The following is a 121,896-nucleotide window of genomic DNA, read 5'->3' as shown; positions in this document are numbered from 1 at the left end:
TTTTATTATAAAGAGATATTTTTAGTTTTATCTTAGACTTCAAAACTGGGTTTGGTTTCTGGTTATGTTTAGCATTTTTAAAGTGCATATTTTGAAAGCCTGAGGACAGGCTTTTGAGGTATTATTACTTAGCCAGTTTAAAGGCCCATTGTGATACCACATGAATCTTGATTCTTTTTTGTAAGCTCAATGAAACCAAATTGAGTCCCTTACGAAACGTGAAAGACTTTTTATTTAATATGATTGACATAGTTTAGATCGTTATAGAAGAATTCTCGTAGGTAATTTTGAGATAGAGCAGGGAATATCAGACGAGGTAAAGAATTGCTTACGCCTCTTTCGCATGTAAAGCTTCTGCAAAAGCTGTATACTCTGGCTGCGTGGCGTGCGTTCCCATTAGACAGTGCACGGTTATGACACGGATTATTAAGCTTATATGCGATTTGCTTAGAGATAGAGATAGCAAATACCTTGAGTGCTTTAAATCTAGTGTAGGCCAAAGGTTTCTTGTGATCTGACACTTGGTGATGTCATTCCACCTGATGTTTGCCTTCTTACTAGCGTCTTGAAATTGCAATAGTTTACATGTAGCGATTGGTGTGCCAGCATTAGCCAAACGTGGTAGAATGGATTGTACCGTATCATATGCATATCTGGACACTTATGGATTGTTATAGAGTTTGTGGAGACAGAGTCCAGAGATTTGATAGTGGTCTGACTATCTCAGAAAATACGGACATCAGATAGTGAAATCTCTTCTTCTTTAAGGACAAGACTTTTATCGCCAAAATTTCACTTGGAACACGCTACAATGATTGGAAAGGCGGAGTCAGAGACTTAATTTCAGTCGTTCAAAGTACACCAACCCCTTGATTTGTTTTTGTTTCATCTGCGCAATAGGATTGACTTGTCTTCCAGAAATGCCCTATCCTTCAAGATCATTCTTAGAATATATATAAATTTAGAAGTTTATGTTGAATTGCAGTTGGGGGGTGGTGTAGTCTGTGTTCCTTGGAATTGATTCTAAGTACCTAACAATTACGGAGTAGACACTGCTGTTGTTAACCCACTGCGATGAAGATTTAAGGTTAATGGCAGAGCTTGCATCCATTTGTTTGTTAAACACATCAAGAGGTGTTAGGTAAATTAGGCTATTCAGCGATTTATAGCTTTTTCTAAAGCAATTTAGCATATTGTCACACTCTACATTAAAATTGGTCTGATTATCGATTGTATAACCAATACATAATTCGGGGCTATAGGCCCCATTTATTACCAATAGCTTTTTTGCAAGAAAAGACAGCTACTTTAGCTTTTTTGACTCTTTCTTGTATTTATATTACGTTTCCAATGTGGTTTTCTGCCTGAAATAAAACCCAATGGTCTAAAATAAGACTAGTTTACGAACTTTAATTGGATACCTTTAATATAGGGAGGAATTTTGTTTTTCCTCGAAAATAGGACCAAATGAGGTTTGTGTTGGTTAACTCACAGTTCACACAGTATAAGTTTGTGCAAGGCATTTTGTAAGAGTTATTTTAGGGTGTTAAGATGATTTCCTGAGACTGATATAGCAACGGCGTTATCCGCCTTGCGCTGTCCCTCTTCTAACGAATCTTCTAGCAGAAGAGTTGTCCAGTTTTGAGTGAATTATTCTGCTAGCCAGCATTAAATAAATTAACTTTCCAAGCAAACCCTCTACGTCCAGAGATGTTAGGGCAGAAGTGTCCACGTTGTTTAAAGAACCTTCGATGTCAAAAGCAACCATAGTTTACTCTCTATGATGGAGGAAGTTTTAACGGATTTGCCTTTATAATAAGCATATTGACGCCCAAGTTTGTACCGAGCAACTGGTTTTGTTTCATTAAAGTGAATTTTTCTGAAAATAAATATTTTTTCAAACAAAATAATAGTCCTTCCACGAAATGAACTCATTTCTCCAGTGGGAAAGTAAGAAAAGCTGAAATTACAAACATCGAAGAGGATATTCCTTAACAATAATACAATGTTTTGATAAAATCATTCTTATTTTCATCGATCGAGATGAATTTTTTGTCTGTACATTGATTACAAATATTGTCAAATGGTGTGTTTACACCATTTTCACATTTTACCACTTGCATGGTCTTTGACCCTTCCGATATTATAAATGAAAACATAATACTCCATTCTTTTGTGTCATTTGTTTTTATAGGAATAACTTATTTATCATTAAAGATAATATTGATTCCTTAACACTGAATTCAGTTGTTTGTCGGTCTATATGATGTTTCTTTATAGTCAAATGTTGAATTTTGCGCTATAAGATAAAGTATTGTATTTTTAGCGTGGGAAATGCAACAGACCCCCGAAACGAGATTGTTCCGCCCTTATAGCTAAAAGATATCAAGTACTTAACAAAAGCACGAATGTACAACAAAATATCTCCATGCAAATTCTTGAACTCTTAGTTAACAATATGTCGGGTTATTGGAAGGAACTACGAATCTGGATCCTTCGTGATCCTAAAAAACTTATACGCTATATAGTTCTTTTTATTTGCAGTATTATTGTTATAGTCCAGGTAAAACCTAACCTATGCCTATTATTATTGTTATTACTGAATGTTATTAGTGTTCCTCTTTTGTGAAAGTGAAAAATAAGATTATAATAATTACGCAAGTGATTTTTGGTTTGTGTTCTTGCAGTTATATGAATGTTTCTCAAAGCTTCGAAACCCACCAATATCTACACATTCTTATTTTAATTTGAATGATACAATTGAAATGCCGGCAGTGACTGTTTGTCGTGAACCTCCATATAAAGAAAATGTTCTGGAAGTAAGTTACAATTTTTTTTTCTTGAATTTGGTTATATATACGTACATGTATAGGCCTTCCCAACATGAAATGTTTCTTGCTTGTTTGTAACTTAAGTGAAGCTTATGTTTGTTTAAGACTTTTATAAAAGAAGCGTATTCTGCAAAAACGTTAAAATCTTAACTAAGTTTACATTAATGTTGGCTGTTGTGTAAAATTCAATTGAATACGAAATATATGCTTCGTGATTATTTGAAAATATTTTTAATATTTGTGATGAAATTAACTGTTGTTTAATTTTTCGAATACAGTGCATTTTCGAATATTGCAACTTATTATAACAAGAATTGTTTCAATAACCGATTTTTGGACTTTTTGAAATCGCTATTTGTAGCAGTTTTTGAAGACTTGACATCGAATTGCTGCGTTGAGAGCTTGTATTGAAGCTGCAGCCTTTGTTTTGGGAAAAGGAATCTCAACATTTTAACTGTTTCATTATCTTCGTAGATTTCCTCATTGTTATAAATAGATTCGAGTACCAGATTAAACATTAGTTCATTCGAAATGGATTCGTTAACAAATTGCTATTTATTCTACGAACGATAATTTGAGTTCTAACTGTACTCATCTTCACAATTGCTATGAGAAGCCATCAAAACATTAAAATATTTTTGCCTGCAATTCATCCTATGCATTCGATAGAAGGCACATTGCATTTTGGAGATTAAATATTTTTTAATTTGTAATTAAAGATCAGATTCCTCACATCCAACTAAGTCCAGTTTTTTTAAATTTGTAAGGTTCTGGTCCATTGGCCAATTTGCCTTCAAACACATACTAACAATCATGCCGTCATTACTGAATTAGGCTTTCCACGAATTCCATTTTTTTTTTTACGAATGCCAAGAATTGAAACGTTTGTAATACAAAATTGTATGAGATTTGTCACTACGAACATGTTTTGTAGATTTGATTAACTCACCATTATTTGGATAACGAGGTAAGGTATCCAAAAATAAGAGGGCTTTTGTTGGATGTCCTTTTGAATTTTAAAAGAGTCAAGGCCCAAATATCGAGTGGAACCATTTTTCAAAGAATGCTAACGTCATTCAATAAGTTGTATTTGCGTTGTCTACAACGGACATGTGGACAACATTTTAAGAAGATCTTGACTTTACAAATTTACCGATTGCGAATAGCTTAACTTTGTGTAAACCCGGTGCATTAGTTGAAGTGAGAAATGTGATTCTTTCTTTGCTCTTTTGTTCGTCTTTCTCTAGATGAGCTGTCGATTCCTTAAAACCTACAAGGGTTTCATAAGTCGGTAAAAGAACCCGGACTGATCGGCTCGCGTTATAAATTTGATCGAACTCCTTTACTTTTTCCTCACATTTATTCTCCATTCGACAAGACAACGAAGGAATGTGTGCTGAGATTTTAGCTGAGTTCAATCAATGAGCCTACTCGGATATCAGACGTTAACCGCCAAGCAGAAAATACACTTGACTTGTCTCTCACTTCTGATCCTGATACATAATCTATTGACGCTTCTAGGCACATCGGATCATAATGTCATATCTGCTAATTTCTAGTGTCAAATAAATCAGTTGAAGAAAGAGCTCCAAAAAAATCGTTGTCAGTAAAAGCAAGCCAACTCGCCAGATAGTGAAGACGGCTACAAGAGACTGCCATGTCCTTTTCCGATCGAGTCTCTAATAACCTCTTAAGAAGTCCTATATGCTGCCTGCATTAAACATTGAAAACCAATGGCAACGTTGCCTTGCAGCCATCAGAGATGCCGCCTCTGAAGTGCTAGGTTTCACATGGCCGCAACAGCAAAAACCCTGGGTTGACGACGAAAAAAAGCTCCTTTTTTCATAACAATAGTTACTCTTGGAAAATTTGTCAATTCCTCGCAAGAGGTAACAACATTAATCGCACAAAGGAATGGTTGAGAGTTTGTAAGTCACTAAGCCCTAGTTCTCAACGGACTGTTGCGCCACCCAATTTATTTATTTATTTAAAAAAAAGCTCCCAAGGGTAACAGCCACGAATCGAAGCCTGTAAGGACGATCAAGGGAACATCGTAGTAGAACTGCAGTCTATGTTGAGAATATGAAAAGACAACTTCTCCTAATTATATAACGGCGATGAAGAACCGAATTCCGCTATAAGGAAAATAAAACCACTCAACCTAGGTGACGCAGACCAACAATTCCAATTGGAGTCAAACAAAGCTGCTGGAGCTGATGGCATCGCTGCCGAACTATTCAAAGCAGCAGGCGATGGCTTGGTAGGGAGCATGCACCAACTCATCTGCAAAATATGGTCGGAAGAAACCATGCCCGGTGAGTGGAATGAGTTTGCCCAATACATAAGAAAGGAGGCCCCCTAAATTGCGCCAACTAAAGAGGCATCAGTTTCCTTAACATTGCATATAGGATCCTCTCTGCCGTATTATGAGATCGTCTAAAGCCGGTCTTCAACAACCTGATAGGCCCTTATCAGTGTGGCTTTAGACCAGGAAAGTCCACTATCGATCAAATATTTACACTACTGCATATCTTGGAAAAAATTAAGGAACTTCAAATCTATATCCACCATCTCTTTATAGACTTTAAAGCCGCGTATGACAGCATCTGACAGTATCTATAGGGAAGAGCTCTACACAGAAAAGTCTTGTTTTGGCATCCGTGTCAAATTTATCCGTTTGTGCAGAATGACGATGGAGAATGCACGCTGCTCTATCAAGGTCGGATTGATTTGATTGATGCGACTTCTTCAACATCGTTCTGGAAAGAATTGTGCATAACTCAACCTTCAACACTAGAGGCACAATCTTCCAAAGGTCTATCCAATTACTCGGATACGCGGATGATATTGACATAATTGGAAGATCAAAGCTTGATGTCAGTGGAGCGTTTTTGAGTATTGCGATGGAAGCGGAGAAGATGGGTTAAGTGGTCAATGAAGGCAACCTGCTATCATCAAAAAAGGGCATTGAACGACGACATTTTTTTCAATACGTCACCATTGACAGCTATAACTTTGAGGTAATTGAAAACTTTGTCTACCTAGACACCGCTATAAACACAGCTAATGACATCAGCGCTGAAATCCAACGAAAATTAACTCTTGCAAATCACTGCTTCTTTCAACTTAGAAGGCATTTGAGTAGTAAAGTCCTCTCTCGAGCGTCTTAAATCACCATCTATAAGGCACTCATCAACCCGGTTCTCATTTATGGTGCTGAGGCCTGGACAGTGTCAAAGAAAGATAAGGATGTTCCAGAGAAAAAATTTTTCGGGTGATTTATGGTCCCGTATGCATATATAGAAAATGGAGGAGAAGATATAACGATGAACTGTACGGGCTGTACAGCAACACTGACCTAGTTAGCAGAATTAAAGTCCAACGGCTTAGATGGCTAGGTCATGTAGAGCGGATGGACATCAACGCTCCATCCGGAAGGACTTCGAATCCAATCCCGAGGGAAGGCGCAATAGAGGAGGACCGCGAATCAGAGACAGCTAGCTAGGGACAGAGCTGGCTGGAGACGCATGTTGGTTGAGGCCCAAGTCCTCACGAACTGTGTGAAGTATGAGCATTAACGTCCTTTTTTCTACGGCCATGGAAACTGTGATTAATTATCAGCTTAAGAAATATTTTGAGGAACGAAAGCTTCTTAATGAGCGCTGCTGTGCCCCAGGGCTCCATTCAATCTATGATCCTTCTCCCCAATTTTCAAAAATGTCTTCAACTTATAATCCAATTACTTGTTTTGCTGACGATAGGACACTAAGCTTTTCATATTCGTCTCCAAGCTCTTAAAAGTTCTACAGATGTGAAACTGCAACGACTAAATTTGATAAGCTCAATTTAATTTCGATCTACACAGCATTGTTGAATGGGGAATAAGAAATCCTGTGGAAGTTAATGCTTCGAAAACCCAATGCTGTCTTTTATCATTAAAGAGAGATATTCCCACTATCTATAAGTGGCACTTGCTTCACAAAGCTAATAATCTCGAGAGAGAGTTTTTAAAATAATTGAACAAACTAAGATCAATAACTTGATAACGTTACTAGAACATCGTCGTAAACTTTTCGGACTTGCACTTTTTTAACGGACTTTGCTCTAGTAAAATAGGCAGTTGCATTCCTTCCCTCAAGCAATTTAACCGTAATACTCACGCTTCTAGGAATATCCACCAGTTAACCCTTGATGGGCATTCCCTCTTTTCTAATGCTCACACCGTGTCATTGGCATATTAAAGATATACAAAAACCCTTTTAGTGTGCTAGCTTTAAAAACAAATGAATTTAAAACCGTTTACATTTGGCATAGCTAAAATTTTCCAAAAATAATTAAGAATTGTTTTTTCTTTTATTTTCTGTTTTTGAAGTATGATTTTTAATAAAAACAGACAAAGCAAGAACATATTTCCATGAACCATATGACGGGTTGGGTTCGGTATCCCGGTTTTTATGTTCCCGTTTCTTAAAATCCCGATTTTAAAATCCCGTTTATTATAATCCTGCTTTTTATTTATATTTATTTTATTACTGTCGGGATTTGAAGGGATTTTTAAAAGCGGGATTGTAATTGGTCGGTATTTTGAATAAGCGTGACTTTAAAGGACGGGATTTAAGAAAATCGGTATTTTAGAAGACGGGCTTTTAAAACTTTTCTTTCGGGATATATTAAAACTTGATTTTAAAATGCGGGATTCCTACATGCTCCCAACCATGACCATTGACCATATACCTTTATTTTTAATTTTCACCAATTTACCTAGATAGCTTTAAAGATAAAATCTTTCAAATACATACAACATAAATCAATTCACCCCCCCTAACTTGTTAAAATATAGCAATCTTATATTAATAACTTGCAATTTTAGGAATTATTCAATGATAAAAGTTGTTACCATCCAAAATACACCCAATGTTGGAGTTCATTTCCTTTCGAAAAGATTCCCTTGATTGATGTGTTTGTCAATGGTACTTTTGAACAAAAGGAAACATTTCAATTGTGTGGATACAATAACGAAGACACAAGTAATAATCAGCTTTAAAGATAAAAGTCAACAACGTTTTATTATTTATGTTTTATTATTTTCATAGATGTCGATATAACAAGTAGTATACACTTTAATCTTGGACGATGTTACACCGTAAGGGCAAAATTTCCATCAAAGCGAGTTTCAAAAAATTCAGGCTATTCCATGATGTTAACTCATCATGTTTTGAAAAAAGAAAGCTTCAAATATGAGGCCGAACCTGGGTGGCACTTGTTTGTCCATGATGCGGCGGAAGAGTTTACAGGTAATAATAACACAAAATTTTAAACTTTTATTTAAATTATATTTTAGAAATCAATATGAAAGCATCCGGGCGTGTGGAATATGTTTTTGCAGAGATTGATGAAGAAATTGAAATCAAGCTTCAAAGTCAACATTTTTCAACAGTTCCTACAATCGACAATGCTTGCGATTCTAACGAAGGCTATAGCGACTTCCGGGTAGTTTATTTTGTGTGATACATATACGATAGTAGGGTATTAATTGAATGTTTTAAAACTATTTATATAGTGCGGGGAGACTTGCATTTGGAGGGAGGTCACCAATTTGGCTGGTTGTACAGGTCCTTGGATGCCAAGTGTGCAGAAAGAGTCTTGCCACAATTATGATTCTATGAAAAATCTCACAGTGTCCTATCAAAAGTGTGATAAGTTTCATTTTAAATAATAGAATTTGTTTTTATTTGTATAACATTTATATTCCAATGTTATGATTTGTTATACTATTATAATTAAGCCATAAAAAAAGCTAAAAGAAACAATTTTTTTGTAATACTTAACATTTGTTAAAATGCTAATCTCTGTTTATTTTTCTTTCAAGTAAATACAATAACGAAGATAATCCTAATTGTGAATGTGTTGAGCCATGCCATTCGAAAATTTTTTCAACTTATATTCAAAACCGCAAACCATTTATTCAACCAAAACCAACAACACAAATTTGGATTTATTATACATCTAAGCTTATAACGGTTATTTGAAACATAAACTTTATTGTTAAAAAATTAATATATAAACGAAAATATGCCTATTTTTTTATAAAGATGATTGAAGACAGACCAAGTTACGATACAACACAATTTATTGCTGACATGGGAGGGACTTTGGGTTTTCTGCTAGGCCTATCGGTTCTTGGACTTATTGGTATTTTGGAGCACGTAAGTTTTGAAATGTTATATTTATTTATGTATTGAAATATATATATTAAACAATCAGGGTATCTAGCAAGGGCGGACCCAGATTTTTAATCAAAGTGGGTCACTCGCTTAACATACAGTCAAGTTTTTACTTAACGCTTAAAAACGTTCTTTAAAGGAGGTTAACAAATTTAAATAACATAATGTGCATCTTAACATTAAATGCACACATTTCAGGGCTAAAGTGACTTTAGTTATTAAATTATTTTACAACGCTATTGTCCAGCAAGGATAGTCTAACTATTTAATTTATTATGAAAGCATTCTAAGGTTCTAACAGTTTTCTAAACATGCCATATTTAACAGCAAAACACAATATTTTACAGGGTTTTTATTGCTTTCACAAATGACACGTTTTAGAATATCTTTTCACTTCAGTTCTCAAGAGATTCAAAGCTTTTATATTAATAAATATGAGACGTGCATTGTGTTTTTCAATTAGCTATTAGTTTAACAGAAGTGTCATTTTTGCTGTTTTTGGGACATTTATATTCTTGAAATTAGTGTTTAAATCTAAGTTCTAGAACATCTAAAGTAAATCCACTTCAATAATATAGATTTCTTAAATTTTTTACGATCCTAAAAGCTTTATATAACAGAAAATCAATTTTGAAAGAAATATGTTGTCCGACTGCAATACCTCCAAAGTAAATTTTTCTAAAAAATTTAAATGCCATAAAAAAAATAATGAATGTTTCGATCATCAAAAATGCTTGCATTGAAAGACAAGATTATTGTAATCTGTTGATTAAGAGAAAATTTGAAAACAAAATAACGGCCTTATGAGGGGTACCCTTCTGAAGCAATACTAAAATATATTTTTCTTGTAGAAAGAAGCCGAGATAAGAAAAAAATTAAAGAAAGTTCTAAAAAAATATATCGGTTCATTTCTGAACAAAATCGAATTTTCGAATTTACACCAAAAAGTTTGTATGGGGGCTGCTGTTATTTTTAGTATTAAAAAATGAAAAAAAGCCTGAGGCTAATCGGCTTAGTTTGTAATAGTTGCCCTATACATAGTTCCCATGTGACGGAAGTAAAAATCACTGCAGTGTTCACTATTTATGTGCATAAAAAATAACATGGAATTGAAGGCTAGTTTCAGGAAATTAACAACTTAATATAAAATTGAAGATGTTTTATTCAAGGTTTCTTCTTAAAAACCTGAATATTTGCTCTTTTTCTTGGAAACAAATTTTATGAAAATAACTTAAAGCATTACTTAGGTGACAAAAATTTTAAATGTTTTTGACAGCAAAACACTTTTTGGTGAATGTCATTAAACTACTAACAAATCTTTACTCATACCCCTCAGCTATCTGAGATAGTTTAATATAGGAGTTGCTTGTGAAGGGCCAAAACCAGAAAGTTAACATAACCCGTATTATTTACGGAACAGCCATCCGAAGTATAATAAATAATAAATAACATTTAAAGTGAAATTCTGATGCGGAAAGTTATTTAATTTTTACGAGTGTTGAAAGAAATGTTTAAGAATTGATTCCTTGGACGTTGGAAAGTTTGACACTTGATGACGGTGATCGTAGAGTAGTTTCAAACACACAAAACACTGACGTCTCTTATTTTCAATTTATTTCAATTACTTGTTGTATTTTTTAAATCAGCTAACGTATCAACTTGTGTCTGATATTTTAGACTGTTACACCACCACCTCCCTGAACCGTCTTGATGTCTGGGAAAATTTAAGAATGTCTGCCTTTAGGTGGCAAGGACAAGGCGTCACAAAAGTCTTCACAAAAATAATTTCCTAATATTGTCATTCTTCTTTAGGCTAGACTTGGGCATTCCTTTTTAGAGAAAGTGGAAGGTATCTTCCTCCTTCTTGTCCTCACATCCTCTACGTTAATCAGATGAGCCAGAACCCATTTTTTTACATTTGGAGACTTATTAGTAAGGATAGTTGAGGCCTACCTAGTTGAATTTTGTTTTACCTTTGAAAATTTTTGGCCTAGAAACTCTGCAAGAGTTTCAAGAGCTGTCCACCTGCTGTTTGGGATTTCAATGGAACTTTCATTTACCTGCTCTATTGGTATATCATTAATACCATTTGGCTTGGACTTAGAATTAATCCGTTTTTGGCCAATTTGTCTGCCTCTTAATTAACGTCAATATCGCAGTGTCCAAGGACCCGACAGAGGGAATCGCGTTGGTTTTTCTGAGTAAACGAAGCTCAATACGTCAGTCTTGACTTTGTTACTGTGGCGGAAATGGCTTTGATTGTTACTTGGCTATCGATAAATATGTCTATACATTTGTCTTCCAAATTGTATTAAGAAAAATCCTTTTCGGCTTCAGAAACCGACAGTACTGCTTGAAATACATTATAGTAGCCTTAAATCTTTATTGATCTTTCTAGGGGAGCATTACATGAAAGTATGCCTCATCTAAACCCCTCCCTCGTTTTAGAACAATCCGTAAAGACAGATACATGATTTATTTGTACTACCCTGTTTTCCATCCAATCCTTCCATGTGGACATTTCTATGTACAGCTTTAAATAGTCTGCCTGAGCGGCAGTGTCTACGTTAAAAGTGTTATGTATGTTCTTGTGACCAAAGAAAGCCCTTTTTCAGTTATTACACTGTGTTACGTAATTCGCTTTTGGTCGCCCCAGTTTAGAATTAACGAATATATCGAGTGAAAACAATGTCTCTAGTGCTGCTGTTGGTGTAGTCCTCATGGCACTGATAGTACCTATATATGTAATTCTTTGAATTTTTTTAATATTTTTAAGATTGTTAACCTTTTCAAAGACTGGCCACCAACCCAAACATACGTATGTTTATATTGGCCTTACAATGGCAGTGTACATTCAAGGAATCGTTTTAGGGCTTTGGCTTCATTGTCTACCAAAAATTCTACTGCAGGTAAAGAAGTCAACTGAGGCTTTTCTCAATCTCTCTTTGGTGTTTTCTTTCCAGTCTAATTTACGATAGAGAACCAGTCCAGGATTTTAAGGCATACCAGTAATGTGTAGGGAAACACCATGAAAAGTTTTAGTTCATAATTGCAATGTTTCGTTTTGTCGTGAATAGAACCAGTTATATCTTAAGAGGGCTAACCTTCAGTCCACACCTACTGGCCCAATTACTGAGGGTATTAAGACCGAATTGTAGAAGATCACGTAGCTATAAAATTCTCTTAAGCCTTTATAGCAATGTCGTCTACATATGCAATTACCCTTAATCCACTTCCACTTAATTCTTTTAATATTTCGTTAACAACTAATAACCAAAGCATGGCAGATAATACCCCACCTTCCGGCGTACCTCTGCATGTCCTTAGTTGTAACCTGCCGTCAATTATCTCTGAGTTTATAATTTTTGTTTTGAAGATACAATCAATACAGTTTGACAACATTTGTTCTATGTTGACGGAGTTTAGGGCTTTTCAAATAGCACTATTAGTGACATTGTTAAAGGCCCGTTTGATGTCTAAGGTTGCACCAAAGGTGTATTCTTTGCATTGAGTGAAGAGTATCTTATCAGGTCCTCCCAGAAAGATACTGATACAAAATCAAATCATACTTCCTATTTAGGTTTGTAATGAATGTTACTTAATGCATTAAGTACATCTGAAGGATTTAAAAACTTCGATAAGTTTTCAATTATATATCAATTTAGCGATGAAAACGACATGCCAAACGGAAGAGAATTCCAAACAGATTTTTCAACCCTAATCCGGAAAAGCCTTTCATTATTTCTGAAAAATTCTCTTGGATTTTATTCTTATCTTTCAATAATACGGATGTGACAAATTGAATAATGCCGAAAGTTTTGTTTGCAAATTGTTTAAATTGGGACTTTAGTTTCGAAGAAATTGAACCTCTCATTTCTACATATCCCATAAATTTAAGTCAACAAGGAACAGTAGAAAAGTATTGACATTTTGGTGTCTCTTCCGTTAAGCCCCTATTCTATCACTTTGTAATTTGTACAACCTTTAACAAATAATAAATTAACATTTGTTAAAAACAAATTTGTACCTTAAACAACTACTTGAAACAGCCGTACCTTAATTTGAAGTTTTTGTCTAGGATAACTACGAAACTATCTTTAAAACCCAATTTATTATCTTCATTTCGATATATCCACTTAAGAAATTGATTAAAATGCTTCATTGTTTGTTTATAGTTTATAGAAAGTAAACTCACCAACAAATATCAATATGTGGAACCTTTAGTTTTGCATTCCTTGTATTTGATCAACGATTGTAATTGTTATTGACGCACTCTTTCGAATAGAATGGAAAAGGGATAAAATTATTCCAATTTTGAAACATGGGAAAAACGTTAGCCATCCTGTAAATTATCTTCCAAAGCTTACTAACTTCTCTAAATAAGCGTTTTGAAAAAAATAATTAAAAACAAACACATGGCACACAGTAACAATAACAATATTCTGATTTCTGAACAATTTGCTCATTTGATTTCGAGCGAACCATAGTACCCAATCGATCGAATAACCAAAATCATTAAGATTAATTTTATTATCAATGGTAAAGGTATTGGTATTGTTTAACTTGACTTTGAAAAAGCATTTGATTGTGTCTGATATAACGGACTCTTACACAAACTTTTAATGCTTAATTTTCCCATGCATAGGTCTTAAAATTGTTAAGTCCTTTTTGCCATCAAGAACCAAGGGCGGATTCAGATTTGTAATCAGGGATGGGTGAAGCATTTAACATATGGACGAGTTTTTACTTACCACTTAAAAATGTACTTTAAAGAAGGCTAACAAAATTTAAATAACATAATGTGCATATTAACCTTAAATGTACACATTTCAAGGGCTAAAGTGACAACTTTAGTTATTAAATTATTTTAGAACGCTATTGTCCAGGTATAGTCTAACTATTTAATTTAATAGAAAATACAATAGTTTTGAGCGTTTTTATTGCTTTCATGGAGAAATGTTTAAAACTTTGCTTTCTTCAAAAAAAAAATATTCTTTTTTGTTGCCATTTATATTAATACGAAAAACACTACAAAAATTGAAGAACCCAGAAAATGAGAAAGAATCTGAAATCAAGAATAGTATGTTTTTTTGACATAGTTTTTTCGGACTCAATTTTCGGGAGTCTATTATTACTCGTAGATTGGAGCTGATGCTTCATCTTAAAGGAGTCAACAAAACTTTAAAATTGTAGAGAGAAAAATGTTTGGTTCTTGAATTTAAGGAAATAAGTGCATTTAAGTACATCATTTCTCTGAAAACAAACTAAGGTAAACAAATGGGCTGGGAAGAAACTTTTGTATGGCAATCACAAATTACACGTTTCAGAATCTCTTTTCACTTCAGTTCTCAAGAGACTCAAAGCTTTTAAATTAATAGATATGAAACTTGCATTGTGTTTTTAAATTAGCCATTAGTTTAACAAAAGTATCACTTCTGCTGTTTTTGGGACATATTTACTCTTTATGAGGGGTACCCTTCTGGAGCAATACCAAAATAGAAAAAGAAGCCGAATTAAATAAATTAGAGAAAGTTCTAAAATCAGTTCATTTGAGAAAAATTCGGATTTTCGAATTTACACCAAAAACTGTGTATGGATACTGCTGTTGTTTTTAGTATTAAAACATGAAAAAAAACGTCTTAAGCTAATCGGCATAGTGGTTTATGCCATAGGGGCCAGGACGGACAGACAGACGGATAGAATGGGGGGCCCACTTTTTTGACTTTTCTAACATCGTAATATCATCTTTAATTCGAAATTTTTTACGAATGCAATAGTTGCCATATACATAATCCCTATGTGACGGAAGTAAAAGTCATTTCAATGTTCACTATTTATGTGCATAAAAAAAATAAGATGGAATTGAAGGCTAGTTTCAGGAATTTAAAGGAAACTTAATATACAATTGAAGATCTCTTATTCAAGGTTTCTTCTTAAAAACCTTAACCTTTGCTCTTTTTCTTGGAAACAAATTTTATGAAAATAATTTAAAGCTTACTCAGGTTACAAAATTTTTAAATGTTTTTGATAACAAACCACTTTTTGGTGAATGCCGTTAAATTACTGACAAATGTTTATTTACACAACTTAACTGCATAAGCTTTATGGCTCATATGACCCCCCCTGAATTTTATGGATTTGTGCTAAGTTTTTGGAATAGGACTGAATGTCAGATTCATATTATGTTCTTGGTGCAGCCCTCAGTAAAAGTGGAAGTTTTTGTAACAAAGCTTAGAAAGTGGAATATAAATTTTGTTTTCTTTACAAAAAATAAATAATTCAAAATATAATAGGGGTCATATCCATTGACTCAATACGATTAGTTTTGAATTAAAGGGAATTCCTACAAAAATACAAACAAATTATCGCCAAGGGGGGGGTTAATGACCCCTACGACCTTCTCCCTGGATCCGCCATTGTCAAGAACTTTAGTTGTCTCTTTCGGAAATATTTGTGTGGACTGCATGCACGCCTCAAGAATCCATTCTTGGCCCAATACTCATGCAGTTCTTTCTTCTGTTTTGCAAAACTGCAATAAAGCAATTTTCGCTTTTTTACCAGAAAAAAAAAATGCCATAACCGAAGGTTGCAAACATCGCAAAAAAAAGCTGTTAAAAATTATGTTAAACCTTCTTTGGCATTTTTCAACGAACGAATATATTTTTAAAAGAATTATTAAATTGGACGAACGATATTGTCCTGCGAAATATATCCTAAATTTAGCTTCATATTTACAACATTCAAAAGACCGATTTTTGTTTGCTTTTGTTTATTTACTAATTTATTTATGTACGCATTTATTTATTTGTTGTTAATTCATTTATTTGTTTATTTTTTGTTGGTTAATTTTTTCCACTTATTCATTTACTTATTTATTCACTTACCCATTAATTTTGTTCATTATTTATTTATTTAATTATGTTAAATATGTGTATATATTTCTTCATGTTATTGTTTTGTGTTTTTACTTGCAACATATTTATGCACGAGTATAGTTAATATGACAAGTTTTGCATTCGTACAAAATTTCGAACTCAAGATTTTAATTAAAAATGACATTACGATTGTAAAGAAGTCAAAAAAGTGGGTCCCCCAATTCCGTCCGTCTTCTGTCTGAATGTCTGTACTGGCCCCAACAACACACAGCATTGGATCGATTGTCTTCAAATTTAGAAATTAGGGTTTTGACCCGATTCGCGTTAGGAGTTCTTTTCATTTTTAAGACTAAAAATAACACTAGTCTCCATACAAGATTTTTGGTCAGAAATCAAAAATACTAATTTTTTATAAAATTAACCAAAAGATTATTTTAAATTTTTGATACAATTTGTTTTTCGCATTTTTGAATCTTAAAATACAGGAAGCATTATTAAATAGACTCTTTGAAGACATGAGTAAGGTTGTTCGACCCAGTCGTCCAATTTTTCTGATTTACCTTCAATCTAAACTTCAACTTTAATTTTAAGTTATAAACTTGTTTAAACTTTGCTGTGAATAGTAAAATAATGTAATACTTAAAGCTTCAAAAAAAATCAAAATCAAAAAATTAAATAATTTTGATTTGTTAAAATTAAAACAAAAAAACTCGAAACCAAACGGTTTAACTTTGGCATGTATAAAGCCGCAGATTGAATACCTCAAAAATATCTTAAATTGGTCATTTGCGTTAAAACAAAATATAATATTGGTTCTCAAGTTTCCAAGGCGCTAATGTTAACTTATTTTTTGGCGATGGTGTTTACGCCCAGCCTCTGTCTCCTTTAGATGCTTCTCTGTATTTAATTTATTTTCTATACTGTATTGCAGATCACATTATTGATTTTCGGAGGTATCATCAAAAAAATACAACTCAAAGAAGAAAAGCGCCTTCATGCTGAAAAAGAAGAAGAAGAAAGACGATCCAACACTAGTGACACAACTTTGGACGTTTCTTCAATAGATAAAAATAGATTTTGAAAAACAAAAACAATTAATGCAAGGCAAAATTTCATTTTTTGTTTTATATTTGTTCTTCTATCTGATCTTAAAAATCTAAAATTATGACTAACGTCCTAAAAAATATTTCACAATTCTTAAAAATAACACAAACATTTATTAAATGCTAAAGAACGCTATGTGTGTATCTATATTTGAATCTATGAACGTTTAAAAATAAAATGTATTACATATTTCTATACACTGTACTATTGAATATACAAAAGTTAATAAAAGTGTTGTTGTTTAAGATTTATTTACAGTACCAAAACTCATTAATTTCTGTTAGAATTTAAAACACAAAACTTTTTTTCTTTTTAACTTAAGTAAGCTTATACTAAAATTAATATTTTATACAAATACTTTAGATACAAATCTAAAACAAAAATCTTCTTAAGAGAATACCAACAACCAACAGCGAAGCTTGAGAAACAAACATGTTGCCGGCAGACGATACTGTTCGATTTGGTCGTAGGATGTCGCCAAGTTTGTTTATAAGATCCGGTAAGGGTTTTGTTTTGATATCACAAGCAGTGTTCTCAATTGCGTCCTTGACATGAGCCGTCAAAATTCTGAAATTAAAATCATCCGGATCCAATTCAGAGTAGATAAACTCATGGAGACGATCGGAAAGGACCCACAAACGGTCCTGGTCATCGACCTTCACATCATTTGGGAAGACCATTTCTACAGGACTCATGTAAACACGGCCTTGTGACTTGATAGTGTAAGCGCGGTTTGATGTTTTCCAGCAAGCAACTGCATTTAAATTGGGCAAAGCATAAAATAGAACTCCAGTTAGTTGATCGAGGAAAGCCGCACCAGCCTGTGCGTTCGGGCCTCTTGATCCGAGAATTTTGAATTCCTTGTAGATCTGATTGGATGTGGCAAGGGTTTTGTCACGCAATATCATTGTGGACACTGAAAACTCCATTGTAGAGCTGAGGGGATGGAAATATAGGGTCGCATAACCGTCGGGTTGGGCTTTAGACAAAGATAATCCAAAAAGACCATCGTCCCACTGGAAATTAATTCCACCGATACTATAATTACCAGAAAGTGGATCGGGATGGAAAAAGTTATGATGTACTCTCCACGATTCTTGACTTTTCCAAGAATAGACAACTAAGCCTGGAGCTGCTAAATCACTTGCGTATGCAAAAGTATTGTCACAATCGCCATCTTCTATAGCTATGTTAGCAAAAAAGGACTTTTCTTTCATGTGATCCTTTGGGAAAACATATTTTCTTAGCAAATTATCGTTGTGTAGATCATAGACTAAAAGTTGAGATGGTCCAAACAAAGCGGGTTTTTCTAGAATATTGGAAATTCTAGAATCCAATACCCACAAACGACCACATCTGTCGGCGCGAATTCTGAACGGCGATACCAATTCAGGTGAGGGTTCGTAGATGTCGTGAGCCTCCCAACTAGGAAACGGTATAAGAGCTGGTGACTTTGTTGTGTTATCTGGAAATATAAGTAAAATTGGTTTGAAATTTGAATTGTTTTTTTTTTTGTGTTATTGTTTTATTATTTAATATTTTTCATAAATTTGGAGGTTGTGTTGTTTTTGCAAAAAATAACTTTTTAATAAAAAGCATGCGGTAAAAAATGTAGAGTTACTTAAGGCACATGGCCTTCAGTTTGGTTTCATGGGTTGCCTAGAGTGCGTATAAGAGGACCCAAAACACCTTGATCCGACACACTGCCACGCCGCACTGTGGCACGTTTATACAAAACTACTTGCAATATTTTTTTTTCGAGTGAGTCTATAATGCAAAACTTTTTGGTTAATTGGATTCACAAATACTTGGAGCTTGAGTAATCAAAAAAATTATTCAATTTGGGTTATTGTTATGCTTTATAGAGCAAGCTTAAGTTGAAGATTTTGTATGATGATAATTTTTTTTAATTTTTTCTTAACTTTGTATGTAAAAAGTAGAAATAGGGCTTCGAAACGCTTTTCGTTTTTGTTTTCCTAATATTTGGTGTCATTATTTTGCTCATTTTGATCGATAATTTAAAAAAAAATTAATGGTTAATTTAATGTTTTTGGAAACACTACTTTTTGCACACTCTTTCAAATTGTATAGAAAAAAATGTTCACCGAGTGGTGCTAAGATCTCAACTGATTCAAAATCCTTATATATTTCTTCACATAAATCCAAAAGATCAACTGCGTCATTTTGCATCAAACTAAACTAGGGAGATTTGAATTGATGAATTCAGTCATTTTTGTCTCCTCTTTTTCCATGTAAAATTCTTTGGAAGTACGATTTCTCTGCTTCCACAGTCAATAATATTAAAAGTCAAATACCAGATATTCAACCAACAATATATAAACTTAATGAAGAAACAACTATAACTGTAAATCACGGGTTCACTTTAACTATGATAGACGGAAAAGTATTAAACGAATTAACGGAAACAAAGTCTACGCGGTCATGTTCGATATGCAAAAGTGCACAAAATAATAATTACTTATATGGAATCTCTCCACTGCACGCTAGAATCAGGTCCATGGAATTTATTTTGAAGCTTGTGTAAACTGAAAACGACAAGAAGGAGAATGTACTGATGATTGGCACCAAGGAGGCGGACAAAAGAAGAAAACAAGAGATCCAAAGGCGTTTTCGCGGTGAGCTTGGCCTTGATGTGGATAAACCAAAGCAAAAGTATGGAAACACTTATGACGGAAACACGCCAAGAAGATTTTTTAAACATTCAGGTGCAACCGCTCGAATACCTGGAGTCAATGGAGAAATTATAATGAGGCTAAAAGTAATAATGAACGTTTTGAATTGCAGAGAAGTAGTAAATGCAGTAAAATTTGGGCAGTATACTATGAACACGGCAGAGCTTTCAAAACCAAAGTACACTACACAAAATATTGGTTCATAGTCAAAATATCATTGGATATCAATCACTACCACTCGGAGACCTGTCAGAAGAAAACCCAGGAATGCCAAAATAAAGACTACAAGAAAAATCTATATCAGAATACGTGTAAAGTTTCAAGGATTCGGCAGAATGAGGATCTATTTAACATGCTTGCAACCTCTTCGGATCCACTTATTTCTTCCTTAAGGCATGTTAGAAGTCTAAGAGATCTGAAAGAACGATACTCTCCAGAAATGATGAGTTTATTACACATTTCCCCGGAATTAAACGATAGTTTTCAAGAAATTTAGTGTTTGTATATAAAAAAAATTGAAGCAATATCTTGATTCGTTTAGAAGATATGATTTTTGCAACCACAAAATCAAAACGGTCCACTGTTCGGCGCCGTATACAAAGGTTTGACAAATATGGAGAAGTAAAAGTTAAAATTTACCTGCTTCTCCTATCATGTCGTGGTGCAATATACCCTATTAAGAATATAATGTATCCTTCAGAGTATGTCGAAGCTCCTAATAAGGCCATGTTGCCGTATACTGAGTGCCGGTGGTATTGATATTCTAACAAGGTATTGAGCCAAAACACACCTTAACAAGCAAAAGATCTTGAAGCATTTTGTATTGGTTTTCTGAGTCTCCCGGTCACAATTTAGTTGAAAACTTTGTGGAAAAATTTTAAATTTTATGTTGGTGTACCGTGGACAGGATTGTTATTAAATGTAATTTTTTTATTCCAAGTAATGTAGTTCAATAAAAATAATGATAAAGAAAAATTTCAAACAATTTTTTGAATAAAATTTTTAACATGGAAAATTCATTATTTTGTTAATGATATTTTTGTGAGGAACCAGAATATTATCTTAGCCGACATTGATTCATTAAAAATTCGAATCAATGGTTAACATTTTTTGAGAAAGTAAACTAGGAATAAAATAGTTTAATTAGACGTACAAGTAAATTTGTTGAAATTCATTATTTCAGGTATCTTCAGAGTTTTCCAATAAAAAGTTATATTTTTATATTGTGTGTATGCCATTTTAGCAATGGAAAATGTAGTCAACCAAACGCCCCTAATACGTATGAAAGTTTCTTTGCCCAATTTGCATATTTGCGACTTTTTGTCCTTGATAACTTAAAGAAATCCATTAAATGGTATTAAATCGATTGTGAAGCATTGGTATTGACCATGCTTTTCATTAGGCTTCAAACTAAAAACTCTCAAACAAACGTTATTGGTGATAGGCCGCCTTGGGTTACTGTGTATACTGTGTTAACCGAACTCGGAAAGCCTTACACAAATTCGACTCTTCACATTCACATAACTTAATAGCGCCCCATAACCAGTGTAAGTAAGTTGTAAACTATAATAATAAGTAGAATATTTTGTATGAGTTTTTGTATATTCTGCTGAGCATTGAGCAGAGTCTGAGCAAACAGAATAGAGTAGAGTTCAGAGCAGAGTATGTTCAGAGCTCTCTGATTTAATTATGAAACAACTTAAGCACTAAACAACCATGATTTCAAAAACAGTCAGTGTTGGTCCATTTGACGCCTGAAATAAATTTGATTCATAAAAATGCTATATGCAGTTAGTTTAGCCTCTTCCGCCATTTTTATTGTTTTGACGATGATTTTTTTATTAATTTCCCGGCTTTCAAATATCAAATTGTTTGTGTTCAGCATTTTAATCCGTTTAATCTTTTGTCTTGAAGAAAGGAGACCCTCTAAACTGCACCAACTATAGAGGAATCAGTGTACTTAAATTCGCCTATAAAATCTTCTCTGCCGTAATATGTGAACGTCTAAAGCCCATCGTCAACAACCTAATAGGTCCTTATCAGTGTGGTTTTAGACCAGGAAAGTCCACAGTTGATCACATATTCACATTACGGCAAATCCTGGAAAAAAACCCAAGAATTTATCGATTTCAAGGCCGCATATGACAGCATCTACAGGGACGAGCTGTATAAAACCATGTCTAGTTTTGGCATCCTTGCCAAACACGTCCGTTTGGCAGGATGACCATGGAGAATTCACGCTGCTCCATAAAGGTTGGAAACAGCCAACCGAACCTTTCCATGTCAAAAAAGGTTTTAGACGAGGTGATGCGCTGTCATGTGATTTTTTTAACATCGTGCTTAAAAGAATAGTGCAGAGCTCACACGTCAACACTAGAGGCACTATCTTTCAAAAGTCTGTCCAATTATTGGCATATGCTGATGACATTGACATAATCGGAAGAACTCAGCGTGATGTCAATGGGGCTTTTGGGAGTATTGAAGCAGAGGCGGCAAAAATGGGTTTATCGGTTAATGAGGGCAAAACAAAGTACATGCTGTCGTCAATAAAGTACATACAACACCGACGTATTGGTAAAAACGTCACCATTGACAGACGTAACTTTGAGGTAGTCAAGGACTTCGTCTACCTAGGCTCCGCTGTAAACGCAGAAAACAATACCAGCGCTGAGATCAAACGAAGAATAACTCTTGCTTATCGCTGTTTCTTTGGACTAAGAAAGCAATTGAGTGGTAAAGTCCTCTCTCGAGGAGCCAAAGTTTTGCTATATAAGACCCTTATCATCCCCGTCCTGCTTTACGGTGCAGAAGCATGGACTATGACAAAAGCGGATGAAAGCACCTTAGGTCGCTCCGAAAGAAAAGTTCTTCGTGTGATCTACGGTCCCGTATGCATCGAAGGGGAGTGGAGGAGAAGATGGAACGACGAGCTGTACGGGCTGTACAGCGACGTAGATTTAGCCAGAAGGGTAAAAGTCCAACGACTAAGATGGCTGGGTCACGTAGAGCGCATGGAAACAAATGCTACGGCCCGGAAAGTCTTCGAATCCACACCCACTGGGCAGCGCAGTAGAGGAAGACCGCGGATCAGGTGGCGCACACAAGTGGAAGGTGACCTCACCCAACTTGGAGCGCGAAAATGGAGACATCTAGCTAGGGACCGAGCTAGATGGAGAAGTTTGTTGGGTAAGGCCCTAGTTCACACAGGACTGTAGCGCCACCTTAAGTAAGTAAGTAATCTCTCTACATGTTCAGAACTAAAAATGAAACACGAATTCGAAGCTCTGAACGATCAGAGCTAAAAAAGATATACAATTATTTTTTTCACAGTTCGAGCTCTGCTGTTAGAATCCGCTAATAGAATCCGCCATCTAACGTTCTTTTGTTCAACTAGTGCTTATTTCGTGAATGGTAACACTAAATCATGTCTGATTTGACAGATAATTACTTTTATGCCGATTTTGCCAAAAAAAATCATATTTTAAGATTAAGCACATTTTGATATTGGAGGGTATGTAAACAAGCAAAATTGTCGCGTTTGGGGCCCAGAAAACCCACACGCATACATTGAAAAGCCGATACACCCAAAACGAGTCGCTGTTTGGTGCGGATTTTGGTCCAGAGGCATAATTGGGCCATTTTTCTTCGAAAATGAGCAAGGAGAAAACAGTCAATGGCGATCGTTATCGGGCCTGTTGAATGGATTTTTGGTTTCAAAAAGACGGTGCTACGTGCCACACAGTAGAAGATACACTCGATATTCTTATAGCATTTTCAAAAAAAAAGTTATTTGACCCTATAAACTTTGTAAGAACTTTTGAATATTAGAAAATAAGACACAGGAATCACGAAAAGCTTCGATTAAGATTTCCTTGCGTTCAAATTGTCTGCCACTTTCATAACAATTACGAGAAAGCCCTGGCAAAACGGTTTCAATTATCTTAAATTGCGGTGAATATGGGAACCATGCAACGTCTTCTAATTGAATTCAACTTCTAACAACCCTCGAAGTGGGAATGGGGTTATTGTCATTTTGAAAAATCAACACATATCTAAAACTGTTTTTCATTTTTAGAAATGACCGTTACAGCAATCATTTATTTTTGTTTCCGTTAGTAGAGTGGAATTTGAGGCAAGCCGTATAATTAACCGCTCTTCTCATGATGTTCTTGTACCTTTTTTTAATTTGTTCCATATTTTTGTGGATCAGCAATTAATTGCTTACAACTTTCTTGCTTCGTTTAATCCTCCTTGCTTTTTCACGTCCTGAGAGTCCTAAATTCTTCAAAGCATCTTTTTTTTGCGCTTTCTGTAGCTGTCAAAGTCTTTGCAGAGCCCATATATGTTTCTTATTTATTCTATACAAAAGTTTTTAAAACAAAGCACTTGTAAACTCCTGCACGGAAATATTAGCAATGGGCTCATCCAAGGTGTTAGGAAACTCCAACGCTCGTTCATAATTTGCGCTTTATTTGTATTAATTTGTAATGGTGAAATACGTGCCTATTTAGCAGGTAGTAAAATTTTCCGGGGCCAACACTTCCACCAGCTATAAAAAGCGAAATCGATTCCAAGATGTGTAACCTTATTCTAGTGGTTGGCAGTGTATAGTATATTCATCCACGGCCGGATTTAGGGGTGCCTCCACAATAGAGACTTCGGAAAATGTTTGTTTCAAATTCCAACTAGTAAATATTAGTAAACATCTTTTCCATTGATATGTGTTTTTTTTTTATCTTCCAATAAAGAGCAAAAAGACATCGCATCGTGAGGAATGAAGCAACGCATCTTCTACAGAAGATGAGTGGTCTCGAAAGTCGAAACCGGTTTGTTTGCAACATTTTGGAACGATATCTTGGAGCTATTCAACGCTACAAACAAGACCCAAAAATGATTCTTGAATCGGCAATGCGTACACTAGAATAATTGAAATCATTCGTTGAATCCAAAAGAAATGATTTTGATAAATACAAACAAGCAGCCAAAAAAATATCCCATAATGATGAATATGTACAATTACGCACCCGCACCAGAACGGGAAATGTGAGGTTGAATCCGCTCGATTATGTGAAAGCACAAGACGCAAATCAGTCACCCAAGAAAAAATACAAAGTATCCGCCTTCATTCCAGTGATTAGCCAGCTATCCGTTTCTCTAACTGAAAAATTGCATTCCTGTGAAGCTGTACGTTCAAAATTTGGATTCCTAAATCACATCGAGAATGGATGCTGAAAATTTGCACGCTGCAGCAGAAGCATTGGTGAAGGTGTATCCAGATGGTTTAGAGCCTAGTCTTGATAATGAGTTGGTTCAATTTGTGTTTTTGATTGACTAATACGAAAAGGAAAAGCACTATGTATCAGATCAATCGCAGGAACTATTTTACTACCGAAGTCTCGAAAATCAAAATTTCAGAGCTGAGAATGTATTTGCTTTTTGTAACAAATTGTACAGGAGAGCGCTGATTTTCAAAAATGAATATTATAAAAAATAGGCTTCGAACAACTCTGGGAAAAACCGTCTATCGAAGCTTTCTCTCCTGAGCATTGAAAACGATTTACTCCGAGAATTGGATTTCAACAAAATCATCAACGATTTGTCTGCGAAAAAAGCTCGAAAGGTTCCGTTCGTTAATCCCAAAACTTAATTTCAGATAATTCTTTTTTCCGTTTATATTTATATGCGTTTGTACTAAAGGAATTTTCTTGGTTTCACAATAAAATATTTATTGAAAAACTCGAGTGAAAAAATGGTTTACTTTATTTTGAAAATAATTTGGTGCGAGGGGCTTCCGCTTCTTTATTGCCGCGAGGCCTCTGGACCTCTAAATCCAGCCATGAATACATCAAGCTTACAAGTTCAAATTTTGAGACAGAACAACTATTTTTTGCTTGCTGTTTTTATATCAAGTCTAATAATTTATTTCATTTCGAGATAACTATTTTATTTTGTGTAAAAAGAAATCAAGACAAAGTCAATATCAAGATGATCCAGTCGAAAATTTCAGTATTTAATACCCTTTTTCTAAACATAATTTGAATGTTTAATACGACATGGATGGATTTTGAAATTTGCACATTAGAATTAGGATCCCAACCAACCCTTGCAAAATATGTGGAACTAACAGCGCTACTTTTGTAAGGAGACAGGATAATTATTTGGTTCCGATATCAATTTCTTCTGCTTAAAATAAAGAAATTCTCAGACTTTAACATTTCGCGTACAATATTAATTTATGGGTCAATAATCTATCCATAAACTAAAACCATTTGCGGCTACCCTAAAAAGAACCAGATTGTTTTAATTTTAACAAATGTTTAGACTGTATAAATTTAATGGAATTACCTGCTTGATGTGAGCAATAAAACATGAAACAAGTTTCAGCAGAATTTCAATCAAATCAACGTAAGTATGTAAAACTCAAGAATGTGTTGTGTGTCTCGAAAGAAATAAAGGCATAAGTATTTGTCACAATATTTTATGGAGAAATCAAATTAAAAAAATAATATCACTTTTGTATTTATTTAAATGAATAATAAAGTCATAAAATTTAAATAATTCTTTTGACCTTTTCAGTTCAGGCGCGTTTAGCTCAGACCCAAAAAATGGTCTCATCATCAGACAAAAGCTGTCATACCTTTCTAAAATTAAAGTTACATTTGATTGTAAGCAATATTATAAACAAATTAACAGCACTGAATTAAACTTTTTATTATAATTTTCTATGGAAAATTTTTGGTTAGACTAGAAGATTTTTTTTATTTAGTAAATAATACACATGTAAAATAGAATGTACCAGTCAATTACTTTAAAAAAGAGTTTATGCTGGTTTCTTTGTTACATTATTTCCTTACTCTTTCTGAATATAAACTTAATGGGGACTATCATCTCAATGGACATTTGATATTCTTCGGAATTATTTGTTTCCACAAATTTTTTTTTCTTAATCGGGAATCTCCCTGGAAATAAAGTTCCCTAGAAAAAAAATATATTACATATTTTACAGCGGTCAGCGTCTAATTAATTTGAAGCACTGTATGAAAAAAGTACCAGGAAAAACAAACGCAAACTATTGATGGAGCCACTTTCATGCTGACCACGTAACCATCTTCCCCCATCCGATTTGTATACAGTCATAAATTCGAAATAGGTTTTACCAGTGACCAAGAAATAAGATGGTTTGATCAAAAGTTTGCGTTCGTTTTTCTTGGAATTACGTTCATACAGTGCTTCAAATAAATTAGACACTGACAGATGTAAAATACCTAGGAATTCTAAGAAAAACGACTAGTTAGCCCGATGAAAATTTGCATTCATATGGAAACTCTTGCAACTTAAAGACCCAAATCATACCTCTAGAATCCGACAAAAATAACTTAGGATGGATATATTACGAATTTTGAATGGTTAAAAGAAAGTAAGGACCTTTAAATAATTGAACTTCTTTAATCGGATGTTTACTTAACTGTATTGAAAAATAACACGACTTTGATGTTCTTAATTCGAACATTTTAGCTACTTAAAAGACTTTACTCCTAATGTACTACAGGCATTGAATCCAAGGAGTGAAGAGGTGTCACAACAAAATACTAACCTAATTTTGAAGTAATTATATCTTAAAATTGAGGCTCCTTTTTTTGATAAAACTGTTATACAAAGAAAAATACAATATAATATATATTAAATTATATTATATTGTTGTATTATAAAGTATACCCTAAAGTACCGTAAATTAAAAAACCATTAATAAATAACTAAGCGAAGAAACTGATCTCAAAGTATACACAATGTGTGTTTCTAATTAGCTGTCTACAGCTGTACGTTCCCAATGTTCAGAGAGGAAAACATTCCGAGGGTAATTTGTATTCACGATGTCCCCCAGTGTAAGTGAATGAGCAGGTTTAGACAGCATTACTTTACATTACAACAACTACACCCAATACAATCTATGAATATTTCAGTGCCTAAATATGTCTCATTCTCTGTCATTCTAGAGGAGGAACTTATCCAACTCCTCATGGACCAGCAACCCTTACCCGTAAATTCTTACACGGGTCTCTGTCTCTGCCCAGCATTAGTCTGTTGTCTATCCCTAAACATTGGAAATCTGCTCTAAATACTACACACTACACAGTGTCTAATTATCAAATTAATTAAATAGTGTCGAGACACCAACGTGACCGTAAAAAAAGGGAAAAAACCATATAAGGGACTTCATTTGCTGGCAACTGTGTTCTTTGAACGTAAATTTAGACCAATGCAACTATGTAGTTAAGTTTGCAAGTGTCATAAACTTCAAGCTCGGAACTTTACTTCACCAACCTATACCTTCATTTGACCCTGCAAAAACTATCAAAGTCTTAATTGTCTACAAGCTTCAATTCCATATCGACCTCAATTTTGTATTTTAAGGAAATATTACTTACTTATTCATTTTCCAATTTGACAAAGAACCGTTTTACATAAAACATTAAATATAGTATTGTGCATAAAATAAGTATCTTAATGACACGGTAATAACGTTCAACTCTCAGGTAAATTAAAATCTTGTATATAGTTTTCTAACAAACTCTTTTTGTACTGTTACTCTTAACACAACTTATTAAAAAAACTAATCAACTAATCAACTAACAATTAAATTATACTTTGCTTGAGTTCGAATCCGACTTCAAGGCCAATCTATCACCTCATCGGGTTCTTAGAATTTAACCTTTTGTGCGAGTATTGTTGGAGTTAAAGAGGACCTAAAATTTGGAAACCGACTCTGAATGGTAAATTTGGAACGCTTTTCAAGAGAGGAAATATTCGAGGATGATTTGCCAAATCATCGGAGGAGACGGTATTTTTTAAAAGATGATATTAGTTTGAAGCCAATATGGTTTCATCAAGATTGTTAAATTTTTGTGGTAAAAAACCACCCTCTCATTTTTGTTAAGTCTTTAAACCAAATCCGAGAGGAAAATTTTGAGAAAACACTTTTTACGACAAGAAGTACTCTTGGAGAATTTGTCAATTCCACGCAAGAGGCAATACCCTTTAAAAAAAACTTCAGATGGCACAAGCACGAATCGAACATAAGACCTCTGGCATGACAGTCCAAGGCGCTTTTTTTTAAATTCATTTTAATTAATTCAATCTACCTATCTTAAAGCTAGAAAAAGAATTCATAAAACCATCCTAATTAACCATGACGAACAACTAACTTACTGGTCGGACACTCTAAGTTAAACAATAATACTTAATACTAATGCCTTTCGGTCCTAAGATCTATTTTACTTCAATTACATTTTATTTATTTTTAATTTATAAGAAAATTTGAAAAAAAATAATATCAATATCCTTTTTTTAAAACTTAAAAACTACTTAAAATTAGGTCCTTAATATAAAACTTAAAGCTAACTTAAACTTCCTATTCTACCTATAAACTACTTAAAACTAGAACAACCACAGCAGCGAATCTAACTTTCTAACAATTTGTATTATTCCATGTCTTTTTTTTATTATATTTTTAATTTGTTTTAATATTTTTTTTTTGTATTTTTTGTGCCACCATGCCTATTCTACTTAAAACTAAACATTTAAACTATAAAACAAGTATGTAAGCCGGCCAAGGCTTTAAACCCCATCCCAACTACCCACTATATCAAGTGCCGAATGAAGCCAAGAAAACTGGTTCTCTTGCTTCACCCTATCAGTTCCGACGCAGCCTTGTGCCATGACTTCCCGATTGTACACTAGTCGCTTATCCACGGTTCGCCTTCTATCGTGTTAGATTAGCGGAACTGCCAATGTATCCTGTATCAGACCGCATCTATTTAAAAAGAGGAATGCCTATGGATGAATGAAGCCACTAAAGCGTGCACTCTCAAAATACTCGTCGGCGTCGCTCGGATAGAACGCCCCGAAGACATAGCTCTTGCAATGTGACCTCGAACGAGTTTTACCACGAAATTGTCAATTCTGTTGATTCATGCCCCGTTGTATAGGACCTCGTTGGAATAGTAATGCGCATAAGAAGATTCGGCTGTTCGATATAAGCGATATAAGGTACAGCCTACAGCGTCGTAAACACTGCTGCTCGAACCGAAACCTCTTCATCTGGGAAAAGGCAATGTTGAACAATACAGGACCATGTAGCAAATTACCTTCACTCTGGGGTCAAGCCGACTGCTGTAAAACAGCCGTTTCTTCAAAGCGAAGGCTCCTCTGGCCCTGTTCAGAGCAGCATTTATGTGTCTGTCGAAATATATGTCTCGCTAATTCTATTAAACTCAACCTTTCGGGCCGTTCTGTACGCACTTAGATCGTCGGCGGACGCCATTGACTTTGTAAGACTACCTATCAGATCGCTGGTGTAAATGCTGAAGAGAATCGGCGAGTTCACCGCTCCCTGTTGAAGACCATTTTTAATTGAGAATGTTGTGGTAGAAGTTACATGGCCACTTTTGACAACAAACTTTCTACCGTTAAGCATATCATAAAGTATATACAACAATGGCTTGCTAATGCCAAGCCTGCTCAGTTTTAGGTAAAGACGGTGTCAAAGGCCTTTTCCAAATCTACCAGAACAGCACCTGTGCATTGTTGTTTTGATTTATTCCATTGGATATCAGAAACGAGTTTAGACGCAGCATGAATTGTGTCATGACCCGCCTTGAACCCGAACTGTTTATCCGGAATTATTTTGTTGTCCGCAGCCCACTTAGTCAGATTAATGATTTTTTCGAAAACTTTGCTGATGCTCGGAAGAAGACTTATCGACCGAAGATTTGACGGGTTGGAGTTGTCCTTTCCCCTTTTTCGGGAGAGGATTAACCACAGCGGTCTTCCAATGCACTGGATAATATGCATTATTCAGTGCATTGTTGAAGAGTGTGGTGTAAATATCAATTGCCTCCATCGGTTAATGTCTTAGTACAACGTTAGATATACCATCCACACCTGCTGAGTTTTTGTTTTTTATTGAGTTGAAGATGAGCTGAAGCCCAACCTTCGTCACTAACAAGGGACTTGGTAACGTTTGCTCGGCGATTATGGCATTTGCCAAGGAATCGTCATTGAACCGCATGAAACCGTGGTTCTCAGATCGCCAATGTGTCGTATCATTTCGAAGGTAAAAGTGATTAAGTAGGGCTCTGTTTTTCAGGTCGTGGTTGGGGCGAATGCTAACATTCACCTTGTGCACTTGCTGGAAAGCAGCTCCCACCGCCTCCACTTTTTCCTTCGGATCTTCAATTATGTAAAATTCATCGTCAAAGATGGCTTCTTCTGGATCTATTTGCGCTGTCCTGAGTACGTCTCTGTTCTCTTCAGTTCTTTGAAGTTTCAGACACGGAAGGTCATTATCGTTCTTTTTTCTGAATATCTTGTTGATTTTAGGGAACATACTAGGGTCACTGGAATTAATTGATTTGATATTAAGGTTCTACTTATTAATTGATAACCTGTAGTTCTCCTAAATCAAGAGATTGACATTTTTTATTGACGACTTCATTGTCCTAACCTCCAAGTCGAGTGGTTCTGTAAATCGTCTGTACAAGTGTTTGAGTCTTGTCAGTAAGCCACTCTTGTGCCAGCGAAGTGCGTCAATAGTCGCGTTTCTGTAAGCGTCCATTTGGTCCCGTTCTTTGTACTTTGGTATTGTTCGTTCCATCGTTCATTGTATTGTTTCGTCCATCAGTTGTAAATATTGGTCAATTTCTGTATTTGTCAGGTTTCTTTGGTTTGGTGGGCTTATGTCACTCTCTCGCTAGGGCATTGGTGAAACGAGGCCAACGCATCTTACTGTAATTGTAAGAGTGCGTTGCAACGTATTCCTAAAACTCCACGCATTCGTTCGGAATCTGCGTTATGGCAGCCAGTCCGCAGTGATCACTGTCGTACTCGACTGTCTGCAAGCAGTTTCGACGGTGATTACGCACTTTGTCTGTAACTCTGTCAGTCTAGTGTCGTACAGCAAAAGATCCAGAAAGGAGCCGCTTCTTGGATACGATGGCTTTTCAGTAGCCAACAGGTCGACGCCATATTCAACGCTGTAATGATTCATCAAAATAAAAAGATGATTTCCCCGATCTTCATGTTTTGCGTTCAAATCACCGGCCAAGATGAAATAGTTTTCTTCCAAGCTCAGTTTAAGTTCCCTAAAAAGAATCTCGAGCTCTGAAGCAAAGTAAGTAACCTGCGGAGCTCCAGCCGCATAAGCCGCAATCATATACATCCGCTTCCCTTGAGAGAGAGAGATGCATACGACGCAAACTTCTAGCGTCTTGAGCTTTCGCAATTCATTGTTGTATATGACTTTATAATTAATGCCTTTTCGTATAAAGAGAGCGACACCGCCCCCTTGAGTGGAGTCGGGCCGGTCTCTTCTTACGATATTGTAATTTTTATGAGTCAATTTGTGGTTGTGGTTTAGCTTAGTTTCGCTAGCCATAAACACATCGGGAATGTAGTCTTTCAAGAATTGGAACATATTGGCTCTTCGTCCAATTCTAATCAATGAATTTACATTCACAACTAGGACTTTTAGGCGCGTCTCCGGCAGCGCGCTCATTATGGTCTAAATTGCTTCAGGCCAGGCAACAAAGAGTAGAGATGATGTACCCTTTTGCCTTTTTGTCCAACGCGCTAACCATCATGCCACTGGTACTAAAACTTTTTTGTATATATCTGCATTATTATCTGTATAACGAAATTTATTTCAAGCCGATATCTCCACTGGTTCTTGAGACATCACGCTCGCACAGATATCTTTCTAAAAATCTATTATTTAGATTCTAGGGAGCTTGAAACGTGGAGTTAACATTTCCAATTCGACAAATCGGACCGATTACCGTAATTTTCTGTGGGAAGTAAATAACATTCTTAATTCGTTTCTATTATAATAGGAAATACGAGTACTTCTAAGATTTTTTATAATTATTTTCTTTTGTTAAAGATTAACAAGTTTATTTTTTTATGGAGAATTGATAGATATTTTTTGATGTAGTCTTTTCAATAAACTTTTAATTAAAATAACATTTGACAGCGAAGATCTTTTCTGATGTTTTTCCCATCATCAAATTATTGTTCTTAATTTTTTTTTTTTAATTTTTTCCAAAAACACCAATTTCAAAAGCAAAAAAAAGAAAACTTTTCTAACAAGTTGTACATATTTTATAAATAAATTACCACTATTTTAATCAAAATGTATTAAATACATAAATAAATTGTAATTTTTCGACATAATCTTCGGATTGTTAGCAAAGTTTCGTTCTTATTTTTACATTAATAATTATCTTATGCGTACAATGTACATCTGGATTCCAGCTTATACAGCTCGAGTCATGAGTCATTCATTCATTAAAAATCATCTTAGTCAATTCTACCTCATAAAACTTCTCATTGTGATTGGGCATGAGAAGCAAAGAAAAACAGAAAGTAGGTTCACAAAATAAACTACATGAATAGATTTTGGGGCATATATTTGGCAGAACTCTAACACAATTATAAATTAACCTACTTCATAAAAAAGGCAGGTAGATAACTAAATATGTAACTATAAAAGTTCAATAAAAGTTTTGTCTTAAAATTCTGTCTTATACATTTTTGCAAACGAGTATAAAGTATTTTTTACTAAGCGGTCTTCTTTAAATTAAGTTTAATAAAGAAAATTCTGTGAAAAAATATGGCTGAAAACCGTTAGCAAAAAGGTGTGGCTTAGTCATATTAAAAAAAAAAAAAAACAATATTTTTGTTTCAACTTGGTGCCTAAATTCAAACCAACTGAACTACTTTCGAACTTCTTAAACAATCTAAAATAAACTATATTGAAACTATCTTTTTTTATAACAACAATCAACCAAGCTCGATCGACAAAATAAAACTTAATTCAAAACTTACCATTAAGATCAAGGTAAGCCAACGAAGCTGGCACGCCTTCCCTCCACCGTGGCAGCGTCACAAACAGCCTTGAACGGTATACTTCCAAACCAACTGGTATAACATTCTCAGGTATAAATTCATAACTTTCGATTGCCAGCTGTTTTTGTTCCTTACTAGGGTACTTAAAGTCGATTTCTTTCCATTCGTATGCAACACGAAGATTATCGTTGCATGCCGCTAATGTCAACAATCCAATCCCAATCCAACAGCATAGTAAAACCCCAAGCCGAAGTTGATGAGGCATTATAGGCGATCGACAAACATATCGTTCCACAAACATCGCAACACTCTTTAGCTTCTTTACACTTTGTCTTAAGTTAAAAGTTAACAGACTTAATAATTTATTATGCCTATTCCAAAGAAACCGACCTCTTTATTTTGACTCTCAAAAATTCTTGTTCATAAATTATAAATCGAATAAAATCTCGAACCAGTGAGGCAAGTATAGTTTAATAATAATAATAATTGTATTAACGCACAAAGATTCTTACAACACCACTAACTATGATGCACATGTGCAACAGATACGAAAAACCGGATATATATAAGTTTGTGGCTATGTTATACGACTTTTAGTCTTAAAGAAGTTATGTAACTCAGAAGATTGTCGCTCACGATTCTGTGTAGACTTATTCAAATTCCGGTCCTAACTGGATGTTGGTTCATCTATGTTAATAGAAAATATCTGACCGGCTTTTTTGCGTTAATTTTATGTTTGAATAACCAATTTTTAGCATTTATTTTTGCTTCACGTGAAACAACAATAGGAAAACATATACATATATTAAACCATTAGATCACACACTTTCCAAAGAAATAAATTAAAAAGACTACTGTGTTCAAAACGACAAAAAAACATGCGCTAAAGTTGCTCGCCCGAGCTACGTTTCAAGACTAAATTGAATGTCTTTTCAGCTCAGCTCTGATCAGCCGTCCTGCTTTGAGTATGTACTACGTACCTATAACCAAAAGATACTTTGATTGATTTGGAGTTGGTTGGCCTTTTGGCATTCACATTCTCTTCTCAACAGAGGCAGACTTGTTAGACTGTGCGATCTATCGCGAAACATTTTATTACTTTTTTGTAAGCGTCATTGTATTTTCTTTTGTGATTTGGTTTTGCGTTAAATTTAAAGTTTCTAAAGGGTTTTCTTTAATCTGGCATGTGAATGATTTTATAAAGTTTTGGACCTAAAACTGACTTTACAGACAAGCATTTGGTATTTTTTCATTTTTAAGCTATGGCGGATACAGGGAGGTCATGGCCCCTCCTGGGATTTTTTTAAATTTTCTTATTAATTCATTTGATTTCAAAACTAATCGTATTGCGCTCCCTTATATTTAAAATTATTTATTCTTCATATATTTAAAAATTGCAATTTTTTGATGCTTTCTATTTGGTTACGAAAATCTAGCCCTTTTCCAAATTCATCAACCGGTGCATGAATTCATAACCAGGGGGGGTGATATATGCCATAAGGGTTATGGCTGAATCACGCTTCAGTTTCGCCTGCGTTACTGTGGGCCTGCTTCGAGGTTGCTTTGAATGACATTTCTATTTTTTCATCCCTCCAAGAGCAAATATTTTGTTTGTTGACATTTTTTTACAGCTTTGAGCTGTCAGACAAAGCAAATGTTCAAATAATTGAACTCGAGCTGCGGTTTGGAGTCACATTACGTTCTTTTCCTTACGATTGTCAAACGAAACGTGAGGTCGAAGTTCCATTGTGATAGCATGCAATGAATTCCTATGGCTGAACTCGTAAACGTCAGGTAAAGCCGAAGCTGAAGAGTGTTTGTGATTCAGCCATTATGCATCTATAGATTTGTTACCAAAAAAGTTATTTATATGTCAAAAGCAACTAAAATGTTTGTAATAATTTTAAGGGTTTTGACAAAATTTAAAAATTGATCAAAACTTTAGTAATTCTTTAAATTATATTCATAAGATTTGATAAAAGTTGCCTTTAAATTCTTAAAACTCGTCTTTAACTCCTTCTTACTTTTCTTGACGCACGTGTGTACAAGAGTGTCAAGTCTTTCCTTAATTGTTCTTTTTCTTTCAAAATTGAATACAAAAACTTATAAGATCTTGTAAGATCTACTTCTTGAAGTAAATTTGCCCTGGATGTTAAGAACTGAGATTAAAATGATTCAAAAATATGTAATAGTCACAAAAACAGCAAAAAATGACGCTTTCATTAAACTAATGACTGATTAAATAGTGTACGTTTCATATCTATTAATTCAAAATAAGAAAAGCTTTGAATCTTTCGAAAATTGAAGTGAGTGCCACACTATATTTTCTTCCCAACTTAGTTGTTTACCTTAATTTGTTTTTATTTCATTTTTAAAGAAGTTATGTACCGAAATACACCCGTTTCCTAAAAGTTGAGTCCTTTTTGGTCAAAATATTTTTTTTAGAATTTGTCTTCTAGCTTCAGTAATTAGACTAAAAGTGGTAGGAATATTGTTTCAAAACAAACTATGCCAATAAAAGACAGACAATTCGTCATATTCTGTTTTATTTTAATACGAAAAGAGATCACATTGATTTTTGGCAAAACTTCTCTTTTTCGTCGTATTTATGGTAAGTGTGTGACCTCTCCGATTAAAAGGATGGATCCGCCCTTGTTTTTAAGTATTTTGCTTAAAACTGTTTGATAGGTAAAAAACACTGATTCGGGAACATTTTATTTCTTATGTTTATTAATTTATCTAAAATTTCAAAGTACATTTTTGCTAACCAGTAAATAAAATGTATCAACATTGAATGAAAAAAGTATTTATTTACATTTTTTTTAAAGGTAAATTAGCCTCACCCACTATCGCAAGACAAATTAATTCTCATAGAATGCTACTGTCGAAATTTTAGCCAAATCGGGTTCGTAATTTTGTGTTGATCGCAAGTAGAAACTGACGTTTCCGCGAATTTTAGTAAAATAGAAAAAGAACAATATCAATCGAAAATTAAATAGAAAACGCCGTTTTTAGTCTTTTGATAGTTATATTTTTATAGACTCGTAAAGTACATAGGATAGAGTTATGTATGGAATAACACATCGGACAAATGGCCTCCATGGCTTTGCATGCATATGCGCACTCTTTTGTTGAAATTTTCCATGACCATTCTGCATAAATGTGGCTGAATTTCGTTGATGCAGCGTTGAATCTCCTCCTTTAATGCACGGGTGGTTGTGGGCTTGTTGACATAGACTTGTGATTTCAAATAACCCCATAAAAAGAAGTATAATGGTGTTAAATCACACGATCTAGGAGGCCAATTTTGATCACCGAAACGAGAGAGTACACGACCTGGAAATGTCTCATGCAGTAATTGAATTGTTTTACGGGTTGTATGACATGTGGCACCGTCTTGTTGAAACCACATATTGGACACATCAATATCATCCAATTTTGGCAGAAAGAACTGTGTAACAGTAACAGTCACTGCTTGACCAGCATCATTTTCAAAAAAATGTGGCCCAATTATGCCTCCAGCCCAAAATCCACACCATACAGTCAGGCGTTATGGATGCATTTGTTTTTCGGCCATCACATGTGGGTTTTCCGAACCCCAAATGCTGCAATTTTGGCGATTGACAAAGCCATCAAGATGAAAATGTGCTTCATCGCTTAGGATGATTTTGCTCGAAAAATCAGGGTCTATTTGTTGATGTTCAATAATTCATTCAACGAACTCTCTTCTCTGTCCATGGTCATTAGGCTTCAATTGTTGTGTTAATTGAATTTTGTAAGCATGAAGACACAGATCTTTGGTGAGTATACGCTGTAGAGAGGTTCTTGAAGTTTGCAATTCTTGTCCACGACGTCGATTTGATGTTCCTGGATTGTCAGCAACACTCTCACGCACTGCTTCGACATTCACATTTGTGAATTGCTTGTTTTTGGACGACCAGTGTGTTTGGCGTCTCCAACGGATCCAGTCTCCATGAATTTTTCAATTAATCTCTTCACAGTTGACGAAGTTAAAACACTATTCCGACCACATTTTATATGAAATTTTCGAACTGCAGCCGCCAAGCTTTCACTATTTTTGAAATATTCTCTAATAATGAAGACACGTTGTTCTATCGTGTAACGCTCCATTTTTAATAACCCTATACTGTTAGCTGTCAAATTGCTTTTTTTTCAGGGTTGCCAACACTTCACTGCACAAATGGCGGCAAATTCAAATCTTGCGTTAATTTTGGGACACCCTTTACTAACAAAAAATATTCGACGGTGGATAACATTTATAATCTGGCATCAATCGTTCATCTGAAGTTGGCACAAAAAAAGGAGGTGTATGCATTTTTTGTAGATCTGAAAGCTGCATTTGATAAAATCCCAAGAAAATTGCGTATCTACAAACTACACACAATAGGAGTTTCGACAAAATTTGTAAACTTGATAGAAGCCATATACTCCAACACACAATCAGGTTGCAGCTTTATGTAGACGATACGGTTATAATGGCGGATGATGTCACGGTCTTGCAGCGGATGATAACGCAACTGGAATGTTGCTGAATTCAATGGAGTCTATAAGTAAATCTGTCTACATCCGAGAAAATGGTGTTAAGAAATGGTGGAAGAAAGAATTAGATTTGTCTCCAACTATACTTACTTAGGAATCTTATTTTCACTAAAGATGTCGTTTACAAAGCACGTGGCAATGTTTTCTAGCAAAAAGAAATATCAACTTTAAAACCAAATGGAAACTATTTCAGGCGGTTTGTAGAGCTATTCAAACCTACGGTGCTCAGATCTGGGGCTTTGGAATGTTCACAGAAATGGATAAATTTCAAAACTATTTTTTAAAACGAATTTTAAAATTGCCTACATTTACTCCAAACTACTCTTTGGCAAAGGAAACTGGGGTGGAGGACGGACATTACTATACAATTGATCTTCACCTCAGATATATGCATATCAAAAACAATATTCGAATACAGTGCAACAAGACTACCGCATCAGCTAACAAACATACTTTTGAGGGAAAAATTGTTTTGGGAACAGGCATTGAACAATATTAGATATTGTTTTGAACTGCGTTGGGGTGAGAGATATTTTTCCCAAATTGATTCAAAAAGGCAATGATCTATTGCGGCTGTTTAACATCAGAGGGTCAACAAGAAAACCTACGAAGGGCATCTGAGAGCAGAACGCGCATCAACAAATATCTGGATCATTTAAGAGGGCAGATTTATATTAACGATGGTTTTGAACTGAACAAGATCACCTGGATTTTTAAGCCAAGATGTAATTTAATCAAGCTTAGTGCAAACGGATTTGGCCAACACGAATCATCATTATGTACTGTGTGCAACTTAAGGGAGGAAGAAAACATCCAGCACTTCTTGGGATGTTGATAGATGTCCCGGTTTAAAGAAATTTAGGGTCGCCTTCCTTGGGAAAGTTTGGTAAATAGAAGCGGAAATAATCCAGGTGCTCAATGGAAAAAACAGCACCAGTTTCCAGTTTCCAAAATGAACTAGTGAGAAAATATAACCAGTAAAAAAATTTCTTAAAATGATCACCAAATTTTGATTTGAAACGAATAATTGTAATAAGTAATATGTAAGTAAATCAACTACCCGACAGAAGACGTTTTTCAATGTCGTAAGTTTTGCATTTTTAACTTCAAAAGAAGCTTAAAATCTTATTTGAAAATGTTTACTTTTAGATATTAAGTTGGAAATAAAAAACATTTTACTACTACTTGTACTACTACTGCTACTAAAATATCAGTATCGCGCAGCGAAATAAAAGAACACTTGGAAGCTGAGGAGAACGTATCAAAAATCCAGGAAATTGGCAGACAACCGAGTGAAGGTACACGATATAGCTGAGACAGTAGGCATCTCAAAAGACCGCGTGGTTCATATCATATATGAAATGTTGGCTACGAAAGAGCTGTCGGCGAGTTGGGTGCAGCGTTTACTCACACCGGACAACAAGTGCAACCGTGAGACAGCTTCAAAACTGTGTTTGACACTTTTTAAGCGCAATCCGAAGGTATTTTTTTGTCGTGACCGTCGTCGAAACATGGTACCACTGGTACACTCCAGATACCAAGGAACAGTCTAAACAATGGACTTTACCTGGCGATCGTGCTCCAAAGAAGGCGAAGATTCTCATATCGGCCGGAAGGGTGATGGCCACTGTTTTGGATTCGCAAGATGTACTCTACATACACCACCTGGAGAAGTGCAAAATGATCACAGAGCTATACTATGAAGAATTGTTTGCCCAATTTGATGCCGAAAAAACGGCCGCATTTGGGAAAGAAAAAAGTGAAGAAATCGGATTGGTTTAAATCCTGTTTCACCCTACACTCAAGCAATTTTGATAAATATTTATTATTTATTTGTGAAAAAAAGAATATTGTTTTAAAAAGCGGAAAGAAGAATTAACAAAACATTTCTCATGTATAATGTCTTTATTACTAAGAGCCAAAATTGCCATTATGGAACTATTATGGAACGCAATGGACAGGTTCAGACGACATAAGCGACTTGAAAGTAAGGTAAGTTCTAGTATCTTATTGGCCAGCTGCCAAAACGTTGCCTTCCAATTAAGGCAGATATTGTTTTGAACTGCGTTGGGGTGAGAGATATTTTTCCCAAATTGATTCAAAAAGGCAATGATCTATTGCGGCTGTTTAACATCAGAGGGTCAACAAGAAAACCTACGAAGGGCATCTGAGAGCAGAACGCGCATCAACAAATATCTGGATCATTTAAGAGGGCAGATTTATATTAACGATGGTTTTGAACTGAACAAGATCACCTGGATTTTTAAGCCAAGATGTAATTTAATCAAGCTTAGTGCAAACGGATTTGGCCAACACGAATCATCATTATGTACTGTGTGCAACTTAAGGGAGGAAGAAAACATCCAGCACTTCTTGGGATGTTGATAGATGTCCCGGTTTAAAGAAATTTAGGGTCGCCTTCCTTGGGAAAGTTTGGTAAATAGAAGCGGAAATAATCCAGGTGCTCAATGGAAAAAACAGCACCAGTTTCCAGTTTCCAAAATGAACTAGTGAGAAAATATAACCAGTAAAAAAATTTCTTAAAATGATCACCAAATTTTGATTTGAAACGAATAATTGTAATAAGTAATATGTAAGTAAATCAACTACCCGACAGAAGACGTTTTTCAATGTCGTAAGTTTTGCATTTTTAACTTCAAAAGAAGCTTAAAATCTTATTTGAAAATGTTTACTTTTAGATATTAAGTTGGAAATAAAAAACATTTTACTACTACTTGTACTACTACTGCTACTAAAATATCAGTATCGCGCAGCGAAATAAAAGAACACTTGGAAGCTGAGGAGAACGTATCAAAAATCCAGGAAATTGGCAGACAACCGAGTGAAGGTACACGATATAGCTGAGACAGTAGGCATCTCAAAAGACCGCGTGGTTCATATCATATATGAAATGTTGGCTACGAAAGAGCTGTCGGCGAGTTGGGTGCAGCGTTTACTCACACCGGACAACAAGTGCAACCGTGAGACAGCTTCAAAACTGTGTTTGACACTTTTTAAGCGCAATCCGAAGGTATTTTTTTGTCGTGACCGTCGTCGAAACATGGTACCACTGGTACACTCCAGATACCAAGGAACAGTCTAAACAATGGACTTTACCTGGCGATCGTGCTCCAAAGAAGGCGAAGATTCTCATATCGGCCGGAAGGGTGATGGCCACTGTTTTGGATTCGCAAGATGTACTCTACATACACCACCTGGAGAAGTGCAAAATGATCACAGAGCTATACTATGAAGAATTGTTTGCCCAATTTGATGCCGAAAAAACGGCCGCATTTGGGAAAGAAAAAAGTGAAGAAATCGGATTGGTTTAAATCCTGTTTCACCCTACACTCAAGCAATTTTGATAAATATTTATTATTTATTTGTGAAAAAAAGAATATTGTTTTAAAAAGCGGAAAGAAGAATTAACAAAACATTTCTCATGTATAATGTCTTTATTACTAAGAGCCAAAATTGCCATTATGGAACTATTATGGAACGCAATGGACAGGTTCAGACGACATAAGCGACTTGAAAGTAAGGTAAGTTCTAGTATCTTATTGGCCAGCTGCCAAAACGTTGCCTTCCAATTAAGGCAACTTTATTGGAAAGTTCACTAGAAAGTTAGCCAAGAAAAATCTTCCTAACTATCAAGTCAAGTCCACTTATGTCAAAATGACAGCTAATCATGATTTTTCAATTAACTTAAGGTTGAACTTTATTAATCTTTGATTTATTTATTTTCTGTAAAATCTAGGTTCAAAGAAAGCAGTTGACTGCAAATGAAGTCCCTTATGTTGTCTGAAACTCCCAATATCGTTCAAATTCCAATATCTACCTTGACTGGATTGGCAGTAACGCATTCTGCCATTACAATTTTCCAAGAATTTGCTTATGAATTTAGGCTGTATCATGATCAATTTTCGAATTTGGTAATCAAAAGATCGATATGGATATGGACAATTTTTAGTAAAAAGAAAGTCGGTTTATATAGTAAATTTAAGGTATCCATTGTTCTGTGGGTGTCATACTGACTTCCTTGTAGACATAGGGAAAGCTATATGCTTGTCTATAGTCTGGAAGGAAGAAGCGCTTACTTGCACCTCCACGCTGGTGGCCCCTGGGCACAAGTTTGAGCTCGATGATGAGTGATACTATTTGCAATTCATAATAATTAAAAAAGGCAAAGCTTAGAACTGGACTGAGTAAATTCTCTACTTGTGAGCGAACGCAAGAAGCTATAGTTATCTTCCTTCCTTAGATAAAAAATCTTATGATCGATGGTAACGAGGGACTGGCTCATGCCTCATGGGTTCGAGGTAGACTTACTGATATAAATTATAAAAATATTCATAGAAATCAGTTAATATACAAATAGGCAATTAAGTCGGTATTTTATATATGATAAAAAGTCTGGAGTTTAAGTAAAAATCATTTCATAAAGCATAATGTAATTGTAAATAAAGCTCGGTGGATTGAATCCCACATGAAATTGGGCAGCCACTTCTGGGGTTATATTCCCTATATGGCACCACATTAGGGACCTAAATTAACAGACCATTGCAGATATGGTACCACGGGGTATGTTACAGCCTCATAGTTAATTCCATGAACATTTATGGGATGACCTCATTGTTCACACTAGAAAAATCAATACTTAGGTAGACAAAACCAGGACCAAAGGTTACAAATTGGTAGCGTTTGTTAAATCTTGGTAACTTAGAAAGAGGAATTCACTAGAAGAATTTTTACAAAGACGAGAGGGTAAATCTTATGAAATACTTTTAGCGAATTTCAAAAACTAACCGACAAAGCAATGCAAGGGGCAGCAAGTTTTAAAACTTGCCATCGAATAAGGCAAACTGCCAGGAGTTGATGTTGCGAGTGATTATCTTAAACTGCTCTGTGGATTCATTGGTTTCCCAACAATAACTTGCGGTTTTTCCGAGCCCCAGTTGAGGCAATTTTGGTTGTTAGCATAACCGCCTGGTCAGAAAACATGGTCATCCAAAACCCCTTTCGGCTAGAACAACTATACATTAAGCGCACAAAACAACAATAGGGACAATAAAATTTTGTTTGATAGTTCCTAATGTTACGAACTTTTTGCACCAATATGGGGAAGCGGTTTCGGTAAAAACTTCTTTTAAAAAATGCACTACTTCGACTTTACAGAACTCAGATTTCAACGTTTTCCAACGTTGTTCAGACGTAAAGCTACACTTTTTGTTCGAAGGGAAAATGATTTTGGCTTCTGCCAATATTTCGAGCGGGAAAAAGAGCTGTCAGTCCACAAAGTTTTATTTATTTTCCAGGCTTATAAAATTATTCAAATAAGAGCAGACTTATCAAGATTCAAATTCTAAGGAAAACGATAGAACTTTTGGTAGTTTAATTTACTTGGAATTGATGGTGTTGAAATGTCGTTAGTTCAATTTTATTGACTTTCACTCTCCATTCCACTAACTCTCCGATAAGTTCTTTCAGTGATTAAAGTAAACTAATTTTTCAGAACAAAATTTTCTAACTACATAACATTTTAAAATAACTTTTCTTTTTCTTGCTTTGACAACATCTTTCTGAGGTACGCCTTTTTTGCCAGTTTATGCAGGAATTGATTCTTTCATTTCATCAATTATTTACTACGCTTTTTAATTCAATGAAATCTCTGCCGGACAAAAAAGCAATATTATATGAAGGTCATTTAAAGAATGTGAATATACATATGTACATATGTAAATTGAAAGTATCAGGTTTACATTTTGAGAGTAGTCATAACTATATCCAAAAATATTTTCATTTCTTAATGAGACTCAATCGAAATAAAGCTTAGCCTTTTTGAGTTTCTGAACTACGTCACTTTACCATATATGTACAAATGTTTAAATTAGAAATATTATGTAGGAGGGTTTTACTGCTGTATCGGTCACGATTTAGAATTTGCGATAAAATCATATTATTTACTATGTACATAATATGTATGTTTCTTCAATATCATAGAGTATGTAATGTTAATAACTTTAATGATATAGTAATTATTTACGATTTTATACACAAGTCACAATCATTATGTATCTAATATGTATGACTATGTACGCATTGTATGTAGATACATACAATTGATCAAAGAAGAAATCGGACGAATATGTTTTTTCTTTTTAAATAACAAAATAAATTTGATAAACGTTTGAAAATGGCGAATTTACTCATTAAACCACACTTTCCTTATTAAATCTTAATATTTAGCAAAATTTGTATTTTTACATATAAGTAAATGGCCATCAAAATTAATTTTTAAGGAAACAATCGCAAATTTACTGCACTTTTAAATAAATAAATTAGATATCGCAACAGTCCGTTTAGGGCCTAGTGACTTACAGTTCTCAACTATTCCTGTTTGCGAGTACTTTTGTCAGGGTTGGAGGGACCTACAGTTTTAAGCCGTATCTGAACGCCTAATTTGAGAAAACATATTTGTCAATTCCTCGCAAGAGGCAGTAACCGTTGAAAAAAACTTAAAATGGCAGGCAGGGTTTAACCCAAGACCACTGGCATGAAAGTTCAACTCATTAACCACCATGCCACGGGTACTAGTTAGCTTTTAGGGTTTTAAAATTCCATCTATAGAGGACCGAAGAAGTTTACTGCAGGTGATGATTGTGGGATAATAAAACAAGTTTGAAAAAATCTTCAAATAAGTGCACCAACGCTGATGGCGGACGTATAGAAATATTTGCAAAAAGACGTTAACCCTGAAAGCGGTGCGAAAAAGTTATTTTCATGGAAGTGGCTATCAAAAGAAGCATTACTTGTCATTCTGAATTTAGCTTTTGTGTGTACAAGCTTATCTCTTCGCACGATTCCATCTACGGCACTAGATACCATACTCTACCTATAGCCCAGTCATTTTAGCTATTGTAAACTCCAATCTGCGGAAAAATTCCTAGTGAGCTGAATTTTTGTATACACCTTTATTACGGCATTGTAATGAGGATGTGTAAAATATCGTGCCGGCTAAAAGAGATATATAAAGGTCACGACAATCTGTTTTTCGCAAATATTTCGCGATCTATTGCTTGGAGGTCAATAAAGGTCAGTATAAAAGTTGTTTGTCATGAAATTGTCTACAAAAAATGTTGCTTGCATTTTTCTGTAGAATTAACCGTTTGCGGAGTAGAGCGTCGAGAAAGTTCTGCTATTCGACTCAAACATCATTGTATTGCTTTAACAACAACATTGGCCACTCTGTAATTATTAAGTGTTTAGAATCAATTCCAAAGCACACACACTACACCATTCCCCAATTGCAATTTGACAAAAACTTTTAGATTTCTGTACCTTTCAGATCTTTCTGAAAGAATAGGGCATTCCTGGAAATCGAAACAATCCACAGATGGATAGAATGAATGGGTTGTTGGAGTTGTGTATTCTGAACGACTTAAATTAAGTCTCTCATTCCACCTTCCCAATCATTGTAGTATCTTCCAGGCGAAACTTTTGACGATAAAAGAATTCTTGTCCTGACTTAAAGAAAACGATAATCTTATATCCGTGTTTTTTTCAGATAATCAGGCCGCTATAAAATGTTTGGACTCTGTGAGACAACAGTTTAATATTCACCTTTGCTGGATACTGGATACCGGGCCATACAGACATTTCAGGAAATTGTAAGCAGATGAGCTCGTCAGAAATTGTACAGTACAACGCATTCTACCACGTTTAGGTAATGCTGTCATACCAATCGCGATTTTAATCATACTAACATAATCAGTCTTTCACGTTTCGTAAGGGACTCAAACTGGTTTCATCGAACTTACAAGAAAGCCTTAAGATTCATTTGGAACCACTATGGTGGGCCATTAAATTGGCCTAACGAAACAAAATTGAGGCCAAGTGTAAAACATGGAGTTAGTTCTCTTACGTTATGGGAATGTATATCGGCGGCTGGTAGAGGAAATCGTGTTGTTGGGGATGGAATTATAGATCAATACAAGTTTCGAGGGACCATTTGAATCAAAGCGCACCAAGGGATATGGGTATTGTATGATTATAAGAATGTGGTTGAACCACCTCAACAATAACCAGAGTTAAATGTTATCGAGCATTTATGGAGCTATTTATAAAACCAGCTTAAAAACTACACTTTCACTAATAAGAAAGACTTACATATACCTTTTTTTGAAAATCTAATTAAATCAATGCCTATAGGTCCAACATTCGTTGTCCGATTTCTTTTTTGATTGTTTTATTGTTATCATTTTCTAATAAAATTAATCCGTATAATAAATTATTTAATTTTCGTTATGTGTAAAGAGTTCATAAATCATAACACATAGAACTTTAAAATATACGATCTCATATTCTCAAAACTTTCTTTGGTTTTATTTGTTGGCTTCAAAAAAAAAAATGCGTATGTCCGATTTCTTTTTTGATCCACTGTATAGACATGGAAAAATATAAATTTTTTATTTAGTCATATTTTTTTACGGAATCCCACAAAAATTTGGAAATACCACCAGCGCCAGCGCAGCGGAGATTTAAAACAACTATGGACTTTTTTAAGTGAGTCATTTAAGTCAAGTGACAAGTCAAATTAAACTTTGTAGGAAATTTGTTCATCATGGATATTAATCAGTATAAAATTGTTGCAGAATGTCTTAAATGTGAATAAATTAATTTGTCACATATTATGTTTGTTCCTAGACGTGTCTTAAATTCTTTACAATCATAAAGAATGGGAATTCACACGCACAACTAGTAGTTTATAATTTGTTTTAATTGATGTTGACTAACACCATGGAAAATCAAAATAAGACAAGTAGCTCTTGCAACTCGAAATTTTTCAAGACAAACCTTACGGGGGTTCCTTAAAGCATGGTATCTATGGGTTACCATTTTTCAGATAGTTTTCAAAAACTTTCCTTTTTCTAAAATGTGGTTTGATAGAATTTTTTATTGTTAAAGAAGTCATGATATGAAATTGTATCATACTACTGAAAAATAAAAATTGATTTGAACAGAATGTTAATATCTCAAAATTTGTAAGTTTGAGGGAAAACATTACAAATAGAAATAACCCTCATTTCAATTTTGTTTATAATTTTATTTATTTAGACAGTTATCATTTAATACACATTTTCTAGAAAAAATTAATATTAAGAATTTTAATTTTTTGTCTATTCTGAACGCGTTTGAACTTAAGCATTGAATTAGCCGTTCGGATTCGGCATTTAACTGTAGCTACCCTCCATCCCTGACAACAGTGCTCACACACAGGAATGGTTGAGAGTTGTAAGTCACTAGGCCCTAGTTTTCAACGGACTGTTGCGCCACCCAATTTATTTATTTATTATTACAGCAAAATTACCCCATACGGGTGATTCACCCGATTTGTGACGACTCCTATAACTACATAAACAATTAAGCCAGGAATTATAAATTTGCAGTACTTACTAAGCCAGTAGATGACAGGAACCTTTCCAAATTTCAACCCAAAAGATTTTCTGAGTCACATTACATTTAAAATCGCAAACAAAACGATATGTGTAACATTTTTTATTTAACTCTTTTTGACTGTTTCTTCAAAACGATTCCATTTAAAAAGACCAGAAATAACTTGAGTGTTCCACCATGGTTTGATTCTCACGTTAAAAAAAAGGAACAAAGCTTGGATAAATTATAATTAAACAGGAACTAATGATGATTATAGGACGTTCATTATAACAAAACAACTTTCCACTGACTACTCTAACATCCTATATGATAGCTACATTCGGAATATTTAATTAAACCTTGAAAATAATCCTGACAGTTCTTGGAAACTCGTTAATCGTAAGAAGAAAACATGTGGGTACCCTCAATGGCTCAATGACTGATTCGACATCAAATAGTAATGAGCCAAGAATAATTGCGAACACGTCTACCGCTGTTATAAATTTCCCCCACTTAAATTCTATCAATTTCGTTATAAGTGAAGATACTGTAGTTAATAGTATCCTACAACTTGACGAATGTTTTAGTCCTGGTCCCGACGGTGTACTCTCATCCATTTTGAAGAAATGTGCTGCGTATTTAGCACACCCGTTATGTGTTCTTTTCAACACGTCTTTAAGTAACACGTTGTTTACTTTTATCTGAAAGAGCTCCTTCATAATACCAGTACACAAAAATGGTCTACCGAACTACCGTCCTATTGCTAAACTATCTATGATACCCAGACAGTTTAGTCAATGAAGCGTCCATTTTGTCACTGTAGTTCAATTATCTGTGATAACCAGCATGGTTTTGTTAAAAAGCGTTTAACTGTTACTAATCTGTTTCACCTCACGTGAACAAGTAGATTGTATCTTTGCTGATTTCAGCAAGGCTTTTAACACTATTACTTTTAAAACTATCACTGTAAGGTTTTAACGACTGTTTCATAAACTGGATCTCCTCATATTTGCTAGATAGACGTTATAGTGTTAAATTTAGTAATGAGTGTTCATTTGTTGTGAATTCTGGTGTCCCCCAGGGTAGTCACCTTGGCCCTATTCTATTTGTTTTATTTATAAATGACTTGGTTTCGATCATACAAAATTCATCTGTCCTAATACTTATATGCTGATGACATTATAATTTTAAAAATAATGTACTCAACATCTGTACTGTCTTCTCTTGCAAGAAGACTTAATATTATTCAGGGAATGTCGCAATAATAATCGTCTTGTTTTAAATATTGACAAGTGTAATAGATTCGTAGTACGAACCCCGAAAAAAAGTATTATTACTCCCGTCGGTCAAAGTAAAACAATTTGCTACGAAATTCGGAGTTCGCGAAAAGTTGTATCAACAGTCATTGAATGAATAGGAAGTTTGGCAGTTTTTTCTACGAACAGTTATTTTGATCGGAGTTCAATTGAAAAAAAAAAGAAATATTTAGCGTGCGAGGATAAATTAAAAAAAAAATAATATAAATTAAAAGAATCATATTTACTGTTGTTTTAATTTGAAAGTGTTTACCTATATTTTTTTTTTTTTTTGAAGGGCAAATAAAGTTATCACAAATTAAATTCAGTTCCAAAGGTTTTATGAAATGCTTAAGAACAGCCTGAAATTGCCCAAGGATTTTGGAAAATCCCTAAGGAGAAAGTGAACTCCTTTTGGGAAGCTGTAAAAACAGAATTAAATAGCCTAGGTGCACATCTAAGGACACCTCCAGCTGGAGAAAAGTAAATTGAATAGATTAGTCCAACACTTTTTCATCAAGATCCAATGGGTTAAAAGCATCCCCTAAAATTTTCCACTGCATTTTTAGTGTTGGTCGTCTTTGTGTATTTTCTTCATTTATTGCAAAGATTTCAACGGCAATTTTATCCATTTTTCTTATTTTGACTCAAATCAGCTGATTTTGAAACTTCGAAATTAGTACTTCTGTGCGGCAATGCTTTTTGGATTCTGTTCGGGGCTTATGATGTAAATTTTCGGGGTCTCGCTACGAGGGACTCTGTGATAGGGGTGATTAAATGATTAGTGTCTAAAATACCATTACTAATTTTGGTTGTTTTTCTTCTTTCGTTGTTAAATCGATTGAAACCCAAAGCCAAGTTGATGCTATTTATACTGACTTTAGCAAAGCCTTTGATTCTGTATGTCCACAATATACATACATATTGCTTCCTAAGCTTGAAGTATTTGGCTCATTGCTAATTAGTAAAGTGCAAGAAGTAAAAATAGAGGAATATACTTCCGTGTCCCTCAAGGTAGTCATCTTGGTCCTTTGCTATTTATAAATTTTATTTAAGAGTTTCGTTATTCTCTAGGATCCAGCCACCTTCAAAGAACTTTTAAAGTTAAAGATCTATGGGTTACAATGTTACATTCAATCACGAATTTTCTTTTGTTCCTCATATTGATGCCATCGTCGCCAAAGCTATGTAACTCAATGCTAGGATTTTTAAAAAGAAATTCAACTGATTTTTCTTACCCCTACACCTTTGTTGCGCCCTATACAACTTTAGTAAAATCTATTTTGGATTATGCTGATGTCATCTGGAAACCTAACTAACAACTATTTTCCGATAGAATTCAAAAGATCCAAAATCGTTTTATAAGGTATGTATGTGTTTTATTATAAATGCATCGGAATTTCTGTCCAAACTCCCTAGCCAGGCAAAGCCTTTTAGGTCTGCAGATGCTCAAATCTCGAAGAACTGTTCATGATATAATTTTAGTGCGTGATATTATGTGCTACCATATATGCTACCATTATAAATAAAAAGATAACTGTCTAGACATAGAACAAACTACGGAATGAATGAACCAATTTCAAGATCAGTTAGGGAGTTCAATGAAATAAATAGACATCATGATCTTTCATTTTCCAATGTAAAATTCAAAAATGATTTATTGTACTTATTTATAAGCCTTTAATTTAATTATTGATTGATGTTAACTTTATTTACCTAAATAATTCTAAAGTCATCTTCGGAGCTTGTTACTCGTAGGTGAAATAAATAACAATTAAATAAAAAAAAGGATGTGTTTACTTACCAAGTTTTACAGTACCTAAATGTGGGTATTAAAAAAGTAACGGAAAAAGTGCCAAGAAAAACCCATTTTATTTTATAATAAGTATGTAATAGTGGTACAATTCAATTTATATGAAATCAATCCAGATTGCTGGCGAACAAACTAACTGCGGGTAAAATATTTAGCGGGTTTTCGTAGTACAACTGATAATGATTCATTTTAAAAAGCTAACGATGTTCAAGAGCAATGTATTCATTAATAAAATATAAATATCTAGTTTTTCACTTGTATTCTGTTTCGTCAAAATTTCATAGCTTTTTGTGTGTACAAATGCAAAATATTTGCATAAGTGTATCCTTAACAAACTTGCACACCTGGGTCCTTGATAACTTCCCGAATTCCATTCTTGAAAAATTCACCCTTATTGGAACAGGAGCCCAGCGTTACCACTTTACTTCAATTGAAGTAGATCTACTTCTTTTTTTCAAATAAATTTAAAATCTACTTCCTACTTCGCACCATCATCAAAATATTGAAATCTACTTCATTTTCAATATCTGGTTTTTTACCTACTTCAATTTTAATTAAAATCGACTGAATCTACTCCTTTTTTCTCTCAGTCTGTAGTCTTAAAACTTTGTAGAGAATTAAAAATCGCTTGAGTATTTGCATTTGCAGTGAAGTTACGTCTTTTCTAATGTATTCTAGTGTAACCCTTTTGTCATTTTCGACATACATGTGCTTAGAAACCCCTTTATCATAATTTCCCGTCAAAATTGCTGTTGAAAATGTCTAGGCCGTATTTTAATAACAACGACTTGATTTTAGAAAATAATGCCCTAATTCTCATCGTTACACTTTTCAATAGACGAAAATTATTTATTGTTTCCTTATCCTTAACAACACTTTCAAAGCTTATCGATCTCCCAATAAAAAATGTATATATGTAGTTTGATTTTGTAAATATCTTTATCTATCATACATATAGGGCCTGTATGGCAAGCTTTGCATTCGTAAACAAACTCGAATTCGAGATTTCAATTGAACAGGATATAACGATGGTAGAGAACACGAAAAAAGTGGTCCCCGATTTTTTCAAACTAAAAATAACAGTAGTTTCAATACAAATTTGTACGGTCAAAAATCGATAATTTTTTTAAATTCTTGCTAAAATTTGTGTTCTTAGTTTAGCTTCTTTCAATATAAAAAATATATAAAGGCTATCCCATCCCAGATAGAACCGTTATTTTGTTTTTAAGTTTTCTCAACAACTAAACTATTTTTTTCTGCCAAAAATATCATTGTTTTTATTTTTGATTTAAAAGCAATTCTTATTTTTTCGAAATTTGATTTCTTGAAGATGGGTTATCATTTTTTACAAAATTGAAATGCCAGGCGTTTAATAATAAGTTCAAAATTATATACCAAAAATATTATTAAACTAAAATTCAAAAACGATTTTCAAACGCAAATTTAAAAAAACAACTATTTTTTCTTGAGAAATCAAATGGCATTTACATTTTTGAAAACAAAATTTTTTGCAGGTACGTTTTAATTCAATACAGGAAATAGTTTTACACAGACATTTTTGAACACATGAGCGAGTTCATGCGTGCATATTTTTTTTCTGTTTGTTAATGTTTTAAGTTGAGCCCTCAATCAATTTTGGATTTGATAGTTTGTTTTCAATATGAAAAGATATTTTCAAGTTGTCCAAAAACAAAGATAAAAGATTTGTTGATGTAATAAAATTGTATTGCGATTACAATAACTATTTCTTGAAAAACCCGTCCTTTGCAATAAAACATTCTAAAGTCATTTGATATGACCAACACGAGCCCAATCTTTGCTTTTTCGTTGCTAACAACCAAGATTTAATTTAAGAAATGTTACATTAACATATTGAAGTATATGATTATGAAGCCTTAAATAGGTAATTAATTTGTTTTCTATTTTTTTATTGAAATAATGTAATTTAAAAATATGTAAAATAATATGAAAAAGTAAATTTTTGAAATCTACTTCCATTTTTCTCAATCTACTTCACTTTTTTCCTAAAATCTACTTCCACTTTTTTTGAGAAGTAGTAACGCTGGAGCCTTTCCTAAACGACAATTGTCATTTTTTGATTTGAGTCACTTTCTTGGCGTTTAAAAGTCGGTGCTTAAACGCTATTATTTGCAATCCTCACACATATTCAACATAAACAGCTGATTATGAGAGATTGATATTAGAAAGAATAAATTAAATTTTATAAATTTAAATAAAACTTTTTTAATGAAATTATAAAAAAGGCACAAATGTATAGCATTGAACTGTTTATATTGTTAAATAACACTTCTTACGTGAGCTTAGAAGAGAGTAGATTGGACAAGAGTAAAAACCCTAACTTATTGAGAGAGAGAGAAGAAGAATAAGATCGACATCAAATCCTTTACAGTAAATACATATGTACATTGTACATCCAAGGTATGAAATTGAGGTTCAATAATTCACCCCTTAATCGAAATATTGTACTTATTAATTCCGTAGAATGTAGAATGTTAGCTAAAAAGTATGTTCTTTCATTTAAGTAGTGGTCCAATTTGCTATAATACAACCTGTACTGCGAATTCTGAGCTTCTTCCATAAATTTATGGTACATTCGGTTTCCTTTTTTTCTTAAGCAATTCATAAAATTTTGGTTTTAGCGATTCCACTTGCTCTTCAACTGTAAATAACAGGTTTACTCCACATTCGGATGCCAGTTTTTTCCACTCTTGGACACATCCTCCTTCAATCGACAATAAGTGCATAAGTACTATTTTTGGTGTTCTCTGCTCATGCATTGCTAATTCTCGTATTATGCAGTTGAAATGAAGCTTAAAAGTATCCTAACAAATAGGCGGAATACCAGTCTCCAAATGAATCATATAGTTTGGTGAACAAACGGGTATTCTAAAAAATCTTTTAATAAAGTAACTTCTCCACTGTTTCAAACTGTCGATAACCCCATGCTTGTGCTAAATATAGAAGAATGGTTGTTACAGTTGCCCAAAATATCACTTGCTTTGATGTATGTGAAATACTCTTCTTATTTATGCAGCTGTTCCAAACAGAGCAGATAGATCGCTCTGCATCTGCTAGTTTGCCTTGAAGATGTTTTTTCATACCTATTGGAATTCGATGAAATCAACACCCCCAGGTATTTATACTCCTTTACGATTTCTATTTCCTGTCCGTTAAACGCCCACTTCTCCAGCCGTGAATATCTTCCTCCCCCGACTTCTTAAGATCATCATTTTAGATTTAACCAGGTTGACAGATAGATTCCAACTCTTACAATAACTTCCTAATCTGTTGATCATAAGCTGCATGCCTTCAACTGTCTCTACGAGGAAAACGATGTCATCTGCAAATAATAACCCTGGAATTTTCATCTCACGGAGCTCAATTTCACCTTTAACAGCATCTGTGATATCATTTATGTATAAGATAAACAGTAGTGTGCTTTGAACGCAACCTTGCTTTACTCCTACTGTTGTTTCGAAATCTTCGGAAAGACATTTTCCATCCCAGATACGAGCAGTATTATTATGGTACAAAGCTTTCAATACATTTATCATTTTTGATGATATCCCTAGCATATATTATTTATAGAAAAGTGCTTCTCGTGGTGCTTCTAAAGGAGTCAAAGGCTGCTTGAAAGTGGACAAAGAAAGCATAAAGTTTTTTTTATTCCTATTTTTGTATATCTCTGCTAAGCTTAACAACGAAAATATTTGGTCAACAGTCGAATAGCCTCTCCTGAAGCCAGCTTGTAAGTCATGCAAAATATGATTCTTTTCCACCCAATGAGTAAGCGTTTCATAGAGAACGGATGTGAATAGTTTGGCGGTTGTGTTCAAAAACGATATACCTCTATAATTAACTGGATCTTCGAAGTCTCCTTTTTTATGAAGCGGATGTATAATTGTTTTCAGGAAGTTATCAGGTACTTCAGCATTCTCAAAGATTCTGTTGAATGTTATTACGAGTAGGTTTTTGAACTCCGGTGTACAGTTTCAAACGATATTTGTAAATAACCTCTTCTATCTCAAGCAGTGATATTGGCGAGTCCAACTGTACATCAGATGAAGGAGGCGCTGCGTATAGAACGGCTGGTAAGAATTGTTTTGCGTTAAGCAGCTGCATAAAGTGAGTTGTGAGCTGTTCTGCAGAAAGACTAACTGCAATAGAATTTCTTTTTCCTACAACCATTTTAACTGCTTTCCAAAATTCTGTTGGCGATCTGGCTTCGTTAATAAAATCTATGTTTTTTAGATCATCTGCTTTTTTCTTTGCGGAGCATATGTTTTTAAAATGTTTATTTGCTGCTGCATAGTTTGCTTGTATAAAACTGTTATTCATTTTCCGAAACAGTCGTAAAAATGCAAAGGAAATATTTCTTACTTTTCTGCATTCATCATCAAACCACTTTTGCTTAATTTGTTTGGCTCTGTAAGCCAGATTGTTGAACTTTGGGGCAGGGGTTTTTATCATTTCAGTTAGTTTTTCGACTTTGATATTTTCTATACACTCATTTGAAGCACTTAAAAGCTCGATTTCGTTATTTAAATTTTGTTGAAAAATCGCACTATGACTATCCCATAATAATTTTGGAATTAGTTCAAGTTGTGTAATATCAGCTTCTTCTCTGCAGCCAGAAAACTTAAACAGAACTTCTAAGGGCATATGATCGGAAAAGTGTTTAATCGCTACTCGAAAATCACTTAAATGTGTTAGCCAGTTTCCAGATAAAAAGCAATAATCGATAACTGAACTCGATGAACCTCTTATAAACGTATATTCACCAAGCGAGTCACCACCGCAGCTTCTATTCAGAACTTTACAGTCGTCTTGATAGCTTTACAAGGGTCTGATAGCTCTAAAATCTTATCACCTTTAGCATCACTTGATCCATCTTTTGATTTGTGCAACATTGGTGTTACCATTCCTAAGGCAAAGATATTTTGAGACAGGCCTATCCTTCCGTTGAAATCGCCAACAAGCATTAAATCTGATGATCCCAAAATGTTTAAGGAATCCCGTAGTTAATCATAATCTGGCTGCCAGTGACTACAACTAAGGTAAACTGGGGTGGAATCGCGTAAGGTGACTGTTGATTGTTGACCATCAAAATTGATGATTTTGCTCCACGTAAGGTGATTATCAAATTGACTATCACTTTTTTACTATGGTTTGTTGGTGACAGCTATTTAGGTGTCGCTTTCATATATTTTGATTATTTTTTGTAAGAAAGATAATTTGTGTGAACTTCAGCTTCACTTTAAATTTAAAATTTAGTGAAAAAAATTAAAATATATGAAAGTTAAAATAAAAATAAGTGAACAGTAATGTATACTTCAATGCCAATGTACTATTAGAGCACCAGAACGAGAAATAACTACACAAAAGTTTAATTGCTGAGAATCAACTTAAGGAATAAAGCAACTTGGAACTTCCTAACCCAATGTTACTATGTAACCTTCTATGAATATTTATAAATAAGTTATTTACATTATGTATGTATATAAATTATTTATTCAGATTCTTGAAAAATGTTCGATTGAACAAAGAAACGTTTGTGTATGTTTTGCGGTTGCTCCTATTCTTCAACTGGCTGCAACTTTAAATCTTCTTGGGGGTGTTTATCAACGACTGTGCTGTCGGTTCTATGCCCACTTTTCATTAAAATTGAGCCTTAGATTCAACAAAAGAATATTTTTTTTTTGAGAAATATAACAAATATTTTTATTAATTTATAACTAGTATTAAGTATTTTTAGCAGAATCAATACTGAGCTGATTGAAATGACATTTATCCCTGTTGCAATTTGTACACAGTGTCCCAAACTTGGCTAAGTGCTGCCAGCAAATAGTAAAGTTTTAGCGATCACTTTACACAGAACAAAGAAAGGTTGATAATCAAAATTGACTATCAAAACAACTATCAACTATCGCCTTACGCGATTCCACCCCTGGTGTTATATAATGAGTAATATAATTGATTTTAAACTCCAGAATGCACGTGCCTTCGATTAAAATAAATTTAACCTGGATTCCACCTAGTTCCTTACGATATCCATAAAGCTCCCTACCACTTCCCCTTTCAAGCAAGGAACTTTTCACAGTCGGTATATATTCTAATTTATAGTTTGTAAACATATTTTAAAATCTATTAACTTCGTTGTCTAAGACGAGTTTCAAACAAAACAAAAACATCGAATTCATTTATATAATTGAAAAAATCTACATATACATTTTTTTTAAAGCCCTGCAACATTATAACTTAAAATTCTTAACGTTGAAAGCTTGGAAGTTATCTGGTCCAGGAAATAGTCTAGTAACAAGTTCTTGTCGCCAACTGTGATCGATTGTTTCATAACTTGTGTGGCACGTAGCGCTGTATTGTCAAAAATAAACGTCACCCATTTACATATCTTCCAATTCCTGCCATACAAAAAATAATTCGAGGCTCTTCGAATATGCCACGCCAACCCTTCTAACCCAAAAGTCTTATCAAACAGATAAGAGTGTTATCTGAAGCCCCCCTTAATGTAAGTCCCTGTGCCAAAAACGGCGTAATGTTGTTCGTGGAATATCTAAAGATGAGAGCTTTATAAGTCACAGCTGCCCACCTAGCTAGCTAACTATTCAAAATTAAACTTTGTATCAGACACTTTATAAAAAGTTCTTTCAAACCTATAATTTTCGACATTTCTTTTATTTTGAAATTGAATTTTAATCTATTAAATGTTTGAAATTCTTTTATAACTAATTAAACGCTTAGCGGTGAGCTCGTAATGCAAAGTGTTATGTAAAACTTGTAATCAATTTCTAAAGAAGGTATTAAAGAATATTAGATACATTGCAGTAAATATTAATATTAAAAATATTAATAAATTAAAGAATATTCTTTTACAATAAAAATAAAACACCATTTTTAGCATCAGCTTATTGCTTCTTTTTATTATTTCTGATTTTTAATAATTAATTATTGTAATATTAAATGTCATAAGATTAAAAATAATAATAATAATAGTAATAATTTTAATTAATTTAATATTTGTAGTCAATGAATGTATTTTTTTATTGTTATTTAAACATTAAACATTTCTAAATTTAGGTGAATAAAATATACATGACCTCATACGTCCTGAGATTTGTAATTGTATTTTTTTTTTAAGTTAAAGTAAAACACAGACAAAATAAGTAAACAAATTAAATACTTAATTAGCAATCTGCAACGAAACAACCATATTTAAATTAAAGAAAAATAAAATTAAAATTTTCTCATTGGGAACGGAGAAAAGGCAGATGCGACATTGATCACAAAAATAAAAGAAACAAATCTCAAAAATAAATTAATATTTTTTTCTTTCACTATTCGCATATTATTTTTTAAAACTTTCTACTCATCTTTTTATTTATTACCTTACAATAATACAGAAACATGTTTTGATTTTATAATTTCATTATGTTTTTGTTGTAGTTTTTTTTTATTTTGTATATAATATAGAATGACAAGGACCGAGAAATCCAATAGTTTTTGTTAATAATAATTCCCAACAAATGTAAAGTGAATGTATTTACTTGTGGGTTAAATTATTTGCAAAAAATTTGATAAGAAAAACTAAACTTTTTAAAATAATTTAGCCCATAAGGTATTTCTCGATCAACAAAACCAATGTGACAAACTTTAAATGGCGTTTTGTTCTTAATTTATATTTTGTTTTTTATTTAAATGAACATCACGATCCATCTACTTGCTTGTCGCCCATCTTTTCCAGACATAAATTAAATTTATGGATATATAAATATATTGAAGCGGTTCTTAATTTTAAATTTAAAAATTAAATTAAAAAGAAAGCATTTTTTCTACAATTAATATTTAATTACGAATATATACGAGTATTTATGCCTACTTTTAGACATTCCTACACATTCAAGAAACAGAGATAGGTTTATAGAGAAATAGAGAAATATATGTAAGTTTTACTTTTGGCAAACACTGGTGTTGTATATATTAATATATTATAAAAATATAATAATATTCACATAAATACTATTAGTTATAATAATTTTGTACATAATGAATGTATTGTATTTGTCTGGAAAACGGTGAGGTACATTCGTCTAAATTTTACTTAGACAAAAGTCCAACATCAATTTTGCGAATATTCAAAATTCTACCGTTGAGACGAGAATTAAGAACATCACTTGTCATGTATATTATATAAGATGAAATACCTATAATATATATTTTCGTAATATTAACGTGCTTTTTTAAAATACAAATTATTATTATTTTTTATTTTTTTTTATTTTAGCTGCAAAAATATAGCAATACCCAAAATTAAGAATGAAGGGAACACAAGTGCTGTTTTTGTTTTTGTTGATTAGTTTATTTGAAAAAATGTGGACAGGGGGGAGATACTGTTAGAAAGAAGACAAATAAGGAAGGTAATTAATGCAGTGGGAAATCCTTTTTGTTTAATTTTCATTTAAAGATTAACCTCTACTTTATAAATTTCATCGATTAAATTTCGCCCCATACGTGGCTTTGAAAACTATCCGTTTTAAGGGAATATCTATACACATATGTACTTGTGTCTTGTGTCTACAATTTTGGGATGCGGCTAACCTTGTTAAGCCTAGTACATACTTGTGAACCATCTCGTGAACCCATACAAATTTCAGTTTTTGGTTCACCCGTGAACTTGCTCGTGAAGCTGAGTGGAGAACAAAGTGGAGAGTTTTCGTTCACGGGCAATTCACGTGCAAAATGTACGGGAACTGTTGGTGAAGCTTTGACATTTGGTTTACGCATTTTAAAGTTTGTGGCTGCTTGAGCGTTGTTCTAAAAAAAAAAGTTAAAATGGTGTCATATGAAATAGAATACCTATTTGAAGATTCAACTGATGAAGTTGACGATGTTGGCCTCTCAAAAACAGCATTTTATGTCTTCATTAGAGTGTTTTTGAAACGTCAAATGTTCACAACTTGTACTCACAAGTGTGTACCAGTGAGCAATGTCAAAAGTTCACTTTCTCCACTGGCGAACGTTCACTTCACGAGGAAGTATGTACTAGGCTTAAGCGTGAAATTTTAAGACCACGTTTTTATTTCATCAAAATAAAGCCAATTTTAATACAAATTTCCAGTTTTAAAGTTTCCAATTGAATTTTCGAAATGAAATAATTTAAATTCGAAATACAGACAAATTAAAATAAAATTAGATTCAAAAAAGTTAGCAAGTTTGAAAAATAAGCCCTTTCAATAAAATATGCGAAGTAGAAAAATTAGAACTTTAGTATGTAAATATTTAAGCTTAAAACCTTGAAATAATTAGTAATTGTGTTTATTACGTGAGAAGAAAAAAATATTTAGTATCGTACCATTCCCTTCAAAGTGACTCTAAACTGGAATCTACAATTGGCTTCGTGTTGAGCCAAAAGTCTAAACATAAGAAAATAACTTAACTCAGTCAAAGGTTGTTCCTTTATCAAAAAATGTAGACATGTTAAAACACGATATGCCAAAGCTTTAACCAACATTAATTTTCATGAATGTATTTATCTTGAGTGTGATCAGCCTTGTGTAAATCTTTATCCAGCTCTTGTTTATTAGTAATAAGAAAAGTTGAAGATGCAGGCATCTGTGATGCTGACATGGAAGCAACATTACTTATTGATCCGCCATAATCTATATTTGGTTTAAGTAACTGGTCCTTAAAAAAATTAGACATTAAAACGACAAAACTTGATTATTTCTGACTGCTCTACATATTTGTATGGCTTGTTGGGATACCAGAAATATAAATTTGAAGTTTTCAAAAACATGTGCTAGCTGCACCCTAAGCAACTGCAAACTGCGTTTTCAGAATCATAGGATAATTAGTAAGCTGATGTTGAGCCACTTAAGGATTCATAATACAAGCATTTTTCAAGATGAGAAAAGTTATACAGTCTGTTACATAAGAGCGTGGCCACTATTACACGTAGGTAGAAAATCAGAGTCCTATTTCTTTTTCTATGACATAAAGGGCACCTACTGAGGTGCTTCATGCTTTTTGTAAAAAGTCAGCTGTCTGTCAAATTTAGTTTTCAATTGAGTGCTGTTGCATTCAGGCAATTTTTCTATGTTTGCATAAAAAGGACCCAAATTAACGCAAACTGCTGCTACGAAATATATGGGAAAGTCGAAGCAGTTCTTTAGCAAGTGTATAAGTCGCTATAAAAAGGTCGTTAACGTTGATGATTTTCCTGATCACGCAAAGTCTCAAAAAAGACGAAACAAATATTCTCACATTGTTCTCGAAAGATCCAACTTTAATTTTACGTGAAGCTGCTGTGAAATTGAAACCAAAAAGTGTTGACATATCGTACGGAACGATTTGCAGGCACTTGCTTGCCAATAAACTGAAGTATCGCAGTACTTTGGAAAAACCAATGTTGAGTGCAAAACACGTTGAAAAACGAGTGGAATGGGAGAAGGAAAACTTGGACCGCGATTGGAGCAACGTAATTTTTTCTGATGAATGCTCCTTCTGGGCATTTTCGAGCATCAAACACGCCTGGACAACCTCCACGAGTAGGATGCTTCAACGGACTGTTAAACACCCCGTCAAGGTCCATGGTTGGGGGTGCTTCTCAAACACAGGTTTCGGTACTTTGTTCTTATTTACCGGGAATTTAAATGCTGAAAAAATGAATAAAATATATTAAAAGGCTTTGTTACCTTCTGCTAAGCAATGGTATATTAAGAAAAATGAATGCTGGATCCTTCAAGAGGACTAGATCCAAAACATCGGAGTCGAGCGTGTAGCGTGTGGAAGGCGCAAAACGAAGTTCTCACTTTAGATTCGCCATCTCAGTCACCGGATGAAAATCTCATAGAAAATATGTGGGCTCTGATGAAAATGCAGTTTCGCAGACGGAAGCCATGCAATTTAGATCAACTTTCTCGACAAATTCGAAATATTTGGAGGTCTTTTTTGGTAGAATATGCGGAAAAACTAGTGGAAAGTATGCCCCGACAGTGATAGGCTATAATTGACAATGCACGAGATTAAAGTTACTAGTGAGTTAATTGCATTGACGATCAAATTATCAATAAATTTGCGAATTTTTTGAAAAATCAATTGTTGTTATTATTTAACAGTGACCACGCTCTTATGTAACAGACTGTATGTAACTCTTTGATGAAAGGCTACTCTTTGATTTTTAATGTGGGAAGAGGTTCCTATTCCCTTTAAGATACCCTATACCAATTCTGGTATCCTGCGACATGAAAATGCAATTTTTAATTTTAGCACAGATCGGAAACTTTTTTGAAAACTATAAGCCGTTACATAAAATATTTTTAAACAAATCATTTATTCATATTAGGTTAAAGTTTACTCCTCTTAGAAGTAAGATCTATGAAGAAAATGTATTTTAGCTGGAACAGTGAATTGACACATCATGAAATGCCAATGGGGCGGCCTATTAATGTTTTAAAGAAAATGGTAGGGACACTTGTACTTTTCGAAACTTGCAATGCATTTAAAATGTCAGGTTTACATAATTTATATCAAATAAACAATAAAGGATTTAGCACTCCAATAATTACAACAAAACAAAATATGAGAAAGAGTTTCCAAAATAGTGTAAATAATTAGCATAGAGTGGGACATAAATCATAATTTTCCTAAAAGAAAATAATAAAACAATCCATTCCCTAATTGTTTACTTCTAAAATCTACACAGTTAAACAAATAAAAATATCAGGGAATACCTTTTTCTAAATAGAAGATAGTTCTTCTGAAAATAATTCTATTTTGTATTCTTTAATAAATATATAAATTTAAAGCGTGCAATCGCAACATATAATTTTTTGAATGTCATTTTTTGTTTTGAAAATAAATTTCGAAAACGGTTTTTTTATTTTCTATTCTCATTTTTTGTTCATTTATACATTTTTATAATAAATTTCAACACAACAATAGTGAAAACATTTATAATTAGAAATGTATAGTAATTAGATTTATGTATGAAATAATAAATAAAGTATGCTTAGCTGTTTATTTTGGTTCTCCTTTTTTTTCACAGAATTATTTCGCCGTAATAAGGTTTTGGGAAAAAAAGAAAGTTAATTTACAAAATCGAGTATGCAAATATTGTAGAAATAAAAGTACTTACAATGATATTATTATTATTTTGTGTGCGACGATGGTATAAAAAGAATAAAAGAAGAAGACAAAAACACTTTTATTTTGTTGTTAAATATCTTACCTTGAGATATCACGAAACAACCAATAAACTTCTTTGAAATAGGTATTTGAGTTTTGAGTTTTAAAGATTTGGAATCTATAGACTAATAAAAATCTACCTTCACCAAAAATTATTTAATATAAATTGACACATTTAGTAAGAATGCAAGAAAAATATTTTGAAAATTATTTCCTATATTTTCAGGATAAAATTTGTTTGAATGTCTTAACGAACTCGGTAAGCAAAAACAAAAGTTTTGAATATCAAACCTGAGCCGGATATTTTTATGTTTTTCATGAAATTCAAAGGCATTACATGCAAGAAAAATGTATTATATTAGTGGAGGTTATTCTGATGTTTATATTGTTCCCATTATTGAGCATTTATGTGTGCCTCTCAAGTGTGCTTGTTTTTGTTAGAAATGGAGGAGACCAACTTTATTACGAATCTAAACGGATAATCTAAGCTGTTTATCATGAAGTCGAAAGTTTCAAGAGTTACTCTTTTAAGTTGGAAATCGAATCAAGAACTTTAGTTATTTTTATTTTTATTTTTATTTTTATTTCGAATGAAAAGAAACATTTAAAAATTTTACTTTAGGCAAACAAAAATTTTAAACTCATTGTGCGACTAATAAAACCAAGTTGAAAGCTGCAATTCATAATTAAATATTTCGTTATTCTGTTTATTTATTTTAACTTTCACCAATGACATTTGTTATTTAGTTATTTCTACAATTAAGGGATTTATCTAACTACTTAGAAAAAATAACGAGGTTGGCTTTAATTGCGAATGGGACCTATTTTGGATTTTATACGAATAGATATTGGGGCTCTACCGGGGTTAAAACTTCTCCTGGAGTTTTTACTATCAATGAAATTTGAAAATGCGCATATGTTTTTTGATTTCAAGAACTACTTGTGACATTATTCACGTTCTTAATTCTCAAAATGTAAAAATTCTGTGGATAATTTTATCCAATAATAATAGAGAAATATATGTTTAATGCAGCCATTTGCAACCATGTCACACAATTTCTTCTCTATAAACCTTTAAAGTTCATGCCTTAAGCCAGAGTTGATTTGGTTCAATAATGTGACATTATCCCAAATGAATGGACATAATTTTGTATCGTGTTTTCCAGGACGTGCTACGGACTTGACAACTTTGAATTTAATTTGTGAACGCGGTCTTTTCTTTTAGATCCTGGAAATAGCCAGCTTATCCTTCCCTTATTAATAATTGTGATGATGGCCCGAATCGAAATATTAGGACTTGGGCAAAATTTGGTTTCAATAGGATGGTGCCACAAGCCTAACCGGACAATTGATTTATTGAAGAGTAAGTTTGATGAAAGAAATGGACCAGTCGATTGGGAGCCTCTTACGTGTGATTTAACGTCTCTTAGACTATGGGTGTATTCATAAACGCCAGCCCAACTAAGAACTTCGTTATCTGCATTCATAGTCAGATTTTAGATCGAACTAACCTAGTCGAACTGCAGTACCTACCGTTCATAAACATCAAACTGTCGACAGCGTCGTTCATAAACATCAAACTGTCGGGCAGATTGTGCAGCTGAATTTAGCGGACGAAGGACGAAGCGGCACTGACTCGTAAAGAATGTAAGTAATGGCAAATATTTTGTAATTTTTTGATAAAAATAATTTAAATTATTGTTTTTAAAGGGATGAAGAAACTACTGTAGATACTGTGTGGAAAACTAACCACATTAAACTTTTAAATACAAAGCGAATAAGCATGGAAATGGAATTCAATGCTGTAAAGAGGCAAAAAAATTACATTGTGGAGGACGGCATTTTGGCAGCCAGAACTCTGCTTACATACAAATCGGACTAAGTCGGACCTTTTTGTTTACTACAGACATTCTGCGTTGGGAGTGCGTTCACAAATGCATTAGAACTGCAGTGCCTCCCAGAATTAATCGGACCCATGATATATAAATTCTCACAATGCGTTTTCTCCAAGAAATTAAATGAAGTGTAAAACTTTATAACCATTTTATTTGACATTTTAGCACGTTAGCAAATATGTATTAGAAACAAAAGCTACTATAAAATTTTACACCTCACACATAATCGGACACTTAATATTTAGTACCTAGTTGGGTATTCTTTCGATTAAAGGGCTTCCTCAAAGCGTCGAGTTATTGAAGGAATAGTTGTTAGTATACTTCAGGACTCATTTTTTTAAAATTGTTCTTGAAGGCCCTGTTTAAGGTCCTCAAAGTTTCTAAAGTTCTTTTCTTTAACTCGTCGTCCCAGGAAGTAACTTTGTCTATGTTTTAACCACCTTAGGGCAGTTTTTTTTATATTTTGCGCGCACTAAATGGGCTAAGAATACCCGTATAATGATTAAACACAGTGCGAGCAGTAAGTTATATAATAACCAAGACCTCTGCTATACATAATGTGTGCCTTTGGTAGTTGTCCTGGCAGGAGATGAAATTGTCTTGTATTCCGAGTTTTAATGACACTGGAGCACAAATTTTGCTTCAAGTTATTGATGTTAGCCATTTGATACATTTTACCTTCCACAACATGTTAGTTCCGGACATCAGAACTTGCAATCATGATCAACCCACCGTCATGCTTCACTGTAGCTCGAGTGAAATTCTTCATCTCTCCAATAGTTAACTAACAATGCATAAATATGTAGTTCCACTTTATTCCAAGAAGACGAATCCTGTGTTATATGTTTTTTATAAGACTCAAGTTTCCTATTTCTATTTCAGTGACTACTTCGATGGTGATGCTTCTTCTTCTGCTGGTTTCTTTGCTGACTTTTTTAATTGCGATCTTTTTCAAATAAGTCTATAGAGATGCCGAAAATAAGAAGGAATTTTAGTTAGAAAGTTAAGCTTCTTTCCTTTTACTTTTCCGCTTACATTATGAATCTTATTTTCGTTTTTAAATTAACTGTGAAAGGGTCCATTTCACAATTTTTGCTATTTCTTGTACTGATTTACCGTCTTGGTAAACCAATTTTCGTATTTCTAAAGACGTTTATTTTTGGTTTGGTGTCATTCTTACGTAGAGCAAGAAACTTTAAAGGTTATTAACATTGTCGTTTGATGAAAAAAGTACCATTACAAAGTTACTACAATTCAATTTAGTTAATGTCCGAATATGTGTGAGATGTTAAATCAAGGAGCAGTTTTTGATTTTGGTATTTACATATTTGCTAAAAAATAACTTGAAATTCATTTTGTTTATTAAAACTTTTTTTCAACTTAAATATGTTATGAAATAATTATAAAGTCCTACCACTTCTATACATTTTCTTGATGAAATTGAAAGTGTGTTATGCCCACAAGCCGAAGACGTTGGAAGAGCTCAAAGCCAACATTGAATGCGTAATAATGCCCGTGTCGAAAAATAAGTCGAACGAATCGATCACTACAAACGTGCCATTTGAACGAAGTTGATATCCGTGCACAAATGTTTTGCTTTCACTTCAAGCGGATAAGACATTTTTGAAATATCTCAAATGGTTTTCGTTGTATTAGCAAAAAAGGAAAGTTGTCAAGTTCTCATTAGAAAACCATTTATATTGTTATTGAAATCTAAAGAGAGTCTAATTAGGTTCTACAATTATCAACCATGAAACGCAATATACTTTCATATCCTCAGTAAAAATGTGCTATAAAACAAAACCAATGAATGGATATGTATCAAATGGATGTATATCGAATATTTCAAAACACTTATTCTGCTGAGTCATCGTGTTGCTAGTTCCGTTCCATTTATATAAAGAAAAAAAAGTCTCAGGAGATCATGTCAAAGAATACGCTGTTCAAGATAGAATATTCACTTAAATTCAAGGAACATTTATGTAGGCTTTTGAAAACAATAAAGGAGGTGTTATTTAACATAACATATTCTCGAAATACTCAGAAAACAGTTAAGCTTGAAATTAGAAAAAAAGAACAATACAATTTCACTAAATAGGGTCTTGACAAATAAATTATCCGGAAGACGAACTATTTCCTCATAGTTTTGAACATCACCCATTCTTATTATTGAATTATTATTTTAACTGAATATAAAATTAACTAATTAAAAATAAAAAATTAAAAAAACTAACGAATGACAACAATTTATTTGTACTTGTGCAAAAACACACAACAAAGCCCGGGGAGTTATATATAGAAAGTATATATGCGCAAATAGCAGGGAATATACACAAAATAATTTACCTATAAGAGATGTTTTCCACGAATATTATTAATGTAATGTATATTTAATAAAACAACGTTAAGCCAACAAATACATGAGAGTTAAATGCACTTGTGATAATGATATAAAACAAAAAGAAAAATATAAATGAATAAAATAACAGGAAAAAGGTCAGCACAACAAAATAAAAATTATAATTAAAATAAATTACAAACAATAAAATAGAGAAAACCTTACCAGACAGTAATTATTATTATTATTTTTTGTTTAAATTTTAATTTTTTTATTAAAGTTGTTTTGTTTTATATTGAAGAAAAATATGAAAAATTGGGTGGATAAACTTTTATTATTTCTTTCGACATACCAGCTGTAGTAGTACGTACTGTCAAGCATGTGTGATGTGAAGAGGAGTAGCAGGAGAAAATTAACAAAAAACGCCCTCAAAAAATTTTCTATGCGTAGGAAAACCATTTTGACCTGTTAAGAATTCATCAGAAAAAAAAGAGTATAACAGTGATATTTGTCAGAAAATTAATAAATTCTTATTTTCTTATAAACTAACTGGAAAAAATTGTGTACTACTTAAAAAAGAAAATTATTAAATTAAATAAAGAACTTGGATGCTAATATTTTTGACTGTTTTGTTTTTTTTTGTTTTTTAAATATTTACAAACAAATTATTTTTATTTTGTAATTATATTGCTAAGTGTACTAAAAAGCTTTCTAAATTATATAAAACATTTAAATAAATTAATTGCTACTTTGCTTTGCATGAAAGTAACATACCCAAACATTTGTTTTTTTTTTTTTTAATTATTTTAACAGACAAATATTTCCTCTATTTATAGTTTTTGTCGAGAAGTTTTCAATGCATACGTTTTGTTAAAATAATTATCTAGGTCAAAAAAAAAAAACAAAAGTAGAAATACGAAATTAGAGTCAAAACCAAAAACTAAGAGGAGTTATTTATTTGTTTTTGTTGTTGTTGGTGTTTCGCTTGCATTTTTTTAAATACGCTGTTTTAATTTTCATATAGTTTTCTTTTTCTTTTTTAATTTAACATTACTGTGATTAATTTTTTTTTTTTTAATAAATAAGTTTATAATATTGAGAAGAAAAATCTTTTTCACTTGCTTTCTGTTGCTTCTGTTGTTGTTGTTGTTTTCTATTGCAATGGATCCGGATTACATTGTTTTTGTTATTTTGCGTGATACACTTGTTTTAAATGTTGATATAGGACAAGGTGCGTAATATGTTGGTATCATCTGTGGTTGGACTCATCCATCCGGATAAATAATTGGCATCGGCAAATTCAATATGGGAGCCAAACAAATTGGCCCCTGAGGAGTGGATCACCGAAATCGCGGCTGCATCATTTGGAGCATTGGATGGCCGGGTAACATAACACCCATTCCAGGGACTCCCATACCTGGGACAGGTGCTAACAAACCTATAATCGTTGGAAAAAGAAAAATAAAAACATATCAAATAGTTAATATTTGTAAAATGTGTCCTATACAAAATTTTTCGGTAATAAAAAATTAAATTAAGAAAACTTAAAACAAAATGGTTCTCTTTTTCAGATGCATTGCATTAATTTATATTTATTATATAATATATATATATAGTAAACGATTTATTTGACAAAAAATAAAGTGTGTAAGATTACTGATCATATTTAATAATTTAAACTAATAAACGCAACATACGATTTAAAAAAAAAAAGAAAATTAAAGAAAAATAAGAACATTCAAAAACAATACATTTTTTCACAAATTATAATTACAAATATTTTCTTTTAAAGAAATGTACGCTTTGTACAGAATTTGCAAAATAATAAACAAATCCCTAATAGGAGGAGAACATTATAGCGATAGATATTTACACAAAGTTTAATATCAAAATTGGAGGCGATCTTTTATCGATGACCAGTTAAACAGTCAATTAGCAGTCAGCGGAAGGAATGAAAATTGAATGATAAAATGGTACTTGATTTATTTAATCTTTTATATTTAAAAACTCATTTTGATAAAAGCATTTGAAAGCATTAGTTTTTTGATGTAGAAACTGGGTTAGACTAGAATTTACTTAAGAACATTAGAAAATCGTACGGAATAAACCAACCACTAGCATAAAATTCAATTGTGTATTATCTAACTTACCTTTTGTAGGTGTACATCAATCTTTTTAAAATAATAGCCGGGCATTAGAAGATGTTCTTCTTAATAGATTTTAATAAAAAAAGAACATACACAAATTAATCAGGTGGCGCGACAGTCCGTTGAGAACTAGGGCTTAGTGACTTACAACTTTCAACCATTTCCCTGTGGTCAGGGATGGACGGGACCAACAGTTTTAAGTCGAATCCAACCTGCTTATTTGAGGGACCACTTTTCAAGTCAAGAATTGCTCTTGGAGAGTTTGTCAATTATTCATAGAGGCAGGGATTGAACCCAAGACTTTATAAAAAGAACTTATAAACTCAAATGTTGACACAAAGTTCTGGGGGTTATTCCGTAAAACAATTGTCGTCAGACGATAGCGTTTCGAAGACTTCACTTAATGCAATAATCGTCAATTCGATAGCGTTTGCGTAATATCTAAATATATGCATATAAGTAATACTTCTGACTTATTGAAGTAAAATATTAAAATTTTGTTAGAAACCAAAAAAAAACAATCGCATGAACAACGCTCAGGAGCTGTTAAATGACGTTAACGAAGATCCTTGAAAGGGTCATAACTGGTGATGAAACATGGGTGTACGGTTATGATGTCGAAATCAAAGCACAGTCCACATTGAAGCATCCAACGTCACCAAGAGCGAAAAGTTCGCTCGTGAAGTTCGATCAAATGTGAAGGTTTTGCTTACTGATTTCTTCGGTTATGATAGCATAGTGCATCAAGAGTTCTTATCACAAGGTTAATAAGGAGTATCACCTTGAAGTCATGCGACGATTGCGTGAAGCAATCCGAAAAAAAGCTTAGATTAATGGAAAAACAATTCATGGCTTTTGCATTACGATAACGAAAACGCTACTACTTTGAAGCGGATCAAATTGATGTCAACGAATAAATAAATATTTTTTTGATAAAACGAAAATTCCGGGTCCTTTTTAAACACACCTCGTATTTGTATCCCATTGATATAACTAAGATCATTTGCATATTTTTTGTAACCCCTGCTGAAACGTTGGGAAATTTAATGTAACTTAATTGTTTCATTGCGAAAATTACAGCGACCAAAAAAGCCGACGGAAAACTATACTTCCACTAATCACAACTCTTAAGACTTTGGGTGGCAAAATGTACCAATGGTTGATAGCAACGATTTCTGACACGGTTTTGCAGAAAGCACATTATATCAAATAGTTTTGAGTCTTTCTAAAGAAATTCGGAAATAAAGAAATGGTTTTATCAACAATATTCTATACAAGGGGGTTATTCGAACGGATATTAAGAAGAATCTTAAATTACAAATAGCTATTTTTTCCCATAAACGGAATCGGGGCTAAGAAAGGATGCGTATCCATAAATTTTATATAAACTTGCAACGTATGTAATTTATATTAAAATTAAATTTAATAATTTACAATAATATCAGACATTTTATATCGTCGGCGGCGGTAAAAATTAAAAACACGAAATAGTTGGTATGTTTGGTAAAAGGAATTTGCTAGCAAATTTCACAATTTCCCATGGATTATTAACACGTTTGTGAAACTTGGTTACATTTTCAAGTTATCGATATTTCAGTTACAATATCAGCATGTGTTGGGTGCTCACGGAGTAGGCAATTGCAATGATATTGGTAAGAGGTTCCTTCACTTCTGCAAGCCAATAGCCTTGTGATTGTTGGCACTATGTTTGAGCACAAACTTTGTCATAAAATTAGCTGGGTGTCGACGGACAGGCAACCAAATTGAACACTTCGTGATTAGTCGACGATTTAGAAGCAGTCTCTTGGATGTACGAAACAGAAGAGGCGCCGATATGGGACTTGCCCGTGACCACCACTTAATGATAGCTACCCTAAGATTACGTACAGCTACAGTACGAAGATCCAACGGAACAATACAAGCCCCCAAATTCAACATCGTCGTACTAAAGGATCCTACGACCCGTTAACAATTTAGGGACCACCTGTCACACGAAATGAGAACAATCAGAAGCACAGTACATGACGACATAGAACACCATTGAGATGCTGTAAAAAATGTTTTAATTTCAGGTGCTACAGAATAGTCGGTCGGAAAAAAGGAAGAAAAAACACTTGGCTTTCAGAATAATCTTGGGCAAGGATCAACGAACGCAAAAAGTTAAGGGCTCGAATAACTGCTGCATAAGAGGAAGAAAGAAACGAGCTGGAGTCCTCGTATCGCATTAAAAAGAGAAAGGTTCACCGCCGCGACAAGCGGAACGACATCAACGCATTGGCACAAGAAGCAGAAGATGCTGCAAACAGGTGCGACCGCAGGACTGTTTCCAGAATAACCAAAGAGCTGAGAAGTAGACGGTACTGTGATAAGTTCGGTGGATGAACAAGTCAGAAGGTGGAAAGAACACTTTCCCGAATCCGCACCGCACCTCCCAGTAAAGATGAGATCGTTGCCGCAATTAAAGCACTTAAGAACCACAAAGCGGTAGGACTTGATGGAATTCCAAGCTTCCTTCATGAGTGGAAGAAGGGAATTATCGTCAAGCTCTCAAAAAAGGGAGATCTTACAAAGTGTGAAAACTGGAGAGGAATTTGTGTTCTACTGTTCTATTGAACAGTGCGTTGAATATCCATCACCACTACACCTGCTGTTCATCGACTTCGAGAAGGCCTTTGATAGCGTGAACAGGGAGTATATCTGGTTAGCTTTGCGGAGGAGAGGCATCTCAGAAAAACTAATTGCTATTATTAAAGCAGCATATGATGGATCCAAGTGTCACGTTCTGCACGATGGTAGGTTGTCAGATGACTTTGAAATCCGAAGCGGAGTCAGAAAGGGCTAAATTCTATCGCTAATATTGTTTTTGTTGGTGATAAGCGATGTACTGCGCTCAGCTCTGTCAAACTCTGTAGTATTTAAAGCACTTGAATTACGCGGACGATGTTTGCTTACTCTCTCATAGGATCATGGATCTCCATCAAATGACAAAAGTGTGGAGAGAGAAGCAGAAGTTGTGGGGCTGAAAATTAATTCCGGCAAAACAAAAATGATCAGCCTCGGAACCTGAACATCCTCTTAAATAAATATTTTCTCGCAACCGGTGGAAAAAGTGAATACCTTTCAATAACTTGGAAGCATCGTTTCCAACGAAGGCGGAACTGAACAAGGTGTCATCTGCCGCATCGGCAAAACAAAAGCGGCGTTCGGTATGCTGTCGAAAATTTGGAGGAATAGCTCAACAAATGTCAAATGAGGTCTTTCATAGAAGGACAGGTCAGGAACCTATAGAATCTATAATACGAAGACGTAAGTGGCAATGGATTGGACATACGCTTTGAAAAGGTAACGACTGCATTGCAGGCCAAGCAATGCAGTGGAATCCGCTCACACAAGAAGGAAGTAGAGCTGGACGACCGAGAAGCACATGGCGCAGGACAGTCGAGGCGAAATCAGCGTCACTAGGCAAATGTTGGAGGGAGCTGAAACAAATCTCCGGAAACCGTACACGATGGCGCGTATACGTAGTAGAAGCCCTATGCCCCTTAAGGGTTCTCAAAGGACTTAACAGGTCTGAGGACGTAAGTAAGTAAATTATTGGCGATAACGTTAATGGTAATCGTATCGACGATTATCGTTTTGAAAATTACGGAATGACTCTCCTGAAAATTATCGGTACCAAGTTAAGTTTACAAAATTTTTAATAAGTTTGATGAAAAGTCAATAATAATAGTTTTTTTCCTTTAAGTTTAATAGTTTTGAACAAGTTGATAATATTATGGATAGCATGATGTGGAATTATCCAACTAAGCGGAATAAAATCATCAATTTAAATTGAAAACAAACAAAGGAACGATAGTTAAAATAAAGCTTAAAAAATGTGCGGTATTTTTAAAAAACGAAGACGGTACTAACTGACTGCTTGACTGGCTGTAATAAAATTGGCCTTATAGAAGTATTTTATTATTATAAGTTAGCTAATAAATTTAATGTAAAGAGTAAAAAACAAATAAATATGATCAATGCCAAATAATTTATTTTGTTCAGTTCTTTTTTAAGTAACTTTTTTTTCTGTTCTTAAGTCAAAATATTTTGCTATTTATATAGAAATAAATTAAGCAAAATCTGGCTTATACCTGTTTGATAAGCCAGATACATGAGTGTGAGTATTATAACTTGTTACTGTACGATAGAAAAAATATATTATTTTTTTTGTTTTTTAAAAATTAACTATAGGAAAACAAAAACCAACATGAGTTTTAAGAAAGGGTATATTTTTGAACTGCAGTTTTTTTTTAATTTGATTTATTTCGGAAGCAAATATGTTTGATTAAATATAATTACATTAATTGCTAGTAATAATATATTAATTAAAAAAAAGAACAGTCTAACACGTCAACAAAAACTAAATAGGGTGCAATTTGAGTAAAGAAATTATATTTGAAGCAAAAATAACAATAAATCTCATCTTTAAAAAGTATTTTGGAGCTATTAAAGAAGCCCTATTTTTTAAATAGTTTTTTTTTTTAACTTTCGGCAATGGCATGATTACGGGTTTTTCTTAGAAAAATATGTCTTGATCGATGGATTTTATATATTTTGTTTCTTTTTATAAACGAGGCAAGTGCAGTGCATGTAGCAAGAACTTATCAAAATCGATATTAGTTTCAATACTAAAATTTGTAATTTTTTTTTAACTTTCCCCACTACTTGCAGTGGCAACATTATGTAATCGATTTTCGCTTTTTATAGCTGGTGGAAGTTTTGTTCCCGGAACCTTTACTACCTGTGAATAGATACGTACTTCACCACTACAAATTAAATTAAAGGGCAAATTAGAAACGAGGGTTAGAATTTCCCAATTCAGAGCTGTGTCACCTGAGTTACTTTCTCAGGAAGTAGGAGCAAAGGACCAGCTATCGCTCTGAAGAACCAGCTCTAACGATCTCACTCATGCGCAGGCCTCACAAGCCGGCCATGAAAGAAAGTTTTAAAGTGTTATGAAAAAAAAACTAATAGCCTCGGATAAACGGACTGATAATGTTGACAACCCCCCCCCCCCCCCCCCACAAACGAAACACGATTTACGTGTGGAATGTGCGTACACTCAACCGACCACGCAAAGCAGCTTGCCGATGCCCTGGCCGAAATCAAAGATGATGTGACAGCTCTGCAGAAGATGCGTTGGAAAGCAAGATTGAACGCTGTGATTTCTACTCGATGGGAGGAAGCACTTAATTGGATGTGGTTTTGCTGTCAGAGGGAAACTAAGGCAAAGAGTTTTAAGCTTTCGGGAAGTAAGTGAAAGAGTGACGACAATCCGCATTAAGCCCAAATTCCACCACCTGAGCCTTATCAGCGCGCATACCCCGACGGAAGAAAAGGATGACAATACCAAAGAAGAATTCTACGAGCTCCAAAAACGATGTTAAAATTTTCCTGGGAGATTTTAAAGCCAAAATTGGTAAAGAAGGCATCTTTGGTAGGTCTATCGGAAGACATAGCTCTCGCACAGATATCTACAAAGGTACTTGGCGGTCCCCCCATGATCGAACCATTCAAATCGATCATGTTGCTATTGACGATCAGATTAGATCAGCCAACATAGAATCCGACCAACACCTAGTTGGTGCTAAACTGCGAGTACGAATATCCATGAAAGCTCTTAGGCGAACATCAACCTAGAGGAGAAGATTCAACGTTGGGAGACTGTAGCAGGAGGATACGGCCAATGCCTTTGCCCACCGAGTATCCCTAGAGCTTGCGAGAAACCCTACAACGGAAGAGATGTGCCCAGAGACCCACTGGCAGCCTTGCAAACAATCCAAAGCAAAGCCAAAACGGAGGCATACAGATTGTGGCAGCAAAGGAGGACACAATTCTCACGCCAGCTCTACGTCGACAAGAGAACCGCTTGCTCAGAAGAAAGAAAAAAGCCCATGAGCAGCGTGAAGTCGAGGAGATCCAGGAATGCTTTAACAGGAAACAGGTGCGGAGCTTTTAAAGAAGAGTCAAAAAGAAAACAACCGGATTCATTAGCCGTGCTGGAGCCTGCAAAGATAAGGAGGGGAATACCGTAGTGGAGATGCAGTCAATGCTAAAAATCTGGAGAGATCATTTCAACCAGCTGTTTAATGGTGATGAAGTCAAAGATTCCGCCAGCGAGCAGCCACGTCAAATCCATTTGGTTGACGATCTAGACTTCCACCCACCCGACCAGAGTGAGATCAAACTAGCCATCACTGGGCTGAAGTCGAACAATTTGGCCGGTGATGACGGTCTGCACGTGGAGCTTTTTAAGTACGCTGGAGCAGATCTGGTAAGGAGCATGCACCAGCTAGTTACTAAAATTTGGTCGGAAGAAAGCATGCCCGACGAGTGGAACTTAAGCACCATCTGCCCGATCCATAAAAAAGGTAACCGCCTTCTCTGCGCCAACTACAGAGGCATTAGCCTTTTAAATATCGAGTACAAGATCTTGTCCAGCGTATTATGTGAACGCCTGAAGCCATTTACTGACGAACTAATTGGCCCTTACCAGTGTGGCTTCCGGCCTGGAAAATCTACCATCGACCAAATTTTCACTCTACGCCAAATCCTGGTAAAGACCCAAGAACATAACATCGAAACACACCATCTTTTCATCGATTTTAAAGCAGCTTATGCAATGTAGACAGGAACGAACTATACCGTGCCATGTTGAGTTTTGGTATCCCTACCAAACTGATACGACTTATCAGGATGACACTGTAAAATGCTCGTTGCTGCGTCAAAATTGGAAGAGACCGAAACCTTCCACACCACCAGAGGACTTCGACAAGGCGATGCGGTGTCATGTAGCTGCTTTAATATTGGATATGCAGATGACATCGACATTATGGGAAGAACGAGCAGTGATGGGTGCTTTCTCTAATGTCGAGTCTGAGGTGGAGAAAATGGGTCTTGACATTAACGAGGTCAAAAGGAAATATTTACTGTCATCAAATACAGTCGATTCAAGCCATACAGGTGGTAAACGAATTTGTTTATCTGTGCACTGCTCTTAATTCTGCAAATGACATCAGCGAAGAGATCAAACGCAGAATTACCCTTGCTAATAGCTGTTTCTTTGGCCTAAGTAAGCAGTTGAGGAATAAGGCCTTATCGCGAAGTACCAAAGAGCCACTGTATAAAACATTAATCATCCCAGTCTTGCTGTATGGTGCTAAAGCATGGACCCTCTCCCAGGCGGATGAAGGGTCTCTTGGTATCTTCGAGAGAAAGGTTCTGCCTACGATCAATGGTCCGAATTGTGTCGACTGCCAAAGTAACATCTGGCGGAGAAGATTTAATCAGGAGTTATACGAGCTATACCGCGACTTGCCACTGGTCAAAAAATTGCGTGTACGAATGAACATCGAAGCTCCAGCCAGTAAGGTATTCAATGCCAAGCCTGATGGAACAAGAAGCAGAGGCAGGCCTCATCTCTGGTGGAGCGATCAAGTTGAGGCCGACGCACGTCAACTTGGTATTCGAAACTGGAAGCAGCAAGCTAGAGATCGAGTAAGCTGGCGAAAGTTATTACTTGAGGCCCAGGAGCACAATGCGATGTAGCGCCAACTAAAGTAAAGTACTTGGATGACGATATTGCGAATATTTTTGTGCAGAAGTTTACAAGTTCGATCTTTTAGAAACTTTTGTATAGAATATCTAAATTAGTGTCGAAATCAACTATTTTAATTTCCGGGACCTCAGAAAGGATGAGTTTATTTTGGAGAACATGTGTAATGGTGTGGGGAGCTATAACCTATAATGGCATTATCGACTTTTGGTTTTTGTCCACAATAATGAACGGAAACATCTAAAAATTGTTCCAAAAATATAAAAGCATTTTTGGAGCTCTTTCTTTGTTTATTTTTACCCCTATTATGGTTGGCGAATCAAACGTTCGAAGTGAGATATTTTTATTAGCGATCAACACATTCGACATACCACGGTGGCGAACTTTACAATTCGAGTTCGAATATTGGAGTCAACTCTAATTTTTTGGAACTCCCTAATCATCTGTAAGTAGAACAAATATTTTGTACCTACTGGAAGTTCTTTTAATTAGAATTAATTTCTTAAGTTTCAGATTATATTTTCGACTGAATAAGAAAGCGTTTGTTTTCGTATTAAACAAGCTTGAAGGCCAATTTAAAAATGCAAGCACCTCTTCAATCCCTGTTATACTAACATTAGCCTGCGCCCTTAAAGAAGTTGTGTGTGCAATTAAAGACAAATTATGTCTAACCTGAATCAGAGTCAACATGTCATCCGATGGAAAACAAAACGCACAAAACTATATTTTTTTTCAACGGCCAGGTTACTAGGAGTAATCGGATGTGTTGACGGAACACATATAAGGATCGTTGATCTGATTGAGTTGCGTAATTAGTATCCTAACAGAAAAGGATATTACAGTTTAAACGCAATGATAGTAGGTTTTTCTTTGAGAGTAGCTTTTGGTTTTTAAGGCGTCTGACCATAAATTGTGTATTCTTTATGTTCCTGGATCGACCCATGATTCCTTTGTATGGAAGTGCACTAATCTTAAGCCGTGGTATCAAAAAGGAAAACGTTCAATGTTCCTTGGTAGTATTTATATTTTTATTTCGTCGTTCAATAATTTTGTTCTTAATTTTATTAGACGCCGGTTACCCACTATCGTCTTGTTTGCTCTCTCCTTTTAAAAACGTTATTTGTGGTCCAAGGCAGTCTTAATTCAATAAGCAACACGCCAAAGGCAGACATATAATAGAAAGCACTATTTACGTTCTTAAGAGTCGATTTCGCAGTCTTTTAAATGAAAAGAAAATGCATTACTCTTTATCGGATTTACCAGTCTTTTTCATTGAGCACTTCAATGTCTTGTAAGACGATTTATAAGTCCTCTGAAATTTGGCTAGACGAACTACCTTCTGGCCTTACAGCATGATCAAGTCCAAGCAGTTCAACCACTGCTTGTTCCAAAGGAGTTAAGGAAACTTGAGAGTTTTTACCCCCACCAGTTGCCACCACTTCCGCTTTATTCATCGCAAGTTTTCCTTCGATTTTAAGCTTATAATGCAGCCAAACCTCCATCGCGAGCAGGTGGCCCAAGTGAGTTAAAGGGTTGCAGCAAATTCGTCCCAATATACATTTGTTTTTTTTTTTTGGAAGAAACAACCTCTACAAGACCTCTCGCTAGATTCGGGTTCGATTCCATCAGTTTGGCTAGCTTTTTAAACTAATTTGGATTAGTTCTTTTGCAGCTGAATAAAAATGCATTGATAATTGTTATTTTATAAAAGAAATGAAATATACATATGGTTTGCATTGTGTTATTTTTTTACATTTCTTTTACATAAGTTTCGAATTTTTCTCACACAATATGAACGTTCGACAAAAAATAACACGAATGACGTTCAAATCAACGAACATTCGATAACGAAAATAGAGTGAGACCAATCTTTGAAAACTTTATGACATTTAAGTCGAATCAATGGTTCCCAATTCGCCAACGATAATCCAAATTTCTCACTATCACACGTTTATTGATTCCACTCGCCAATGGTAATAGGGGTATTAATGTAATTCATTTTTTGATCTTGGGAAATTCCAACGCTTGTTTCAAAATAACTCTTATAATTTTATAAATTTTTAATGGTTAAATTCGAACCTATTCAAAAGGAAATAAACGTTTCCGGGTACCAAACTTTAACCAGCTATAAAAGCCTAGTGGTTGGCAGTGTGGTTGAAGAAAGTTTAATAACATTCCATTAAAAAATGGTTAAAATGCAGCTATACGCTTAAAGAGATAAGGTCTCCAGGCGAACCCTTTTAAAATCGCTGCTACTATCTTGACTTCTTTTGAAGTTGAAAAAGGTAGATTTAGTTTTAATTTAGTTCATTCTTTTTATTTAGAAACGTGATCTACCGATATTTTTGAGAGAATTATGCTGATGTAAAATGATAACTACGGCAAGCCTGTGAGAGCCCTGTTAGAGCTTTGAAATGGAGATAGTTTATTGATTTCCAAAAAGTATGGATGAAAGGCAAATATCCCTTCTTCGCTGTACTGCATATTCAAATTGAACAGAGTATAGATATAGTATAAGTATTTAAATGTATTTCTGAAAAACCTTGAAATAAATACTTTCAGCTAGGCTTACTTTCACACGAAATGAAATTGAAATCGAAATCGATTCAAAATTTTATTTGGAGTTCTGAAATTCACTTTTAGGTAAATCGGGTTAATTTTTTTTATTAAATTTAAGTGACTTTTCGTGTTCTACATTTCTATTTTTGCCATTTTCAAGTGATTTTAATTCGACTAGATTAAGTTGGTGCGATTTGATTTAGACAAGAGGAAATAGATTAAAAACAGAAGTAGTTTAAAAAATGCACTTGATTTGTGAGAAGATGCAGACTCTACTTTATACTTGAGGAAAAGGACAGACAATTCAAAATGATTTTTCAGTATGGCAAATTTCTTCTCCGAAACATTTCGAGTTAGATATTGGTCTTTCAAAAACTTTTAAGACACATGCTTTTTCACAAGAGTCTCTCGTGGCCGATATTGGAAACTGCTTATCGCAAAAATCCGAAAATCTGCACATAACAAATAGAAGCATTATTAATTACACAAATTATGAAAATCTTCAGAATTGTTTATTGACTGTTTTGAAATTTGTCAGCTGTGATTTCGAAAAGTTTTTTGAAGTTGAAATGTTTGACTGTTAACAGTCGAATTGTTTGTTCCTAAACACCAATTATTTTTAATAAATATGATTTAAAATCATGAAAATAAAATTTTTATTTTTAAAATCATGAAAATAAAAATAAACCAGCATAGGTGTTCTTATATACCATATTATTCACAGTAACTCTATGTAGCTCATATTATATGGAATCTCGATTTATTCGAGAAAACATGCGTCAAGACAAGGTGTAATGGTCATCTTCTGATGAGCCCAACCATTACATCGGGGCGAAACGCATATAAGAACACCTATGCTGGTTTATTTTTATTTTTATTTTCATTTCATGATTTTAAAAATTTAAATTTTATTTTCATGATTTTAAATCATATTTATTTCGAAAAGTATTTGAAGTTAAGAAATCGATCGAATGTTAGAACCCTAAAAACAATTTTACTCGATTTTCGAGAGTTGATTTTATTCGATTTTGGGAACATAGCTGTTTTAGTAGTTTTTTGGGGTTCATTCTTGGTGCTTATTTAAAATCCGAGCTTTGATTTTAACTATGTGATTAAGTTTTGAAAATACTCGTTTTACATATTTTGTTATTTTTTAATATACAAAACCTAGAATTATTTAAATGATGGATTCGTTAGAAAAACACAAAAATACTTTCAATCCGTTTTGCTTTTTCTTTTGAAAACATTTTTAGGGTTAGCGTTTTCTTGAGAAACGGCTTGTAAGTGTTCTAAATGTTTGAATTCTAAAAAGGAATGCATATCTCAAGAGCCTTACGTGATAGAGTAATTTTGAACTCAGATTGATTGCTTATCAATTTAAGAATTGATAGTGTGGATTTGAAGATTTTTCAATTTCAAACTCGATTGGAAACTCGACGGTAAGATAAAAAAAAGATGAGTTTAAAGAATGTCTGTGCTTCAAATTGGTTTCTTTACTGAATCAGAATACACGTGAATGGCGTTGTCGTCTCATCATCACTAGAAGTGCATAGAAATATACAATTTTAATAAAACCAAAAACTTTAGCAACACTAAAACGCCATCACACGTACCCTAAAATAATTGTGAATTACAAAACGCTACACCCAATAATATGTATATTGCACTATTAATTTATTTTTTTTTTAATTGAAAACTACTAACAATTTATTTTGATTTATATATATAATAACAAATGTATATTGTTTATAAGTATATTTAGAAAAAAACACGCAAAATACCACTACGTTAATGCAATGTTTGAGTTAAACATAAACATAAAATAAAAACAAAAAATTAAAAACAACAAAATTAAACCATAGTATACAATTATTATTTATGTATAATTATTGTTTTTTTTTTGCTTTTTATTTTTATATTTTTAATACGATATAATATCAATTAGAAAGAAAGCAACAGGTATAAAATATTTATCCAATCACCTCGCATCTTTTTTATTTTGCTATTTTACTCAACTTAAGATTAGTTTACTGAAATAATGAAAGAAATATAATATATTTGTTGGTTTTTTGACAGTTCTGAAAATGTATTTGAGAGCTTTTATAAAAAAATTATTATTATAATTTTGTTGTTGTTTAAGTAATCTTTTTTAGTCAGAGGTTTGGTCACGTGTATTTGAAGAAATTTGTTTAATATTATTTAATTTTTTAATACAAAATTTTTAATCAAAAACAAAATAGTTGAAATATTAGATGGAGGTTGGTTTTTAGTAAGATTAAGAAAGAAACTTATGAGGAGGGGTTCTTTGCAGTTATTAATTTGCATTTGCTTAACAGAGTAACTAACTCTGAGCGTAAGCATTTAAAATTTTTAAATTAAATCATAAATCTACTAGGATTTTGTAAATTTTATGGTTAGTAAACATTTTAACACCAAGCAATCTATTAAAATTATCATCCAAAACATTAAACCAAATAATCAAAAGAATAATACAAAAGTCAAAATGTGTGTCGGCTTAATTAAAACATGAAAAGGCACATACATACATATAATAAAATTAATTAAATTATGACTCCACAATTATTCAATTTGTTGTATTTATACGTTGGTTTTATTTGTTAAATAGTTTTTAAGTGGTTTTAAGTCTTGTTAATGGTTTATTTAAGTTTAGTCAGTGTTTTTTGGAGTGTAAAGTATTTAACTTTTACTTTTGTTTACGTCTGTGTTATTAAATTATTACATTAACCTAATTTCGACATGAGTTTCAACTGTAACGATTTTTTTAAGTCTTAGTTAAGCCTTCGGTGCAATTGTTTCTACAATTTCTTGCTTACTTCGTTTAATATTTTTTAAAGCAAGAACTTTGCACGCACAAAATATTTATTACCTTTCTAACAAATTTTATAAATTTATTTCATAAAGTACAGACAAATTTTAGTTATTTAAAATGAGTTCAACTTATCATGGAAAGAAGTATTGGCACATCCTATAAATTGTCTCTTGAAATGGATCATTTTTAGCTCTTTTAAATAATGTTCACTATCGTAGGCGCACATTTAATTAAAGTCAGTGTTAAATCGTCTTTGGATGACAATAAAAAACATGACAGTGATGAAATTGCTCCTATGTTCTTAAAATTCTGCAGATATGGTCTAAACCTCTTTGTAAAGTTATTTAATTTATCGCTCAGTCTTGTTCAGTTCTTAGATACTTGGAAAACTTCAGTAATTGCGCCAATTCATAAAGCAAGCTCAAAGCAGGATGTCCTTAACTACAGACCGATTTCAAAGCTTCAAACTATTCGAACAAATTTTGAAGCCATTGTCAAAAAAAGGATTTATGAAAATACTAAGCAAGGTATTTCAGAGAATCAACACGGCTTTGTGAGTAACCGATCAACTACAACTAAATTGTCTCTTTTTCACACTTTTGTACGAAAGGTATTGAAGGGGGTAAGCAAGTTGATGTCGTATACACCGACTTTTCAAAGGCGTTTGATAGGGTGCAGCATGACGTGTTATTAAGAAAACTAGAACACCTTGGTTTTTATTCTCAATTATTGAATGGGTTAGATCAATATTTAACAGATCGTGCACAGTTTGTGAAAATTGGATGCAACGTCAAAAATAATTTATAAGTTTTCAGGGGTTCCACAAGTAAGCCATCTCGGACCACTTTTGTTTGTTTTTTTATAAACGACCTCCCCGATTGTGTCAAATTTTCTTAAAATTTACTATTTGCTGACGATTTGAAAATGTACAAACGCATTAATTGTCTACTTGATTGCAATCTTTGACAAGATGACCTCAATTGTATTTTTCAGTGGTATGAAGATAACTGCCTTCATCTCAATATCTCCAAGTGTAAGCAAATGTCTTATACTAGATCACGCAACCCTATTTACTTTGAATATAAGGTTAATAATACAAGTCTTGATAAGGTTTGGTGTTGTTTTCGATAGGAAGTTAACTTTTAATGATCACTACGACTATATGATTTCGAAGTCAAATAAAATGATGAGTTTTCTAATGAGAAATTCAAAGGAATTTACTGATCCGCATACTTTAAAAATGCTTCATATCTCATTGGTGAGATCATTGTTAGAATATGCTAGTATATGCAGTAAGCATTAACAGAATAGAAGCTGTTCAGCGTAAATACAATAGATATGCTCTACATTAATTGAACTGGGTAGAAAATATTATGCCCCCCTATAACCAGAGGTGCTTACTTTTAGGCTTGAAAACCCTTCAAATCAAAAGGAAACAGTGTTTTGTTCTTTTAGATAGAGATGTTATATGTAACCATGTAGATTGTTCTATGCTGCTTTTACTTTACCCAATTCATGTTCCTTTAAGACCTCTCAGGGAAAGAAATATCTTTTTTTTTGTATACCTAGTCATTACACTAACTATGGAAAAAGTGATCCCATATCTTGTTCTTGTGCATTTTTTAAATCTGTAAGCGATGTAATTAACTTACAATGGAGTAGAGTAAAGTTTAAAAATGGTTTAAAAGAAATTTTTTTATGAGGCTTTATATTTTGTAAATTATTTTACTATGTATTTAAGATTATATATGTAGGTATTTATATTTTTGGTATGTTTATAAAGATTATAATTAAGTATGTTTGTCTTAAAGAGATTGCACTCGATATATGGAATAAATAAATTATATTTTTTGCAAAAAGTCGAGACGTTGAAGTGCTTTTCCTACTCGCTGTATAAAGAATTGTCAACAAATTTCAAAGTTGGATAAGGAAACTACCAATAGTGAACTAAAACTTATTTTACATCTGGGATAATGTGAACAGAAGACGTTATTTGTTTGGCAGCATTGTAAAACGGTTTGAAATGAAGACAGCTTAGAAAATAGATACAGTGGATATCGATCTTGGAAGTTAACAAGGAATTAAGTAATGATTCCTAAGTGCCCCCTCACACCCCCCTACGCGTCGGCATAGTCATCCGCTCTGTCAATCACTCGTTCGTTCTTTGTGTAATTTCGTTTAATTTCATCTCTGACCCCTGCGGCCCTACTGGACTCTGTTACCCGCTTTAAACGTTGACATCTGACGACGGAGTTAACAGATTTGTGTAATATTATTTTTTATTAGTCTTTAAACAAATCTTTGTTTATATGTCTCTTTAAAAAGTGCTTGTGTAGCCAGCTATAATCTTACAATAACCTTAATCCAACATAACCCGTTTTGGGCCTTAAGGTCGTACAGAACTACCTGAGCGTCATCAGAGGTACCTTGTTTTAGTGTTCTATTCTACTATCGGACCTCTTACTCGAACACAGATTTATAGAGGAAATGCTCTGATGATCTGCCGGAAGCCTTCGTTTCCACACCCACAGGGGGCGCGCACAAGTGAAAAGTGATCTCACCTAACTTGGAGCGCGAAATTGGAGACATATAGCAAGGGACCGAGCTAGATGAAGAATAATTACGAAAGATTTATTGAATTCGTTAAACAAACTAACGTTAGAACTTAAGACTTAGTAATGAGTGTTCAAGTTCATTTATTGTGAATTCTGGAGTCCCCCAGGGTAGTCACCTTGGTCCTATTCTATTTGTTTTATTTCTAAATGACTTGGTTTCGATCATACCAAATTTGAATGTCCTAATATATGGTGATGACATTAAAATGTTTTAAAAAAATTAACTCTACATCTACATATGTATTTTCTGACTTGGTTGTTGTCTTAGATCCTAAACTAACATTCAATGAACATATTCAGCCTTATCACAGGCCCCGTCGTAATAGATTCGTAGTACGAACCCCGAATAATTGTATGATTGGCCCCGTCGTACTAAAAAAATTTGCAACGAAATTCGGAGTTCGTGAAAATTGGTATCAATAGCCCCGAATGAATAGGAAGTTTGGCAGTTTTTTCTACGAACAATTATTTTGATCGGAGTTTTTAAAACGAACAAACAATTAAGCTTGCGAAGATAAATTAAATAAAAATAAAATATATGAAAAGAATCATGTAAGTTTTACTATTGTTTTAATGTGAAAGTGTTTACCTATGTTTTTTTTGAAGGGCAAATAAAGTTATCACAAATAAAATTCAATTCGAAAGGCTTTATGAAAAGTCTTGAAGAAAAACTTGAAATTGCCCAAGGATTTTCAAAAATCCCTAAGGAGGAAGTGAACTCGTTTTGGGAGGCAGTAAAAATAGAGTTAAATAGTTAAAGACCCACCTTCTAAGGACACCTCTAGCTGGAAAAAAGTAAATTGAATAAATTAGTCCAAACTTTTTTATAATTTAATTTAATTCTTAAGTGTGGTTAGATTGAAAGGCATAAATCAAGAGGAAAATGGTTGAGAACAAAAAAGAATGGAAAGCTACAGGTGGCGAAGCAAATAGAATGCATTTTTTTAGCAGCCTTGAAGAAGGTGTCATAAGAATGAATGAACTTTGACCAGCGGAATAAAAGGTCCACAATCTTTTGGATTCGAAAATTCCTCCGAGCCTTTAGAATCAAATGAACCTTGTGAAGAGAACTAACTTGCCGATGTTTCGATGTCATCAGACGTAGTTGTTGTGAGAAATGTTCCACGGCGTCTTCCAACCACTTCGCATCAATCATATGATTCATGCAGTCTTCGTGTATTTTCTGCATTTATTGCAAAGATTGCAACGACAATACTATCAATTTTTAAAGACAAAAACAAATAAAAACAAGAACAAATCGAAAGATGAAAAACGAACTTTTATTTAATTTTCTTATTTTGACGCATATCAGCTGATTTTAAAACTCCGAAATTATTATTTCTGTGTGCCAATGCTTTCTTGAATTCGTTCGGGGCTTATGATGTAAATGTATTCGTATTCGTAGCGTAACACAATTTTCGGGGACTCGCTACGAGGGACTCTGTGATAGGGGTGATTAACTTCATAGTTAAAAAAGAAAAGAGAGTTCTGGGTTTTATTAAGAGATTTGGCCGTGATTTCCGTGATCCAATGTTTTAAAATTTCTTTTTGTTTCATTTGTGAGACCAGTTCTGGAATAGGCTTGTATAGTATGGTCGCCTTACTACGCCGCACACGTCACAAGACTTGAAGCCATTGAGAAAAGATCATAGGATGTACTTGCAATTCTTTTTATTGTTGGAATAATAAACGGACCAATTTCATCACCATCAGCTCTTGGTAGTTTAAATTTTAGTTTTAGTCGTTCAAGTGTAAGACTCCAGAAACCATTGAATACTCATTTTAGCAGATCAAACTATGGTGTACATAGCCCCTTAAATCAATAATCGCTTACGAAATATATCAAAAAGTAAGACTTGTTGCAAGCTGAAATCAATTGGTTAAGGGGACTGTTTTTACCATAGTTCGATCTGCTTGATATAGGACGTAAAAGAACTTGTCTTCTAATACTTGTACGGCTATAAATAAAGTTTAATTGATGGTGATATGATGAATTTTATAATAAAGCATAGTAAATTTTGAGTCAAGATTAATAAATAGGTTGCGTGTAAAACGCATTGATTTACATTTGTCTATGTTTAGTAAAAGCTTATTTATAAAACACCATTCGCGAAAACTATTTAGATCATCTTGTAGGAGTAAACATTCGTTAAGTGAGTCGATACGTTTGAAAATTTGAATGTCATCAGCGTAAATCAAAACAGATGAGTGTTTTATAATAGACTGTAAGTCGTTAACGTATAAATTAAACAGTAATGGTCCTAAGTGACTACCTTGTGGTACGCCAGAGTTGGTATACAAATAGGATGACCGCTCATTCCCAAAAACTACGCTGTATGATCTATTATAAAAGTACAACGAAACCCAACTTACAAATTTATCGTTAAAGCCTTGGAATTTATGTTTGGAAGTTAATGTTTTATGGCATAATTTATGAAAGGCCTTACTGAAGTCTTTGAAGACACAGTCAACTTGTTTCCGTTTTTCAAACGAATCCAATCAAAAAGAACTGTAATGAAAGAGGTTAGTAACTGTTGACTTATTTTGAACAAAATCATGTTGACTGTCACAAACTAGAGACTTACAATTATTAAACGATATGACTTTAAAATAATGGACTCAAATAACTTATGGATGACGGACAGTTTTGCAATGGGACGATAATTTTTTATTTCATTTTCACTTCCCTTTTTATGTATCGGTGATTTGAGCGATTCATTAAAAAGAATATGAAGAGGATAGGATAAATAGGATGCGCATTTCTTCAAAATATAAGAAGAAGTTTTTTGGGTGAGGCCCTAGTTCACACAGGACTGTAGCGCCACCTTAAGTAAGTACATAAGTAGGTCCTACAAATATTGTAACATACTAATCAATCACTAAGCAGCAATGATGAAGATAGTAATATACGAGTAGAACAATATTATTATTCTTGACGGAAAGGCGGCGGCCGGCGTACCAAGAGTACGTGTGCTCTTATTCTCTCGATTTTTTGTCACCTAGGAGGGCTTAACTGCCTTCCTCGATACCACTATTATAGACAACAATCCGAACGTAATCTTTATTTTCTTTTTGTATTTAATCTTGAAATGTATACATTTTAACAAATATTTCTAAAAAACAATTACAACCAAATCTTAAAAATGTTCTGTTGAGGTGGGGGGGGGGGATGTAGTAGAGCACAAACAATAATGCTTATAAAATCATAGTGTTTATAAATGTCGTTATGACAAAAGTTATATCTCTAAATATACTACAGAATAATCCCATACAAAATTGCAGAGGAATTGTGTGTTTTAGAGATTTTCTTTTTTCAGCAAGACAATGATTCCAAACATACTGCTCAAATGATCAAGAAATGGATCCTCTATAATATTCCCCATACTCTCAAGACACCGTATAGTCTCCAGATTAAAATCTATTGAACATCTTAAGGATGTGTTCGATAGAAGAATAAAAAAACACGCAATTACCAGAAAATTTTAACTGGAACAACTACTCGTTTTTTTAATGCAGACTAAACTTAAAGAAATCATTAAGCTAACTCCAAATTTCTTTATTAAAAAAATGCAATTTGTTTAAAATATCGTAATTTGTGCTTATACTTTTTTCCTTCGAATAACTTTATTGAATTATGTTATTGTTATTTTTTTTTTTTTAAACATAATTTTGTGTCACGGAGAAGTGCGAGTTGTTTTTTTAATGTCTGTAAATTAATAAATCAATAGAAGCAAATACCCAACATTTACTATTTTGCTATTAAACTAACTTTATATTACACATTTCCAGTTAAATGCTTTTCGATTGACTTTATAACATAACATAGGAGGAAATTCGTACTGCAAATGGCAACAAAATAATACATAGCTTTTATTCAAATTAAAATATTCCAATTCGATGCCAAAATTTGATGCTTACGTAGAACCAATCTTCTCCAAGAAGGTCCTAGATAAGGGCGTATATTCTTTTTTTCATTAGACATGTTCAAAATTATTTAATTCTTAAAGTTGAAGGAATTTCCAAAGGTCATATTTTGTCAATACAGAAATATTTTAATGTCTGCAATTTTTCCTGGACGAGGTCACCACAATTGGCAAGCGGATTAACACCTTTAGACTGTTTTCTTTTGAAACACGTGAAAGATAAGGTCTACGCCAATGCCCTACAATCCATTGAAACCCTTTAATATAGAGCTCGTGTTCTTGGCCTTAAATATGGAGCAAATTTTCGTATCAAGTACGCAATATTTTCAATTACGGAATTCATACACAGCTGGTCAAAAAAATAGGTGTGAGAAAATGTTTGAAATCCACTGTTGACTTATTGCAGATTAGTGGTTTGTTTTGACTGCAAACAATGCAACCAATTTTTTTTTAAAGAAATAACAATTATTCTCCCTATGAGAATGCCAACGTAATGTAATGCTAAGCAGATAAATTATTTGTGTTGGAATAAGATTTTGCATGTTCTTGAAGTTGGCCATAAAAATAGGTGTGTTCTAAATAAAATCCAAGCTTCTTATAAAATTCTTTATTTTAGGGTTTAAACTTTGGGGTGGGTTGTTTATACTCAATTTATTACCTTTCAAACAACAGTTTTTTATTCATTAGTGTTTAAATATGGGTCGTAAAGTCCACTGCTCGCCAGAAGAAAGGAAATTAGATTGTTGACTTAGAGATAAGGGCAACACCTACAAATTTATTGCAGAGGTCCTAGGCAAATCTTAAAATTTAATAACAAATGCTCTCAAGCCCAGAGGAGTACGCGAAAATAGAGGGCGGCCGAAAAAAACATCAGCTACCACTGACCGCCCATACTATTTCTAGCTAAAGCTTATCCTTTTATTTCGTCGAGGACTATAGGTACTCAAATTGGTAATGCGGTCAGTACATGCTTGATCCGAAGAAGGCTTCAGAACTCGAATCTCCCAGGAAGAATAGCCAGAAAAGTTGGTTTCCTTAGGGCTAGCAACGTAAGGTCCAGAAAATTATTTACTTTAAACGCTGCTAATTGGAATGAACCAAAGTGCCAGGAAATATCCTGAGAGTGATAAAACAAAAGTAAATTTGTTTTTAAACGGATTCTGGTCCCAATTTAAGGCGACCAAAATATAGCGACGACCATCCCCGCTATACACAGAAAACTACTAAACACGCAGGAGAGAATATAATAGTGTGGGGCTGTTTTTCCTTGTACGCTGTAGGTCCTATAAAATAATAAATTGGGTGGCGCAACAGTCCGTTATGAACCAGGGCCTAGTGACTTACAACTCTCAACCATTCCTGTGTGCGAGTACTGTTGTCAGGAATTGAAGGGACCTACAATTTTAGGCCGAATCCGAACGGCTAATTTGAAAAGGCACTTTTTCATGAGAAGAATTACTCTTGAAGGATTTGTCAATTCCTCGCAAGAGACAATACCCGCGAAAATTAATTTTTTAAATTAAGGTGGCACAGGCAGGGATTGAACCCAAGGCCCCTTGCACGACAGTCCCACGCAATAACCATCATGTCACGAGTGTGAGTCCTATATTCCGTTGTAATAAGATCTTAACAAAATACGGATAAAGGGTCACAATCCTATTGAGAACTTGTAGAAAGAGCTTAAGCGTAAGTTAGGAGGTCAATATTTCACTAATGGAAACCAATTGTAAAAAGCGGTTCAGAAAAAAAGGTATTCCATACCCCAGCAAACATGCCAAGAGTTAATAGAGTAAATGCCGCGAAGGCTCCAAAAAGTTTTGGATAATAATGGAGGATACTCAGGTTATTAGAGTAAGTAAAACAAAAATTGTGATAAGATACAGAAATTATTATTCAAAACGATAATATTATTACTTTAGGAAGATGCACCTATTTTTGTGTACAAGTGAAAAAGCCTCCACTGTAGTTTTAGGGCTCTATCATCTATAATTGTAATGTTTTTCAAAGCCTTAAAGTGTTGTTTATTTATTTAATATAAAAGCTTTAAAAATATCTAAGGACAATTAATATTTAACATAAAAAAGTAATACAAAATGAATTAATACAAAAATTAATTAGCACACCTATTTTTTTGACCAGCTGTGTATACACATTTTTTTAAATAGGCCAAGCACGAATCATAAGAACAATTTTAAAGACATATACTAGAGTTCCTGACAACCTGCTCTAATAAATTCCTACGGATAAAGCAAACAGCTGCATATTTAAAAAATGTATTTACATACTTTAAAGCATTAGACACTAATTATTGCAAGAGATTCATTCAATATTATATAAAATTATTAAAGTTAACGCCACAAACAGTTAAAGATATGACCAATTTATTTGAAGTGTAATCCAAATAATGTTTTACAAAAATTAATAATAATTGTGTAAACGACAACGACTGTCTCCAAGTGTATGGAATGTAGGTATGTATGTTCTGTACTCACCACAATGTAGTGAAACAATATTGCTGTTATAAATTTAAAAGATATCTATACTTAAAATTGATTTTGTTTTCAAATTGAAACGAGCAAAACAATATCTTGAGCATTGTTAATACGATTAGTATAGATTGAAAAAATATATTAGTTATATTAACCAAAAACAAAACATATATAAAGAAGAATAATAACTATTTTTTTGTTTTTATTTATAATCCGAACAATAAATTAAAACCAATTTATTTTTATTAGTGCTATATTATATTAGTTTTCATGCAAATATTAATTTTTAATAAAATGCTAGTAATGTGAACACTGAACAAAGAAAGAAAAATTTCAATACATAATTTATAATTTTTAAAACATACTTTTATCTTCTCGGTATTTTTTTATTTATGAATGCACCAGGAATTCATTTTTTATAACAAAAACGAAACTATAAGAAGTGAAAAAAAAATGTTAATTATTAAGATAACAGCCGATTTATATAAAAATGTTCTGTTTCTTACTTACTGGCAGTTAAAACAAAAAACAAATAAAATGTTTTATTTTATTTTACATTTTAGGAAAAGACAAAGAAAAAAAATATAATCAAAAAATAAAAGCAGGAAAAAAAGAGAACTTTTTAAGTGTTATATTTTTATGAAGGATTTTTATAGAATTAATTTGAGTGAATTATGGGTTGTTTTTCTGTTTTACAATACTGAGTCTTGTTGGTATGAATTTTCTTCACAAGATTTCCCTAAATTAATCCTCATTTTATATAAAAAAAAATCTTTAAATAAATGAACATTTATTTTAAAAATTACTTTTACATTTTTGTCCAGATCTGGAAAGTTGTAGAATCGTCTACAACGCCAAAGGGGATGCACTATTTTTCTATGGAGGCGCAAACTTTTATGCAGTGGCTCCCAGAACTACGAGTATTTGAACACATGAAACATACAGTTTCGCAGTGCATTTTCTCAAAGAAAATGTAGGGAGAGTGTAAAACATTGTAGCCATTTTATATGAGATTTAAAAAAAATTGTTTTACATAAACTAAAATTACAATTTAATCCATTAAACACCAAATTAATATTAAAAACAAAAGTTACTATATAGTTTAACACCTCACCTCACACATAATTGGACACTTAAAAGTTAGTACTAAGTTGGGTATCCCTTTTGAATAATTGGCTTTCTCAAAGCGTCGATGAATAAGACACATTTTAACCTCTTGAAGGATCGTCTTAAGGACCTCAAAGTTTCTAAAGTTCTTTTGGTGATTAGTGGAAATATAAATTAAAGTTCTTTTGAGCAACTCGACGTCCCAGTTTATACCATATGTGGTCGATTGCATTTAGCTCAGTTATACGATAACCACGACTTTGCTGTGTAAAATGTGTGCATTCGGTAGTTGTCCTGGTAGAAGAGGAAATTGTCTTGTATTCCGAGTTTACTGACACTGGAGCACAGATGTTGTTTCAAAATATTAATATTAGCCATTTAATACATTTAACCTTCGACAAAATGGTCTCATTCACAAAGCTATTGGCTACGTAGTCAAAAGATTCTGATTGGTTAATATAACTACAAAAGTACTTGAAATTTTCCCTCCGACGTAGTGTAAAAATTTCGGCTACAAAGTTAGTGCACAATAGTTTTGACGTTTCACAATCAGCCGATCGGTAAGGACACAAGAATTCAAAATGAAATGAATCTTTTGGTATTTAAATACAAATATAAATCAATCATATTGTATCTTCTATTAGGTTTTATTTTATATATTTGTATTCGTCATTAATATGACAGTTCCAGAATGACTAGCTTTGTAGTGCAATTTTGTGCCCAATGTTAGTTCCGAACACCAGGCCTTGCAACACATCCTCATACCATGACCGACCTTGAGAAACTCCATCATTTGATTTTCGCCATTCTGCCATCTCCTTTAAGGTTAAATTTGCTCCAGTCCGTAAAAAAAAACCTAATTTATTATATTGTCATATTATGTTGTCTAATGGTTAACTAACAATGTAGAAATACGTAGGTTCACATTATTTAAAGAAGACGTATTCTGTGATATAAGTTCATTATCAAACTCAAGAATTTGTGTATAAACACGGCTGCACGGCCATTTGAGTTTTTATTTCGATGGCGTTATTTCTTCTTCTGATGGTTTTTATTTGCTGACTTCCTTACTCGTGGTCTCTCTTAAGAAAATCCTTAGAGATTTAGAAGATAAGAAGGCTATTTAGTTGATTAGTCTAAAGAGAACTTCTCATGGTACGTCTCCAGCTTCTTCCTTCTAATTTTCTGCTCATATTATTTTACGTTTTTAAATTGTGAAATTATGTAAGGAATGGGTGGGCTCCGAGTTACGATTTCTGCTTTGTACTAATTTACTGTCCTGGCTGAGCATCAAAACCCAATTTTCGAATTAGTTTCCAAAGAAGTTTACGTTCCTTCCGGTGTCGATTCGACGTAGAGTATGAAACCACTTTAAATTTAGGTAAAAGTCTTCCGTAATACAAGGTTTATAATAAAATTACTATTATTATCAAATACCCTGAGAGTGTCCGATTATGTGTGAGAGGTTATTTTGAGAAACTTTTTTTTTATTTAGTTGCCATTTATTATCTTGAAATGCAGTTTTTTTTTATTTAAACTTATATTTGTTATAAAATGTTGATTAAGTTCTACTACTTCTATACATTTTCTTGGAGAAATTGCATTGTGAAAATTTACATTTTCTTATCCGATTAGTCGTGGGAGACACTGTGAAAAATATTTTAAAGATATGTATGTTCCCTTTCTTTCACTTTAGTAGAAAAGACTTAAACTGTAGTATTATAAATAAATAAATTGGGTGGCGCAACAGTCCGTTTGGGACCAGGGCCTAGTGACTTACAACTCTCAACCATTCCTGTGTGCGAGTACTGTTGTCAGGAATGTAGAAACTGTAGTATTGCATGAGATAAATATCTCCAATAGGAAAATAGCTCATCGGATTGATACCAATGTCGTAATTTAATTAAAAATTACAAGTCTTATAGTTCAATTTCCCGAACAATTGGGAATGAAAGGCCTAAGTCGATTTCATCAAGAGAAGAGCGTCTTATTTACTGACTTTCAATCCCGAACTGATTTCACCATGCTGGGGGCATCAATAAAACTTTTCAGTCAAAAACTGGAAAACAGTGCCATAAAAAGACAAAGATAACTCAATAAAAAGGGATTCAATGCCCAACGACCCGCAAAAGAAGCCTCTTCTTACTTATACAGGGTGGGACATGGTTACTTCCTAGTCTGAAACTCTCTCAACTGAGGGGCTATTAATAGTAGAGCGTTGGTTAATGTCTTGTTCTAAAACACGTAATATTAGGTCTTCCTTATGACTAATTCAGTGTCAACAATGCAGTGGACAAAGCAAGAGTGCGTGTTTGCCGTGGAGGCCTACTTTTCATTCAGCCGTTCGATCATGGTTCTTTGAGGAGAACGAAAGAGCAGTTACGGTCAATTTTGAACCTTATGTCAGCATGATTGTGGATTTTTGTCTGCCCAAACTTGAAGAAATTAATGTAGGGGAAGTGTGGTTTCAACAGGATGGCGCCACAGCTCACACGGTGAGAAGGAATGAATATTTTGCGTGAACACTTCCCCGAACGGCTCAACTCTCTTAAAGGCGATCTTCAGTGGCCAGCACGATCGCCAGATTTAGCCCCATTTGATTTTTTTCTGTGGGGCTACCTTTAATCGTTGGTATACGCTGATCGTCCAAAGACCCTTCCTCATCTGAAAAATAATATTCGTGCTTCTATCGCCGACATAAGCACATATATGCTGGAAAAAGTGGAAAACAATTTCAAATTCCGACTATCTCAGTGCATTGATGAGAAAGGTGGCCACCTTCGTGATGTCGGTTTTAAAGCCAAATAAAATAAAACTTTGAAGTCCAAGAAAGTTTTGTGGATAAATGTCTTTTAACTACTGTAACACATTCTCCTTATATGATGGGATGGGGAGAAATCACAATGTTTGTCGTTGAGCCATAATTAGGTTGAAAGGTACTGTCAATGCTGCCACCATTGAAGCAATACTCTGAAATTTTATTTTCCAAGATTACTCATTAATCTTAAATAAATGCATTCTATTCTCTCGGGATATCATTGGTTTTCATCAATGAAACAAATCATCGGAATTGTTTTGACAGGTTTGGCATAACTTTTATTGAAAATTTCCGTCATTGCATACGTATTTCCTGGGGCCTGATTGAGGGATTCGCGGCGAATCGTTTGGCTAGCGAGTTTGCTATTTTTCAATTATTGCTTTCGCTTTCGCCTTCAGCGTTTTGAATTCGACCAATTAACGAATTCGAAGGCGAATTTTTTGGCGGGTTCACTTGCGAGTTTTAATTATTATTCACTGTTCGATTTCGTGGATTCTTTCTTGATTTTAATTATGTATAAAAAAATGTTCTTATAATTTATCCACAATAAAATATAAAATTTTAAAATTCATTAATTCTCCTGGACACTCGTAATCTTGAGAATTCTTGGGATTCCTTAAATTCCTCCCTTTCAGAATAAATACACACCATAATTATTTCTATTTTTTAAATTTAATATTGTTTATTGAATAAATCACAGCATTTTTTACAAATTCAATCAAACAAAGCAAAATTTGTGGACAGCTGTCAAACCAAAAGCGTTAAATCACTGGAATATATGAAGAAAAAGTCAAACCAAAAGTGTCAAATCATTGGAATATAGGAAGAACTATTTTCACCGCGAATTCGTTAATAAGGAAATACGACGCGAGTCGAATTGGAAAATTCAATTGAAAACGATCCGCCACGAACCTCATAATCAGGCCCCTGATTCGAATCCCGCATTTCCTGACTGAAATCAAGCATTTGTGACAAGAATTTAAAAAACTGATAGGTGGGAAGGGAATACACACAAAAAATGGAACGCTTTCAGTGGAATCATTTTGTTCCAAACAACTATTTATTGAAAGGGATTTCATCACTTAAAAAATAAAAATCAACTAAAAGAAAAGTTAAAACCAAGCATAACAAATTTGACTTTCTTAATTGCTTGATGAAAACCAATTATAGCATAACTAGAATCTAAAAGTTCTAAACTTAAAATTACTGCTGGGTTTATAAGATCTTATATTCCAGCACTTTACTGCGGCCGTCATGCCGGCAATAAACTTTGTCTTCTTTTTCCCTTATCTTAATATACGACAGACTTAAAAGTGTCGCGCAGCAATAAGGAAGACTACAAATTTTCCTGTAATCCTAGAGGAGAAGGTTGAGAAGGATCAGGTGATGGATGTGATTTGATTTTCGTCTAGAACATTGAATCACTGTGAAAAACTATGACGGGACTTTTATTAACACAACTGTTGGTGAACGGGTGTTAATTTTTATTGCTTCGGAAATGTGCTGGCACAATTAGACTTAATGAAGATTGGATTAGCTTCGGTTCAATAACAATTAAACGATTGTTTAATTGAAAAAATAAGATTCCTTCGTTCTGGTATCTGTGATCACGAAACACATCAGACCTACACAAAATTTAAAGCAGATCGCATATAAGCTCGATAATCGGTGTCATAACCGGGCTCTTTTTATTAGGAAAGCACGCCAAGCACGTTAGGCGTATTCTCAAAGGAGCTGTATGCCTTGTATGCTCTCAATACCCCAAGAATTACCTGAGAGAACTCTTTTATAACGATCTTAATCATAATAAGTCTTTCACGTTTCGTGAGGGACTCAAAGATTCATGTGGTATCACAATGTAAAACTGAAACTGGCCTAAGTGTGTCCTACTTCATCACGGACAGCCACTTTAACCTAGCCTAAACTGAATAAGACGGATCTAACGGACCACTCAAAGGAGCTTTTAATCTAGTATTGTAAAATTGTTTCTCTCATTCTCTATCATCTCGCGGGGAACATTCAGAGGATTAATATAATTTTGTAGACAAAACATTTTTTTAAGTACATTTTATTGATTATTATCATTTCAGTAGCATTTGTTTAACAATGAAAATTAAACATGCAAATAAAGAAATATACAATTTAAAAAAAAAAATAAAAACACATATTTTTTCATTTAAAACTAAATTAAATCAATGAATTAAAAATAAAATAAAAATAAGAAAATAAAAACAATCATTTGTTTACACCTGATGCTTGACATCAATGATGAGTGTTATGGACATAAAACCAATGAAAAAAATCAAATCTCTAACAACAAATTATTAATTTTTTTTTTGAAATTTGTACATATATGAGTTTTGAGTACAATGCAGTACAGAAAGTTATTATTGTCGGTGCGATGGCGATGCGTCGACGCGACGCGTAAAATAGTTGATATTCAATGTTTTTCTTTTTTTTTATTTATTGTTATTATTATTTTGTTTTTAAACATAATATTTTAAGCAGAATAAATGTGTTTTCGACGTTGTTGTTGTCTTTGGACTTGGAATGTTGTGGGAGTGCGTGTCATTTGTCTATCGAAAGTAATTAAAATTGTTGAACCTACCTGCAGGCATTCCACCCATGCCAGGTGGTCCAGGTCGCATCATATTCCCACTAATCAATTGTCCGTGTGGTCCAATTCCCATGGTTGGGCGCATCATAGGTTGAACTAATTGCATTCCTGGACCCATTTGAACCTTCGAAGTGATAAAACAATAATGCAATGTTAGAATATGTCGCTGGTGGTTGTTTTTAAGATATTTATTTTTGTGATGAATAATTAAATTTAAAAGAATATTCGAACATTAGAAAATAGTGTTTACAATAATATTGTTTAAATAGAAAAGCATTACTAATGGTTTTTATTTTTTATTATTTTTTTTAATTTTCTTGAAAAGGGTTTGAAAAATGTTTGCACGTACTTACAAGTCTTGGAATGTTTCACAACAACATTATTTTTGTTATACAACGTGATTTTGTACTTATTCGGTAAGTGGTTCGCGTCTCTTCCAAATGACTGGAATTGTTTACTGAATTAATTTATGTTTTTTGTGCATAGATTAATACAGACAAACAAACAGTCCTGCATTTTTAAAATTAATTATTACATTCATTTCACACTGGAGAGCTCATTTCAAATTTAACTAGCCTAAGATTATAATACTTTTATTTTTGTAAACAATACCTCAACCAAGAGATTTAATATTATGTGCACACAAATTGTGAAAAAAGTGGACAAACACATTTTACCTGATCGCAGTTTTTGTGTAGTGCATTTTACAGGGGACAGACGAGAAACGGATCGTATTGTTAACAAATTCGAGGACCATCTTTTATGTTCGGGGTACGAAATTGGTCTTATTAAAAAGAGAAGAAAAAGCCAAATGTGCCGGCTTAAACATTTTTAAGAATTCAGACAAAACTATCACCTACACGGTCAAAATAGTTTTGACAAATACGATGGATTGCCTGATGGAACTGATTGTCACCGGGAATGCCGTTTAATTTCAGTTTTTAATTCTTTATAGGTGACGTGACTTCTTTTTGCACACATTCTACTTCAAATAACCCAAAAGAAAGAAATCGTAAACGGGAAGATGGAATGAACACGACAGCCATAATATTAACTACTTATAGCTATAAAATATAATTTTAAGCTTGCTTGTCATTTCAAGAGTTAATGAGTATAGTATTCAAACGTGACACATTTAAAACTTATACAACATTTGAGTGTAAAGCACATTGTCTTTCATTTGTCAATATTTGAAATCGTAATATTTTTATTGCACCATTAAAACAGAAGAGCAAATTATTAATAAATGAAGTTAACAGTAATGGACCAAGGTGACTCCCTTGAGGTACACTAGAATTGACTTTAAATTGGCATGGAGGGCTGCTTCATGACACTTTTGTTTTGTTTTACAATTTACAGGCGCTGAAAGAGTTATTAGTACTTTATATGTTTATATTTAAACCCCGTTCGAGCGTAAGGAAAATAGAGAAGGAATCATTGGCCTTGAAGTTTTGAATATCAAAATGATAGGGAAAAAAACAGAGTTGGCCAAAGCATTGCACTTGACAGTACGTCCGAAAATGAGCGCAAAGGTAAAATGATGAGCATTTTTGCGATTGCAACTGGTTTATTCCACAGAACAATTTTTGTACAAATATCAGTAAAGCTACTTCTAAGCGCTAGCATCATTTTTGGAAATGTTGAATATGTGATCCTTCCATACGAGGTGATCTGTGATACACATACCGATTACTGAAAGTTGATTGGTTTCCTGAATGCAAGTGCAACTCATGCATAGCGCTAGTGGGAGTGGGTTACGCTTTAACGACAGGAGATGGCATTGAGTTTTTTTAATAATTCCCCATTGGACACTCCTGACGAGATCAGAACTAAATGAGCTTAACAGCGCGGCCGTTGAAATTTTACATCCGAAAGACAAGGATGTGAATCTAGAAAGCTGAGAGTACTGTGGTCAGGGAAACAGTTTTATGGATTGGAAATGGCAGACTGGAGATCGTTGAATATAAGGAAGAGAGTCTGAGTCAAAACGGAGCCCTGAGGAACACCAGCATCTATTTTATAATTTTCAGACTTGAAACTATCCAATACCATTTCTATTGAACGGTTAGAAAGGTAGTTCCTAATCCCACGAAGAAGATATTCATCAATACCAATTGCACGCTTTTTCATTAAGAGGGCTTAATGCCAAACTATCAAATGCCTTTGAGTGCAATAATCCTACTTTCTCCAAAACGATGTAATGATTTGTTCCACTGTTCGTTTAGATAAACCATCAAATCAACGGTGGACCTATTTCTACGAAAGCCATACTGCCGGTTATTAAGAAGCATCCGTTCTTCGAGATATTTCTTAAGCTGATAATTAATCAGCGTTTCCATAAGCTTGGGAAGAAATCACGATAGTTGGAGAGGGAGGAGGAATCGCCTTTTTTAAGGGATGGGCTGGAAAATTGCTGTTTTCCAGCCGCTCGGTAAAAGTGGAATGATGAAAAAGTTTACGCAGTTGTTAGAACCGAGGAAGACGTAGTGTTACGTATGTTTTTTACAAATGCTTTAAAGCACCATCAAACATGACTTTATAATAACTAACTTTAAGACATGACCAAATCCAATTTTCATTTAGCTTTAAAATATTGTCACTTATAAAGACCAAATCGAAGAATTGATTGATGTAAGATGAGTGCTTCCCTCATGAGTGGACGAAGGGAATTATCGTCAAGTTCCCATAAAAAGGAGATCTTACAAAGTGCGAAAACTGCGTTCTACCAGCCGTTGCCAAAATAGTAGCAAAAGTTATACTGGAACGCATCAGGGAACACCTTGGGGTCACAGTCGATGTCGAGCAAGCGGAATTCCGCGCTTGTTCGGCATCGAGTATTGATCATATTAACACCTTGCGGATCATTATTGAACTGTGCGTTGAATATCGATCAATACTACACCTGCAGTTCATCGACTTCGAGAATGCCTTTGATAGCGTTAACAGGGAGTATATCTGGTTAGCTTTGAAGAGGAGAGTCATCTCAGAAAAACTAATTGCTATTATTAAAACAGCATATGATGGATCCAAGTGTCACGTTCTGCAGGATGGTTGGTTGTCAGATGATTTTGAAATCCGAAGCGTTGTCAGACAGGGCTGTATTATGTCGCCAATATTGTTTTTGTTGTTTGATTTACTGCGCTCAGCTCTGTCAGGTAGTGGAGGGATCCAATGGACTTTGACATCCTATTTAAATCACTTGGACTACGCGGACGATGTTTGCTTACTCTCATAGGATCATGGATCTCCATAAAGTGACAACAAGTGTGGAGAGAGAAGCAGAAGTGGGGCTGAAAATTAATTCGTGCAAAACAAAAATGATCAGCATCGGAACCCGAACATCCTCTCAAATAAATATTTTCTCGCAACCGGTGGAAAAAGTGAATACCTTTCAATAACTTGGAAGCATCGTTTCCAACGAATGCGGAACTGAACAAGGTGTCATCTGCCGCATCGGCAAAACAAAAGCGGCGTTCGGTATGCTGTCGAAAATTTGGAGGAATAACTCAACAAAGCTACGACTGTTTCGCACAAATGTAGAATCTGTGCTTTTTTATGGGTGCAGCACTTGGAAGGTTACTTCAGCCATAACAAGAAAGCTGCAAACCTTCGTGAATAGTGTCTTCGAAACATCCTAAGAGTTTTCTGGCAAAACCTCATGTCAAATAAGGTCCTTCATAGAAGGACAGGCCAGAAACCTAAAGTATCTGTAATACGAAGACGTAAGGGGCAATGAATTGGACATACGCTTCGAAAAGGTCACGACTGCATTGCAGGCCAAGCAATGCAGTGGAATCCGCTCACACAAGGAGGAAGAAGAGCTGGAAGACCGAGAAGCACATGGCGAGGACAGTCTAGGGGGAATCAGCGTCGCTAGGCAAGAGATGGAGGGAGCTGAAACACATGTCCGGAACATGGCGCGTAGGCGTAGTAGAGGCCCTATGCCCCTTAAGTCCCAGCGGACTTACTAGGTCTGAGGACCTAAGTAAGTTAAGTAAGTAAGATATCTGTGTTTTTGTGTGTTCAAACCCCACGCAGCAACTTTCATCTATAAATTCATTTAAGGTGAGTGGATGGTTTTTTCGTGAATAATAGAAGGATTATCATAAATCCAGTATCGAAGATTTTTACCAATATTTTCAAAGTAAGCAGATAACGCCAACCGTTTACGAAGCTGCAAACAACAGAAATTTATGAATGATTAAGACGTAAATTATTTGAACCAAACACTAAGTCGAAAAAGTTCTTAACAGCACCAACACAAATGCACATTCTTCTCCTTTTAAACTAGGCCAGTTTCGTTTTCCTAACTTAACTATAGATGGCCCTAGAAATGCTCAAAATATAACCCATTTCTTTACCCTAATATGTACTAGGGGAAAGGTAGTTTTTGGCTATGACACATATTATAGAAAAATTAACAATGTTTTAACTTTTTTATTTGAACGATCATTTTCTAGTAAATTTTGTTTAGAAAAAATCTTAACACTCTGGAAACCCGAAGAAATAATAGACTATGGCTATATAGACGGCTCCAGTCATGAAACATTTAAAATTTCTAGTGGAAAGCTTTATACAAATATTAAGGTTCCTTTCATTCAAAGTTTGAGCATTTTTTTTTAATTTGAAGAACAAATTAAATATAAGAAAATATTGTACCACTAAAAAATCGAGCTTTTGTTTTTACATTTATTTGCAAAACGAAATGAAATGTTTAGTATTTCAAAAATAAAAATTGAAAATTCCGAAATATTCAATCTTAAACAAAGAACCATATAATCCATTGTTCTGAAGAGCTTTTCTTATCACAAAATTTGTTAATAATTACTCTTAAGTTAATAAATAATTTAAATATAAGCTATCACCAAAATCAATAAGCTAAATTTTGAAATGCAATTGAATTGAACAAAACAAAAAAAATATTAAGTTACCTACTTACAGATTATAGAATTGAAAAGAAAAATTTTATCGCACTTACAGCACGTGGCAAACCCAACGTTATCTCTGTAAACAAAATATTAAAGCAAAACATTAATAATAAAACTTACCATGCCAAGAGGGGGACCACCTGGTCTAGCAGCTTGAAGTCTTTGCAGCATAACCGCCCGATTCAGGTCTTCTAATTGTTTTTGTTGTTGATGCTGATGCTGTGCAACGGCTTGTGCTTGTGCTTGGGCGTGTGCATGCGCATGGGCTTGAGCGTGGGCTTGGGCATGCGCTTGAGCTTGAGCATGAGCCTGCGCCTGCGCTTGGGCATGTGCAACTTGTGCCTGAGCCTGGGCAACTTGGGCTTGCGCAACAGCTGCCATTGCTGCAGCCTAAAATAAAAATAAATTTTTTAGTAAAGACTGAAGATCATAGAAAATATATATAAAATACTTCTTGAGCTTTTGAAATAGCTGCCGCCGTAGTACTTCCAGTCGTTGTTGACGTTGATGTTGATTGAGATGTACTGCTGGCACTGGTTGGTCTATTAGTCGTTGCAGTCGAAAGTTTACTTTGATATTTTGGTTTGCGGGCACGAATTTCTTCTAAACTTAGATCCTCAGGAGGATGAATAATTTTCGAAGTTGTTCCACTAGTGACTATGTTGGGTTTTGGTGGTTGAGGTCCCTCTGTCGTGCTACTTGTAGGAGCGCTTGAACCGTTCGGATTGTTAGTTGTAGGGGGTGCACTGATTGTAGCATTGCTAAAAAAAAAATTAATTAAGAGTAAACACAACGATAACCAAACATCATAATTCCTATAGGTTGAAAATAGTCCGGTTTTTATGAATCTGTTTAATTTCTTCCATAATTTTGAACAAATCATAGCCGGTTTTATTATATAGCATGCAATTTTAGTGCCATGTCTATATTGTTCGTGCTGTACAAAGAAGTCCTTCCAAAGGTTTTAAAACTTGACAAATGTGATAAGTCTGTCTGAAAGGCTTTTCAGGTTTGGTAGCAAAAGTAGCAATTATCGGAGTTGGTATTTTTAACAGCTGACTTAACTTGACTTGACTTAAGCTGAGTTTAGTTTGCAATTTGATAATAAAGGAACTTACTCCTGAACACTCTTTCGGAGTGGAGCTTTTTGACCAAATCGGGAGTTAGACAGGGGTGCACATTGTGTCCTAACTTGTTTTCGCTCTTCATAAATGATCTTTTAGATTGCCTTCCAAGTGATGTTGATTTAGCAGGAGTTTGCTGATGATATATTAATTTCTGTGTATTTTCCAGAAACATTACAATTTATAATAAATAGGGTATACCCTTACTGCTTTACATGGAACAATACTCTAAAATCTAAAGTGATGATATTTAAGAAAGGTGGTGCATGACGCATTGAATGAGAAGTGAAATTTCAACGGAGAAAATATAGAATGTAGTAACAAAGAAACCTAAGTTCAGAGAAACATTTTAGCGAGAAACTTCAAGACAAAAACCTCAATATTTCATGGAAATGATGCTCTATGAACTCATAGTAACTCATAGTAGTAAACATAAGGTATAGCTCACAAGTATGGGGATGCAAAAAAAATCGAAAACGGTGGAGAAAAAAGGAGACCCTCTAAACTGTACCAACTATAGACACATCAGTCTACTTAACATCGCTTACAAAATCTTCTCTGTCTGAATATGTAAAAGTCTAAAGCTCATCGTCAACAACGTGATAGGTCCTTATCAGTGTTGTTTTAGACCAGGAAAGTCCACAGTTGATCAAATATTCACATTACGGCAGATCCTGGAAAAAACCCAAGAACATCAAATCGACACCCACCATCTTTTCATCGATTTCTAGTTCGCATATAACAGCATCTACAGACGAGCTGTATAGAGCCATGTCCAGTTTTGGCACCCCTGCTAAACTCGTCCGTTTGTGCAGGATGACAATTAAGAATTCACACTGCTCCATAAAGATTGGAAACAACTTAACAGAACCTTTTGATGTCAAAAAAGGCTTTAGACAACGTGACGCGCTGTCATGCGATTTTGCTAACATCGTACTTGAAGGAATGGTGCAGAGCTCCCACGTCAACACTAGAGGCACTATCTTTCAAAAGTATGTCCAATTACTAGCATATCTTGATGTGATGTCAATGGGGCTTTTCTGAGTATTGAGGCAGAGGCGGCAAAAATGGGTTTAACGGTTAATGAGGGCAAAACAAAGTACATGCTGTCGTCAAGAAAGGACTTAAGTCTCGGTCAAAGCTTTTTATGCAGTGCCGCTTTGCTTGCCTGTTGTTTGGTTGCATTTGCCTGCCGACATTCCTCATCTAACCAGGGGTTCCTTGTTGGTGGCTCGTTGAAACCCAGCACATCAAAGGATCTGATTGCATCTTGGCAATGTTGCCACTGGCTTTCGATACATTGTGTTGGCATCAGAGAACTTCGAGAGAGAATACTTGTAACGCGGTCGGAAAAGGATTTGGCGATCTCTTGCGATTGTAGCCGTTCGACGTTGTATCTTCTCCCAGCACCTCCCTGTTTTGCCTTGGGTCTGGAAATCCGAAGTGCTACCTTGGCTACAACGAGGTAGTGGTCCGAGTCGATGTTAGCTCCTCGGAAAGTTCGTACATCCATGATGATTAAAGCGTGTCTGGCGTCGATCGCAATATGATCAATCTGGTTGACGGTAGATTGATCTGGAGAAGTCCAAGTTCCTTTGTGGATGTTGAGGTGTGGAAAGCGCGTAATGGCTACCATGACGTTTCGCCCCGCAGCAAAATCGTGAGAGTTATTTCCAATTCACTTAACGATATTGAGCAGTCTACGTCAGCAACACACGTGTTCTGTAACGCAAAGCTGAAAATATGAAAATTCTCTTCAGCCGACAACAGAGTTTTAAAATGAGCTCCTAGAGTCTGAAACCCTTTGGTGTTCTCGTTCTTCGAAGTCTGTTTTAACAACAACTGGTAAGTGAGCCGAGAAATTGGCCCATTCACCAAACGTTGCACATAGGTCAATAACTGATTTTCTTTGTTAAATGCAAATTCACCATATTCATCACTTTTTGTCACCCAATTCAGCACAAAAGTTTTCGAAAAAATCAGATAGTAGTTTGCCGTTTCTATTAAGCGTTTCATCTTTAGAATTTCTGGTATACTTTCGAAAATAAGTTGATTTTGTAAGAAGTGCACAGATGAATTCTGATAGTCACCATTTCGAGCAATAAAATCTACAATTAGCATATTATTTTCCAAGAAAGAATTGGTCATGAAGTTACACAAGTTATCAAAATCATTTTGCCGGTTATTACAGTTTAAATATACCGGAATAATGTGGTAGTTTAAATTGTTACATGTTATATGAACTACAATTGTGCTTTCGATGCTTTTAACTTCTACAAAATGAGAAATTTTACATTTTATGTAACGTAAAATACCCCCATTCGCTCTCCCATGTACATTTGTTAGAAAATGCTGGTATTTGAAAAAATCAATACATTCCACCTTCTATTTCTATGGACAAGGATTTCATTTTTACCATATCACTATAATAGATCTGTCTATATCTTATCCAACATCTTCTAGCTGTGTTTTTTAAACCTATGAGAACTAGAATGTTGTTGGGTAAACGAATATCTGAGTTGTTCTTAAGAGTTCTTTGAGGAACAGATTTGTCAACTGCATCATTAATAATGCCGACAGAGTTTTGTAAGTCCATATCAATTTAATAAGTTTGATTAATTTCATTTAACGCTAAATTTTGTGTGTCGATATTATTTAAATCATGTGCCCTATAGAGATTCCAATTAGCAGCAAAACATACATATGTTTTTTGCATATTAAACATAGAAACTGTGCCTGTAAATGATGTCGCACTGGTAAATGATCTGAACTTAAGGCTGTGAGTGAAAACTTGACAGCAAAGTCAATGACCTTACCTGAGCTATGAACAGATCGCTGGAAATTGCTTGTCCACTTATAAGAGGAAACCAAAATGGTGGGCCTCAGAGCTTGACTCGCTCAGGAAAGAATGCAGGAAACTCTTCAACCGAGCCAAAGCCGCAAGACTAGCCTCTCATTGGACTCTTATAAAGAATCCCTAAGAATTTACAAGAAGGCACTAAGGAAATCTAAGCGATCTTCTTGGCGATCCTTCTGTGGCACGATAGAAGAAACTTCTGAAGCCTCTAGGTTACGGAAAATTCTTTCATCTAGTCCAGCAATGCCAAGCTGCTCGAAAAATGCAGACGCCTCCTGAACAAATTCAAGTAATGAATCGCTGAACATGCTATTGGATACTCCTTTTCCTGGTAGTTCTCTTACCGAAACTTGCAACAGTTATATATGTACGTTCAAGACCCAATACAACATAATATGGATGGAATTTTTTTTTATAATAAACACACACTCAAGGGGATATTACTACCCGTTATTATGCAGGCACAGTGTGAGCACTAGCAAGAGGAGAGAGGGTTTAAAAGGAGATGTCGGTGCACATTGGTTTTGAATTACTGAATATTGCATCGAATAGGAAAGACAGAGTGTGGTAAGGCATTCCACATTCGCGTAGTACGGCTAAAGAACGAATCTCTGTATTTGACAATACAGCTAGTGATCTAGCTTTGTGAAGGACGTGTTTTAAGAGAGCTCTTGAATTATTTTATTTTTTTTTGAACAACTTTTTGGTAATTAATTGGGCCATGAGTGCCAGAATTTGTAAAAATTGCACCAAAGGAATCAGAAATGATAAATTTGTTGTATGCAATGGAGTTTGTGGTTGTGTATTTGATTTTAAATGTGCAGATTTATCTGAGTACGACTTCGAACTTATAAAGAAAAAGAACGGAATAATATTTGTTTGTGATGATTGTCAAAATTTTATTAATTTAATGTCGAGACAATTTTCTGATATAAACAACAAACTAAATGCGAACAAAAATCTTATCGAAAAGCAAGAAGAAAAAATAGAAAAAATATTAGATCATGTTGAAAATATTAAAGAAATACAGTCCAAAAAAGAAAAATATTCGGAAGTTTTAACAAAGAAATCGATCACTGACATTGTAAACAAAGAACCGCCGGTACTAATCAAACCAAGAAAAGAGCAAGAAAGTGAAAAAACAAAAGAAGTAGTGAAACAAACAATAGACCCATCTCTTCTCTCGATCAAAGTAAATAGTGTTTCAAATAGACAAAACGGTGCGATAGCAGTTAATTGTGCTGATGAAATATCAAGGAAAACTGTTGAAAGAGAGGCGAAAGAAAAGCTTGGTGATAACTATGTAATTACAGTGCCAAAAATGAAGAGTCCCACTATTCTTGTCAATAATATTTCAGAAAAGTGGGATAGTGATAGTTTTGCTGAAGCAATAAAAAAACAAAATAATATTGAATGTGACGTCAGATGTGTTAAATTCTACAGTGTGTCTCAAAAGAAAAACAACATGTTTAGAGCAATTATTGAAGTTGATGGGAAAGCGTTTCATAAAATCATGGAGATCGGCAAAATCAATGCTGGATGGTATAGATATCCAGTTTATGAATATGTTTTTGTGACTCAATGCTATAATTGCTGGGGATTTAACCATATTGCTGGGAAGTGTTCCAAAAAAATAGTTTGTGCTAAATGTGGTGATGATCATGACACTCGAGATTGTACATGTAATGACCTTAAATGTAATAATTGTATCGATGCAAATAAAAAATTCGGGTTTTCATTAGATGTTAATCATGACGCTAGAGATAAAAATTGTTCAGTTTTTAAAAATAAATATCAATTGGAAAAAAACAAAGTAGAGTTTTAGCAACCAGAGCATGTTCAAGCGTTGTATTTAAACATCCAAAGTATTTTAAGCAACTTCACTGAACTTGAAACAGTAGTGCAAAATAACCGATTTGAATTTATAATATTATCTGAAACTTGCGTAACCTCTGAAATCGATGACAATGAACTATTTTTAAAGAACTATAATATTAACAGATGTGACAGTGAATCAAGACATACCGGTGGTGTAATAATTTTTGTGAATGAAAGGTGGCAAACTGAAACTCTTCAAGTTTTATCAATAAACAAGGATATCTGGTGGTTGTCATTAAGAGTTTTTTGTGAAACATACTCATTTATACTAGTGGCATTATATAGGTCACCAAGTTGCTCAAAAAGTGTTTTTTGTGAAAAATTTATTGAATGGGTTGATGAACTTAATGAGCGTTCGGACGAAATACTTATCGTTGGTGACTTTAATATCGACTGGTTCCAGTCAAATGACGTTTACAAGAAAAATATTGAAAGATATATAAAAACAAACGGTTTAAAACAACTTGTGAATTCTCCCACTAGAATAACTAAATCTTCAAAAACGCTAATTGACTTTGCTATTACGAATTCAAAAAAAATTACGGTTAAAACTGCCCCTGATTTCAAAATTACCGATCATGAATCTGTTTTAATCAATATTAATATAAAAATAAAAAAAGAGATTAAAAAGAAAAAGTTGACGGTGCTGAAATATAATCGAGCAAATTTTGAATATCATTTAAATTTAAGTAACATCTATAACATTTGTTATCTAAATGAAACGAATGAAATGAGTCTGATATTTAAAAATATTATCGAACAAACTGCAAATTCATTTATTAAAACTATAAACGTGTGTGAAGATGGATTTGAATGGTTTAGTAGCCAACTTCGAATATTGAAACATCAAAAAATTGCCGCTTATAATAAGGCCCGTTTTACAAATAATTCGAGAGATTGGTATAGTTATACAAATTTGAGAAATAATTACAAATACGAGATAAACAAAGCAAAAAGTAACTTTATTAAAAATAAAATAATCAGTTCAACTGATCAAAAATCAATGTGGAGAAATATTAAACAATTTGTTCTTAAAGAAAAACAATCGCTAATCTCTGAAATTGTGTTTGAAGATGTAATGTGTAGTGTCAATTCAATTATAGCAAACAAGTTTAATAAGTATTTTGTTGAAAGTATAACGGAAATCAATGACTCCATCCCTTATGCCCCATTCGTAAATTATATTACAAGAAACCCGATAGAGTTCACTTTTTCTGAAATACAATTGGCTGATTTGAAAAAAGTGTTTGATAAAATTAAAAACAAACGAGATCCTAATTATATAAATATTAAGATTTTTAAAGACATGATCAATTGGATTGGTCCTCCATTGGTGAAAATAATAAACCAGTCTTTTAGTGATGGTGAGTTTCCGAACTCTTGGAAAGTGTCTCAAATAACTCCAATCCCGAAAGTTAAGAATTCAAAAAAATGCGAAGACTTTAGACCAATTAATGCCCTCCCTCTTTATGAAAAAGTGCTCGAAAAAGTTGCATATATTCAACTGGAATCATTTTTCGAAAATAATAAGTTGATAATTGAAAACCAGTCCGGGTTCAGAAAACAACATTCATGTGAAAGTGCACTTAATATGGTAATCGCAAATTGGAAACAACAACTCGATACAAAAACGAAAATAATATGTGTTTTTCTTGATTTAAAACGAGCATTTGAGACAGTTGATAGAGCAATTTTATTCGAAAAATTGGAACAGTATGGAGTTCGTGCTGAATCATTAAATTGGATGACCTCGTATCTGTCAAATCGTAAACAACAAACTAAAGTGAACAATGTAATATCAGAAGAAGCTGCAATCAATATTGGCGTTCCCCAAGGTTCTATTTTAGGAACATTTTTATTTAACATCTATATAAATGATATTACAAAAGTTTTAAGAAATAGTGAATGTGCATTATTTGCAGATGATGGTTTATTGTTTTTAAAATGTGACGACTTAGAAGATGGTGTAATGAAAATGCAATCTGATTTAGATAGTCTTAGTTTATGGCTCAGAGCAAATAGATTAAAGATTAATGTTGCTAAAACCAAAATTATGATTTTAAGTAATAATTTAAGAGATTCTGCTGTAAATATAAAAGTTGATGGTCAAAATCTTGAAATGGTAGCAGATATAAAATATCTTGGTGTTGTCATAGATAATAAGTTGACATTTAATAAACATATTGACTATATTGAAAAGAAAATTGTTAAAAAAATAAATCTACTTAAACGAATTCGTAAAAACATATCAACATTAAGTGCAATACAAATATTTAACGTAATTATAAAACCCCATTTTGAATATTGTTCATCTGTCCTTTTTTTGTCAAATCAAAGTATGTTAAATAGACTCCAAAAACTTCAAAACAAAGCCATGAGAATTATCTTAAAGTGCAATATTTATACACCTATATGTTATATGTTGGATGTGTTGATGTGGTTAAATGTTAGAGAAAGGATCCTTTTGAATGTTTTGCTATTTATTTTCAAAATAAAAAACAATCTCATGCCGTTTTATTTGTCACGTTTGTTAAACTATGTTGGTAATGTGCAACCCTTTAATTTAAGAAACAATCAAGATTTTAGACTACCTATGGCAAGAACAACTGCGAGTCAGAACAGTATTTTTTACAAAGGACTTCAAGCTTTCAATGATTTACCAAGTGAATTAAAGACTGAATTAAATGTAAAAGTTTTCAAACGAAAAATTATAGCGCATATAAAAACTCAGCGCAATGTATCATTATAAATGTAAATTATAAACATTCATATACATAATTATATTATTAAGTTTATTTAAAAAATTGTTAAATTATTTATTTCTTTGATGTTAAGCTCTCTTATTTCACTCCATATAATATAAAATTAATGTAAATTTATATCATTTGTAATCAAATAGTTGAAAAGCTAAATAAACACACATACATACATACATACAACCGAAGTTGGGCTCGAGGGTATACTGATGAGCATTCCTAGAAGCGCGAGTATTACGGTTGAACTGTTTAAGGGGAGGAATGCAACTGGCTATTTCACTAGAGAATAAACCGTTAAAATAATGGTAAAAAAGGGTCAGATAAGAAACCTTACGACGATGTTCAGGCGAAGTAAATGAACTTATGATGATATTATCATCTATCAATTTAAATACTCTACGTTCAATACTATCCAAGAGGCTTAAGTAAGTTGCAGGAGCACCAGCCCAGAGATGGGAGTTATACTCAAGCTTTGGAACTAAGTAAGTCTTGTATATAACAGCCAGATCAGAAGGGGTGAAATATTTCTTGCATTAATTCTAAGGAAACCCAAACACCTTGCGGCATTTTTGGCAACATCGCGTATGTGATCATTCCACAAGAGGTGGTTGGTGACACACATACCGAAAATATCATTCATGGATAATGGTATATTCATGGATAATGGGGTATATCTCGCTTTAACGATAAAAAACAGCATGGGTTTTCGAAGCATTAAATTCCACGCGGTTTTTAATCCCCATTGAACAAAACTGTTTAGGTCGGAATTTAATGAGCTTATCATATTTTGTCGTTGCAGTTCCACATCCGAAAAAGAGGGATGTGAGTCTGAAAACGAATATGAAAAGCTAAGAGTACTATCGTCAGCGAAACAGTGTATTGGACTAGATGTTGCAGACAGGAGATCATTAATAAAAATGTGAAAGAGTGTTGGAGATAAAACGGAGCCCTGGGGCACACCAGCATTTATTTTATGGTTTTCAGGCTTGAATCAATCCAATACTACCTGTATTGAAAGATCCCAAAGGTAATTACTAATCCAATGAAGCAGGGATTAGAGAGCCTGATGCCAAACCCTTTCAAATGCTTTTGAAATATCAAGTGCAATAATTCTACTTTCTCCAAAACTATGTAAAGATTTGTTCCACTGTTCGGTGAGATGAACCATGAGATCACCAGTGGACCCATCGTTACGATAGCCGTATTGTCGGTCATTAAGAAGCTTTCGATCTTCAAGATATTTCTTAAGCTGATAATCAATCAGCGTTTCCATGACCTTGGAAAGAAGGGACGTAAGTGCAATCGGTCGATAGTTAGAGGGTCAGGAAGATTCGCCTTTTTTGGAATAGGCTAGACAAATGCGGTTTTCCATCCGCTCGGAACGAGACCTGAGAAGTAGGACAGATGAAAAAGCTTACGCAGTCGATTTGCCAGCGTTGAAGAACACCTCTTCAGAACAATAGCGGCGATAACATCTGGATAAGCGGATTTATGTATGTTTAGATCTCTAAGGACTCTTGCCACAGTACGAGTGCGAAAAAAGATTGGTCCCATATAATCACTAACTCGCTCAAGTACAGGCGGAGTCAAAACACTCACTGGTAGCGTAGAATTGGCGGCGAACTGCCTAGCAAAGAGATTAGCTTTCTCTAAAGAGTTAACAAAAGGAGTGTCACAACGAGCGTAGGAACCGAAGAAAAGGAAGAATTCCTCATATTTTTTACAAATGAATAATACCAGCCGGGCTACAAAAGACTCCTGACATAATTGCACCAAACCTTGAGGAAATTTTTACCAGCTGTCTTTACCTGGTCCATGTTCCCTCGGCATGGAGAGAAGTTAAAGTTGTTTTTATACCCAAAGCAAGTCAATCCTAAAGATCTACGACCTATAAGTCTATCATCATTCCTTCTTAAGACAAGGGCAAGTATCTATACAAGACTTCTGTCTTTGTCTCAACATGCCTACTATATAGGTAAAGCGGTGGAAACAGCGTTACACACTTTAGTATGCACCATCGAATATTCCCTCCATCATAAAGAGTTCACTATGGTTGCTTTCCTGGACATCGAAGGTGCCTTTAACAACGGGGACACAACTCCAAATGTAGAGAGTTCGCGTCGGGAGTTAACTAATTTAATGCTTACTAGCAGAATAATAAACTCAAAACTGGGCAACTCTTCTAGCAGACGATTCGTTAGTAGAGGGATACCGCAAGGTTGTGTTCTATCCCCTCTCCATTGGAACCTAGTGGTAAATGAAACCCTAACTAGTCTGGATGCGAAGGGTTTCAGAGTGATAGCCTATGCAGACGATGTTGCTATAGCAGTTTCAGGAAAGCAACTTAGAACCCTAAAAGAACTCTTACAAAATGCCTTGGGCAGACTAATACTTTGGGCTGATCGGTGTGGACTGGGTGTTAACCCACACAATACCGATTTGGTCTTATTTTCGGGGAGATACAAAATCCCATTTGTCAACCCTTCCTATATTAAAGGAATCCAATTAAAATTCTCAGACGAGGCTAAATACCTGGGTCTTGCCTTAGACAAAAAACTAAATTGGAAACGCGACGTACAGGAAAGAGTCAAAAAAGCTACTGTAGCTCTCTTTTCTTACAAAAAAGATATTGGTAATAAATGGGGTTTCCAATCCAGAATCACGCATTGGCTATACACATCGGTAATCAGACCGATTTTAACGTACGGTGTGGCAGTATGGTGGACTGCTTTAGAGAAAGCTATAAACCGAGATAAATTAAATAAAGTCCAATGTTCAGCTTGCCTATGTATAATTGGATCGCTTCGGACGACCCCATCTGCGGCATTGGACACCTTACTCTACCTAACACCTCTTGACATATTTAGCAAACAAATAGCTGCAAGCTCTGCTATTCGCCTCAAAGCTTCGGCGTATTTGACTAACAACAACATTAACCACTCCGTAATTCTTAGGTATTTAGAATCAATTCCAAAGCACGCAGACTACACCATCCCCCAACTGCAATTCGACAGAAACTTCCAGATTTCTATACCTACCAGATCTTTTTGTGAGGATAGGACATTCTTGGAGGATGAGTCAATCCATTTGTACACAGATGTGTCAAAAACCAAAGAAGGGGTTGGTGCAGGTGTGTACTCTGAATTAAGTCTCTCATTCCGCCTTCCCAATCATTGTAGCGTGTTCCAGGCGGAACTTTTGGCGATTAAGGAAGTCCTGTGCTTTGGCTCAAAGAAAACGTGATATCAACATCTGATATCCGTATTTTCTCTGACAGCCAGGCTGCTATCAAATCTCTGGACTCTGTCTCTAAAAACTCTATAACAGTCCATAACTGTCGATCATCTCTAATGGAGATGGCGCAACAGTTTAATATTCACCTTTGCTGGGTGCCGGGCCATAGAGACATTCCAGGTAACTGTAAGGCAGATGAACTCGCCAGGAACGGTACAGTACAGCCCATCCTACCACGTTTGGCAAGTACTGGCATACCAATCGCTACTTGTAAACTGTTGCTAATGCAAGACGCTGTGAGGAGGGCAGGCTCCAGGTGGAATAACATCACCACGTGTCAAGTCACAAGAAACATCAACGTTGAAGGTGCTTGCTCTCTCTAAACAGATCGCATATAAGCTCGATAATAGGTGTCATAACCGGACACTGTCTAATAGGAAAGCACGCCACGAGACTAGGTGTTGTTTCAAATAACTTTTGCAGAAGCTGTATAGACGAGGAAGAAACAGTTCTTCATCGACTCTATGTTCAACATTAACATGGCTCTACACGTAAATGAGTGAATAGTAAGTGTAATAAATCTTAAAACTAAACTCTTTTCGATTGGGGTAATGCTACACATTTCAACCCTTCATAAAATATGATGAACGTGACAAAAAGACATTCAACGAATTTAAAAAAAAATGGAAAAAACATTTCCTGACTTGAAACAAATTATTTTAATATTATTTATATTTAAAAAAAGAAAAAAAAAAAGAATAATGACTCACCTATAGGCGGGGAACGTCGGCTTCGGTTGGGAAGCCGCTGCGCTTGACACAATCACGGCAGGAAAGAGATTTCTAGGCGGTGCTCCCATCATTGCGTGCGGAGGCATCATCGGAATGCCACCCGGCCCAATATAAGGAGGCATACCCATGGGCGCCATCATGTGTCCCATCGGATTAAACTGGCCCATCATGTGTGGCATCATATTTTGCATCATCATAGGAGGTGGACCAGCTAATGAAACTAAAGAGCACATCAAGATAATTCCAAATAAAATTCCGCTCTAAATTAAAACCCAATCAAAATACTAACCTTCAACTTTCTTCTTGGCCACGGGCTCATCGTCATCAGAGTCCGATTTGCCACCGTTCTTTTGCCGTTCGTGTTCTCGTAGATCTTCTGGCGGGATACCGTCCATGCCGAATATTTCGATTTCTATATTCGATCGATTGGGCAGAGAGTTCGGTACCTTGTCAATAGTCTCCTTGTGCACCTGCATGCAATGAATCGATAGCCCGGGGCCTGTATATAGTTTCTTGTGGCAGATATGGCATTTGAAATGTTTCGCCTTCTGATGTTGAACTAAAATCTTCTCGTCTTCAAATTCTCGATTGCAATACCTTAGAATTTCTTTGAGTTAAGGAAATAACTTTTAAAAGTTCAAATATCCAACTTAAACAATTATTTAAATGGTATAAAAATATAAAAATAAATAAGCAAATTATAATTGGGTTATGTAAAAATAAATATGTACATTGTATTTATGCATATATATATGAATATCTATATCTAAAGTTTTGAGTTTGTTTTAAATGAGTTTTTGTGTTGAAAAGGATACCAGCACCAGGGTTTGGAAGCCTTCTTCTTTTTCCGACCCATATCTAGATTGGATTAGTTATATTTTGATTGAAAATATAATTAAAATAACAATAATGTTGGCAATTTTTTAAAAAATGTGTTTAGCTAGCGCTTAGCTTAGGATTTTCTTTTTCAGCACAGCACGATTAATGTAAAAACAAAATGGCCTACGAGATGAAATGAATATGAAAACGAATACGATATACATTTTGTTAAATCTTCTTTCCCCTTTTTTTTGAGTGTTCTTTTTCATGACATTCTTAAAAGTTCTGTTTGTTTGTGACTGGAAGGATGGAATTAATAAATGGTTCGTTCACATGTATCTGAATGAAATGAAATTTTAATTTCAAGAAGGCTGTGGAAAATACAAATACAAAACAAGCGTGAAATTTGATGACAGGATTTTAATCCGCTCGTTTAATGGATAAAGCATCTACATCAGTGTTGTTAGACCAAAAGGAGGTAATATGCAACCTATTGTTAAATCGGAACTCCCTTCTTAGACCAAAACTGTTAGTTACACCGTGCGAAAACACGTCCCGAAAATTCATATTACAAACTTACATAGCTTTCACCTCGATTATATGCCGTGAAGTTTTTATAATATCGGAGCGAAATCGAAGTCTAGAACGTTCATATCTTAGCGTGTTTTTGTCGTACAAAAAATTCTTAAATAATATTTAGTTTTGGGATGGACAATTTTTCATCATTTCTTTGAATTTGTGATGAAAACCAGTGTTTTTATTGGAATAGGGTTCAAAATATTCATTCAAAAATACAATTGCTGGGCGAGCTTGGTTGGAACACTTTTTGCTGCGAAGAGGATGCGGATGAAGATTTTTTACATAAAAACTATTTTAAGTCCGTAAATAAAAGAAAATTGTATTGATTATCTTTGCGTTTAATAATTAAATTTAAAAATGGGTGAGTTATATTTAATAAAAAGCAAGATTGCAGCCAGTAATCTGTTTTTAAGTGGATCGTATATTAATCCAGCTCCGCTAAATAGTTGTTCGCTGGGTACACTGGCTCGCGGAAGTGATAAATACCTCAGTGCAACTTTGGATAGCCTTTTAAAGTCTGTTTGATGGACTTTCCATCAATCAAGTGGATTATTATCCAATTCTAGTCTTTTTTTATTTCGGTAACATGCTAACTGCCTTCGGAGAAGTGCTTCGTGACTAGCGTTATCAGATTCTCCTTCACCTTCGTCTTCAGTTGATTAATCTAGTATCATTTCCATATCGCTTCTGAAGCAAGCCTTTGTTTTATGTTTATAAAAAACTATCATACCTGCATCTTCTTTCTTTTTTTTTAAAAGATTTTCATTGTTGGTTCATTCAAATAAAACAAACTCTTCTGGGTGCTTTGACTTCAAGTGGTTTTTCAACGAAGAAGTCGTGCGTCCTTTTCGTGAGTATGCTTTACGACATATTTTGGATTCGGACTTGTCAGGATCATTTTTATTTAGATTAAAACTGCTTTTTGTTGGTGGCGGCATTTATGTTCTGTATTTGTATCAATTTTTCACTTAATACATAAAAATAAACTGTGTCCTCTGGCCACTTAGAAAGAGCTTTTATATCCTATTACTGAATTTGTGTACATGCATCTGCAAAGAGAATGCAAAATAATGAAATAAAACTAGTTGGATAGAGAAAGAAGATCTACAGATTATCGGAAATAAGCTGAAAATCACAGTAAAGATAAATATGATCGACTTTAGCTCTAAGCCATTTAGACACAGTCCAAATTTATTTAAATATTAAAGAATATAAAAAGGATTCTATTAAAAAAATTGTTAATTTCCGTTTAATTATTTAAAAAAATACTAAAATTAATAAATATTTCAGTAAGATAAAAATGTGACTGAAAAATAATACTTACTTACTTACTTAAGATGGTCCTGTGTGAACTAGGGCCTCACCCAACAAATTTCTCCATTTAGCTCGGTCCCTAGCTAGATGTCTCCAGTTTGGCGCTCCAAGTTGGGTGAGGTCACTTTCGGAGACTTTCCGGGCCGAAGCATTAGTTTACATGAGCTCTGCGTGACCCAGCCATCTAAGTCATTGGATTTTTACCCTTCTGGCTATGTCTACGTAGCTGTACAGGCCGTACAGCTTCATGTTCCATCTTCTCCTCCCCCCCTTCGATGCATACGGCACCGTAGATCACACGAAAAACTTTTCTCTCGAACCGACCCAAGGTGCTTTCATCCACTTTTGTCATTGTTTTTTTTTTTGCTTCTGCACCGTATAGCAGGACAGGGATGATAAGGTTCTTATATAGCAACACTTTGGTCCCTCGAAAGAGGACTTTACCACTCAATTGGCATGACTTATTCTGCGTTTGATCTCAGCGCTGGTGTTGTTTTCTGCGTTTACAGCGGAGCCTAGGTAGACGAAGTCCTTGACTACCTCAAAGTTACGTCTGTCGATGAAGACGTTTTGACCAAGACGTTCGGTGTTGTGTGTCGTTTCTTGACGACAGCATGTTATTTTGTTTCGCCCTCATTACCCGTTAAACCCATTTTTGCCGCCTCTGCCTCAATACCCATTGACATCACGCTGAGTTCTGCTGATTATTTCAATGTCATCAGCATATGCTAGTAATTGGACAGACTTTTGAAAGATAGTGCCTCTTGTGTTGACGTGTGAGCTCTGCACTATTCTTTCAAGCACTATGTTGAAAAATCACATGACAGCGCATCACCTTGTCTGAAACCTTTTTTGACATCGAAAGGTTCTGTTAAGTTGTTTCCAACCTTTATGGAGCAGCGTGAATTCTCAATGGTCATCCTGCACAAACGGACGAGTTTGGCAGAGATGCCAAAACTAGACATGGCTCTATACAGCTCGTCCCTGTAATTGCTGTCATATGCGGCCTTGAAATCGATGAAAAGATGGTGGGTGTCGATTTGGTGTTCTTGAGTTTTTTTCAGGATCTGCCGTAATGTGAATATTTGATCACCTGTGGACTGTCCTGGTGTAAAACCATACTGATAAGGACCTACCAGGTTGTTGTCGATGGGCTTTAGACGTTCACATATTACGGCAGAGAAGATTTTATAGGCGATGTTAAGTAGACTGATTCCTCTATAGTTGTTGCAGTTTAGAGGGTCTCCTTTTTTCAGGATTAAGCAAACAATACTGAGGTTCCACTCATCGGGCATGCTTTCTTCCAACCATTCTTACAGATAAGTTCGTGCATGCTTCTAACCAACTTATCTCCAGCTGCTTTAAAGAGCTCGGCATTCAAGCCATCCGCTCAGCGGCTTTATTAGACTTATGGCAATCTTCACTTCATCTTAGTCGGGAGTATGGGATTGTTGGCTTTCTTCGTCTATGTTGAATGGATCATCCTGCCTGACAGCGGAATTCAGTTCTTCGTCGCCGTTATACAGTCTGCAGAAGTGGTCCTTCCATATCCTCAGCAGTGACTGCACTATGATGTTTCCACTTTTGTCTTTGCAGCCTTCGGTTCTAGGTTTATGTACTTGTGAATTTCGTTTCACCTGTAAAACTTTCGAGCTTCATTCCTGCTTTTAAACCTCTCAACGCCTAGTCTCGTGGCGTGCTTTCTTATTAGACAGTGTCCTGTTATAACACCTATTATCGAGCTTATATGTGATCTGCTAAGAGAGAGCAAGCACCTTGAACGTTTTAAATCCAATGCTGGCCAGATATTTTTTGAGACTTGACACGTGGTCATGTTGTTCCACCTGGGGCCTGCCCTCCTCACAGCGTCTTGCATTAGCAACAGTTTACAAGAAGCGATTGGTATGCCAGTACGCGCCAAACGTGGTAGGATAGGCTTTAAAAATGATAGGTGGTAGAACTAGAATCACAACATTTACATTGCTAGAAAACCGACGCAATGTTTGATGCCTTTCGTTGTTTTATCGGTATTTTTACTAACAATGTTCTGTCGAATTAGCCAGTTGCTAAACGATTCAGCCGTAATACTCGCACTTCCATTAATTCTCATCAGTATACCCTTGAGCTCAATTTCGGACGTACTGTCAAGTATAGAGATTCTTTCTTAAATCACACATCGAGAATGTGGAATGCTTTGGGCAACTCTGTTTTTCCCTCCCATTTTGATGTTCAGATCTTTAAGACCAATGTCCACCCCTTGAGTGCCTGTAAATCATAAAAAAAAAATACAATTTTCAAAGTCTCCAAACTGAACCCATTTTTGTTTTCACTATTGTATTGAAATTCAAACGACTGCCATGAAACTAATTTTATTTGTTGTAGTACCTCTGAAACAGGCCCCGTTTTTGGGACACAGGACAGAACATGGCATATGAAGGAAATTGCTGCCTCTTTTCTTTAACTCTTCTTAAAAAATCTGACAGTGACATTTTGCGGTTTTCTTTTTTTTTATTATTTTTGTTTATTTTTATCATCTTGGAGCTTTCCCTTATCTTGTGCCGTTGTTGGTGCTAATTTATGCATTTAGCAAGTCATTTATTTAATTGTCAGTTCTAATTAATCATACTACCTATAATCTTCTTCTATAAATTTAAAATACTAACCTCGAAAATGAATATTTTCGAGCTTGTTGGCCTTGCGGCAATTCTTTATTTCTTAACCAATCTCATTTTATGGTTTGTGCTGGATGCTGACATCCAACTTTCCTTCAAGGAGCGTTTCGGCAAACCCATCTCATCACTTCGTGGCCAAGTCGTATGGATAACTGGGGCTTCTAGTGGCATTGGCAAATACCTGGCAATCGTTTTAGCGAAGAATGGAGTCAAATTAGTGCTGTCTGCCCGAAGAGAACAAGAGCTCAAAAATGTGCAACAAGAGTGTTTGAAGGCATCCGGAGGTAGTCTCAACGAAAAGGATGTTCTTGTCTTGCCCATGGATATGGTGGACCTTAATTCCCATGAGAAATGCCTAAAATCTGTTTTGGATCATTTCGGAACAATTGATATTCTAGTTAATAACGCCGGCAGGTCCCAGCGTGCAGGTTGGTCGACCATTGACATCGAAGTTGATAGGGAAATGTTCGAACTGAACGTTTTTTCTGTGATCAATTTGTCACGCAAAGTACTGAAGTACTTCATGGAAAAGAAGAACAGTAAAGGTCATTTGGCAGTGACATCGAGTGGAGCTGGAATCACAGCTGTACCATATTCGGGAAGTTATTTGGGGGCTAAACACGCATTGCATGGTTATTTCAAAGGACTTTTGGTGGAAGAGCCATCAATCGATGTCACACTTTTCTGTCCCGGACCCATCGCAACTGATTTCCTCCAAGAAGCATTCACTGGCAAGCTGAATGAAAAAGTGGGCCAGAGTACTGCTAATGACCGGCAAAGGATGACAGCTGAACGCTGTGCTGAGCTATTTGCTGTTGCTTTGTCCAACAAATTGTCATTTTCCTGGGTTGGACTGTTTCCAGTGAATATATTGCTTTATCTGTCGCAATACTATCCCAACGTTACTACATTGATTTACAAAGCTTTAGGACCAGCTAGATTGAAGAAGATCCGTGAAGGAAAGTAAAAGTGAAGAATTGTTTAATTTCACACGTGCAACGTAAAGATAATACTTTTTATAAAATAGTCATGTAAATATATAAATTTTGATGAATTTG

The 121,896-nt window shown here is 34.3% G+C and overlaps 4 protein-coding genes across 5 annotated transcripts in view; 2 read left to right on the top strand and 2 right to left on the bottom strand.

Moving 5' to 3' along the window:
• Positions 1-2,447: 2,447 nt before the first annotated feature.
• On the top strand, positions 2,448-17,058 carry LOC129951173 (degenerin unc-8). The gene is made up of 9 exons (XM_056063203.1): positions 2,448-2,563; positions 2,688-2,819; positions 7,702-7,858; positions 7,925-8,125; positions 8,173-8,321; positions 8,392-8,522; positions 8,701-8,851; positions 8,924-9,037; positions 16,862-17,058. The coding sequence occupies exons 1-9, from the start codon at positions 2,459-2,461 to the stop codon at positions 17,009-17,011; spliced, it is 1,290 nt and encodes a 429-aa protein (XP_055919178.1). The 5' UTR covers positions 2,448-2,458; the 3' UTR covers positions 17,012-17,058.
• On the bottom strand, positions 17,025-34,554 carry LOC129951172 (protein yellow). Its single transcript, XM_056063202.1, has 2 exons — positions 33,609-34,554; positions 17,025-18,499 (listed from the first exon to the last, which is right to left on the bottom strand). Exons 1-2 carry the CDS (start codon positions 33,928-33,930, stop codon positions 17,406-17,408), a joined length of 1,416 nt encoding a protein of 471 aa, XP_055919177.1. The 5' UTR covers positions 33,931-34,554; the 3' UTR covers positions 17,025-17,405.
• Positions 34,555-57,684: 23,130 nt separating this feature from the next.
• LOC129952503 (BUB3-interacting and GLEBS motif-containing protein ZNF207) lies at positions 57,685-116,467 on the bottom strand. Of its 2 annotated transcripts, XM_056065110.1 has the most exons (8): positions 116,270-116,467; positions 115,744-116,051; positions 115,434-115,674; positions 103,266-103,575; positions 102,935-103,204; positions 97,878-98,010; positions 81,470-81,517; positions 57,685-68,622 (listed from the first exon to the last, which is right to left on the bottom strand). In XM_056065110.1, the coding sequence occupies exons 1-7, from the start codon at positions 116,308-116,310 to the stop codon at positions 81,510-81,512; spliced, it is 1,311 nt and encodes a 436-aa protein (XP_055921085.1). In that variant the 5' UTR covers positions 116,311-116,467; the 3' UTR covers positions 57,685-68,622; positions 81,470-81,509. The 2 variants fall into 2 exon arrangements, with proteins under 2 accessions (XP_055921085.1, XP_055921084.1); XM_056065109.1 differs by lacking the exon at positions 81,470-81,517.
• Positions 116,468-120,680: 4,213 nt separating this feature from the next.
• LOC129949508 (dehydrogenase/reductase SDR family member 7) overlaps positions 120,681-121,896 on the top strand; it is a 1,335-nt gene continuing 119 nt past the window's right edge. The window contains exon 1 of the mRNA XM_056061016.1: positions 120,681-121,896. This exon is cut by the window's right edge and continues 119 nt beyond it. Within this exon, the coding sequence (XP_055916991.1) occupies positions 120,837-121,805 (969 nt within the window). The 5' untranslated portion in view covers positions 120,681-120,836 and the 3' untranslated portion in view covers positions 121,806-121,896.

The sequence above is a fragment of the Eupeodes corollae genome, chromosome 3 (genome assembly GCF_945859685.1).
Source record: "Eupeodes corollae chromosome 3, idEupCoro1.1, whole genome shotgun sequence".
NCBI lineage: Eukaryota > Metazoa > Arthropoda > Insecta > Diptera > Syrphidae > Eupeodes > Eupeodes corollae.
The sequence above is the reverse complement of the archived record's forward strand: the minus strand, read 5'-3'. Positions and strand labels throughout refer to the sequence as shown.

Bases quoted from the DNA above. Each gene is read 5' to 3' on its own strand.
- LOC129951173 (XM_056063203.1), top strand. From the start codon at position 2,459: ATGTCGGGTTATTGGAAGGAACTACGAATCTGGATCCTTCGTGATCCT. The intron at 8,523-8,700 runs GTGTGATAAGTT...TTTTCTTTCAAG, and splicing joins CTCACAGTGTCCTATCAAAA to TAAATACAATAACGAAGATA. The intron at 9,038-16,861 runs GTAAGTTTTGAA...ACTGTATTGCAG, and splicing joins TTATTGGTATTTTGGAGCAC to ATCACATTATTGATTTTCGG.
- LOC129951172 (XM_056063202.1), bottom strand. From the start codon at position 33,930: ATGTTTGTGGAACGATATGTTTGTCGATCGCCTATAATGCCTCATCAA. The intron at 18,500-33,608 runs GTAAGTTTTGAA...TTATATTTCCAG, and splicing joins GGCTTACCTTGATCTTAATG to ATAACACAACAAAGTCACCA.
- LOC129952503 (XM_056065109.1), bottom strand. From the start codon at position 116,310: ATGGGTCGGAAAAAGAAGAAGGCTTCCAAACCCTGGTGCTG. The intron at 98,011-102,934 runs GTAAGTTTTATT...ATCACTTCGAAG, and splicing joins GTGGTCCCCCTCTTGGCATG to GTTCAAATGGGTCCAGGAAT. The intron at 68,623-97,877 runs GTAGGTTCAACA...CAACGATTATAG, and splicing joins CATGGGTGGAATGCCTGCAG to GTTTGTTAGCACCTGTCCCA.